The 144,179-nt window shown below is 37.3% G+C and overlaps 7 protein-coding genes and 1 pseudogene across 7 annotated transcripts; 2 read left to right on the forward strand and 6 right to left on the reverse strand.

The window, feature by feature from the left end:
* Positions 1 to 3,438: 3,438 nt before the first annotated feature.
* On the reverse strand, positions 3,439 to 4,263 carry LOC125248261 (annotated as a pseudogene).
* A 440-nt stretch (positions 4,264 to 4,703) lies between these two features.
* On the reverse strand, positions 4,704 to 16,261 carry LOC125248555 (claudin-4-like). The gene is made up of 2 exons (XM_048160502.1): positions 15,255 to 16,261; positions 4,704 to 6,042 (listed from the first exon to the last, which is right to left on the reverse strand). The coding sequence occupies exons 1-2, from the start codon at positions 15,759 to 15,761 to the stop codon at positions 5,434 to 5,436; spliced, it is 1,116 nt and encodes a 371-aa protein (XP_048016459.1). The 5' UTR covers positions 15,762 to 16,261; the 3' UTR covers positions 4,704 to 5,433.
* Positions 16,262 to 16,414: 153 nt separating this feature from the next.
* cldnf (claudin f) lies at positions 16,415 to 19,343 on the reverse strand. Its single transcript, XM_048160501.1, has 2 exons — positions 18,809 to 19,343; positions 16,415 to 17,654 (listed from the first exon to the last, which is right to left on the reverse strand). Exons 1-2 carry the CDS (start codon positions 19,287 to 19,289, stop codon positions 16,888 to 16,890), a joined length of 1,248 nt encoding a protein of 415 aa, XP_048016458.1. The 5' UTR covers positions 19,290 to 19,343; the 3' UTR covers positions 16,415 to 16,887.
* Positions 19,344 to 29,197: 9,854 nt separating this feature from the next.
* Positions 29,198 to 30,337, reverse strand: cldna (claudin a). Its single transcript, XM_048161831.1, has one exon. The coding sequence runs from the start codon at positions 30,325 to 30,327 to the stop codon at positions 29,620 to 29,622; it is 708 nt and encodes a 235-aa protein (XP_048017788.1). The 5' UTR covers positions 30,328 to 30,337; the 3' UTR covers positions 29,198 to 29,619.
* An 11,499-nt stretch (positions 30,338 to 41,836) lies between these two features.
* LOC125248846 (claudin-9) lies at positions 41,837 to 42,730 on the forward strand. The gene has a single exon (XM_048160978.1). It carries the CDS (start codon positions 41,843 to 41,845, stop codon positions 42,494 to 42,496), a length of 654 nt encoding a protein of 217 aa, XP_048016935.1. The 5' UTR covers positions 41,837 to 41,842; the 3' UTR covers positions 42,497 to 42,730.
* A 1,493-nt stretch (positions 42,731 to 44,223) lies between these two features.
* Positions 44,224 to 54,004, forward strand: LOC125249192 (claudin-3-like). Its single transcript, XM_048161426.1, has 2 exons — positions 44,224 to 44,861; positions 52,512 to 54,004. The coding sequence occupies exons 1-2, from the start codon at positions 44,381 to 44,383 to the stop codon at positions 53,162 to 53,164; spliced, it is 1,134 nt and encodes a 377-aa protein (XP_048017383.1). The 5' UTR covers positions 44,224 to 44,380; the 3' UTR covers positions 53,165 to 54,004.
* Positions 54,005 to 78,931: 24,927 nt separating this feature from the next.
* On the reverse strand, positions 78,932 to 102,512 carry si:ch211-235m3.5 (BICD family-like cargo adapter 1). The gene is made up of 10 exons (XM_048160033.1): positions 102,156 to 102,512; positions 100,531 to 100,746; positions 94,867 to 94,983; positions 94,385 to 94,531; positions 93,782 to 93,961; positions 93,091 to 93,240; positions 84,999 to 85,076; positions 82,771 to 82,871; positions 82,548 to 82,668; positions 78,932 to 81,590 (listed from the first exon to the last, which is right to left on the reverse strand). The coding sequence occupies exons 1-10, from the start codon at positions 102,405 to 102,407 to the stop codon at positions 81,387 to 81,389; spliced, it is 1,566 nt and encodes a 521-aa protein (XP_048015990.1). The 5' UTR covers positions 102,408 to 102,512; the 3' UTR covers positions 78,932 to 81,386.
* A 4,751-nt stretch (positions 102,513 to 107,263) lies between these two features.
* Positions 107,264 to 133,816, reverse strand: ppp5c (protein phosphatase 5, catalytic subunit). The gene is made up of 13 exons (XM_048160035.1): positions 133,663 to 133,816; positions 128,717 to 128,958; positions 125,694 to 125,841; positions 125,200 to 125,321; positions 113,699 to 113,764; positions 113,415 to 113,513; positions 113,080 to 113,185; positions 112,832 to 112,974; positions 112,639 to 112,726; positions 111,683 to 111,723; positions 111,412 to 111,590; positions 108,411 to 108,492; positions 107,264 to 108,034 (listed from the first exon to the last, which is right to left on the reverse strand). The coding sequence occupies exons 1-13, from the start codon at positions 133,751 to 133,753 to the stop codon at positions 107,972 to 107,974; spliced, it is 1,470 nt and encodes a 489-aa protein (XP_048015992.1). The 5' UTR covers positions 133,754 to 133,816; the 3' UTR covers positions 107,264 to 107,971.
* Between the last annotated feature and the right edge of the window lie 10,363 nt (positions 133,817 to 144,179).

A 144,179-nucleotide genomic window follows, 5' to 3' on the forward strand; every position in this document is an offset into this window, starting at 1 on the left:
TTCTGTTATGAAGGACAAATGGACTTGCAATGGTCTGTCATGTCCAGTAAACAGCTGTTGCGGCATCACACGATAATGATCGCATCCAGTTTAAACACAGTGCAACATCAATCTGTAGTTCAGATTCTGGTGTGCTGGTATTTGTGTGCTGCCCAACTTACCCATCCTTCAAACACATTCTCAACACATTAACAAATTACAAATAAGTTAATAATCATGTGCCTCAACAAGTAAAGTCATAACATAATGATACATTTGTAAATCATTAGTTAATGTTTAATTAAAGCAGACAACTAGAAGTTGAAGTAAATGGCTATAACCCATTGTGGTACACTCAAAAAAATAACTTGTTGGTCTAACTTAATTCAATTATGACACCTATTTCCACACAGTTGAACTGATTTATTTGAACTTAAGATAGGTTAATTGTACTGATGAGTAAAATTCATGCTAATTGAATGAGATCACACCAGTTTCATTTGACATATTCTGTGAATGTTTCCTGAACATAATTCATTCTTGTTGATCCAACCAGTGCTATTGCAATTCAGACTGGTGCCCTTGTGCAGTGTTGCTCAAGTTTTCTGCACTTTTAAGGAAATGGAAAGACCTGTTAGTGTTTAAGTGTTTAATGTTTAGTTATTTTGAACATTTAAAAGAGTTTGTAGCGTATATATATAAAACATTTTTTGTTACCATCATGGTGAAGATGTGCGCTTGTGCTTAGGTTGTGAATAGCTGTTGTACACAGACATACATGTTTCATGACCATTGAGAGGGATAAAGCTGATGACCATATGTAGACTGTGTAAATTATGTGCTGGCCCTCAAACTAATTTATTTATATTTCTATAAAAACTAAACTAAAATATCACTTTTTCATATGCTAAGTAACATTTATAGCATGCAAGTAATGATCAGGTAAAGAACTTCTCATCACTGGCTTTAGCACAGTTAAAGCTTGTTGAGAACAACATAGATTTATTTCATGCAGCCACCCATAGCCTAACCACAAGGTCTACACTTCAGCATAATGGTAACCTCAAAAAAAATCGACATAACAAACTCTTTTAAATGTCAAATATAACTGAACATCAAACTTTAAAAGGTATTTCCCTTTACTAAAAACACATTAAACAGCACTTAAGTTCATCATTTACTGTCCTGATCTTTCCCTACGCAAAGCATGCTGGGAACTAGAAATCCACTGCCCAGTTTCAATCAATGCAACATAAATGATTCATGTCGTCCCAACACAAATGGTTTAGGTTAACCTAACATTTAGCAAATTTAATTTCATTTAACATAATACAATTGAGTGCAAATGCCAATTAAGTAAAAAACTAAAGATTTGTGTTGGTTCAGCTTATTTTATTTAAATAAACTGAACAAGCAGCTAGAATCATTTTTTTGAGTGTAGTTAAGACATTAACTTACACTTTTAGTTAATAAAATATGTTATTAAGGAATTAATACATTATGACACATTTAATTAATAACAATTCATATATTACTTAATCTATTAATCATATAGAAACTTTATTAGTTGCTGATGCAGTAATCATTAATTAATGGTTTAGTTCTTCATGAGTCATACATTAAAACATGATTATTTGTGCATTAGTTAAGCATGAATTAATGTATACTAGTGCACCTGTATTATAAAGTGTTACTCATGAATCTTAGGGATGCAATATGATGTTGATATGCCCTGGGCACAGAGGTCTCAAAAACTGTTTATACCTGTATTTGACCAAATTCTGATTAATAAGAAGAGCTAAAACAACTTTTACTATTTACTATTTTTACTATTTAGGTATGGTTACAGATTAGATATAAATTATAAATTTTTTAGACCACCTGTCATAATAAAGAGAATATACAAATATTTTAGGAATTTGTCAAAAACTTGTTTAAAAATGCTATTGTCATTTATTAATCAAATAACAAACTGAAAGTGAAATAATCTTTATTCACAAATAATAACAAAACAACAACAGCAAAAAAAACAAAAAAACAAAAACAAAAAAAACAGCATAGAACACTGACAGGAAAGAGAAGAAATTGTTGAATAAAGTCATTATTTTTGTTTGTTTTTGCTTATTTTTGTTTGTTTTTGTTATTTTTGTTTGTTTGTTTCTCGTCGCTTCATAACATTAAGGTTGAACCACTGCAGTCACATGGACTATTTTAACGATGTCTTTACTACCTTTCTAGGCCTTGAAAATGGTTTAATGGTTAAATTGCTGTCTGTGGAGGGGTCAGAGAGCTCTTGGATTTCATCAAAAACATCTTAAATTGTGTTCCAAAGTGAACAAAGGTCTTACGGGTTTGGAACAACATGAGGGTAAGTAATTAATGACAGAAATTTCATTTTTGGGTCAACGAACCCTTTAAATATTTTTAACACTCAAAACTGAAAAGAGTACACATGCGTTAACACATATATATATATATATATATATATATATATATATATAGGTTGCCACCTGTGCAATAAGTCCATTCGTGAAATTTACAAAATATTCCACAGTCAACTGTTAGTGGTATCATAACAAAGTGGAAGCCATTGGGAACAACAGCAACTCAGCCACGTAAAATCACAGAGCAGGTTCAGCTCTGTAGTCTGGGTTTGGCGGTTGCCAGGAGAACGGTACTTGCCTCACCTCATTGTTCTAAATGTAAAGTTTGGTGGAGGGGGGGTTATGGTGTGGGATTGTTTTTCAGGGGGTGGGCTTGGCCTCTTAGTTCCAGTGAAAGGAACTCTTAATGCTTCAGCATACCAAGATATTTTGGACAATTTCATGCTCCCAACTTTGTGGGAACAGTTTGGGGATTGCCCCTTCCTGTTCCAACATGACTGCGCACCAGTGCACAAAGCAAGGCCCATAAAGACATGGATGAGCAAGTTTGGTGTGGAGGAACTTGACTGGCCTGCACAGAGTCTTGACCTCAACCTGATAGAACACCTTTGGGATGAATTAGAGCGGAGACTGCGAGCCAGGCCTTCTCCCCAACATCACTGCCTGACCTCACAAATGCGCTTCTAGAAGAATGGTCAAAAATTCCCATAAATCACACTCCTAAGCCTTGTGGAAAGCCTTCCCAGAAGAGTTGAAGCTGTTATAGATGCAAAGGGTGGGCCGACTCCATATTACACCCTACGGATCAAGAATGGGATGCCATTAAAGTTCATGTGCATGTAAATGCAGATGTCCCAAAACTATGTTTCTCCTGCCTCTTTTTCTTATTTTCTTGTCATAGATCTAGTGATTTTACACTCATTTTATTTAATAAATAAGCTTGCTGGATATTGCAAAATTATCTACCACTGGGTGCTAAAGTGTTAACATAGCTCTATTATTGCAATTCTAATAAATGTACTGTTTCAACAGCTGATTAGTACTGCTTGCTGATTTGCTGGTTCAAATGCCTGGTGCACAACAAAGAGATTTACCCATTTAAAAAAATAGATTTTTTTTGAGCTGATGTTAAGGAAGAAACAATGATGTTTGCTTAGTTGGTCTAATTTTGATCAAATTTCTTTAAATGAAGTGGAAACAGACTGAACATGCCTAAGAGTTCTTTATTGTTTTTTCTCTGCCACAATTGTCGTCCCTAGGTGGGCAGGAGCTACACAGTATTCCTCCTCCCAGGATCAGCAGTGCAGCTGCGCACCATCTAATATAGAGAGGAGCCCCAATCTCCCTTCTTTGGGCATCTGTGAGCAAGGGATTGTAGAAATCCCTGATGATGGTGCTAGCTGACCAACAGACGGGAACCAGAACCAAGACTCCAGCGACGATGAAGATTATACCACTAGCGATAGCCATCTTTGCCTTTGTGTCTTCCCTCTCGATAAAGCTGGTACATTTTCCACCAGCAATCCCCAGGATGATCCCAAAGATGCACACAATGATGGCGATGACCACAAGTACCCGAGCAGCCTGCAAGTCCTGAGGTAAGGCCAAGAGGGAGTCGTAGATTTTGCACTGCATTTGTCCTGTGCTTGTTTGCACACAGTTCATCCACAAGCCCTCTCAGATGGTCTACGCATTTTTTTTTTTTTTTTGCTTGGCTTTATTGGTTTAGAAGTGTTTGCTCCTCTGTTAATTGTAGTAATGACTTCTGTTATAACCTTCAGAGTTTTAAGATTTTCTCTGAAGGGAGGAGTCTAAGTCGGATGGACCTGAAATCAGGTTAAACCTGACCAGATTCCTCAGCAGGGACTGCAGATACAGCTAGTTTCGGTGAGATGCGCATCAGCCAGGAACTGAACAATACATATGTCACAAATACGAATGAACCAATTCATCAACTGAAAGAAATGGGTGGATATCAACCAAAATCCTAGTGATTTAGTGATCTGGTGATTTTACACTCATTTTATTTAATAAATATTTTGGCAGTCAGTTCAATCTCAGAGAAACAAAACCAATCATATGTTAAAGTGTTAACATTGCTCTATTATTGGCATAAAATAATAATGTTTCAAAACACAATTCTAATAAATGCGCTGTTCCAGTGGCTTTTTAGGATCACTTGCTGACATGCTGGCACAAATGCCTGGTACACAACAAAGTGATAGAATATCATATAATATCTATTCACCCTATAAAAAAATAGATTTTTCATTGAGTTCATGTTATGTAAGAAACAATAATTTTTGCTTAATTTCTTTGAATGAAGAGGAAACAGACTGAACATGCCTGATAATTGTTTATTGTTTCCTTTTACAGCAAAATGTTGATTTATTTTTTTTGCAGCGAAATTGGTCATATTGTTTTTACAGGAGATCTTTGCCAACATCTCTGTTGAGTTTTTCAACAGTTTAGACACCATGTCAGAGGCGAGCATGATCTTATGAATAATGTTTTATTGGACGTGACAATATTAAGTATTGTCAAACCATTAGTATGAAATGATGTCAATGCAGTATCAATAAGTTGTTTTAGAGAACCATTTCTTTTAATAACAAAATAGTAAGACAAATTTAATGATCAAGACATCTTTGTGCAAAAAAAAAAAAAAAAAAAAATGCTAATTTGTGACATAAAAAATAATAAAAATAAAAAAACCCTTGGTAAAAAGGTTAACATACATAGACATTGTATTTTATTAACCATTAGATATCATTTCTGATTAATGAAACTATTCCTTGTATAATAATACACACAAATTGCGAGAATGGCTTGTTTACAAAAAACAGATCTCTGTTGCTTCCCTGAGTTTGATTTCTCTCATCACATTATACATGCACAATTTTCTCTTTCAGTGATCTATATAATCACAGCACAAAACCTCAGTAAATTAGACACTGTCCTTCTACTACTTCTCTTTGGAAAAAAAATCACAGGTGGGAATAAAGAGGTTTTTACAAAAAAAAAAAAAAAAGTCTTTGCAAGTAAAAAGTCTTTGTGTGCTTGATCTTTTTCAGACGTAGGCTTTGCTGTTGGCAACAGACCGTGGCTGAGAGTACTTGATGTTGTAGTTGTCGTCCTTAGGTGGGCAGGAGCTACACAGTATTCCTCCTCCCAGGATCAGCAGTGTAGCTGCACCCCATCCAATATATAGAGAAGCCCCAATCTCCCTTCTTTGGGCATCTGTGAGCAAGGGATTGTAGAAATCCCTGATGATGGTGTTAGCTGACCAACAGACGGGGACCAGAACCAACACTCCAGCGATGATGAAGATTATACCACTAGCGATAGCCACCTTTGCCTTTGTGTCTTCCCTCTCGACAAAGCTGGTACATTTTCCACCAGCAATCCCCAGGATGATCCCAAAGACACACACAATGATGGCGATTATCACAAGTGCCCGAGCAGCCTGCAAGTCCTGAGGCAAGGCCAACAAGGAATCATAGACTTTGCACTGCATTTGCCCTGTGCTTTGTATCACACAGTTCATCCACAAGCCCTCCCAGAAGGTCTGAGCAGTCACAATACTGACTCCAATGAATGCTGTCACCTTCCACATAGGAAGGACACAAATCAAAATAGCTCCCAAGAAACCAATCATGCCTAGGGACATGCCCAGCATCTGTAGACACTTAGACACCATTGTTTCTTGTTTGCTTGGCTTCGATGGCTTGAAAGTGTTTGCTCCTCACTTTATCGTAGAAATGACTTCTTTTTCAAACCTTCAGAGTTTTAAGATTTTCTCTAAAGGGAGGAGTCCAAGTTGGATAGATCTGAAACCAGGTTAAACCTGACCAGATTCCACAGCAGGGAAGGTAGATACAGCCAGATCAACAAGGAACTATCAAATACAAATGGACCAAGTCATCAACGGAAAGGATTAGGTAGATCACAGGCCTTTATAGGGATTTAGTGAAGTTGTTTTTAGCTTAGGTTAAGGGTGGGTGATATGGCAAAAGTATCATATCACTATTTTTTTTTCAGGAAAATCACGATTCACGATTTTATCATGATTCTTCATGTTGTTTTTGCTATTTTGCAAGTGACTGAGCATTACAGCCAAACTAATTTCCCTATTTTAAAAATAAAGCCTTACAAAATATAAAATAAAACTAAAATGGCAGATATTTAGGCCAAAGTGGCGAAGATAAAAATCTTTGTCATTACTTTTTATCTGTTATTTGTTATTATTTGTTAACACTAGACTTCACTGTATAAATTATACATTGATTCTTAATAAAGCTAATGTATTAAAGTTCTCAGTCAAGAGCAGTGGGTGATTTTCTCTTTAGGGATAATTAGCGATAGTTACCCCCCAAAAAATCTGCCATATTTTACTCTGTCAAGTTGTTTTAAACCCTAATGAGTTTCTTTCTTCTGTTGAAAATAAAAGTTATTTTGAAGAATGTAACCAGACAGTTGCTGGTCTACAGTGACTATGTTTTTCCTACCATGGAAGTCAATAGAGACCAGCAACTGTTTGGTTAACCCACATTCTCCAAAATATTTTATTTTGTGTTCTACACAAGAAAGAAATTAATACAGTTTTGAAATAACATTACAGTGAGTAAATAATGACAGAATTTTAATTTTTGGGTGAACTATCCCTTTAAGGACAAGCGACCGCATGGTTAATATTAGGCTGCTCTGTCACTTTAAAGACCTGCGTAGCCACACATCCAGTTTTCTCTCAAATGTTTACTTTCACTTTAGACATAATCAACTGTGTTTATGTAAACTTCGTGCATATTTTACAGTATTAGAGCAATCGGACTCTAAAGATAACTTAGTAGCTAATCAGGCGCTGTTTGACAGAGTGCCTGTGCGCTTTGGGTGAACGTGTTCTGGAAAACGCATGTCAGAACAGGGCATCAGCATGCGAAAGAAAAGTTTAACCCAGCAAGGCAAGGCACATGAAATAATGAACTTTTGTTGATTGAAGTGTCCCGCGAATATTACTCTACCGCTACGTTAAAATGTGATGTGAATGTACGTCACGTTGAACAGTATGCTGAGACGGAGGCACTGGAACTGCAACTGATAGAAAGCACTATAGCACGATACTACGATATTTCTTCATAAGCAGATCGTGGAGACATTTTAATCATCCACGATCAAAAATCGTTATATCGCACACCCCTAGCTTAGGTTAATATAACAAAATAATTTCTATCCATCAGTAGGTGCTCTTTCTCCACTGAGCAGCATAATTTTAATTTTTGGCAATCAGTTCAAACTCACAAAAACAAAACCAATGAGGTGTCCCCCTGTCACAGGGGGATGGAGGGCCCTTGCACTATATTCAAATCCATAGTCAGGGCAAACTTCACGACTGGGTAAAATGGGGCTTGGCATCAGTGATTTTTGACCATACTTTTGTTTGATGTGCACTGTTTATTTTTAAACTGGTTATACTCAGGTAAGCAACACACAGCAGTGTTACGTCACGGTTAATTTCTCAAGTCGCGGCAAATAAATTTGGAAATGTTAGAGACACCATGGAGTCCACTGGAAATCCAAGATAGCTGACTTCCTGTTGGAGGAGTCAGATAAATCCAACTGAACTTTGTCCTATAATGACATCATCACTGACAATACCAAATTTCGTGCACATAAGAGAAACTTCATCCTGACCACAGCCTGCATGTGGTGGCACTATAGAGCCCCTCAACTATACCCAAGGCTCCCTCTCAGGCTTCTTACAGCATTTTAGCACAAAATTCGAAATGGCCGATGACAAAAAGGGCTGATATGGGAAAATTGGATATCATGACGCCCCAACTCAATCAAGACCACATTTATGATTTTTGGACAAGCCGTTCATAAGTTATGAGCAAAAATAGCCATTTTTGTATCTCCGGACCAGAAGGTGGTGCTGCTGCGAAACACTGCATGTTGCCTCAGGACATGGCTGTGATGATATGATAAAGCATTACGTAGATACAGCCTTATATTTATTTTTGGAAGTGCTAAGTATAATTCGTTTACGTGTTTTTTGAAAAGGGTTTCAAAAATTGACTTGAATTTCTTAACTTTTTGTCAGCATGGTCTGAAGATTATCTGGTTCAATTTTTGTGAATTCTCCTCGGCCTAGGAGAGTTAGAAAAAGTAGGTTTTTCGGGAAAATTTAAAATGGCTGAAAAATTTTCATGGCAGAAAATGACATCATAGCGTCTTGAGCCAAGGAATCAGAGGAAAAAAGAATCTCATTTCTAGCCCTTACGGTTCAAAATTTATTTGCCTAAACATGAGTGAAACTTTGGACGGGTGATAGTTTAGACGGCCCTCTATCAGTATGCCAAATTTCACAACTTTTTACCATACGGTTCTATGGGCTGCCACAGACTCCCAGAGCAGAAGAAGAAGAAGAATATTAAGAACACCAACAATTACAAAAGGTGCCTACGCACCTTCGGTGCTTGGCCCCTAATAATAACAAGTATAGCTGCATGCAGTGATGAAGGGCACCACCCCACCCCGGTGGCTTCAGGAAAACTGTGTACAATGGGCAATATGCATTTAAACCGGGTAAATGTAAAAGAACTCTCAAAGCCGTTTGAATACACCACATTTACTGCAGCAACATGGTGCCACTATGACCGTGAACCACAACAGCCAAATCCATGAGATAATTTGCTAATTTAGATGAATTTCATGTCATATGATGTCATAGGTCACTTTGAAATGAGTGCAAAGTTGTCTTTTGCAGCTAGAAATTTATCTTAATGTCTTTTTACATTTTTATTATACTAATTATTAAACTTCTTATATATGTAAAACTATGTTGTCAGTGAACTGGTTCTATGCCTTTATTTTGTTATTTAAACTAGAAAAAAGACAAGGTCAGAGCAATGAAAGAGTTACTTTAACTAAAGTTAACTTTAAAACATTACATTTAACTTTAAAACATTTTTTTTTATTTACATTTTTTTAACTGTTTACCAGTTAGTCTCAAAAACACCCAAAAAATAATATTAAAGTTTGATGCAACAGTATTTAAGATATCAAGAATCCTTTTGCAGGTGTACATCTGCCATGTCTCAACATTATTCTGATGAAGTTAGAAGCAAATCAGGTAAAAGTAGGAGGGTGATTTCAAAGCATTTTGAAAGTGACACACTTCCTGCTTCCAGTTGGTGCACTCTAAAAAATGCTGGGTTAAAAACAACCCAAGTTGGGTTGAAAATGGACAAACCCAGCGATTGGGTTGTTTTAACCCAGCGGTTGGGTTAAATGTTTGCCCAACCTACTGGGTAGTTTTATTTAAACCAACTATTGTTTATAAAAATTGCTATATGGCTAGCTTAAAATGAACCCAAAATAGTTGGGAAATTAAAAACCAGATGCAATTAGAGCCAACAATAATAGACAAAAGGTGAATGTTTATTAATAAGCTTTAATATTTTATTAATATAAATGTAATAGTTTAATAGTTTATTAATATAAATTTATTAATAAGCAATTTAATAAATGTTTATTGTTTAATAATTATTCATTGAACATTAATAAATGTTCATTTCCAACATACTTTGGGTTAATTTTAATTAAGCAATACAATAATTTTTAAACAATAGTTGAGTTAAATAAAACTACCCAGCAGGTTGGGCAAACATTTAACCCTACCGCTGGGTTAAAACAACCCAATTGCTGGGTTTATCCATTTTCAACCCAACTTGGGTTGTTTTTAACCCAGCATTTTTTAGAGTGTGGCACTACGACTTTGTCTCACAATAGTCACATCCATGTGATCAGCCTCCTTCAACGAACATATAGCTGAAATTTCATCAAAATCAGTCAATGTATAAAGAAGTTATAACACACTTCTTGTTTCCCTTTTTTAAAAGTCCGTCAACAGTTTAGAATCCTCAATGTCTTGGCTTCATGTTGACTGAGTTTGGAAGTAATTGGATGTATCGCCATTCGCCAGTAGTATATCAAATTCCAAAGCATGCGTTTTACAAACAACCCATAATAGCCAACTACCTGTTGGGTGGAGCTTATGACTATGGGTGTAGAAGTTGAAAGAAAAAAATCCTTTGTCCTTTCAGGGCTTGGGACCTAATAGTAGTGAAAAAACATGCCAAAAACAGATCTATGTGCCTTTATCCACTGATCTATAATAGAGAATTTATATAGCCTAGATCAGTGCCTTAATCACAGTTCTGAATATTTCATTATCATATTTAAAGATGCGTGCACAGTCAAGACTACTCTTTTGGCGCTTTTACACTGCATGGTACGGTTCGGTATTGCTCACTTAGGCATACTTTTTGGAGCTTTTCCACTGCATGGGATGGCTTGCTTAAATAGTACCCCCTCGGTTGAGGTTCAAGTGTGCTGTACCGATATGTGATGTGTAAATGCTGCAAATCACTGACTGGTCCGAGAGAATCGTCACTACCAGTGTCATTGGATTTGAAACACGAGACACCAAACCCGCTAAATTTAAATAGTCAGTAACAGCCACCGCAGTATCATTTGTTTGCAAAATGACTTGCTTTAAATGACAGTCGCCCACAACTTGAAAAAAGAAATGGCTGTATCGTGGTCAGTAGACGAGGTGCAGATGTTTTTCTCGTTGGAAGCCGAGTAGTGGATCCACGGCAGTAGAGGCATCGCAACCATAGACTGTAAAAACATATGGACAACGCACCTTCACGCTCTTCTATTGTAGTAACTGAAGCTGCCAGTGTGTCTATATGGTGCTAACATCTTAAGTCTCGAGTCTGCGCATGAGTGAGCACAAAGTGGAGCCACGATATCAACGTCCCATCCATACTCAGAACAACTTATTATTTCGGTGTGAAATAAACAGTTATGGAAATGTAGAAATTAAAATTAAAGGTGATAAAGAGGATATTTTCGTCGACTGAGAAACCAAAGACTGTTACTGAGTTTTTGGAATGAGCGCATGCGTAAGAACAACCCCCCCTCCTTTCGAGGGAACGCCTGCCAAAATTCGTGCACGAGTATTGGAACACGAGTGTTTACCACCGGCATTCGCTGTATCGTGTTAGTGGATTCATTATGTCGGACTCACCGCAGGTAACTCATAATCTGCAGTTGTTACTCCTGTCTCCGGACAAAAACATTGCATGCGGCGCCTGTGGAGTGTGGAAAGTTACTGGAGCGCGCAGCCACGCTTGTCTCTCACAAGAAACGTCATGGCAGTGATTGACAAGCCAGAGGGCCAATCCGCGCACGTCTCTCACAAGGAACGTCACGGCAGTGATTGACAAGCCAGAGGGCCAATCGTTTACGCGATGATCGCGTAAACGATTGGCTGATGTTTTTAAGGCCCTACCTCGTGCACAGATGATGTATATTAATATTATTCCTTTCAGTGCACCTAATAAATAGTCTTTTATCAGTTAGTAAAGACAGTTTCAAGTAATATTGCAAAAATGTATAAAACAAAACATCCTCTTTAGCACCTTTAAAACTCCAGTCACCTCGCAAAGATCCACAAAAAAGTCAGATGGCACCTCAATGACTACTTCACTCAGAGAAGCTGTCAACCTCAGCTGTCAATCACGACGTCACACCCCCGTTTTTATAGCATCAATTAACTAACTAAAACCAAACTTATTTAAAGAACGAACACTTGAATTAACACCAGTGATAAAAACTGCCTAATGTGACAGAAATTGTATTTGGAAAAAAAATATTTGAAGTGTAATTTAATTCTTTAGTTTGTCTCACGTCCCACTGGAATACATGGAGAGGGCGGGGTTTATTACCTATACTGCTTCCAGCCACCTGGGTGCGATCGAGATGCTTTGGCTTCACTTTTCAGGACTCGTGTGGCATGCTTGGTTGCAACTATAATGATCAGTCTATAATCAAATAGTACAGAACCCAAGAGGCGAAACTCTTATCCTTTTTGGGCAACAGCCACTAGATGGCGCTCCGGTAGCATGGCCACCATTATGGAGTGAAAGTGCCTACTGGACCATAGAATCCTTCACGTAAGTTTTATGGCACCAACAGTAAATGTTGTATTGTCTTATATACTTTTTATTTTCCAGTTGTGGAATCCAACCATTCACCCATCTGAGGTAACATAGCCTAGTTAGCCTACTTTATTGAGTATTTCTGTTTTATGCAACTTTACACATGTATTAATAGTAAATTAATAATTAATACATTTAAGATCATCATGTTTACAGTGAACAATATAGATCAGACCTTATAATAATAGTATTACTCCACTATCTGATTTGAAATAGGCTATTGTACGTTTTAATGGATCATGCTACAAACATAGCCTAATGATCTTATAATACATGATGCATTGCTGTGTCCGTTATCACATAATTCCCACTTTTTGGACAATTTGTCTTTAACATATACAACACTGCAAAATCAAGCTGTTATTTTCTGTTATATATTTATTGTCCAACATTCCCAATTTTTCTGAAGCATGTCCTTAATTTAATTTCATATGTTGGTATAAAATACAGTGTTTATAATGCTAATACTTGAACTTCAAAGAATTTTAACCCAAACTGACTGGGTTTCTAATGGTTTTGTGAAAAAAGTGGAAGACTTAAACACAAAGTCTGTAAAATAAACTGTTAAAAGGATTTGATGATCACTAGTGATAGTATTTTATTCAGTGTTGTCATCATTCAGGTTGGATTTTAGCTTTTCTTTTTTTTTTTTTAACAAAGCAGCTGATATTGCCATAGAAACTAGTGGACCGATGAGTCACTTTCACGCCAAAATGGCGGAAACACAGGGCTGTTGCTGGGTGCCGGCGTTGCAATGGAACGTTCTATTGAGTTTCACTTCTTGTTAGTGTATATTATTTGCTATAATCCCACACACTTTGAAGAAGTACTAAACTGCAGTGGAAAAGCAAACCGAAGGTAAAGCGAGCCAAGCTGTACTTTACCGAGCCGAGCCAAGTAGTACCAACGCAGTGGAAAAGCGCCATATGTAAATGCTCTATACTTCAGAATCTGACCACCTTTTTATTAAGGAAATGCAAGAATGGTACTTAAAAAAAAAAAAAAAAAAAGGCCTATTTTTTTTAGGATTTACAAATTTCAGTTTATAGTAAAATTCCATCAAATTGAATTGAATAATCCTTATTATATATTATATTCATATTATGGATTAAGAATTTTTAAATGAGTTAAAAAATAAATTTTATTAAGACATTTTATATAAATCTTAAATGAACAATTGGGAAAGAACCATTTAGTTGTGATTCATATTCATAAATTTAAACATTTTCACTTTTTTTTTTTTTTAAACTATGAATATGAATCACATATACACTGAAACGGTCCATCCCCTTGTCCATTAAGATTTATAGGCAATAAAATGTTTGATTAAGCTTTTTTTACTCATTTAAAATTCTTAATTCATAGCTAATATAGCCTATGGCCTATGGATTATTCAATTCAATTTGATGGAATTTAACTAAACAATTGGAATTAGTAAATCTTTTAAAAAAGGCTTACATTTTATTTTCGATATCACATTACACAACATTAGAATTAGATATACATTCCATAAAACGTTTAATATGAGTAGCCTAAAGACTGTACAAATTAAACAATAATAAATTTGTTAAAATAAGGAAATATTTACAGGCCATAGTTGATTATTCAAAAGTATAAGTGGTTTGATCATCTTCATCTTAAAAGAGTCATATCCTCCTGGTTTGAGTGCAATGATTGGACAGATTGGAGATTAATCATAATAAAAATGCCTCTACAACAAAAAGTATAAGGTCAAAAAAGTACATTTTGTATTCCGATTATTCCTCCGGCAGTAACTTGAGCTGCGTGCAGATCCTCTTTTATCTCATGACTTGGCGACACCATGCGTGGACAGTTGCCTCGCTCAGTTGAATGTTGTTATATGCTATCTATGAATTTAATGATATAATATCTCGTTATAATGGAAAACATATTGTTTTAATGAGAAAACACTGTTTTAATGACATAACATCTAGTTGTGACTGAGTGGAAAAAAATAATATGTGTCAGAAACAATAATTTTTGCTTAATTTCTTTGAATGAAGTGGAAACAGACTGAACATGCCTGATCGTTGTTTATTGTTTTCTTTTACAGCAAAATGTTGTTGTTGTTGTTTTTACCGGAGATCTTTTTCACAAGTTTTTCACCAGTTTAGTCACCATGTCAGAGACAAGCATGACCTGATCTTTTCTTGGACATGAGAATATTCAGTATTGTCAAACTATTATTATGAAATGATGTCAATGCTGTATCAATAAGTTGTTTTATAGAACCATTTATTTTAATAAACAAATAGTAAGACAAATTTAATGATCAAGACATCTTTGTGCAAAAAATGCTAATTTATATAACTAAAAAAATGATAAGAAGATTAACACACATTTTATAAAATCTGATTAATGAAACTATTCCTATTGTCATATTAAACATAAATTGCAAGAATGGCTTGTTTATATATATATATATATATATATATATATATATATATATATAAACAGATCTCTGCTTCCCTGAGTTTGATTCCTCTCCTCACATTATACACATTTTTCTCTTTCAGTGATCTGTATAATCACAGCACAAAACCTCAGTAAATAAACTGTCATATCAGACACTGTCCTTACTTCTCCTTGGAAAAAAAAAAAAAAATCCGCAGGTGGGAATAAACAGGTTGGAAAAAAAGTCTTTGCAAGTAAAAAGTCTTTGTATGCTTGATCTCTTTCAGACGTAGGCTTTGCTGGTGGCAACAGACCGTGGCTGAGAATACTTGATGCCGTAGTTGTCGTCCTTAGGTGGGCAGGAGCTACACAGTATACCTCCTCCCAGGATCAGCAGTGCAGCTGCACCCCATCCAATATAGAGAGAAGCCCCAATCTCCCTTCTTTGGGCATCTGTGAGCAAGGGATTGTAGAAATCCCTGATGATGGTGTTAGCTGACCAACAGACGGGGACCAGAACCAACACTCCAGCAACGATGAAGATTATACCACTAGCGATAGCCACCTTTGCCTTTGTGTCTTCCCTCTCGACAAAGCTTGTACATTTTCCTCCAGCAATTCCCAGGATGATCCCAAAGACACACACAATGATGGCGATTATCACAAGTGCCCGAGCAGCCTGCAAGTCCTGAGGTAAGGCCAAGAGGGAGTCATAGATTTTGCACTGCATTTGTCCTGTGCTTTGTATCACACAGTTCATCCACAAGCCCTCCCAGATGGTCTGCGCAGTAACGATATTGGCTCCAATGAATGCTGTCACCTTCCACATAGGAAGGGCACAAATCACAATAGCTCCTATGAAACCAATAATGCCTAGGGACATGCCCAGGATCTGTCGACACATAGACACCATTTTTTTTCTCGTTTGCTTGGCTTTGTTTGCTTGAAAGTGTTCGCTCTTCTCTTAATCGTAGAAATGACTTCTGGTCCTGACCTTCAGAGTTTTAAGATTTTCTCCGAAGGGAGGAGCCCAGTTGGAAGGACCTGAAACCAGGTTAAGGTGAATTTTCAAGCCTGACCAGATTCCACAACAGGGAATGTTGATAGAGCGGCTAGTTTCGATGAGATGCGCATCAACAAGGAACTTAACAATAAACATGTCGCACAAATACAAATGAGCCAAGTCATCAACCGAAAGGATTGGGTAGGTATCAATCACAAGCCTTGTTGAGACTCAAAACAAAAAAATATGACGCTAAAAATAGAGCTAGATGTTTTGATGGCAGGACAAATTAAAGGCTTCTTGAATACACATAATATTATATTTTGGTTAGCTTTCTTTTCTTACTACTGTTAAAATCTAAACCCATGCTACACTGACAATACTACACTTTCGTGGCATCATTCCTGGTACTTTCCAAGTAGAATTTACAATACAATTGCATCAACACTTTTCTTTAAATTAAAGGAGCATTTTAATAATATTTTTAACTGGTTGGCAGTTTAGGTTTATTGCTCAAGTTTCAATTAACTAATGATAAATGTATAAATGACAACATAAGATCATTTGTAATAATCCAGAAATATATTTATTGACAAGATAATTTATAAAAATCCAAAGCTATATTCAATGTCAAAACATTCCCCGGTGGAGAGGCAATTGTTTTTTTTTTTACAGATTCTTAAAGAAAAAAAAAAAACATTAGTGAAGGCTTGATTTACAGAAAGTCAACAACACAACAGTACTCACAAATTTCACTTTATGTGGTGAAACATACATATATTCATTTGCCAATTAGCATTACAACATCTCTGCCAGTAGAACAACTGGAATGAGTCGAGAAAGTGGACAAACAAGTTTTTCCAAATCATCTCCATTCACAGGCTAGCAAGACACTGCAAGCAAGTCGCTAAATCAATTTGTTGTTGTATGTATACATTTTATTCAAACAAACACTAAAGTAAGTACAGATTTCATTCAAAAATGTTGAGGAGCACTGTTTTAGAAGTGTCAGTAAAAGTAAAAAATGGTCCATTAGCTAAAGATATTGTCCCGGAACAACTGAGTAAGCTGGGGCTGGATAAGGTTTGTTAGGAAGGTAACTTCCAGCATATGCTACACTAGGTGCATATGTTTTGGCAGGCATATAAGCTCCAGGAGGCCCATACATAGGTCCTTGGTAGGGGTACATGCCTGGGTAATTTGGATACATATCTTCACTCGGTGGACAGGAAGTACACAGAATGATCCCTCCAAACAGAAGAAACGCTGAGGCGCCCCAGCCTATGTATATGGATGCACCAATCTCCCTCTTTTGTGTCTCAATTGTGAGAACATTCTGGAAATCTGAGATCGTGACAGCCGCGGACCAGCAGACCGGAATAAGACAGGCAACTCCAGCTATAATGCAGAGGATGCCACCCAGGATCAGCACTTTGGCCATGGAGGACTCTTTCTTCAGACAGCTACTGCACTGGCCACCCACAAACGTCAGTAGCATTCCAATGCAGCCGATCACTATTGCAATGATGGTCAACGCACGTGCCGCTTGCAAGTCCTGGGTCAGTCGCATTATTGAGTCTTGTACTTTACACTGCATCTGTCCTGTGCTCTGCATTACACAGTTCATCCACAAGCCGTCCCAGACAATCTGGCCCGTGACAATGTTGGCACCAATGTACGAAGTGACACGCCACATGGGAATGCCACAACAGACACATATACCAACAAAACCAATGAAGCACAGGGTCTGGCCAGAAACCTCTTTAGCAATCCTTCCCATGATGTTGGCACAATCAAAATCAGCTGTTGGTCTGGTCTTAATCCATGTGTGTCTGAGAAACAAGCAGGAAGTGGTGGCGTGTTTGACACAGATCCTCATTTGGGAGGAGTCTTGCAGAGTTGTTTGTTTAATCCTGCTGAACAAGATTCCAAAGCAAGATTCTTAAAATATGCAGCCTACTCAGTGCTCATTACTCAGTACTCAGATGTATTGTTTTTGGTTGCATATAGCTGCCTTAACTGTTTCACAGAGCAATGACATTCCAATGAATGTGGAACATGTCAAATACTATATATTAAAGAGGCCAATGCCATCAGATTCATTCATAATTATTTTGTATTTATTTATTTTTAGAGAAAAAATTGTAAAAGTACAGTATATTGGAAGTGTACTGTTGCCCAAGAGTTTTTAAACTTGCGTGAACTTTTGTTTTAATTAAAACCCTACATCACAGTCTGAAGACTTTAGATACATTGTTATTTATTGATGCCTGTACATTATGACATTTTTTATTATGACATAATATACATGACAAAAATACAGAATAATGCAAAAGGTATTATTGTAGACATTGTAAATAAATAAACCTATTTATAATCCCACCATAAAACCTGTAATATGTACATTTATGCATTTGGCCAACACTTTTATCCAAAGGAACTTGCACTGCATTTAGGTTATACATTTTAGCAGTTCAAGCATTCCCATGATGTTTCTAGCACTTTGTTTGAGCTACTGGAATACCAACATAAAAAAGAACATTTTTACAGAATATTTTACAGAATTCATCCTAAGGAAAGTATTAAATGATATATGTAGTGGCATACTTAACATACTCTTTTCAAAGATATGTATTGATAATTCTTTGCAATTGTGATGAGGAAGAAGGAAAATGTTACGCTATTACATGTAAAAAACAATGTCTCAAGTAATTCTACAGATGAATTGTTGACATACAGTAATCAGCTCTGTGAGCTCAATGCAGTTGCAATACATTTTAAGGCCAGTCATATGGATTCTGCATCTTAGACAAATTCTCTCGGAGTAGAACTGGACCTCACAGCAGTAAACTTGGGGTTGTAGATGCGTTCTTGCTTTGGCGGGCAGTTCCAACAAAGTATTCCTCCTCCCAGTAAGAGCAACCCTGCAGATCCCCAGCCAATATACAGAGCTGCACCCAACTCCCTCCGCTGGGCCTCCACCATCAATGGATTATAGAAGCTCTGTATGATCGTATTTGCTGACCATGACACTGGGATCAGACAAAGAAGTCCAGAAACAATGAAGAGAATCCCTGCAATGATGCATGCCTTTGCTTTAGACCTTGGGTCCTCAATACAGTTGGTGCACTTCCCACCAGCCATAGAAATTACGATTCCACAGAGTCCAGTCAAAATGGAGATGATGATCATGGCCCGGCCTGCTTGAAGGTCAGAACTGAGCGCCAGCATGGAGTCATAGACTTTACACTGCATTTGTCCAGTGCTCTGTACCACACAGTTCATCCACATGCCCTCCCAGATGATCTGTGCTGTGACAATGTTGGCCCCAATGAATGCAGACACCCTCCACTGGGGCAAAGCACACACGATAATGACCCCCAGCCAACCCAGCATGGCTGTGGCCATGCCCATAATCTGGAGTCCTTGGGAGACCATTTTTAAATCACAGGCCTGCCTTTACAGTGATAAAGTAGCCAAAAGTGTGCAAACCAGACATGTTTGCCATTTATAGGAAATGTTTGAATGGGTGGAGTTTGGTTGTCCTAAGCTGATGATTTCTATGGAGAGCCCCTATGATTTCACATTTGGCTGATTACACTATAAACACAAAACAAAAGGAGCTGACAAAGCAGAGCAACACTTCAAGGTCCTTCAAAGTCAGTTAAAAAAAACTTCAAAATGACCTTGCACTGACAATAAACTGTGAAAATATATGGCCTTTAGATGGGTGCACTTACGAAAAAGAAGTATACTTCAAGTTCATTTTATGTTATATAACTTAAGTAATGTTGAAGTATATTTTAAGTATACTTTATGTTGTAAGTATACTAATATCAATATACTAGTAGACCAGTATACTTGTAGTGTACTTGGAAGTATACTCTCAGTAAACTATATTGTTTAGTAGTTTTATACTGCAAGTATACTTGTAAGTTTTCTTTAAAGGGACTATATGTAGGAATGACACCCAGTGGTCGAAATAGGTACTGCAGTCCAAATTCAAAATATTGTTTGCCCCGCCCCCTCCTTCAAAGACGCCGGTTGCCAGCTTGAGGACACGCAACAAGAGGGAGCACAATTGACAATAAAATCTGAGGAGACTTACTCACTCTAAGCTGATGAGTTGATTTATCTGTGTTTTAATATGAGGCTTTTTAGTTCAGGTAGAAAATGCGATTCTCTGACCCAGTTTGTTTGCTGGTTTCCATGGCTGCAATACGTGGTGTTTTCTGTCAACTGGCAACCTGTGATGTCGAAATACTATTAGATAAACTGGCAGCACATGGTTTCGCACAGACCAAATCAAATGCTGCGTTCACATCACCTCTTATTTACCGGAATCTTGAGATAACAACACGTGACGTTATATTCGGAGCTGTCAACATCCTTTTGGTCCTTGGACTGGGAATTATGCATTTCTATGGCACCACTATCAAGGCCTACATGAATCTACAGTGGTCAGGTGGTACAGCGGCCACGTGGTACATGTGGGAGCTTTCAGAAAACTCTGAGCTTACGAGCTGTAATTACGAGCTCTACGAGGACGTGAATGCTTTTTACAAGCTAGAATCTCGTAACTACAGGAATGACGAGGCTGCGTGAACGCACCTAAAGACATTCCAACATGGAATGCCCATTTCAAAGTAGAATGTCTGGCAGTATCATTGTTTTTCTGAGAAACAAGTAGGTGAACTTAGCATGTGTTCTAAATATCTGTAAACATATTGGGATATTTTTATGATTTATTAAAGTGAAAATCTTACATATAGCCCCTTTAAGTGAACTTAACATCACATTTACAGTTTTGAACTTATATGCTGTTTAATGTTTGATGATTGCGTTATTTTACATTTGCGTTAGCAGTCTACTACCAATTGTTTCTGCTTCTTCTTCACCTGTGTTTTGATCCGGAGATTCTGTACTATTTCAGAAGATGCGTAATAGCACCCCCTACTGTATAACATTGAAAACAAGGCTAGCCAAAAAATTCTGTTAAAGCGATAGTTCACCCAAAAATGAAATTTCTGTCATTAGTATACTTACCCTCATGTCATTCAAAACCTGTAAGACCTTCATTCATCTTTGGAACACAAATTATATTTTTGATGAAATCCAAGAGGTTTTTTATTTCCCATAAAAAGCAATGAAATTACCACATTCAGGGCCCAATTTACTAGCTTGTGCCAGCACAAACCCTCCTTTGGTGTTAAAAATGTACTGTCAGGATTTACTAAAGACATGCAGTGATAGCACTGAAAAGGCGTGGACACAGTTATCTTTGCAGCTGAGCTTATTGCATATGCATTTGTAGGAGTTTCCCTCTCAGACGCTAAATTTATGGTAGGAGAGTATTTAAATGAATCACGCAACGCGATTTACTAAGATTTGCACTTGTCAGTTTACTGGTATTTGCCCTATTATTTAACGCCCCAAAAAAGCATGTCTTAAAACAGACAGTAATTTGCGCTGCACTTGGTAGATTGCATTTGTCATTATGGAAATGAGGTGTTGCATCTGTGTTCTCTCTGTGTGTGCCTTGTCAGTAAATCAAACAAAGAAATTTCCACTCCCAACGGCACTTTTATGGAATTGTGCTCTAATGCTAATTTGCACTGTTTAGTAAATCTGGTCCACAAAGTCCAGAGAAGTAGTAAAGACATGGTTAAAATAGTCAACGTGACTACAGTGGTTAAACCTTAATGTTATGAAGCAACGAGAATACTCTTTGTGCGCAAAAAACAAAACAAAAATAACAACTTTATTCAACAATTTTTCCTCTTTCCTGTCAGTTTCCTATGCAGTTTGCGCAGTGAACACAGCGACCTTCCGTGTTTACATCAAAATGCCGGCACAGTATTGACCGAGGCTGTTCATGTGAGCACAACGACACATGCGTGTGATACTGACGCAGGAGCCAGCCAATACAGAGTCAGCGTTCGCCGTTCAGCCACTAAACAATATTTTCGAACAATGTAAGTTTATAAGAAAGTATGTGAAACTATGTGATAAGACATTATGTAAAACTATGTGAAAAAAGTATTTAATAGGCTAAAGAGTAAACACAACCACAAACCAAGTATACTTAGAACACTTATTTTTAATTTTAAGTATATGTCGATCAAAAGATTGAGTACAAGTAGAAGTCTAGTATACTTAAGTGCAATTTTAATATTTCTGAGAAGTACATAAAAAGTAGACTGAAAGTATACTTTCCTATTTTTAGTTTAAAAATATACTAATAACAAACTTCTATAATAAACTTCTTCGGGTGATTATGGTTGGAAATATATAGGGCTATTGCATGATTTCTTTACCTTTTTTTTGATGAAGTAGATAAGTGCTGAGAAGCATACAAAAAGCACCTTGGAGAAACTCAACAGCAGTGCAAAATATAAAAAAAAAGAGCAGAAAAGCTGAGAGCATGTGGCGAAAGACAAAACTTGAAATTCACTATAACAACTATAAAGATAGCCTTCGTGCTTTCAATGTGGAACTAGGCAAAGCTTAGACAGATATGGACAAACCCAGCAGGTTGGGTTAAAGGGCACCTATTATGCCCTCTTTCACAAGATGTAATATAAGTCTCTGGTCTGGTCAAGTTTCAGCTTAAAATACCCCACAAATTTGCCCCTATTTTGGGGTGAGGAAAAACATGCCTTTTACTATATTACTATATTGCTGGCTAAAAAAATAAATCTAAATTTGGTTGAAAAAAAATGGCTGGGTGAAAACAACCCAATCTCTGATTTTGTCCATATTTAACCCAGCATTTTTTAGAGTGTAAAGATACTGTATTGGATTTGGATATTTGCCTAAATACCGATACAGGCAAAATATCAGTGCTGGTACTACTCAACCTCAGTGCTGCGATTGACACTGTTGATCATAACATACTTCTTGACAGGCTGGAAAACTGGGTCCGTCTTTCTGGGATGGTCCTTAAATGGTTCAGGTCATACTTAGAAGGGAGAGGTTATTATGTGAGTATCGGTGACCATAAGTCACATGAGTGGACATCCATGACATGTGGAGTCCTTCAAGGTTCAATTCTTGCACCGTTCCTGTTCAACTTATATATGCTGCCACTGAGCCAAATAATGAGAAAGAACCAAATTGCATATCATAGTTACGCAGATGACACCCAGATTTACCTAGCCCTATCACCTAACGACTACAGCCCCATTGACACCTTGTGCCAATGCACTGATGAAATAAAAAGCTTCCTGAAGTCATTGAAACAAAGATGAAGATCTCAAGGTGAAAGCATACCTTGACTCTGTAGGGGTCAGACAACTAAAAATTAAGTCAGGGATCTTGGTGTGATTTTGGAGTCAGACCTGAGTTTCAGTAGTCATATAAAAGCAATTAAAAAAACAATTAGTTGCTTTGTCTCCAGTCAAAGCTTAGAGAAACTTGTTCATTCTTTCATCACCAGCAGGTGGATTATTGTAATGGACTCTCTTGGGAAGGCCAGTGAAGAGTCATTGGCCTTCCCAAAAGAGACCATAAGACAGCTGCAGCTCATACAGAATACTGCTGCCAGGATTCTGAGCAGAACCAGAAAATATGACATATCACACCAGGTCCTTGCACTGGCTTCCAGTTGCATTTAGAATTGATTTTAAAGTACTGTTACTTGTTTATAAATCTCTCAATGGCCTAGGACCTCAATACATTGCAGATATGCTCATAGAATATAAACAGATCACTAAGATCATCAGGATCAAGTCACTTAGAAATACCAAGGGTTCACTCAAAGCAAGGAGAGTCTGCTTTTAGCTGTTATGCTAGCCGCTTCCTGAAGAGATCAGATGTGCTCCAACAGTAGTCACATTCAAATCCAGACTCAAAACATATCTGTTTAGCTGTGCATTTACTGATTGAGCACTGTGCTTTGTCTGAACTGATTGCACTTTATTTTATATGTATCATTTTTTTATTCTTTTAATTATTTTTCTTGTTATTATTTAGTTTTCAATGCATTTTATATCAATCTTTTATGCATGTTCTTTTTATTTCTGACTGTTTTAATGCATTTTAAATTTTGCTGTCTGGTTGAAAGAGCTGGGAGAATTAGGAAGTAAGCATTTGTTATCCCTGGATGGAGCTCTGGACAGAGGAAGATTTGTCTATAAGAGTACTGTTTAAACACACAGCTACCTGACAAATATAAATATTTTTACAGTTATCCCTCTGACGTGAGGAAGATCCATTTAGATCCGCTCTGATGGATAGATCTGGTAAGATCTGCTCTGATGGAAAACAAAATTGAGTTAGCCCTGGTGGTTCCAGGAAGATTTGTCTGCAAGGGTACTGTTTAAACGAACAGCTACCTGACAAATAATCTGACTGAAACTCCCTGATTCTTCCATCCAGACAAGGATTTTATATGTTTTTATTGTTATTTTTATTTCTTATGCATTCAATATTATTATGTATTTGTTTCCTTTTTATGTAAAGCACTTTGAATTGCCATTGAACTAGTACATTGATATTAGTATACTTACTACATAAAGTACACTCAAAAATATACCTAAACATTACTTAAGTATACTTCATAAAATGAACTTGAAGTATACTTCTTTTTCGTAAGGGAAGGCAAGGCAATTTTATTTATATAGCACATTTAGTATACTTCATAAAATGAACTTGAAGTATACTTCTTTTTCTAAATGTACTAAATGTGCTATATAAATAAAATTGCCTTGCCTTCCCTTACGAAAAAGAAGTATACTTCAAGTTCATTTTATGAAGTATACTAAATGTGCTATATAAATAAAATTGCCTTGCCTTCCCTTACGAAAAAGAAGTATACTTCAAGTTCATTTTATGAAGTATACTTAAGTAATGTTTAGGTATATTTTTGAGTGTACTTTATGTAGTAAGTATACTAATATCAATGTACTAGTAGTATACTTGTAAGTGTACTATTTCAATACTGCTTGTGACTAAATTGGCCTAGTTTTAGTATATAAAAAGTATACATTTAAGTGTAATTTAAGTGTAACAGTAGTAAACTTTAAGTGCACAACTAGTTCACAATTATGTTTCTCATTTGTACTGCATCTGTACATACAAGTGAACTTATAAGTATACTAGTAGTTTACTATTTTAATACTAGTAGTACATCTTTTGTTTATGAAAGTACACTTTGAAGTGTACTCTCAGTAAACTAATATTTTAGTAGTTTTATACTGCAAGTATACTTGTATGTTTTCTTTTGGATAACATAACATCATACTTACAGTTTCCTATTTCTATATTATTTCTACATTTTAAATATATTTCAGTGTTCCTAGTTAGGTATTATATTTTTATACTTGAAATATACCTTTAACTGCACTTTAACTCTTTCCATTAATATATATATATATATATATATATATATATATATATATATATATATATATATATATTCTAGCTTCATGAATCATTTCTTATCAACACTTAAATGTAGGTAAGTTTCATTTAAAAAAGCAACATTTTATTTTTATACTTGAAATATACCTTTAACTGCACTTTAACTCTTTCCATTTGAAAAACATTTTATTCTAGATTCATGAATCTTTTCATAAAGGGGGGTATCACACACAGTTTCTGCCAATGAATGTGGATAAGTTTCCTTAAAAAAAGCAACATTTTAAACAAAAAGCTGAGAAAATTGCATTTCTGTGAAAGACTTCGTCCGGATGGGATTCAGAACTGTGATCAAAACACAGATGGAGTAGATCAAGTTCATCAACACCCCCAAAGCTCTTCTAACTTCTCCTGAGTCGACATTTCATTTAGTAACATTAGGCAGTTTTGATTTATATGCTGTTTAATGTGATGATCACATTATTTTACATTTGCGTTAGCAATCTTATATCATTTGTTTCTGCTTCTTCTTCACCTGTGTTTTGATCAGGAGATTCTGTACTATTTCAGAAGAAGCATAACAGCGGCCCCTACAGTATAACAGTAAAAACATGGATAGCCAGAAAATTCAGTCAGTGGTGGGGAAAAAGTAAAGTAGATTTGAAGTAAATTCCTATGTACACTGTCATGAGCCGGGTTTGATTCTCTCCTTTTTTCCCTCTGCCTTCATTGCCTATTGGTCTCAGCTGCTTGTCATTACTATTGGCATTCGCGCTGATTGCTGTCTCACCTGTTGCTCTTCTTCTCTGATTTTCTCTGCTATTTCTCTGTGCTGTTTTCCTTGTCTCTTTGTCGGATATTTAAATACCTGTTAATGGCGTTATCTCTCTGTTCTCAGTCAGTCAAACAACCTTTGTTTGTATGTTCGTCTCAGTCTTTGTTCCAGTCACAGTAGTCGCCTTGTGAACCATCCTTCTGAGCTCTCTAGTCCTCGGACCTGGTATCTTCCAACTGCCAGGCGTTGTTCTCTCCATCTACAACCCGAGGCGCTTCCAGATCTGAGGTCGAGCTACTGTTCTCTGCAGACTATCACCTGTGACTGATACTTGTTTTCACCGTTGTGATTTCCAGCTGCGAGTGGCCCTTTGTGGCAGCGCTTGGCAGGCTGCCTATGTTATACTGTTTGGACTGAGAATTAAAACACTGTTAACTTGCTCTCTCGCCTGTGGGTCTTCTGCTTCATAACAGTACACTACCAGTGGACTGGCCTACACAAAAATTCAGATACTCAGAATTATGAACATATCTGTTTTCTTTATAAATCAATATTTTCAAAAAATGTAAGTTTGTAAACATGACATCACAACAAAAGCTATATGAAAAAAGCATTTTTAAGGCAACTCAAACAAATGATTAAACACAACTACAAACCACTTAAAATACTAAATTATACTTTTATGTATATCTCAGTCAAAAGATTGAGTACAAGTATACTCCAAATATAATTTAAATACACTTTTCTGCGAGTACAAATCAAGTATACTTGTGCAATTAAGTATATTTCTGTGAAGTACATAAAAAGTAGACTGAAAATATACTTTCTTATTTTTTATTTTAAAAGAAGTATACTAATAGCACACTTCAATAAACTTCTTTTTCGTAAGGGTTGCCTTGCCTTGATTAATTGTGGTCTATAATAGCTGAAGTGAGCTTTCTGTTAGCTTTTCATCACAATGGCAATGGCTGGTGTATAAACTGCACGTTTATGTATGTGACAAGTATGTGACCTGGAGGCTGCCATCTTTGCTTTATAGGCATAGGTTACAAGATCATTTGTTACAGACAGTGTTGCCAGATTGGGTGGATTTCTGCCAAATTGGGCAGTTTTGAATTTGATTGTGCGGATAAAAATTGGTTTGGGCGGGTGGACAAAATTTGACGTACTGTTGTTCTATCTGAAGTTAAAGCGCAACATTAGTAAGCACATTATTATTGTCATTCATTTTTTGAACACGAATGACACATTTCTGGCTTTTATGGTGTGTGTGAGGGTTAAAGTCTGTTAATTTCTTGACTGTAATTCTTTAACTCCCTGAGGTCTGAAAACGCGCCGGCACGTTTTGCAGGATTTTTTTCACATTGCAGCAAAACAGACTTAAAATACTCCGTCATTTCTTGTCATAGAGACATAAGTAATATATCAATTGAAACTATAGAATGTCTTCTTTTATTTGTGTACACTCAGAGTAAAAACACAATGTTGTGCTTTTTGTAAAATAAAGAAAACTAACATGATGCGTGATCTCTCCTCTCCCTCTGAACGAAGTCCAATCTGATAGTTCTCAGAAAATGAAATGTAACTTATGAATACTAATGACAAAAAAATGACACTTACGTCTAAAGAAACGTTGAAATGTCAGGTTTTAAATCGTGCAAGTCAAATCGAAAACAAACATTCTGTGTTTATGTAATCTGTATGAAAAGAGAGCCATGTCAGAAGTCTGTGATTCAGCTCATTATCCGCTAATGCGGCCACGCCCACGGAGCCAGCGCTATTCAGACGCAAATTCAGTCAATACATGCATTCATCGTCTCAGTCGTGTATTTATTGTCTTGAAAAGTGTTTATTTGGATGTTAAAGCAATGGTTAGCGATCTCTAGAAGACATGCCGTTAGTTCCTAGTTCCTTTTCTTCTTTATATGAATTTGTGACCTAAAGGTGTACAGAGAGCGCCCTCCGGCTGCAAGTATGAATTGAAAACACAGTATCCAGCACTCATAGTGATGACAATAAATATTACTTCTCAGTATAGAAAATTGACATAAATATATAAGAATCCATCAATATTTCTCCAAATGTGCATGCTTCTAAGCTAAAAGCCTATATGAAATGCCATAGAGGTAACATAATTGTTCAGACATTTTGCATCACAGAAATACATTATATTTTAAAGAATATAATAGAATACCATTATTTAAAATTGTAATAATATTTCACAGTATTGCTGTTTATGATGAGCTGAGACATTATTACAGAGGGTTTTTTTCACAGCCTACCTGACTGAAAGGCCTCATTAATATGCAAGTCATTTCAGGTCATTATTATGTGATTCTTTTGTCTTCTCAGGTGTAAATGGCCCATTATTCATGCAGATTCACGCCTCCATGCATACTGTGTTTCTTGACAAAAAGTGTCTTACAAAAACTAAATCAATATATTGTTTTATATGAAGGAGTAGGCAGCATAATTAGTAAATAGTTTCTACATGTTTCATGTTCTACATGAATCTTTGGTAACACTTTAGAATACTGATCCTTTATTAATGAATAACTACACAGGAACAAATGAATAATGCATTATTAACACTCTAGTAACTACTATTAACTAACAAGAAACTCATTATTAAACCTCAAAAGTTTACAATGACTCCAGTAGTGTCTAGAGAGTTATCATGTTTCTCACATTAGAATACTGATCCAAATAATTAGTAATTCCTTCTGAAGGATTTGGGAATACTTCAGTCATTACTAGTGGGTTACCATGACCTTTACTTTAGAATTAATTATACATTATGCATTATTCACATTAATTATGAACCTGTATATAGTAGTTCTTAGTAGTTCTCTGGGAGGTATGAAAAAAATAGTAGTTACTGATTAACTTACTGATCAGAGTTTCTTGTTAGCTAATAGTAGTTACTAGAGTGTTAATAATGCATTACTCATTTGTTCCTGTGTAGTTATTCATTAATGAAGGATCAGTATTCTAAAGTGTTACCGAATCTTTTACTTCCCAGAAGTTTTGACACCTCACAATTATCTCAAAGTAATATTACTCAATTACATATCAGATAATAATTGGGAACAGAGTCTTTCTAAACAAAGGGTACAAATTTAAATGGGTTTGCTGATTTTCATCATTTATAAATAATTGACATATATGCAAAAATTCACTTTTAACTGTGTAATGAGGCACAAGAAACTCATTTCAATGTTTGTAAAGAATTTATTTGTTACAATGCGCATAGTTGAAATGTTTTGTAGCATATAACAGAAATCTGTCACAAAAAAACAAACAAAAAAAACCAATATGATTACATTTACATTTTATATAAATCCTTAACAGTTTAAGCACCTCCTCAGTGTGTGAAGCCAGTCAGCAAAATTAAGAAGAGATTTTTACAGTTCCCATTCCATTTTCTTTGGCAGTATTGTTCTGTTCAGCACTGTGACCTGGTACATTCTTAGTATTTCACCATTTCTGTCATATCTTGGCAGCTGAATGCTAATTCAACTATGTGGTCACTGATAGAACTTTCACATGCATGGTCAATTGTAACACCACAGGTCAAAAGCTGACCAATGTTCACAAATTATGCAGTTTGAATGTCACTATTTGCAGTCCTCTTCACACATACCCTTTGGTTCCTCCGGGCCGAGCAGTGTACTTTGTGGTGTAATGATCTTGGGGAGGGCAATTTGCACAAAGCAGTGAGCCACCAATAATCAGCAGTGCCGAAGCAGCCCACCCAATAAACAATGAAGCTCCCAACTCTTTCTTTTGTGCACTGACGGTTAAAGGGTTGTAGAAGTCCCTTATAATTGTGTTGGCGGTCCAGCAGACTGGAATCAAACACAGAATTCCAGAGACGATGAAGATAGCTCCTGAAATAATGCCAACTTTGGCCTTGGCTCTCTCATCTTCAATGCAGTTGGTGCATTTCCCTCCAGCAGCTGCTAACAGGATTCCAACGACACCCACCAGGATGGAGATAATACACAAGGCACGGGCAGCCTGTAGATCTGAGCTGAGGGCCAGCATGGAGTCGTAGACTTTACACTGCATCTGTCCAGTGCTCTGCACCACACAGCTCATCCAGATTCCTTCCCAGGTAATTTGCGCTGTGACTATATTCTGTCCAATGAAAGCTGTGACAAGCCACATAGGGAGAACGCAAACCACAATTACCCCGATCCAGCCAATGACAGCCAGGGCTATGCCCAGCATCTGCAACCCTGCTGATACCATGCTAGAAAGCTTCTTTGCTTGTGTGTTGAAGTAAAAGGGAGTGAAAGAAAAATATGCTTCAGTCTGAGGAGCTGGTTTAGTGAACATGGGAATAAAGCGGGCCCTTTTATGCGTTGTGAAACAAGGAGGGGCAGCACAGAGTCACTCACAGGTACATTGTCACTGATTTGCCTCCTGGCCTGTGGTGTCATTGCTCAAGCAAATCCCAAGGGCGAGTCTTAACATGAGTGAGTGATAGGGTGGATTTCTTTTTGCTGAATAGGACATTTTATGAATCATAAATTCATAGTTATTCATAGTTTTTGTGGAAAATAACATGATTCATGGTTCAACAATAGGAGTAATCCATAAGTGAAGACTAAAGAAACAAGGCAGACACAAATATATAATACAGAACATGGGTATCCAAGGCTTGTGAATGCTTATGAAAGACGAAGTAACATAATTAACTCCTGGCAATATGTTTAAAAGTTTAAAAGAGAATGAATTGTATTATAGGATATTAAAATATCAGTTTACCCTCTAAAACACACACCCAAAATACGCTTAGTATTGATTCACTGACTTTTTTCTTCACTAATTGCAGCTGAAGCTTTAGCTTAGGAGGCGGATTTTCCATAATGCAAAAGATATCACACATTTTATCTCTACTTAGAGATAATTATGCGACCATTTAATGAAGACAGTTTTAATGAGTTTTACAAAGCATCTATCTTTCTAGCAAAGCATATTTCATGCCACCATCTCACCAATAGGCTACTTCTCTTACATATTCTTATATATCTCACAAAAAGACATAAACAGTGAAAGCAGAAAGATTAAGATGGCCACTACTTGAAGCTCCACAATCTTCCATTCTTCCAAATAATTTTTCTAAATAGTAGAATTTCTATAGAAACAAGGAAAAAAGCATGCTGTAGAATGCTGACCTGGTTTCCAATGTCCAGAGAAAGAGGTGGAATCTTTCCTGAAGCCACTGCAGCACTATATAGTTAAAAGAGGTAAAAAGTGTTCACTGTCCAAGGGTTTGCAGGGAACAGACATTTGAGGCACATGGTGAAGGGATGAAAATCAATCTCAGGTGTTTGCTGTGTAGAAAATGGAGGGAAAAAAAGAGGGACAGAGTAAGGGATACTGATTGTTTCATGAATGAAAGAACGCTCTGTTTGGTGGCCAGAAGGACAAGAATGGCTCTATTTTACATGGCAGCTCATTAAAAATCCCCTTGGCATGGAGAAAGAGGATACGGTTCCACACACATGGACACAGGTAAGGAATGTCTGCAATTAAGGAATTGAAGAAAGATGGTCTGCCAACGATTGCCTTCTCAGATGGGTTATTTTGAATTCTATGAAAGCATATTCGAGGCTGTAGTATCAAACATTTCAATACAAACATCAGAATTTATTAAACTGGCATTAAAAGATTATGTAATCACATGACAGTAATTTAGGTAATACGACAGTGAATCACATTTGATTAGGGTTCATTTGTTCAAACATCCAAGGGAACGAATTTAATTACTAATTTAATTGGGTTTGTCCTATATGAACACATGGGTTAGAAGTTTCTACATGCTTAAGAACAGACTCTCAAAATCAGTGAGGCTCTTGTAAAAACCACCTGGCCGATCTAGTTTTTAGATAAATGAGTTTATTACACAAGGAAAAATGTACAAGACATAAACATGAACAGTTCATACTATGAGTTTTGTAATATTGCCAGAAGAACATTTTCCTTCTCTTTGGTAAGAAAGTGTAAAAATGTAATTCAAGTAAAAACAATAGGTAAAACTTTACAATAAGGACTCATTTGCAAACATAATTACCTAACATGATCTAACAATGAGCAATATATTTTTACTGCATTTTTTTTATTTTTTTTTACCTGTTTTAATGTTAGTTAATACAAAGTTAACAGATACAACTTTTGAACTTACCAATGTATTGGTAAATGTTGAGATTAACATTAAAACTAAGTTCAATAAATGCTAGAAGTATTGTTTAATGTTTACTAATATAGTTTTACTAATTAAATTTTATTGTACCAAACAATAAGATATAGGAAACATAAATAGATTTCATATATGTATTTACTGAATTACAGCGATGGGTAATGTTTTTACTTCTACTTTCAGCAGTGAGTAATTTGTCTCCACTCTCTGTTTACACCTGTGTCATTACTCGTGAAACTTTTAATAGTTTCTTCCTCCCGGGTGACGGGGAGGGGCAGTGTGTGTGATGACAGACAGTTTCACCCCCGGGCTTTTGGGACAGGTACACAGAGTTTCTATGGATGATCAAGCCAGAGATAGCGATCTAGAAGAATGAAAAGACGGATGACTCAACAGTGCTTTCCAGTGATCAAGCAAGAACACACAACACTGAGAACACTTGATGATAATTAAAGACTGCTGAGTTTCTAAACAATTAACATATTAGACCAGGAAAAGAACAGAGGTCTACACATCTTGGTAAAGCTCAACCGAAAATAAAGCTTAGATTTTTCTAGGATAAGAAGTGTAAAGAATAAAGAATAATAATAAGAATAAATTATTTTCTAATTTTCTGCCAAACCATTACATAGCAAACATCATTAAACCACACCACATTATATATTCAGTATATTTGTGATTTCCATTGAGAATTATATTTTTTCTTTAAAAGATCTTTCCCATAACAGAGTTGAACTACTGAGCTAAAGACATTTGCATTATTTAAAGATGCATTATTTCAATATACTGTTTAATACCCATGTTTGTGAAATCAGATAAAGATAAAAATTCGGAAAATAATACACAAAGTTATATGGAAATTACTATACAGTTGGTGGTATTTTTTGTTAAAAATAACTAAATTAAAAATAATTGTTAAAAATAACTGAAAAATCTTCAAATATTAAACAAAAATATTTATTCCAGTTGTTTTTCCCTCCCACTCTGAGGCGGCAAGTCTTTAAGGCATATGCCTTCTGGCATCTCTTCTGATCATGAGAAACTATGGTGGAACAGGTTCACACTCCCACACTAGGGTAAATATGACAGTTAAACAAGTCACAAAATGACAATTCTCAGAAATGCTGTTCTAACCTTAAAGGCTGGTTGCATAATATTATAAACATAACAACCTGTAGTCTGTTAAAAAAATAAAAAATAAAATAAAAAAGGCTTATGTCATTTGTTTATCAGCTGTGGCTGCTCACTGTTAAATTCTTCTATTGTTGCTTAACAAAACATCCATAACAAATCCTTTAGCACGCACATGGTCCTGAACGTTGTACAATTGTAAAGTATATATTATATTTTTATTAAAAAATATTTTTAAGACATTTTTCATTGCTAAAGTTTGTCAGCATTGCTGTCAAGTTGTTCTCACAAAAAGTTTTTTTTTAATGTTCTTTGCATTTTTTTTAATGATTAACATTATTATTATTATTATTATTATTATTATTATTATACAATATTATTATATTATTTGCTGCACACTCAAGAGAACTTTATAAAAGAGAGTAATTGAATATTATTAACTTTATTAGTGACACTACCAATTTAAAATAATTATTATTTTTTATTAACCAAAGTTGAATTACTAAATCAAACTTTAAGACAAGCAAAACATTGATGAAACAAACAAGCAAACAGCAGTTATCTAGTAGCTCCCTCTATCAGCTAAATGCTAGAACTTAAACACACAACACATGCTGAACACTACTGGCACGTACACAGAGAAAAGAATTACTGTATATAAAAAGATTGTTGTTTTAGCCTTGATAACAAAAGTTAATCTTTTCAAGAAGGATGCTCTGGGAGAAATGATCTAAAGTGATCCAAAACCAGTCAAATCTCTCCTTAGTCTGGTCTTATAGATTCTCCTCTCCTGAATCAATCGTTCTTGATCTGCTGTCACACAATAGCTGATCTGTGTGTAGTGGAATAATTATTTACTATCTGTCTATCTTCAGTTGATGTAATTCAGTTCTTTCAGGGAATCAAACACACTTTGTAGTCCCTATAGAGGTTCCATGATCTTGAAATCTGGGAAGTCATTTGACTTCATGAAATCAAAAACTAATGTAATTTTAGGAATGGTGAACAATGTTTGCACAGTATGGAACTGTTATTCCTTGACATACAGATGCACCACAGGAAGACCACTGAATATAGTAGCTATCTGTGTTAGATCAGATCACTATGGATTAGTGGATAACAACTACACAATAGGTTGAAAGCATTCTTTACCATCCTTTAAATGCAAACCAGCTTGGAAAAAGTCGATAACCTTAAAGATGACTCATTACAACATATGTTGTATGTAACATAATGAGCCATCTTTAAGATTATTGACTTTTTCCAAGCACAAAGTAATATATATTACTTTGTGTTCTTTACAACTTGATACGGTGCATTCAGAAAGTATTCATTTTTCGGTAACACTTTACAATACTGGTGCACTAATATGCATTAATCCATGCTTAACTAATGCACAGATAATCATGTTTTAATGTGACTCCTGAAGAACTAAACCATTAATTAATGATTACTGCATCAGCAACTAATAAAGAGTCTATATCAGTGGTGTTCAACCTGTGGGCCGCCGCCCACTAGGGGTCCTAAGTGATCCTCCAGGTGGGCCACGAGATAACTTAAAATTAATTTAAATATATAAATATAATTCATTAATTTAATTATTTATACATTACATTAAAAGAGCTAAATTAAATTAATTAAATATATATATTTAAAACAAGGCACCACCTCTTGTACGTATTCTATGATTGTTTTGGATCAGCCCAGTCTGTTTCATCATGCTGCTGTGAAATACTGACTGAACGGTGGCTCAAAAACGCAAAAACGCAGTGTCACTAAAAAGGTTTTTTTAGGTTGATGGATGACGATTGTAACGGTAAAGACGATTATGTCACGATTCCTGTCACTTCCCGGACTCCAATTCCCATAATCCTCCCTGCCAGTCACCTGCACACACTCCACACTAATCACTAATCACCACACCCAGCTGCAGCACATTAACCAGACTATAAAAGACTCTCATTCACCACACATCATTGCGAAATCTTGTTTCACCCTGTGTACAATTCCGAGCATTATTATCCTGTCTGCCTGTCTGTTACCCGCTTACGATTCTCTGCCGCCTACCTTTGGACTGTTTATTGTTACCTGGACCTGTGCACGATATCTGCCTGCCCCGATCTACAGCCTGTATTTTGACCATCCTGTTTGACCCTGTCTGTACGACCACGCTCACTTTTAATAAAGCTCGCAAATGGATCCCTGCCTGAGTCCCGCTCCGTTACAGATTACAGTGACACACAGGAGTCTTACATAGGCCTCAGGCATGCGCAAGTCCATTATTATTCGCAAACAAACCGCACGTGCGCTCTCGACTCAACTGATTGCTATAACATCTCTGCATGAACACAGAATTAATGTACTGTAAGTGTTTTTTAATGGATGCCTGCCGAACAAGTGTGTTTTGTATAGGTGGGCCGTGCAGTATTGATTCGGAGAAGAGGGCGTAAAAAAGGTCGGAAACCATTGGTCTATATGATTAATAGATTAAGTAATACATGAATTGCTTTTAATTAAATGTTTCATGGTGTATTAATTCTTTAAAAAAACATATTTTACTAACTAATAGATTAAGTTAATGTTTTAATTACCACAATGGGTTTGAAGCCATGTATTTCAACTTCAAATTGTCTGCTTTAATTAATTATTTGCTAAATGATTTGCAAATGTATCATTATGTTATGACTTTAATTGTTGAGGCACATGACTATTAACTAATTAAGTAATATGTCATTACGGTTTTGACATCTACACTAAGCCATGGATTTCAATTTCCAACCATCTACAACCGTGATTCCACTGTACCAGATGAACTGCTGAATCCAGAACCTTGTTGTTCATGGCACAGGAATGTGTCAGGTTAAGACCGAGGTCAAGGAAACAAAGACAAAACACTGAGAACATACGGCTGGGCACTGCAATTTCGTGCAACAACACTGTGGTTGGACAAAGAGAATAGAACCCATTATAATCAGTGATAGTGATGCTACACTGGACACAACACAACAAAATGTCACTTCTGTTATGAAGGACAAATGGACTTGCAATGGTCTGTCATGTCCAGTGTAGACAGCTGTTGCGGCATGACTCGATAATGGTCGCGTCCAGTTTAAACACAGCGCAACATCAATCTGTAGTTCAGATTCTGGTGTGCTGATATTTGTGTGCAGCCCAACTTACCCATCCTTCAAACACATTCTCTGATGTTACACTTACTGCATGTGCAACTGTCAAAACCCATTAATGACATATTACTTAATTAGTTAAAAGTCATGTGCCTCAACAAGTAAAGTCATAACATAATGATACATTTTCAAATCATTAGTTAATGATTAATCAAAGCAGACAACTGAAAGTTGAAGTACATGGCTTCAACCCATTGTGGTAGTTAACACATTAATTTACACTTTTAGTTAATAAAATATGTACAAATAAAAATATAAATATTATGACACATTTAATTAATAATTCATATATTACTTAATCTATTAAACATATAGAATCTTTATTAGTTGCTGATGCAATAATCATTAATTAATGGTTTAGTTCTTCATGAGTCATACATTAAAACATGATTATTTGTGCATTAGTTAACCATGCATTAATGCATATTAGTGCACCAGTATTGTAAAGTGTTTTTTAATAAAAAATTTCACAGGATCTGCAGAGACTTGTCCAAGTTTCTCCCATCACCCACACAGGATCTCTGGATCTCAACCATAGTGACCATCAGGTTCTTGGCTCTTACCAAGGCCCTTCTCTATTGATTGCTCAACAAAGTCCTGGTTGTTTTAAACTTTTTCAATTTCAGAATTATGGAGGCCATTGTGCTCTTGGGAACCTTTAATACAGCATATTTTCTCCAGATTTGTGCCTCGACACAATCTTGTCTCTGAGCTCTAAAGGCAGTTCCTTTGACCACATGTCTTGGTTTTGGCTCTGATATGCATTTTCAGCTGTTAGACCTTATATACCGTAGAGAAATATTCGTCATTGTGGTGTATCAAGTGTAGTGTAATTGATTTTTTAAAGGATTAAAGCATAAGGCAACATAATAAATAAAAAATTAAGATGTCTACATACTTTTTAAATGCACTTTATGCACATGGATCTTTGTCAATGATTTCCATATGATTGGCCTGCCATAATTTGCAACACTGATTTGCAAATTATATTTTTCTATGATGTTAGAAAATATCCACATCATTTTTCAACCATAGGGTTTCTATGTATGGCATGTACAGTGGTGCTTGGAAGTTTGTGAACCCTTTTATATAGAAATTTAATATAGAATTTTTTTATATTTCTGCATAAATATGACACAAAACTGTAGAGCACCCAATCAAACAAATGTGTCAAAAAATTATTATATACTTTGCCATTTATTTATTGAGAAATATGATCCAGTATTACATATCTGTGAGTGGCAAAAGTATGTGAACCTTTGCTTTTAGAATCTGGTGTGACCCCCTTGTGTCTAATCAAGCCAAGTCAACCTTTATTTCTATAGCACATTTAAAAACAAGAGAAGTTGACCCAAGGTGCTTTACAGATCAAGCAAGAGAAAAAAATTAAGTATTAAAAATAAAACATAATACAATAAGACATCATATATTGTGCAGCAATAACTGCGACTTATCATGTATCCCCCATGTCTTGACTTTTGTTGTATTTCTTGTCCTAATGTCATGTTTGTAGTTCATTGTAGTTTTTCATCTTGATTAATCTCCTTAGGTGTAAATGCATCTTGTTTCCTCATTTAGTTGTTAAGCTTGTTTGCCCCGTGTATATAGCCCTTGTGTTTCACTTGTTACTTTATCAGTTGTAGTACATGTAATTGTTGATTCTGATTCTGTCATCCTCATTGTTTTGTTCCTTGAGTACTTTGTTATCTGTTCACTGTGTTATTTTATTAAAAACACCTTGATTTAGATACTCGCTGTTACGTGGTGTTGCTGTAGAGACGAGGCACATTCGGAAATCCACAAAATATGGGCTTTTATTTACACGAAGGAGAGTTACATCAACACACACATCTAAACAAACAATAGAACTGACAAAGGAGTGCAGGGAGTGAGTCCAACTTAAAGGGAGTGCTGACGAAGATAACAGGTGCAGGAATCCAGGGAAATGGCGGGAAGGCTGATGAGGGAAGTGAGTTCAGGTGTGCAGACAAAGAGGATCGTGGGAACTGGAGTCCAGGAAGGCGTGGTTGTAACATTACCTCCCCCTCTCCGGTAGGCGCGTCCATGAGCCTTAGATGGAACAACGGGGGAGTGGGGGTGGGTGCCCTGGAGATCTACACGCAGGTGCGGGGCGAGGTGCAGACGGGTGCGGAGGTCTCCAGGGCGGGTCTAGGACCTCGGGCCGTCATGGCGGGTCAGGAGTCTCGGGGGGGCGTGACGGGTCAGGGGCCATGGGCAGCCATGGCGGGTCAGGAGTCTCGGGCATCCGTGACGGGTCAGGGGCTGTGGGCAGCCATGGCGGGTCAGGAGTCTCGGGCAGCCGTGACGGCTCAGGGGCCATGGGCAGCCATGGCGGGTCAGGAGCCGTGGACGGCCATGGCGGATTCCGAGCCCCACCCACATTTGTGACGCCCACATGTTCCCCACCCATGGGTACATAGCCCCCCACCCTAAAAATAATTTTTTTGAGAGATTTAGGGAGGGCTGGAAGGGCTCGTGGCATGGAGTGGGTTCGTGGGATTGAGTGGGCTTGAGGACTGTTGGAGCGGGCTCCGGGGCTGCTGGAGCTGACTCGGGAACACTGGGAGCGGACTCATTGGCAGCCGGAGCGGGCTTTTTTTGTGGAAATCCAGTGGTTTTGGTCAGTTCTTCTGTTACGTGGTGTTGCTGTAGAGACGAGGCGTATTTGGAAATCCACAAAATAAGTGCTTTTATTTATACGAAGGAGAGTTACATCAACACACACATCTAAACAAACAATAGAACTGACAAAGGAGTGCAGGGAGTGAGTCCAACTTAAAGGGAGTGCTGACGAAGATAACAGGTGCAGGGAATCCAGGGAAATGGCGGGAAGGCTGATGAGGGAAGTGAGTTCAGGTGTGCAGACAAAGAGGATCGTGGGAACTGGAGTCCGGGAAGGCGTGGTTGTAACACTCACCTTCGTCTGCTTTCTCCTGCTCTTTGCACAACTAAACGTTTCTGGTAACTGCTGATCAGTCCTGCAGAATGACTTGGAGGAATTTTAGCCCATTCCTCAGTACAGAACAACTTTGTTGGGTTTCCTCACATGAACGACATGCTTCAGGTCCTTCCACAACATTTCAATTGCATTAAGGTCAGGACTTTGAGATTCAGTTCACAGACAGATTTCCTGACATTTTCCTTTAGAATTCGCTAATTCAGAATTCATTGTTCCATCAATGTTGGCAATTCGTCCTGGCCAAGATGCAGCAAAACAGGCCCAAACCATGATGCTACCACCACCATGTTTCACAGAAGGGATAAGGTTCTTGTGCTGGAATGCAGTGTTTTTTTGTTCGTTTTTTTCTCTCCAAACATAACGCTTCTCATTTAAACCAAAAAGTTATTGCTTATGGAGTGCTTATGGAGTGATCTTTGTTGGTTGACCACTCCTGGGGACGGTAACAGTGATCTTGAATTTCTTCCATTGTACACAGTCTGTCTGACTGTGGATTTGTGCAACAACTACTCTTTTTCTGAAGTTCTCAGAAATCTCTTTTGTCCGTGCCATGATACAGTACACTTCCACATACAAGTTCTTTAAATGAAACAGTGCACAAACTGTCACCTGATTGTCATCCCATTGATGGAAAACATCTAAGAACAGGTGGAGCCTAATTTCACCTTCAAATTAACTGCTAATCCTAGAGGTTCACATACTTTTGCCACTCATGAATATGTAATATTGGATAATTTTCCTGAATAAATAAATGACCAAGTATAATAGTTTGTCTCATTTTTTGATTGGGTTTTAAAAAATGTAAAATAAAAAATTCTAAAAGATTCACAAACTTTCAAGCGCCTCTGTACACTCACCATCCACTTTATTAGGTACACCTTACTAGTATCCTATTGAAATGTTAAATGATGAAATGAATGCCTATGATTACTGAGATCCTATTGGATTTTGTTCAGGAGTAATCCTGAAGACAAAGAGTTGAATTGTCCTTTCGAGGAATGATTCAGCAGAGCTCAAGGTTACACATGAGACACTAGAGGAGTTTCATTTTAATGTGAGACAAAAAATGTATACTTTTATATAATGCCAAGGTAGGCAGGTGTTGAAAGAGCAACCGAAAACAATCTTAAATCTGAACCATATAATTACTGGGGCTGAACAAGTAAGGAAGAATGAAATATATGTTATGTCTTTTTTGATGCATTTTGTGTGTGTGTGTGTGTGTGTGTGTGTGTGTGTGTGTGTGTGTGTGTTTAGGTGTGTGTGTGTGTGTGTACGTGTGTGTGTGTGTGTGTGCACGCGCGCATTTTTGTGATTTATGAGAACACAAATTTGCATAATAACATGGGTATTACACTGGTATTATGACATAAACTTGAAATATGAGGACATTTCATGAGTCCTCATATTTCAAATAGCTTTAAAAACATACTAAACAATGTTTTATTAAAAATGTAAAAATGCAGAATGTTTTCTATGATGGGTAGGTTTAGGGGTAGAGGTAGTGTAGGGGGATAGAATGTACAGTTTGTACAGTATAAAAATTACGCCTATGGAATGTCCTCACTTTGATAGCAAAACAAACATGTGTGTGTGTGTGTGTGTGTTCACAAAGATGGCCATATCCAAAACATACTAAATGATGTTTTTTGTAATGTAAAATGTAAAAATGCAGAAAGTTTTCTGTGATGGGTAGGTTTATGGGTAGGGGATAGAATTTGTACAGTATAAAAATCTGGTTACACTTAATTTAAGGTGACATAGTTACATTGTACTTACTCAAATAAATACTGAGTAATATTAATTAACTACATTTATTTATAAACTTGAAATATTAATAATACAGTACTTCTTTTTTTTTATGCCTTCAACTAAATGCATTTCAAACACTTTTTTCACTAATGAAAGGCATGATACATGCTACTGTTCTTCTATTCTTGCCCATTTTCTGATGTCATTAAAGACAAGAATTGCATAACTGGATGTTGGGATAAAAATATTTAACAATCCAGATATGAAGCATTTGAGTGGATAATTTTTAATGATGCCGTCCTGTTACAAGAAAAGAGATTAAAAAAAATCCCCAGTCTCTCTTGTACCTTACAAAACATGATGCCATCTAAGACTCCACCTTCCATCTTCTCTAAGCAGTATAAAGAAGGTAGAAACTGTATCCCCCCCCCCCCCCCCCCTCCTCCTCTCTCTCTCTCCCCCTTTCTCTCTTTCACCGTTTCTTCATTTAAGCAAGACTTCAAGTCTGAGGACAGCTCTAATATCAGAGCTAATCTTCAGAGCTTAGTCCTGGATACTGAGCACCACGGTCTGTGAAACTGCACAGAGCAGCAAAGCACAATGGCTTCAGCCGGCCTGGAGATCCTGGGGATGATCCTGACTGTGGCGGGGTGGCTCGGTGTTATGGTTGCCTGCTGTTTGCCCATGTGGAGAGTAGCAGCGTACATAGGCCAGAACATTGTTATCACACAGATCGTGTGGGAAGGTTTGTGGATGAGCTGCGTGGTGCAAAGCACAGGACAGATGCACTGCCGAGTGTACGACTCCATGCTAGGGCTTCCAGATGAGCTGCAGGCTGCCCGTGCCCTCACCGTCGTGAGTACTCTGCTCGGTGTGGTGGGCATGGCTTTGGCAGTGGCTGGGGCAAAGTGCACCAACTGCACATCAGATGCAGCAAGCAAGCCACGCATCATGATGGCGGCTGGGGGCACGTTTATAACATGCGGGCTGCTGCTGTTAGTGGCCGTCTGTTGGACAGCTAACGGCATCATCCTGGATTTTCACAACCCGCTTCTAGAGGAGACGCAAAAGAGGGAGTTTGGGAACTCGCTGTACTTCGGATGGGGTGCCTCCTGCCTACTGATCCTAGGTGGAGCCATTTTGTCTTGTTCCTGCTCCTCAAAAGCACAGAATAATGCTGCGCCAACAAGAGTGGACTACTCAGGGGTCAAATCCATCTCTGTGAATGGATATGACAGGAGAGACTATGTTTGAGGTGTCTGAATCTTTGCACATAAAGGACCTTGAGAGAAAAGCCAACAAGTCTGCTAAATGATGGCAACAAGCGTTCAAATGTCAATAACAAATTAATGATTGATGATGAATCTTGAATACCAGCATGGCAGATACAAAATTAGTATTATTGTTTTTGTTTTCATTTGAATGTATTTGTTAATGTTGCAAGAACTGATTTTGTAATTTTGTCTTTTGATCCAAACCCTATAGGTGAATAATCAGTAGCTCTTTGACTCACTGAAATGGTGATAATAGATGCTTTTCCATTCAAACTGCAAGATTAATTAAAGGAAAAACGAACATGATTTTATTGAGACAGACATTGATTAATTTATCATTTAGCAAAATGCAAATGTGTGTGTGTGTGTGTGTGTGTGTGTGTGTGTATATATATATATATATATATATATATATATATATATATATATATATATATATATATATATATATATGGTGGATTGCAAACTATAATGTACATCTGAAAATAATTACTTTATTTTGAAGGAAAACATCAGTACATGTTATTTTTGTCTTATTCACCTTTTCCCCTTAAATTTGATCAAAGTTTAGAACATTAAATCATGGAGGAACTATAGCAACAAAGTACTTCAGAAATTCAGAAACTAGAGTGAAGCAAAGAATGTTAGCAAAAGAGTGCACTTTATCATCATTTGAAATCAATCCTACTCTTAAAGGTCTCCCCAAAATATAAATGTCGGCCCAGTTGTGAATGGAGACAATTCGCTGGTTGTTCTAGTAAATCTCTAAACCTCTTTGTGCCCAATTCTTTAGTCAGGAGAGTGTAACTGAGACTACTATTGAAAGATAAAAGCACCTGCCTTTTTGCTCAGAGAGTGCTTGGATAAGTACTTGTTGTAACTCTTTCTCAAAGTGTTCAGTAATTAGGAAAATATGTAAAGCTTTAGTGAGTTATTATGCTAACATTCTTTTGTAGCTCATTAAATATTATCATTCGAGGTATTGTAATGGTATTTTGTTTACTGCTCAATTAAGTTGAAAAATTGATACAACAAATGTTTCTGAATACATTATTGTTTTTATGCAACAAAACAGCAATTTTAGTACATTTGATGCAATAGAATGGAACGCAATTTTGCACACAGAAAAGAAGCCCATTCCACTTGTTCCTTAGTAACATTCTCCAAAATAAATAACCACTGCAAAGGTTAAAGCAAGGTCACAAGACTTTGCATACCTATGCATGACTGATTAGAGTGTGAGTGTGTGTATAAAGAGATAGATAGAGAGAGAGCTGAATATGCCTATTTGTGATGCTGTTTAGATTAGAGTGACTCTGTTATTGTGCGGCCTTGAGGAGCCCTGGACTGCTGATAGCAGCTGTCATGCATCACCGATTCTGTGTTTCTGTTGACTCTCAGAGGACTTTATTGCTCTATCTCAAGTGAAACCGAATAAATCAGCTCCCTATAAGTTGAATTATGAATTTCACACAAATCTCTGCTCATAGTATCCAAACAAAATGATGAAAGCATTTCAAGCATGCATTTTAATCTTATGCCACTGGAATTTTTGTTCAAAAGTGTGGTCTTGTCGGTTATCCTTTAACCAGACCCCGCTGGGCTTTTGTTATCTAACCACCATTTGGTCTCGGAGTGGGAAATACCAGGTGAAGAGAGCTAAATCATTAAACAAACTCGTTTCCATGCCAAGGTTAAGCTCACTCAAAAATCAGCAAAGTTTAGCCAATCCCTGAGACTTTTTCCAGCATAAGTCCACCTTCCTCACTGTTGCCATTATAAAGCCTTCATTGTGCTGAGAGCCTTTCCTTAGTGAATGGAACCTGCATATACACAGCATATTCTTCCAGCCTAAGTGATCAGAATGGCAGCTCTGGGGTTAGAGATACTAGGCGTCACCCTAGCTGTGTTAGGTTGGATTGTGGGTATTGTGTCTTGCGCTTTACCCATGTGGAGTGTCACGGCTTTCATCGGGGTGAACATTGTAACAGCGCAGACCATATGGGAGGGAATCTGGATGAGCTGTGTGGTGCAAAGCACTGGCCAGATGCAGTGTAAAGTCTACGACTCCATGCTGGCTCTCAGCTCAGACCTGCAGGCTGCCCGGGCATTGTGTGTGATTGCCATTGTGATGGGAGTACTGGCACTCCTGCTCTCTATTTTGGGGGCCAAGTGCACTAAATGCCTAGAAGAGGAGCGTGCCAAAGCCAGAGTTATGATCTCTGCTGGAGTCACCTTCATCTGCGCTGCGGTCATGCACTTGATCCCTGTGTGTTGGTCTGCTCACAGTATCATCAGAGCCTTCTACAACCCCATTATCATTGAGGCACAAAAAAGGGAGATAGGTGCATCTCTTTACCTGGGATGGGCGTCTAGTGCCCTTCTGCTCCTTGGCGGGGGCATTCTCTGCTGCAGCTGTCCCCCACGGGAGGAGAATAGGTACGGTCCACCTAGCAGGATGGTTTACTCTGCTGCACGTTCTGTACCGACCAGTGGCTTTGACAAACGAGATTATGTGTGAACAAACATACTCTTTTTGAACAGAGAAAGTGAAGACGCAGCACAAGACAATGTGTTTTTCTGTACAGTGAGTTCTGTTGTTTTGCCATTCAGATGTATTTCCTAATTTTGCTGTGCTCTCATTTGTTTGGTGGTTACCCAGTTTATTCGACCAGTTTTGAAGCATTATAAGTATTACATTATTACTAATGAGCACATCTATAAATATATTTATAATGATGTTGTAATTAATATTGTGTTATTATTAATAATTAAAAATTATCTTCAGTGTTTCAATATATTTTTGCAACCATTTCAGTACATGCGTTTACATGATGTATGAGTTCATGTTCTATTAAGATTTATATTCTAAGTGTGCCACTCTCTGGTGTCTGCTGCAGGGTATTTTTTTTTTATTAACCATTACAAAAATAACCATAAAAATAGTTGTTAAACAAAACAAATCAGTTTTTATCTATATTACATGTTTTTTCTGATTCAATCTAAAATGCACTGAACAAATTACTGTGCCATCTTTGTTGAGTTGTCTATGAAACACAATGAACAACAGCCAGTTAAAGAACCTTTCATTGCCTCAATAATGAGGTGATGAGTTGAATTGGCTGTCACTACCTAGTTATTCACCTGTTTTCAAGATCTGTTCGCTCTCTGCACAAGAATCTTGCCTTTGTCAGGGCCCTAATCTAACTGTTCAAGCGAGTCCCAGACAATGGGCCTGTTTCAGGGATGAAGATGAGGCACTGGGTCATGGAATGTAACAAAAACACAACAGTATCTCTTTGTGCTTTGTACCTTAAAAATGGACCTTTGAGAACATCCATGCAGCTTAAAGTTCAAGGATTATAACATTGAAAGTCTACAGTTGAGTATTATGCAATCCATAAAGTATAAGACAGACCTTCCTGTTGACATGTCCATACATTTACTTGTTTGTTGAAGCAAATTTTTGTTTTAAATCAATCATCATAAGGCAGCAACTGCATGAAAGCAAGCAGAGATGTTCAGCATCCACATTCGTTCCCTATTTTCCACTATATTGGGCGTCAGCCATTTTGTAGTGCTGTCCAAATTATAAGGGAACCATTTTATTCCCTATAATGTTCACTCTTTTACACTCAAAATGCACTCTGACTTATGGTGTGCAGAGTGACAAGTGCTGTAACGCATTTAAAAAAATATCTGCCTCTATATTTCACACTGACAGTTTTTCACTTGATAATAACTGGCTATTTTGCCATTATTTTTCTTGACTAATTTACTGAGGTTATGTATTATTGTTATTGGAGGAAATATTATTTTGTGGATAATTTAAATATTTGGTTATTACCTGTAGGTAACATATTTGTCTAATCATTGAATGCTGTTATATTTTTATGGTCTGATGTTCTCTGATCATTTGCTATACATCTCTCGTTTTAAGATACTATAAATTAAATGATTTTTTTATGTGTTGATCCTGTGTGTTGTTGTTTTTCAATGAACTTATATTTATCCTAAACATGACGAACAGAACAAAAATTTTAAGTCCTCTGTGGTGCACAATAGTTAAGTCAATGTCTAAAAATGTGTAAAAATTAAAAGATAGATGCACCTTTTGGAGTTGCGTAATGGACCACAAAACCAGTCATAAGGGTAAATTTTTTAAATTTTTGAGATTTATACATCATCTGAAAGCTGAATAAATAAGCTCGGATGGTTAGAATAGGACAATATTTGGCTGAGATACAACTATTTAAAATCAAAAAATCTAAATATTGAGAAAATCACCTTTAAAGTAGTCCAAATGAAGTCCTTAGCAATGCATATCCACTCACAAAAATAAATTTTTGATATATTTACAGTAGGAAATATCTTCATGGAACATGATCTTTACTTAATATCCTAATGATTTTTGGCCTAAAAGAAAAATCGATAATTTTGACCCATTCAGTGTATTGTTGGCTATTGCTATAAATATACCCGTGTGACTTATGACTGGTTTTGTGTTCCAGGGTCACATATGGCATTTATTATAAGGAATGTTGAATGAGGGAATGAGAACAAGCTATTGTCAAGATGTTTAGGTGTTGTTAAAACAAAACACCAGATTTAGAAATAGAATATCATCCAAGTGAATTGATCTTGGAATGATTGTAGGTGCTTATTTCCTGAAATTGTCATGCACAGCAGTCTGTGAAAAACAAAATAACTAACAAACAAACCAATCACATACAGTGAGCTGCACTTCTGTGGATGAAAATGCCTTGTTAATGAGAGAAGTCTGAAAGGACCAGACAGGCTAAAGCAACATTAACAGAAATAACACAAGTTATACAGAAGAAAAAGCTGATTTTTTTTTCTGCCAATTTCCAGCCATTGGCCTCATTTACATACATCACTGGAGAATCAGAGGAAGTTGGTAGATGTGCATGCTTTCCTGCATGAGTTAATGTCTAGAAATCATCTTACGATCTTTTTGAAAATATCGGAGCCAGTGGGTGAGGTGGGGTCTCATGGCCGTGACAGTGACCAATGTGCTTCAAAACAACTGAGATACCACTGCTTATCACATCTGAAACGTGGAAAGGGTTTCTTGCCAAGTCAAGTCAAGTCATCTTCATTTGTATAGCTCTTTTTACAATACAGATTGTTTCAAAGCAGCTTCACAGTGATAATAGGAAAATTAATGGACAGAGATTATTTTGGCCTTACAGCAGCTCTAGGAAAAAGTTATCAAGCTAAAGTAAGTTTTTGATTGAATCACTTCTGTTGTAATAATTAACAATTGTTAATTATTATTTAAAGGGGAGCGCTTAAATGACATCTTTTTAACTGAAAACAGAAGACTTTTTATGCATTCTTGCCATTCATTTACTTGTTTAGTCTATAGGTATGCGCGTTTGAATGTGTATATGTGCGCAGACGCTTAGTCTTTTTTACTTTTTTGCTCACTGAATCTTCATGGTCATTGTTATTTTGGCAAGTTTTTTTTTTTTTTTTGCATGTGCAGTCAAAAAAATCTGCAGTAACTTGTGATGTTTGTCATGGGCCAGAATTTAAAGAATCTTTCAGTGTCTTGTTGAATCCATTCCAAGACAAATCAGGCTGATTTGGGGACAAAGGGTGGCTCCACCCCTTATCAGAAAGCTGTGCTTAATAAAGCGCCCATTGAGTGTAGGCCATCTGACTCAATAACACCAGTACATTGAACAACCTCAAGAATGTAAGGAATGAGGGCAATGCTTGGACACTGATAATTTGAATAGAATTTTGTTTTTCTTATTCAAGGGTAATTTCTAAAACTTCTTTTGAAAAACATTATCTTGCTCCCCTTTAAAAACACCCTACACAAGCTATTTCACTCTGTTCAAATGCTGAGAACACAGAGAAGCAGAAATACAGAAAGGGGGCATGCTATAGTGAAACCATGTTACCAATATTTAATAAAATGTAACCCAGTTTAACACAGCTGAGAATGTCTTTTAGTGTTTCCTGGCAGCATTATGCAAACCTATAGCTCTCTGTTGGTTTAGCAAGAGATCACACCTTTAAAACATTGATAGTTACACAGATTACAGAAACATAAATGCAGACCTTGCTGGTGTTCTACATCTTCAATCCACAGAAAACACTCTGCACTGAAAAAAGGTGTGTTGGATTTACAGGATTTGATCGTGTCCATAAGTTCCACATAAATCAATTAAGTTAAACATAATTTGTTCACATAATTTCAACATCATGAAGTCCTTTTTAAATTACCCAATTAAGGAGTCTCAAAGTTATTTAAATTTGTGTCACATGACTGAATTATAAGATTATAGAAGTGCAAGTATGGTTCCCTAACAGGATTAATTAATTCAGTTTCTTATATTTTGTGTGACAGAATTAAACTATTATCTAGCAATAGCACATATTAGCATGCTAAATTCTAAGCATGAAATGCTTTTTGGGGAAAAGCAATAATGTGTCCAGACCACAGCCTAAGCAAATGGTCCACTCATCTCCTCAATGGTAACCCAGTGTAATTTAAATGGTTCTAATAATTCCAACATAATTGAACATTCAGCACTATTAAACACTATCAAGTCTCCCCCTTTTCTAATCTTAAATAAAACAACACTTAATTTCAACATTTTTACTCTCCTCATTAAGTCCCAAGAAAAACTACAGTTTAGCAAAAAATGGTTCACATTCACCCTAAATAATTTAATCGGTAATACTTTAGAATAATGGTCCGTCATTAATAAGTATAAGTATTAATAATAGTCTCGCCTTTAAAAGGAAAATGTTTGGGCATTAGCCTATTGTATACATTTCATGGAGCCAATATAGGAGTGATATGGGCTTGAGATATGGGCCCTATGTGAAACTAACCCATGCAGAAGGCTTCTCCCATGCCTCTTAATGTTAATACCTCCTACAAAATTTAATCTGTGCATAGTTATAAATGCATTTGAAACAAAATAATAATAATAGTAAATGTAAACATACCCAGCAGAGAAGTGATATGAACATTACCTAAATACACATTTAAGCACATAAATATTAATATTTGCAATAGATCAGACTTAATAACAGCTTCTTTATTTAAAAAAAAAAAAAAAAAAATCGTCATGCAAAATAAATATGTATTTTTTCAGCACTGCAAGGTTTTTATTTGCATTATAAACTCACAAAACCCCTCATGCTGGGTCCTGCTACATTATACATTTTCCATAATGGTGTTCTCTCCATATTTACAGTATGTTTCTTTGCCATCTTTAGCCACTGTCAACAACACGCTGTAACACACTACTGCTAAATGTTTACTCTTTGAATTCTTGCACTGCGTTCAAATGTGTTCCAGTTTTTTCACTAGTTTTGACATTATTGTTGTGTGTCGTGTTAAGATTTATGCAAAAGACAATTTGAAATCCAATGTGAGCAGCCAGAGCGTGATCAGATTTCATGTGTTTTTTGCTGTCCAAACTTGAAACTGGACTGCATCCTATTCTAGATAAAATCTGGATAATAATAAATTTATTTCTAAACATAGCCTACATTCAGATTTTTAATCCCCGTATCCGCTTACATATATTTATATATAATCTATTTTTAATCTCTATAATACAAATGTATAATTCAGATTTTGATCTCCATATCCATTTACATATATTATATATATCTTCCAAGGGGTTTTTTCCCTCCTAGGACTTTTTTCCCAGTGTTAACACGCTGGGTTTTTCTCCTAGGGGTTTTTTTCCACCCCTGGGAGTCAGCCGACATTGGCTTAATGTAGCACCATCTTGTATATGTTACATATTACCACGCTTGCTTGTACATCTTATTTTTAACCACTTCTCTTTTTTTTTCTGTGCTTCTAATATGTAAAGCTGCTTTGAAACAATTACCAATTGTAAAAAGCGCTATATAAATAAATTTGACTTGACTTGACTTGACTTGACCTACAAGTCAATACCATTATGACTAAAAGTTTACTAAGAAGTATTTCCTACTCAAGCAAGGCAGTCAAGCCTATCCAATAAGAGCAGACTAGGAGTGGCCTTGCCCAATGGATGGATTATGGGTGTTGAAGTTTTCCTACCTTTTTGGCAAAAGGGAAAACAAACACTTTTTCTCTGTTAGTCAGGTAGCACTGATTTCAAGATTTTATTAAAAGGTTTTATTGAAAGAGAATTTTGCCAGCGGTGAATTTCCCCTCTAAGGAGCTTAACTTGATAAAGAGTCTGTATGTAGACGAAGACCTAACAGCCACACACACAATAATTTCTGAAAAGTAGGTAATTCAGCATACTGAATTATCAGTTGAAGGCTTTATTTCAGTAACTGGGTATTAAAGTGTAAGGTTTCACCGCACTCAAAGTCCGACAAAACCATTTGGCTTGTTTGTAGATGTAGTGACTGGACCAGCAAAGAGAGAAAAAGATTTTTGTTTCTTTTGAATGCATATACATACACACACACACACACACACACACGCACACACATATATATATATATATCAATATATGTTCTATATATATATATATATTCAAAGTTTCTTTGCCATTTTTTTCTTAACTTTTTTATGGGAATGGTGATACTTTTTTCAGAATTATTTGATGAATAGAAAGTTAAAAGAAGAGCATTTATCAAATTTATTTATCAAGTTCATTAAAGCATTTATTAAATAGAAATCTTTTGTAACATTATAAATGTCTTCACTGTCACTTTTGATCAATTCAATGCATTTTTGATGAATAAAAGTATTACTTTTTTCTCACTTTTAAAACATAGTCTTACCACAAATGTATGAATGTTATCATTGTTTCCACAAAAATGTTAAGCAGCAAAACATGTTTTCAAAACTGATAATAATAATAATAATAATAATAATAATAATAATAAATGTTTCTTGAGCAGCAATCAGCTTATTAGAGTGATTTCTGAAGGAACATTGAAAATTCAGCTTCACAGAAATAAATTACATTTTAAAATTCAAATAGGAAACAGTTATTTTAATTTGTAATAATATTTTGCAATATTACTGTTTTTACTGTATTTTTGATTAAATAAATGCAGCCTTGACCAGAAGAGACATCTTTCAAAAACATTAAAAAAATTGTAATGTTTCCAAACTTTTGACAGGTATAAAAGTCTTCAAGAATTGTGGAGCGAGCCATCCTTTTTCCCCCAAAAAAACCAAACCTTAATGCGGTAACACTTTAGAATAATGTTCCATCATTAATGAGTAACTAGGATCAAATGAGTAATGCAATATTAACATTTTAGTAACTAATATTAACTAACAAGAAACTACGAATTAGTAAGTAATAGTGCTCAGTTGAATGAGGTAGTTCACTATTAGCTAATCAGTTACTACCTTTATTTGCATATAATTAAAGTGAAGATCATGGCAAAACACTAGTAATGACTCAAGTGTTACTACATCCTTCTAAAGGAATAACTAATAATTTGGAACTGTATTCTAAAGTGAAGATCAAAGAAACCCATTAATAATGACTGAAGTGTTACCAAATCCATCAGAAGCAATTACTATGACAATAGCTTTTCATAAATGACAACAATCTAAAACTAATTTGTGTTTGAGTCAATAATGAGGTCTTTGCTGGCATTACAGAAAAAAATGCTCATCCATTCAAAAGAATACCTTAAAATGTTTATTTTGTCTTAACCTTTATAAAAACAAATTCCATTGTGGAATGTGCACAAGCATTTGCAGTCTCTAGTGATAGGCATTGGCAGTCTCCATTATGTTTTGTTCTTATTTCCCAATACAGTTTTAGTTCTAAACTGTATTGGGCTAAGCCCTTCCTCTGTCTAACTCATCCTAACAGACTCCTCCTCTCTACCTGATCTGGGGTATAAAGGACACTTGTTTTGTCACAGATGCGCTCCATTTGCTCTGAGGCATTGACTCAAATTTGGTTTATATCTGCTCCGGTTATTTTACCAGCAACTCTGGCATTGCACGTAGCTGTCACTGATCTTTTCAGAAGTCATGTCTTTAGGGCTGGAGCTCATAGGTATTGTGTCATGTGTGCTGGGCTGGCTCTTGGCCATCGTGGCTTGTGCTCTTCCCATGTGGAGGGTCACAGCCTTCATCGGCTCCAACATCGTGACGGCTCAGATCATCTGGGATGGTCTGTGGATGTCCTGTGTGGTTCAGAGTACCGGACAGATGCAGTGTAAAGTCTATGACTCCATGCTGGCCCTCTCTCAGGACCTCCAGGCAGCTCGAGCCCTGACTGTGATATCCATCCTTCTGACCGTCCTGGCTGTATTGGTGTCAATCGGAGGAGCCAAGTGCACTAACTGCATTGAGGATGAGTCGTCCAAAGCTAAAGTTATGATCTTTGGAGGGGTGCTCTTCATTGTGGCTGGGCTTATGCAGCTAATTCCTGTCTCCTGGTCTGCCAACAGTATCATCAGGGACTTCTACAACCCTTTGCTGCCAGATGCCCAGAGACGGGAGCTGGGAGCGGCGCTTTACATCGGCTGGGCAGCAGCTGCACTCTTGATTATGGGGGGCTCCTTGCTCTGTTGCTCCTGTCCACCACAGGAGAAAAAATATAGCCAGTCTAGAATGCCGTATCCTGCGTCTCGCTCAACAGGTGGGGGAGGGTATGACAGAAGAGACTATGTGTGAAATAAACAAAGGAGAACTCCGAATTCAGTGTTGCAGAGGTCAATATATGGACATCATTTTCTGGAAAAAAGTGGAAATATGCAACACATACTCCATCATGGAGGAACGTGTCCGATGAAGTTGTTTGATGTTTTTGGTCTCTATATCAGTGCAGTGTTGGCTGTTCAGAAAATAAAAAGTCACGCACTGACCATGTGAAAATGACCTTTCGTAATTGCTATGGAAATGTTAACTAGAACTGTTACTCAACTGCCTGAGGTGTAAAAAGCTGACGTTATATTTATTGGCCATTTCTTTTTTAGTTTTTTAGGACTAGTTGCACTAAGATTTTTGGCACAGACAAGTTGACTGTGTGTTTACTATGTTGGAGAATTTAAAATTGTCATTGTCCTGTTTCCTCAACTAGACACAGGTAAATTTCCAATGTATTCACTTTATATGATTCGAATTGTAATGTGCATTTCTTTGTTATTTATACAATATTTTTCATCTAGCTGTAGAAATGAAATTTGAGAAGGACATACATTATTCACATGCATTATTGTTTCATAAACACTTGCTGCCACTTAAAATTGTATTCTAATAATTAAAACAACTAAACTGAACTAAAAACTGTCCCTTGGATCATTTAAGAGGGCTATTGTGTTCCAAAATTGTGGGAGGGGTGTAACGGGTGGAAGTTTGACTACTTTATAGTGAGAATTGAGGCAGAAAGGACAACTGAGGATCTGAGCAGAGTCAACTACCATCCGTAGTTTGTAATCTGTGTAGGCCATTGCTGATCAATAACATATTGTACGTTTCTGTTCCAGTACAACAATAAATGAATACATCAACCCATGATGAATTTTGTATATAGTATGGATGCTTGAAATCATCTCAGTATCTGTTCCTTTATAGTCATGATGACTATGCGCTAGAGAAAACCTGAAACTCAAGCCACAGGGCCATGTTACCTCCAGTTAGCAACAATGCCAGATACACACCATGAAATCATCAACAGATCACCTTACTAGTGTAGGTGGCAGATGGTGGCAAGTAAGAGACAGAACACAACGACAACAGTTAAACAAATACACTTGTCAGAGGTTAATTATTTAGCTGAAGTTATCTTCATTATTGAAAAAAAGCTACTAATGCATACAAATTAATACAGAATTCTTAGTCAGAAACAATCTTTATTAATAATCTTGTGCGACGTATTGTAATTAAATTACGTGATGGAGAATTAATTTTAGCAGCTTTCAACTGCGGCGACTTGAAATATTGATCAGGGCCTCATATGGGTGACGCATACCTCAAGCATATCACTTTACCGGGGTATGTCACCTGTTTCTATAAACACAGGATCAATGTCAGCTCAATTAAGGCTAGCATACAGGCTAAATTACCTACATTGATAATATTAGCACCATTAATATGTTTTTTTCCCCGTGATAAAATAATAATTAAAGGTGGCATCGAACGTTTTTTTACAAGATGTAATATAAGTCTAAGGTGTCCCCTGAATGTGTCTGTGAAGTTTCAGCTCAAAATACCCCATAGATTTTTTTTAATTAATTTTTTTAACTGCCTATTTTGGGGTATCATTAACTATGCACCGATTCAGGGCTGCTGGCCCTTTAAATGCTCATGCTCCCCGCCCACGGAGCTCGCGCTTGCCTTGAACAGCATAAACAAAGTTTACACAGCTAATATAACCCTCAAAATGGATCTTAAAGCCCCGGGTATACTTCGGCCGTCCGCGTTCGTGCACCGTCCGCATGACGTAATTTTCGTCATGCGGAGGGCTCGCGGCCGGCCGCACACCCTGGCCGCGTGCAGCCCAAATTTCGAGACCGCGCGGACAGTCCGCGTGCAACAGCGCATGCGCAAGCAGTATAGAAGAGTCCACTAGGTGGCAATACCCACAGTATTGAGCACAGTGTTCAGCCGTCAAAGAAGACCGGTTTAAAAACAACACGCTTGAAAAAACAGAAAAACACGACAATGGACGGCGAACTTGACCAGCGTTTGTGCGAAGAGATTAGAAAGTACCCACATTTGTACAATTCATGTTTTAATGAGTACAAAGACATGTTTAGGGCGGCAAATTCATGGAGGGAGATAAGTAAAAATATGGGAAAGGATGCACTACTTTTCTTCTCCAATCCTGTCCCATTGATGACATGTCTCAGTGCGGCTCTCCGATGTCTGGTAGAGCATAGAAAAAAAAAACTATACTGCGCATGTGTCGAACGCGGTCATCTGCGCGCATCCATGGTGTAGTATACTTTGAAAGTTCCGCGGACGCGACTGCATGCGCGACGCGTCCGGGCGCGGAAAGTGAAGTATACCCGGGGCTTTACAAAGTGTTCGCCATGCAGCATACAGCAAGTACAGTGTTTATTTGGATGTTTACATTTGATTCTGAATGAGTTTGAGGCTATGCTCTGTGGCTAACAGGCTAATGCTACACTGTTGGAGAGATTTATAAAGAATGAAGTTGTGTTTATGAATTATACAGACTGCAAGTGTTTAAAAATGAAAATAGCGACGGCTCTTGTCTCTGTGAATACAGTAAGAAACGATGGTAACTTTAACCACATTTAACAGTACATTAACAACATGCTAACGAAACGTGTTTCGTTATTAAAAAATTAGAAAGACAATTTACAAATATCACTAAAAATATCATGTTATCATGGATCATGTCAGTTATTATTGCTCCATCTGCCATTTTTCGCTATTGTTCTTGCTTGCTTACCTAGTCTGATGATTCAGCTGTGCACATCCAGACGTTAATACTGGCTGCCCTTGTGTAATGCCTTTGAACATGAGCTGGCATATGCAAATATTGGGGGCGTACACCCCGACTGTTACGTAGCAGTCGGTGTTATGTTGAGATTCGCCTGTTCTTCGGAGGTCTTTTAAACAAATGAGATTTATATAAGAAGGAGGAAATAATGGAGTTTGAGACTCACTGTATGTCATTTCCATGTACTGAACTCTTGTTATTTAACTATGCCAAGGAAAATTCAATTTTTAATTCTAGGGCACCTTTAAAATGCTAGTGATGACAGAATTTACTTATTACAGTAGTGTATGTATCAACTATACAAAAGCAAGGGTCCAATTCTTACTATTAACTCACTATTAACTATGGTTTTTGGCTCAATAAACTCCTAATTACTTCTTATTAATAGTTAGTAAGGTAATTGTTAAGTTTAGGTATTGGGTAGAATTAAGGAATGTAGAATATGGTCATGCAGAATAAGGCAATAATATGTGCTTTATAAGTTCTAATAAACACTAAATAACTATTTTCATACCTCCCAGAGGACTAATAAGAACTACTATATACAGGTTCATAATTAACATGAATAACACATAATGTATAATTAATTCTAAAGTAAAGATCATGGAAACCCACTAGTACTGACTCAAGTTTTACCAAAAACTTCATAAGGAATTACTAATAATTTGGAACAGTATTAAAAATGAAAATCATAATAACTCTCTAGTAATGACTGAATTCATTGTAAGTTTTTTATGTTTTTATACGTTTTTGGATAGTAATTCCTTCTGAGGGATTTGGTAATACTTGAGTCATTACTAGTGGGTTACAATGATCTTCACTTTAGAATACTGATCCAAATAATCTTCTTTTAGAAGGATGTATTAGCACTTAAATCATTACTAGTGTTTTACCATGATCTTCATTTTATGGTAACACTTTATTTTAAAGGGATAGTTCACCCAAAAATGAAAATTTGATGTATATCTGCTTACCCCCAGCGCATCCAAGATGTAGGTGTCTTTGTTTCTTCAGTAGAACACAAATGATGATTGATTTTTAACTGCAACCGCTGCCGTCTGTCAGTGGTATAATGCAAGTCAGCGGGAACTTGGACTATAAGAGTAAATAAAACACGACAGACAAATCCAAATTAAACCCTGTGGCTCGTGACGACAGGGTTTAATTTGGACTTGTCTAAGCAAGTTTTATTTACTGTTATTGTAGAAGTTCCCATCCATTAGCATTATTTGACTGACAGACAGCAACGGTTGGAGTTAAAAATCATAATTTGTGTTCTACATCTTGGATGCTCTGGGGGTAAGCAGATAAACATCAAATTTTCATTTTTGGGTGAACTATCCCTTTAAGGTGACGTATGTTACTACATGTAATTAATATAATAACAGTAAAATATGCATAATTACAAGTAACTAACCCTAAACCAAATCTTAACCCTAACCATAACTCTATAGTTTATCTCTATATAATTTTTTTGAGTTATGATGTTCCCAATTTTAAGTAAGCAGAACTATCAAATTTCAAGTTTGTTGTACTCATGCATGTTAATTTCTCCTAACTTGAAGTACTGAGTTGGCTAACTCATACATTTTGATAGCAATTAACATGAAAGATTTAGTTAATTAACTTTTTTTTTTTTATTTTGAGTACTTGCAAAACAAATTAGTTATTTACTTAAATATAAGATATAAGTTAAAGTCAGCATGAAATCAAAATCGACCCTATTTACTTTGTTAATGCGTATTACTAGTCTTGTGGTAAACAATTAATCAGTGCAAGTTAATACACAGAAAAAAATTGTTTATCGCGGTAATCTTTAATCAATAGATAATATTCCATTTCACTTGGAAATACGTCACAACACTGGAGAAAAGTCGTTTGCAACTTCCGGTTCACGATGACTTTAAGAAACTCAAAGTTTAAGTATGATTTTTATTTTTTACTCATACATTTTTATTGATCTTAACTTGAAATATTTGAATACACTAATTTATACATTTAACTTAAAATTATCAGGTTATCTCAATGTAAATATTTTGCTAGCTATAACAAACTAATTCAGAAAATGCCAACTTGATAATTTGCTAACATGTTAAGAATAATATGGTGTAGCACTTACTGAATGAGTACAGCAACTTAAAACGTAACTTACCTGCTCTCAAACCAAGCAGCATGAGCCAAGTGGCACCATGATGACTACATTAACAAAAACTTAAAAGAGTTCATACAACTCAAAACAATGAAACAGTTCAGTTTACTTGAAATATGTCAGTGCTGTGAACTCAAAAGAAAAAGAAAGTGCATTTACAAGGTAAATATGGACTACAGTTATAATAAAAAAGTTTTATCAAATAATTATCAAAATACTATCAAAATAACACAAAGATAACAAACGTTGAAGTTCGCAGCCAGAAATATTTATATCAAATACTTATTACCAAGGCAAGGAGTGTTTAGTTTACATGAGATCTCATATTACACTTTAATAATTTTATTGATTGTATAAGTGCACTTTGTAATAATGTCTTATTAAAAGATTTTTTTTTTTTTCAAATACATTTATATCTGTTACGAATGGGAGACTCAGGCAGGGATCCAATTGCAGCGTTTTATTAGAAGTAAGAGTGGTCGTACAGGCAGGGTCAATCAGGAGCAAACAGGAACAGCAAGGGACAGGCAGAGTCGTAGTCAGGGTACAGGCAGTAGATAGAGGCAGGCAGATAACATTCACAGGTCGGTATACAAGGCAAAGGTCAGGACAGGCAGTAACGGGTCAATAAACAGGAAACAGGCAGGATTGGTAACAGACAGGCAAACACGATATAACGCTCGGAATTGTAACAGTGTTAAACAAGACTTCGCGGTGAGGTGGTGTGTGTGAAAGTCCTTTATAGTCCTGGTAATGAGCTGCAGCTGGGTGTGGTGATTAGTGATAGTGATTGCTGGAGTGAGTGCAGGTGATAGGCAGAGAGGATTATGGGTAATGTAGTCCGGGAAGTGACAGGAACAGACGTGATCGTGACATAACGCCCCCTCCCGGAAGGCGCGTCCTCGCGGCGTAGATAGCACAGATAGGGAGGGGGGGTGGGTGCATTGGAGCTCAGACGAGAGCAGGGTCTCCAATGCAAGTTCCAGGGCAGCCAAGGCCGCTTAGGTGTTACAGGCAGGCATGGCGAGTCCGGAGTGTCAGAAAGCCACGGCGGGTCAGGTGGCTCGGGCGGCCACAGCAGGTAGGGTGGCCTGGGTAGCCACGGCAGGTCAGGTGGCTTGAGCAACCACGGCAGGTCGGGTGGCTTGGGTAACCACGGCAGGTCAGGTGGCTTGGGTAACCACGGCAGGTCAGGTGGCTTGGGTAACCACGGCGGGTCAGGGTCCATAAACGGCCATAATAGTTCAAAGGCCGATGACGGCAGTGGCCGAACAGGGTCCCCACCCACAAGCTCCCCACCCCTAGGTATACTGCCCCCCCCAAAAAAGTTCTTGGGGAAATCAACAGAGGCCCTGGCGGGTTCATGGGCAAGGAGCTCGGGTGGCGCCGGCAGAGCAAGGCGTTTGGGCGGCGTTGGCAAGGCAAGAAGCACAGGTGGAGCCGGCAGGGCAAGAAGCACAGGTGGCGCTGGCAGGGCAAGAAGCACGGGTGGCGCCGGCAGGGCAAGAACCATGGGTGGCGCCGGCAGGGCCAGTAGCACAGGTGGCGCCGGCAGGGCAAGACGCTTAGGCGGAGCAGGAGAGACCTCTGGAGTGGTCTCCAGGCCCACAGCGGCCTCTTGAAGGGCGTCTGCATCTTGAGGAGAGGAGGACGCCTTCTTCCTCCTCCTCCTTCTCCTCCAAGAGTGAGGCGATGGTTCACCGACTGGAGCGGTTTCTGGAACGGACTCAGTGGCTGGAACGCCCCCTACTACCTTCAGCACTGCAGGGGCGGCCATCTTGCCCGTGGGCACTGGCAAAGCAGCCATCTTGTCCATCGCGTCCAGGGTGCTTGAGTCCATTGCAATCGGCGAACAAGAGTCCATAGCAGCCGGCAAACTTGCGTGCATTGCAATCGGCGAACAAGGGTCCATAGCAACCGGCGAACTTGAGTGCGTTGCAATCGGCGAACATAAGTCCATAGCAACCGGCGAGCTTGAGAGCATTGCGACCGGCGAACTTGAGAGCGTTGCGACCGGCGAACTTGATAGTGTAGCATCCGACGAGCTTGAGTGCGAAGCGTCCACCGGGCTTGAGAGCGAAGCGGCCGGCTGGCTTGGGTGTGAAGCGGCCGACTGGCTTGAGTGCGAAGCGGCTGCCGGGCTTGAGTGCGAAGCGGCGGGCTGGCTTGAGAGTGAAGCGGCCGGCTGACTTGAGAGCGAAGCGGCCGGCGGAGACTTAGGGATGCCAGCTGCTCGGGCTGCAATCAGAGGTGGATCAGCCACACCGGAACGCAATCCTCTCCACACCCTGACAGATCTAGAGACGTGACGTGGCTCTGGGCGATCAGCGGCAACGTGACATTGCTCTGGGCGATCAGCGAAGGTGTGACGTTGCTCTGGGCGATCAGCGAAGGCGTGACGTTGCTCTGGGCGATCAGCGAAGGCGTGACGTTGCTCTGGGCGATCCGCGGAGACAGAATGTGGATCTAGGCGATCAGCGGAGATGAGACGTTGCTCTGGGCGATCAGCGGAGGCGGTGACTGGTAACGTAGTGACCGCCATCTTGTGAGTACTCTCCTGAGCAAGGTTATGATTATCGACACAATCCTCGACAGAAAGGCAAAGGGGGAGGTGTTGCTGTAATTTATAGTAATATATTCAGAATCATTCAAAAGAATTTCAAATATAACTCCTTTGAAGTGATGGTGCTTTATGTAACATTATGTAAGTTGACATTTGTGCTGGCTACTGTATACAGGCCACCAGGACACCATACTGACTTTATCAAAGAATTTGCTGATTTTCTATCAGAGTTAGTACTGGCTGCGGATAAAGTCCTTGTTGTTGGTGATTTTAATATCCATGTAGATAATAATAAAGATGCATTTGGATTGGCATTTGCAGACATTTTAAACTCTATTGGAGTTAGACAACACGTGTCAGGACCCACTCATTGTCGTAATCATACCTTAGATCTAATACTGTCGCATGGAATTGATATTGATGCTGTTGAAATTCTACAGCAGAGCGATGATATATCAGATCATTATCTAGTCTCGTGTATAATACAATTAGCCAAGGCTACAAAACCACCACCCAGCCATAAATATTGTAGAACCATCACGTCTACCACTAAAGATTGCTTTATAAATAATCTCCCCGAGCAGTTTCATCGCCTTAGTATACCTGACAACTTAGAAGAACTCGATGCTGCAACAGAAACTATTGGCTCTCTCTTTTCCAGCACATTAGATGCAGTCGCTCCTTTACGTCTAAAGAAGATTAAGGAAACTAATCCAACGGCGTGGTATGATGAGCACACTCGGGCTCTAAAACGAGCTGTTAGAAAAACTGAACGTAGTTGGAAGAAAACAAAACTAGAAGTTTTTCGCCTTTCGTGGAAAGAAAAAATGATTGAGTACAGAACGGCTATAAGAAATGCTAGATCTACTTATTTTTCAAATCTCTTAATAGAAAACAAACATAATCCTAGGTATTTATTTGACACAGTGGCTAAATTAACTAGAAACAGAGATTCAACTGCTGACGTTTCCATAGAGCACAGCAGTAATGACTTTATGAACTTCTTTACTTGCAAGATTGATAATATTAGAGAGAAAATTAAAAACATGCAACCGTCCACAGTTTCGCTTCAGACAGTGCACTGTAGTGTCCCTGAGGTAAAACTAGAATCATTCGCCGCTATAGGAGAGGAAGAATTATCTAAACTTATCAAATCATCAAAATCAACGACATGTATGTTAGACCCAATGCCGACTAAACTACTGAAAGAAATGCTTCCAGAGGTCGTAGGTCCACTTCTTGATATAATTAATTCATCCTTAACACTAGGATACGTGCCAAAAACCTTTAAGCAGGCTATTATTAAACCTCTTATTAAAAAACCTCAACTAGATCCGAGAGATTTAGTAAATTACAGGCCAATCTCGAATCTACCTTTTCTGTCAAAGATACTAGAAAAGGCAGTTTCAACACAACTGTGCTCCTTTTTTAGAAAGAAATGGAATCTGTGAGGATTTCCAGTCAGGATTTAGACCATACCATAGTACTGAGACTGCTCTCGTTAGAGTTACAAACGATCTACTCTTATCATCCGATCGTGGCTGTATTTCTCTATTAGTGTTATTAGATCTCAGTGCTGCTTTTGACACTATCGATCACAACATTCTTTTAAAAAGACTTGAAAACTATATTGGCATTAGTGGAATTGCTTTGGCATGGTTCAAATCGTACTTATCTGACCGTTATCAGTCTGTAGTAGTTAATGAAGAGATGTCGTATCGATCACAAGTTCAATATGGAGTACCACAAGGCTCAGTGCTAGGACCGTTGCTTTTCACTCTGTACATGCTGCCCTTAGGAGAGATAATTAGGAAGCATGGTGTTAGTTTTCACTGCTACGCTGATGATACTCAGCTCTATATTTCCTCGCGCCCTGACGAAACCTACAAATTCACAAAACTAACAGAATGCATAGCTGACATTAAAAACTGGATGACAAGAAATTTCTTATTATTAAATTCAGAAAAAACTGATATCCTAATCTTTGGACCAAAAACTTCCTCACGAAAAAACCTTGAATACTCCCTAACACTTGACGGGTGCTCCATTAAACCTTCGTCCTCAGTTAGGAACCTGGGTGTGCTCTTCGATACCAATCTTTCATTTGAAAGTCATGTTTCTAGTATCTAGTATCTAGTATCCTCTCTGCTCAGTGTTTTGCCTGCCTGCTGTCTGACCTACGCTCGAAGCTTCGTGGAGTTTATCCTAAATCTTTCTCTTTATTCCTATTCACATAATATAACTTTCTTATTTTTCACTAGATTACTTAACCTATTGCATAGTATTACTAAACGGAACGATTTATTACTAGTAATCTACCAGCGTAATCACCTAGTGTCAGCCATAGCCCGCTAGCCTGCTAGCTACCGTCTATTTTTTTCCTCTAAACTAACCTTCCTTGTCGATCTAATGGCGGATTTATCCGATGTATGTTATTCTGATCTGTCCTCGCCAGATCGGGAAGCTGTGGAGACTTTGCTGCCCGGCATTCATCGATCCACCGCGAGGTACAGCGTCCCGCACATCACCCTTGCCCCAGGCACCGGCAAGCGACCGAGACATCCAGCTAGCGAGTCCCGTGTGCGATGCAGCTTTTCGGACGGCGTACAAAAACACGGTCAGTCATGTCCGACGATTATCATGTGTATTAACTGCAACATGTACAGCTTAGCTCTTTCTGTCAGCAGTGAGACTTACACATGTGATAAATGCAGGGATATTGTCAGGCTGACAGAGAGAATCTCAGAATTAGAGACACGCATCCAAACTTTAATTGAGGATAGTGAGAATGAAAGGGCCTTAGATACTGCTTTGGATGCGACTAGCCTAGTAAACACTGCACATTCGGTTCCGGTTGTAGAAGCCACGCAGCAGGCTAACTGGGTGACTGTGAGGCGGCATAGTGGCAAGAACAAACACCACTCTTCCGTTCCGATTAGAACATCAAACAGGTTCTCCCCACTCAGTGACGCACCCACTGAGAATCCTGTTGAAAGTGCCCTAGTTATTGGCGATTCTATTACACGGAACGTGAAAATAGAGACACCAGCCACCATAGTCACATGTTTGCCGGGGGCCAGAGCACCTGACATCAAAGCAAATTTAAAAGTGCTGGCTAATGCTAAACGTAAATATTCTAAAATCATTATCCACGTCGGCACAAATGATGTTCGACTTCGCCAGTCGGAGATCACTAAAATTAACATTAAAGAGGTGTGTGAACTCGCAAATTCAATGTCAGCAGAAGTAATTTGTTCTGGCCCTCTTCCTGTTCGTCGGAGTGATGAGATAGTTAGCAGGTTATCATCACTCAATGGCTGGCTGTCTAAGTGGTGTCCGCAGAATAATATAGGTTTCATAGACAATTGGAAAAGCTTTTGGGGCAGACCTGATCTGTTGAAAAGAGATGGTATTCATCCCTCCCGGGATGGTGCTGCTCTTCTATCTAGAAATTTGGCAAATAGTCTTAGAGCTAAACCATGACAAACCAGGGCCCAGATCAGGACGCAGACAAACTGGCTAAACCGACCGTCTGCTAGCTGCCTCACGTCACAGAACTCAAATAATTCACAGCACATAGAAACTCTTTCACCTAGATATTATCACATAGAGACTGTGTCTGTACCTCGAACTAGTAAATACAAAAAACTTCCGAAACCTTTTAAGGGTAAAAATTTAATTGATGTTCAAAAAATGAAAATCACAGATAAATTAGATAAACAAATGATAAAGCTTGGGCTACTGAATATTAGATCTATTTCTTCAAAAGCACTTATTGTAAATGAAATTATCACAGAAAATAAACTAGACTTGCTGTGTTTGACAGAAACCTGGCTAAAACCAGACGATTACATTATTTTAAATGAGTCTAGTCCTCAAGGTTATGACTATCGACACAATCCTCGACAGAAAGGCAAAGGGGGAGGTGTTGCTGTAATTTATAGTAATATATTCAGAATCATTCAAAAGAATTTCAAATATAACTCCTTTGAAGTGATGGTGCTTTATGTAACATTATGTAAGTTGACATTTGTGCTGGCTACTGTATACAGGCCACCAGGGCACCATACTGACTTTATCAAAGAATTTGCTGATTTTCTATCAGAGTTAGTACTGGCTGCGGATAAAGTCCTTGTTGTTGGTGATTTTAATATCCATGTAGATAATAATAAAGACGCATTTGGATTGGCATTTGCAGACATTTTAAACTCTATTGGAGTTAGACAACACGTGTCAGGACCCACTCATTGTCGTAATCATACCTTAGATCTAATACTGTCGCATGGAATTGATATTGATGCTGTTGAAATTCTACAGCAGAGCGATGATATATCAGATCATTATTTAGTGTCGTGTATAATACAGTTAGCCAAGGCTACAAAACCACCACCCAGCCATAAATATGGTAGAACCATCACTTCTACCACTAAAGATTGCTTTATAAATAATCTCCCCGAGCAGTTTCATCGCCTTAGTATACCTGACAACTTAGAAGAACTCGATGCTGCAACAGAAACTATTGGCTCTCTCTTTTCCAGCACATTAGATGCAGTCGCTCCTTTACGTCTAAAGAAGATTAAGGAAACTAATCCAACGCCATGGTATGATGAGCACACTCGGGCTCTAAAACGAGCTGTGAGAAAAGCTGAACGTAGTTGGAAGAAAACAAAACTAGAAGTTTTTCGCCTTTCGTGGAAAGAAAAAATGATTGAGTACAGAACGGCTATAAGAAATGCTAGATCTACTTATTTTTCAAATCTCTTAATAGAAAACAAACATAATCCTAGGTACTTATTTGACACAGTGGCTAAATTAACTAGAAACAGAGATTCAACTGCTGACGTTTCCAAAGAGCACAGCAGTAATGACTTTATGAACTTCTTTACTTGCAAGATTGACAATATTAGAGATAAAATTATAAACATGCAACCGTCTACAGTTTCGCTTCAGACAGTGCACTGTAGTGTCCCTGAGGTAAAACTAGAATCATTCGCCGCTATAGGAGAGGAAGAATTATCTAAACTTATCAAATCATCAAAATCAACAACATGTATGTTAGACCCAATGCCGACTAAACTACTGAAAGAAATGCTTCCAGAGGTCGTAGGTCCACTTCTTGATATAATTAATTCATCGTTAACACTAGGATACGTGCCAAAAACTTTTAAGCAGGCTATTATTAAACCTCTTATTAAAAAACCTCAACTAGATCCGAGAGATTTAGTAAATTACAGGCCAATCTCGAATCTACCTTTTCTGTCAAAGATACTAGAAAAGGCAGTTTCAACACAACTGTGCTCCTTTTTAGAAAGAAATGGAATCTGTGAGGATTTCCAGTCAGGATTTAGACCATACCATAGTACTGAGACTGCTCTCGTTAGAGTTACAAACGATCTACTCTTATCATCCGATCGTGGCTGTATTTCTCTATTAGTGTTATTAGATCTCAGTGCTGCTTTTGACACTATCGATCACAACATTCTTTTAAAAAGACTTGAAAACTATATTGGCATTAGTGGAATTGCTTTGGCATGGTTCAAATCTTACTTATCTGACCGTTATCAGTCTGTAGTAGTTAATGAAGAGATGTCGTATCGATCACAAGTTCAATATGGAGTACCACAAGGCTCAGTACTAGGACCGTTGCTTTTCACTCTGTACATGCTGCCCTTAGGAGAGATAATTAGGAAGCATGGTGTTAGTTTTCACTGCTACGCTGACGATACTCAGCTCTATATTTCCTCGCGCCCTGGCGAAACCTACAAATTCACAAAACTAACAGAATGCATAGCTGACATTAAAAACTGGATGACAAGAAATTTCTTATTATTAAATTCAGAAAAAACTGATATCCTAATCTTTGGACCAAAAACTTCCTCACGAAAAAACCTTGAATACTCTCTAACACTTGACGGGTGCTCCATTAAATCTTCGTCCTCAGTTAGGAACCTGGGTGTGCTCTTTGATACCAATCTTTCATTTGAAAGTCATGTTTCTAGTATCTGTAAAACCGCCTTCTTCCATCTAAAAAATATATCTAAATTACGACATATGCTCTCAATGACAAATGCGGAACAGTTGGTTCATGCATTCATGACCTCAAGACTAGATTACTGTAACGCTCTACTGGGTGGTTGTTCTGCTCGGCTTTTAAACAGACTACAGTTGGTCCAAAATGCGGCAGCTAGAGTTCTTACTAGAACCAGAAAGTATGACCATATTAGCCCAGTTCTGTCAACATTACATTGGCTCCCTATTAAACATCGTATAGACTTTAAAATCTTGCTACTTACTTATAAAGCTCTAAATGGTTTAGCTCCCCAATATCTAAGCGAGCTCTTGGTGCATTATAGTCCTTCACGTCTATTGCGATCTCAGAATTCAGGCCAGTTGATAATACCCAGAATATCAAAATCAACTGAAGGCGGCAGATCCTTTTCCTATTTAGCACCTAAACTCTGGAACAATCTTCCTAGCATTGTTCGGGAAGCAGACACACTCTGTCAGTTTAAATCTAGACTAAAAACACATCTCTTTGCTCTTGCATACACATAACACATTATCAATACATTAACATTTTTCAAATCCGTTAAAGGATTGTTACGCTGCAATAATTAGGTCGGCCGGAACCGAGAACATTTCCTATAACACTAGATATACCTGTACATCAGAATAAGAATGGCATCTACGCTAATATCAGTCTCTCTGCTTATCCTGAGGTTTGCCGGGTGCTGGATCCAGGCCGTATCCAGATCAGATGGAGAACCTGTGTCTGGACCTGACTACAACGTAGCCCAGGAGACAATGGGCCTACAGATCCAGTTCTGGCTGCATCTATAATTCAGATTTTTAAATCTCCGTATCCGCTTACATATATTTATATATAATCTATTTTTAATCTCTATAATAAAAATGTATAATTCAGATTTTGATCTCCATATCCATTTACATATATTATATATATCTTCCAAGGGGTTTTTTCCCTCCTAGGACTTTTTTCCCACGCTGGGTTTTCTCCTAGGGGGTTTTTTCCACCCCTGGGAGTCAGCCGACATTGGCTTAATGTAGCACCATCTTGTATATGTTACATATTACCACGCTTGCTTGTACAGCTTATTTTTAACCATTTCTCTTTTTTCTGTGCTCCTAATATGTAAAGCTGCTTTGAAACAATTACAAATTGTAAAAAGCGCTATATAAATAAATTTGACTTGACTTGACTTGACTTGTAAAACCGCCTTCTTCCATCTAAAAAATATATCTAAATTACGACATATGCTCTCAATGACAAATGCGGAACAGTTGGTTCATGCATTCATGACCTCAAGACTAGATTATTGTAACGCTCTACTGGGTGGTTGTTCTGCTCGGCTTTTAAACAGACTACAGTTGGTCCAAAATGCGGCAGCTAGAGTTCTTACTAGAACCAGAAAGTATGACCATATTAGTCCAGTTCTGTCAACATTACACTGGCTCCCTATTAAACATTGTATAGATTTTAAAATCTTGCTACTTACTTATAAAGCTCTAAATGGTTTAGCTCCCCATTACCTAAGTGAGCTCTTAATGCATTATAGTCCTTCACGTTTATTGCGATCTCAGAATTCAGGCCAGTTGATAATACCCAGAATATCAAAATCAACTGAAGGCGGCAGATCCTTTTCCTATTTAGCACCTAAACTCTGGAACAATCTTCCTAGCATTGTTCGGGAAGCAGACACACTCTGTCAGTTTAAATCTAGACTAAAAACACATCTCTTTGCTCTTGCATACACATAACACATTATCAATACATTAACATTTTTCAAATCCGTTAAAGGATTGTTATGCTGCAATAATTAGGTCGGCCGGAACCGAGAACATTTCCTATAACACTAGATATACCTGTACATCAGAATAAGAATGGCATCTACGCTAATATCTGTCTCTCTGCTTATCCTGAGGTTTGCCGGGTGCTGGATCCAGGCCGTATCCAGATCAGATGGAGAACCTGTGTCTGGACCTGACTACAACGTAGCCCAGGAGACAATGGGCCTACAGATCCAGTTCTGGCTGCATCTATAATTCAGATTTTTAATCCCCGTATCCGCTTACATATATTTATATATAATCTTAATCTCTATAATAAAAATGTATAATTCAGATTTTGATCTCCATATCCATTTACATATATTATATATATCTTCCAAGGGGTTTTTTCCCTCCTAGGACTTTTTTCCCAGTGTTAGCACGCTGGGTTTTTCTCCTAGGGGGTTTTTTCCACCCCTGGGAGTCAGCCGACATTGGCTTAATGTAGCACCATCTTGTATATGTTACATATTACCACGCTTGTTTGTACAGCTTATTTTTAACCACTTCCCTTTTTTCTGTGCTTCTAATATGTAAAGCTGCTTTGAAACAATTACCAATTGTAAAAGCGCTATATAAATAAATTTGACTTGACTGACTTGACTGAGCGGCAGCCATTACGTGACATAGCGAACTGTCGTGTTCCTCCGCGACACCCACAGTAAAGGAGGATCCACTCAGTTGCAAAGCCTGTTCAATATACTGTTCTAAAGTCCCGTTGCGATCATGTAACGGCATGATGGCACTGAGCGGGCCTGATAGTCCACCGCGGAAAAATATCATGAGACACTCCTCGGTAAAGCAGGTCAAATGCGCCAGTTCAATAAAGTCCGTTACATAATCCTCAATGCATCTATCTCCTTGACGGAGACCGATCAACTGGGCGGATGGATTCATGGTGGTAATGACAGGAACACTCACGAAAGCTGCTGGATCTGTGTTGGCGAAGTCTTCTGTTACGAATGGGAGACTCAGGCAGGGATCCAATTGCAGCGTTTTATTAGAAGTAAGAGTGGTCGTACAGGCAGGGTCAATCAGGAGCAAACAGGAACAGCAAGGGACAGGCAGAGTCGTAGTCAGGGTACAGACAGTAGATAGAGGCAGGCAGATAACACTCACAGGTCGGTATACAAGGCAAAGGTCAGGACAGGCAGTAACGGGTCAATAAACAGGAAACAGGCAGGATTGGTAACAGACAGGCAAACACGATATAACGCTCGGAATTGTAACAGTGTTAAACAAGACTTCGCGGTGAGGTGGTGTGTGTGAAAGTCCTTTATAGTTCTGGTAATGAGCTGTAGCTGGGTGTGGTGATTAGTGATAGTGATTGCTGGAGTTAGTGCAGGTGATAGGCAGAGAGGATTATGGGTAATGTAGTGACAGGAACAGACGTGATCGTGACAATATCATTGTTTTAATAATCTTTTGTGCTTTAAAGGGGACCTATTATGCAAAATTCACTTTTGCCTGGTGTTTGGACATAAATGTGTGTTGGCAGTGTGTGTACACAACCACCCTATAGTGATAAAAATCATTTTTTTTTTAATCTTCATAAGGAATAATATTAATATACATCATCTGTGCACGAGGTAGGGCCTTAAAAACATCAGCCAATCACGTAAACGATTGGCCCTCTGGCTTGTCAATCATTGCCGTGACATTACTTGTGAGAGACATGCGCGGATTGGCCCTCTGGCTTGTCAATCACTGCCATGACGTTCCTTGTGAGAGACGAGCGCGGCTGCGCACTCCAGTAACTTTCCACACTCCACAGGCGCCGCATGCAATGTTTTTGTCCGGAGACAGGAGTAACAACTGCAGAGTTACCTGCGGTGAGTCCGACATAATGAATCCATTAACATGACACAGCGAATGCCGGTGGTAAACACTCGTGTTCCAATACTCGTGCACGAGTTTTGGGAGGCGTTCCCTCGAGGGGACTTGGTACTAATGGGACTTGGTACTAACTTTGGTAAAACATTATTTTACAGTGTCTGTTACACATTACATTATGCATAAATTATGTGTAATTACATCCAACTAACCATACAATAAACCTAATTCTAACAATAACCCATAGTAATGTAGTTAATTACTATTACTCAGTACTTAAATGTATAATTACACTGTAACAAGGACACCTTAAAATAAAATTCTTCATTAAAAATGTGTAATTACAAATGTGTTTAAATACATACAAGTTTCAATAGAAATGACATTAAAATGTCGGACTGAGTAGCTCAGATGGTAGTGCACTTGCCCACAACACATATCTGAGCTGTTGGCTCATGAGGACCTGGACTGGGTCACATTCCTCTCACTCTACACTGTCATAAAATAAAACTGGAAAGAAAAAAAGTACTTTTTACTTTACCATAAATGTTTCTCATTACAGCTCATTATTGTTTTGGCAGTAGATGCTAACCATATTTCAAAGACAATAGAATGATGAAATTACATGTTAAAACTACTTAAGTGGATCAAAAATGCTCTTAAGTTACTAATTGCATTTAATATAAATTTAAACTTTGATACATTTTCATTTCAATGCAAATGCAATTAAGTTTACACATACATATTTTTTTAAAGTATATTATTTCTGTAATAAGCACTCTTTTTAAAAGTATGCTAAAGTGTACTTTTCTTTCACAAGGGTTTTAAGTATAGCCTATTACAGACATTACAGAGTCCACAAAGAAAGCACTCTTGATGCAGCAAACAAGCAGGAAATCAGAATACTTTTAATAATTACATTTTACATTTACATTTATTCATTTATCAGACTTTATCCAAAGGAACTTTTAAATGATGTGCATACCAAGGAATTTGACATATAACAATACAATTTGTAATTTGTCAACATAATCCCCTTTTGTAAAACTGTTAAACATTTTCAGATTTTCATATTTTCAGTTTTCTAATGAGTAACTAAATTATGAAGCCCAATGACTTAAAGTGCTGGTGTACCACTACCAATGCTGTCTGTATAATTGATCTCAATCTAGAACTTCACAGAGTTCTCTTTGTTCAAACGCGACTGTTCCCGGAGAAACTCAACTCTGCTCACAACAGTGATTCCTCTGAAACTGAGGTCACATGACCGATACTGGAGAAAGGAAGGAACAAGGGTTTCTAGACTGCCAGAGTCACTGAAGGAAAGATCTGTGCTTTCTCAAAACACAGAAACTTTGTGTTTGACAGAAGGAATTCAGCTGGTACTGGGGAAAAGACCATATTTAATGGTTATGTTTTACAATTAGGGCCAGAGCACCGATGGTGTGAGGACCTTATTGTAATTGCTCAGTCATTAGGGCCCAAGCGAAAATTCGCGCAGGGCCCTCTTGTTTTTCTAAGGATTATTAGGGCCCAAGCGAAAATTCGCGCAGGGCCCTCTTGTTTTTCTAAGGATTATTAGGGCCCAAGCGAAAATTCGCGCAGGGCCCTCTTGTTCTTCTAAGGATTATTATTATTTTTTTTTTTTTTTTTTTTTTTTTTTTCCGTCTTCCGGGGCTTTTTGGGGGCCTTAACATGCTCAAAAACTCTTGAAAATTTGGCACACACATTGGAATCCGCGGCCATTAGGACGCCGGAGAGGCTGGTACCCGGGCGTGGCAGGGGGGCTCGACAGCGCCCCCTTGAAAAAAGTCTGAAAATTTGGTCCATATATTAAACACGCTTGCACGTATTAGTATGAAACTCGGTACACATATAGACCTCATCGGGCCGAACAACTTTCGTGCTCTAAGTTAAACACCACGCCAACAGGAAGTCAGCTATTAAGGGTTGTTTGAAAAACGCATGCTCTGGAATTTGATATACTCCTCCTAGACGATTAATCCGATCGCCACCAAACTCGGTCAGCATGAAGTCAAGACACTGATGATTAAAAATTGCCAGGGGATTTTTGATATCTCGAACGGTTTGGCCGTGGCGAGGCAACGAATTTATGGCGAGAAAAAGGAAACAGGAAATGTGTTATAACGTCTGCATACATATATTGTTCTTTATGAAACTTCACGAGTGTGTTCGGTTATAGGAGTCTGATCACATGGATGTGACTATTGTGAGTCAAAGTTATAGCGCCACCAACTGGCAGCAGGAAGTGTATCACTTTTTGAAATGCTTTGAGATCACCCTCTTATTTTTACCTGATTTGCTTCAAACTTCATCAGTGTAATGTCAATACACAGCAGATGTAGACCTATGACAGGATTTTTGATATTTGTAATATTGTTGCCATGGCAACAGGTCAAACTGTAATAATATTCTTGAGTGTTTTTGAGGCTCTTAACATGCTTCAAATTGCATGAAACTCGACACACACATCAATATTGTCAACCAGTAGACATGGACAAAGCCATAGAAATGGGCGTGGTGGAGGGGCTCAGTAGCGCCACCTTTTGACAAAAGTGGGGGGGTTTGTTTTTCCTACAGTCACCAAACTTGGTACACATATTGTTCTCATCAAGCCGGACAATTTTCTAATTTACATTCATTAGCTCCGACCAACAGGAAGTCAGCTATTTTGGTTTGAATGTTAATTTTTTGAAAAAACAGGCCATGAATTTTATACTACTACTCCTACAGGGTTTATCCAATTTACACCAAGCTTTTTTTTAACTTGTTGCTAACACATTGAAGTTGTTTAATTGCAAACGGATTTTGGATATCTCAAACGGTTTGGCCGTGGCGAGGCAACGAATTTATGGCAAGAAAAGGGAAACAAAGTGTTATAACTTCTGCATACATTAATTGATTTTGATGAAACTTCGGCTTAGTCTTCGTTGTACAAGGCTGATCACATGGATGTGACTATTGTGATTCAAAGTCATAGCGCCACCAACTGGAAGCAGAAAATGTGTCACTTTCAGCATACATTGAGATCACCCTCTTATTTTTACCTGATTTGCTTCAAAATTCATCAGAATAATGTTAAAACTTGGCACATGTAATCCTTTGAAAATGGGCAGGGAGGAGGGGCTCTATAGCGGCACCTTGTAGTGCAGTAAATGTGGAGTGAATTTGACATAGTCCTTTGATGTTTAACCGTTTTAAGTGCCTATTGCCCGCTGTGCACAGTTGCCCTGAAGCCACCGGGGTGGCGGTGCCACCGGGCTTGGGCCCGCCATCGCTGCTCGCAGCTATATTTTATTCTTCTTCTCCGAAATGAATCGCATTTTTGAGGACCTAAACATGCTCGAAAACTCATGAAACTTTGCACACATGTCAGAAGTGGTGAAAATTTACATCTGATATGGGTTTCAGAATTAGTTGTGGCAAAATGGCTTGATAGCACCACCTACAAAATTTCAATTAAGCGCCCTTCGCGCTACTTTTCACGTACAGATATGAAATTCGGTAGACACATGTAACAGCCCAACACCTACAAAAAAGTCCATGAGTGCAAAATCTGAAAACCCAACAGGAAGTGAGATATTTTGAATTTTCTCTGCAACATTTCTGCAGTTTTGCCATTTCCAGATGTTGTACTTTAACAAACTTCTCCTAGAGCTTTTATCAAATAAACATCATATTTCGTCAGCCTGTTCTAAAGACCTTTGTGACATTAAATTGCGATGATCTTGAGTTTTCGTTGAAGGGTGTGTCCGTGGCGGCCTGACAAAGTCTGATGTTTCGCCATGAAAAAGGAATCTGTTGTAACTTAAGCATACAATGTCCGATCTGCCCCAAACTTCACATGTTTGATAATAGTCCTGGCATAAAGACATCTCTATGCCATTCAGTTATAGTCAAAGCGCCACCTGTTGGCAGCAGGAAGTGTGGCACGTAGAAATGACTGCCATATTTGCCCTGTTTTTATATGCATGTCACCCACTATTCACTGTTTCCCTATGGCAACTTCCTGTTTTCTGTCTTGATTATTATTTATAACTGCTTTATTAACCAAAAACACAAGAATGATTGTTAATATTGATTCATAAACCACTGCAATGCAAAACCGAATTTGAAATGTTTATATGATACTGCAAAATATTCTAATACATTCAAATTTTTCTAAAAATATTCAAAATATTAATAAATGTCAGTAATAATCACATGTAATCTCTCAGAAAGGTCTTGCATTAAAAATAAGATGTTTGCTGAATCATAATCAAAATACAACATACAAGGCCCTATACCAATAGGCATTTCTGTCCACTATGAATACATTTTTAAAAATCTATAATATGCTACTATATACGTTAAAGATAAATAAAGAAGCGGTAAATATAATGAACTTCACAAGACCTCTGAACGAGTCCTGTAGTATCTGGCATCTGGTAGTAACAGCAAGTTGCAAGGTGGAGCCTCCATGGATCCCAGAGATGCTCAGTCAGATTGAGATTTGGGGAATTTGGAGACCAAGGCAAAACCTTTGTTATGAACTCTTTGTCGTGTTCTTCAAACCATTTCTGAACAATTTTTGCAGTGTGACAGGGTGCATTATCCTGCTGAAAGAGGCCACTGCCAACTTCTTCCCATAGTTCCTCCTGCTGCCATCTCTTCCCCTGGTAAACCATGCACATCCACCGGCCATCCACCTGATTCATCAGACCAGGCAACCTTCTTCCAATTGGCAGAGAAGACACTCTGACCGGTTTGTGGCTACACAGCCCAATACACCGCAAACTGTGATACTCTGTGTGTTCTGACACCTTTCTATCATGGGCAGAATTACATTTTTCAACAATTTGAGCTACAGTTTGATCGCACCAGACAGGTTAGCCTTCGCTCCTCACGTGCATTAATTTTGACTTGGGCAACAATGACCCTGATGCTGGTTCACTGGTTGTCCTTGCACCACTTTTGGTAGATACAGACCATACCAGGAACAATCCATAAGACTTGCCATTTTGGAGGTGCTCTGACCCAGTTGTCTAGCCATCACTATTTGACCCTTGTCAAAGTCATTCAGATCTTTTGATCTTCTGACTGGTCACTTGGTACTAATATATCCCACCCCTAATGCTATTGTGATAATAATAATCAATATTATTCACTTCACCTGTCAGTGGTTTTAATGTTGTGGCTGATAATCATTGATGCAATCTAATAAACTTTAGGTGAATCATGACTTAGCTAATTGATAATTGTCAATGTGGCGAGACATTAAAGGAGCTGTTTTCAGCATATTAGGCCTAAGGTTAATAAAGAATGTGCACATATAGTGAAAGAATTTCAGTAAAATCACTACTATCAGCATTGGAAATATTCCGTACAGTGCAACTTGCATCATTTAGCCAGTAGGAGGCAACAAGTGACTGTCCTTATAAGTGAGCAAGTGAATCATACAATTGGTTAAAAAACATTGGTTAATTCAGGAAAGAATGTTACTGAAACTATTTGAGCTTTGATGTTCAAACAAACTACTCATATAAAACACATTTTGCTTATGTTTTGCATATGTACTGTTTGAGACAGATTTCTATCATTTAAATCCAAAATGATAAATAGATGAAATAAGGTATATAGATTTTACAGAATTATTATTAATACACTTTGACAGGAAAGACAATAGACAACTCTTCTGTGTTTAAAGAGTGGATCATTCAGTGCAACATTTCACCTGATTGTCATCTTTAAGAATCTATTTGTCATGATCATGAGTTGGAGTGCCCCGTTTAGCCACCTGAGGGCACTCCAACATGGACTTTTTGTCACCTGTTATACTACATTACCCATAGACACTTCCCTGGACTCATTAACCTTGTTCATTGCACTCAGCTGTTTTGTGTTTGTTCATTAGTGTCTGTCTATTTAATCTCAGTTGTTTCTGTCCTCAGTTGTGGTTTGTTGTATTGTGACGTGCACTTTGTATCTCTGGCTTTTTGTTTGTGGACTGATTATATGGATTTTGACCCTTGCCTGCCTTTGGATTTACGTGTCTGGATTTACCAATAAATGCTGCAACTGGATCTCAACATCTTGTTCTTGTGTGCCCGTGACAGAACAAACCACCGTTATTAGATCCAGCAGCATGAGCTTCCGGATTCCTCCGCCGGTCACTATGAGGGAGCGGATGGCTCGGGTTCGGGCATTGACGGCCCAACGTCAAGACGGCTGGGAGGTAGGGTGCTTTGCCCAGTCCTTCTGGACGAGGACGGTGGGGCTGGGCTATAATGATGCGGCTATAAAGGGCATTTTTAATACATGTCTGGATGACCCGTTACCTCAATGGGAGATGGAGGGGCTTCAAATCTTGGACTTCTGGGGTTTTGTCCGTTATCTATCCCATAGAGTCCAGTGGGCAATACCCGCTCCAGCCAGTGAGGCCGTTCCAGCCCGTGAGTCCGCTCCAGTGGTCACTCTAGCCCGTGAATCTGCTCCAGAGGCCATAGAGGAGGTGGGCAGGTCTCCGCTTCCCACACGTAAAAGGAGGAAGACATCCATCCCTCAAGACCCGGAGGCCTCCAGCCAGGGAGTCCGCTCCAGCCAGGGAGTCCGCTCCAGCCAGGGAGTCCGCTCCAGCCAGGGAGTCCGCTCCAGCCAGGGAGTCCGCTCCAGCCAGGGAGTCCGCTCCAGCCAGGGAGTCCGCTCCAGCCAGGGAGTCCGCTCCAGCCAGGGAGTCCGCTCCAGCCAGGGAGTCCGCTCCAGCCAGGGAGTCCGCTCCAGCCAGGACCCCAACCTTTTTAGAGCCCCCGTGGTCTGTTCCTCCAGCTCCCCCCTGGCCTTCGGTTGGGGGCTCTGGTCCTGGCCCGCCGTCCCTCCCCCTGGTCCTCCTCCAGTCCACCTCCCTCCTGAGAGTTGTGTTTTTGTTTTTCTTCATGGAGCGTCTGGTAGCCGCTCCGTAAGGAGGGGGTACTGTCATGATCATGAGTTGGAGTGCCCCGTTTAGCCACCTGAGGGCACTCCAACATGGACTTTTTGTCACCTGTTATACTACATTACCCATAGACACTTCCCTGGACTCATTAACCTTGTTCATTGCACTCAGCTGTTTTGTGTGTGTGTTCATTAGTGTCTGTTTAATCTCCGTTGTTTCTGTCCTCAGTTGTGGTTTGTTGTATTGTGACGTGCACTTTGTATCTCTGGCTTTTTGTTTGTGGACTGATTATATGGATTTTGACCCTTGCCTGCCTTTGGTTTTACGTGTCTGGATTTACCAATAAATGCTGCAACTGGATCTCAACATCTTGTTCTTGTGTGCCCGTGACACTATTATATATGCTTGATAAATAAAATGCAACTGCCCACAGTTTTAAAGCTATAATCCCCCAGCCAGTGAGTCCGCTCCAGCGGTTGTTCTCTGGTTTCCTGAGCGCCTTGCCCTGCCGGCGGCAACGAAGCGCCTTGCCCTGCCGTCGTCCCAGAGCAGCCCGCTCTCCCTGATACGACCACGGAGCACCCTTGGCCAGCCCTGCCGCCGCCGCCGCCCAGGTCGTCTGCCCTGCCGCCGTCAACCAAGCCTTGTGTCCTGCCGCTGTCGTCCAGGCTTTCTGCCCTGCTGCCACTGCCCCGGCCGTTTGAACCGCTGGAACCCGCCTGGTCGGTTCCTCCAGCGCCGCCCTGGCAACCAGCCAGGACTCCAGACCCCAGGGAACCTGCCTGGTCGGTTCCTCCAGTGCCGCCCTGGCATTCAGCCAGGACTCCAGACCCCAGGGAACCTGCCTGGTCAGTTCCTCCAGTGCCGCCCTGGCATTCAGCCAGGACCCTGACCTTTTTAGAGCCCCCGTGGTCTGCTCCTCCAGCTCCCCCCTGGCCTTCGGTTGGGGGCTCTGTTCACAGTTTTAAAGCTATAATCCCCCCCCCCCAGGTGAAACCAGGTGGTTCTTATTCCTATAAAAGATAAAATACTCTAAACAAACTTTTACAAGCAACCTAAAACAAATGAAAAGTATTTTCAAAACTTTTTATTCCTCAATGTATACTTCAAAATTCCCTTCAGACTCAACAGATATTAATAACTTCTCATGACTTGACTGAAGCACTCATCAAGGATACCCATTGCAAGATGTCCTTAAATCTTGTTCAAAGCATTCTGTGTCAATGAATGACTAATGATTGCCATTTGATAGCGATTTCTCTATTCACTTTGGTGCTCCTCGCATGGCGGTCAAAAATCACAGATTTTTTATTTATTTTTATTTCAATTAAATGACTATATTTTTTTAATTTGATTGTTTTTTTTATGTGATTTTTATGGTATGCAGTAGTTCAATCCATTCATTCACTTTTTGAGCAAAGACCTGTCATAAACTGTCATAAATTTTGAATGCTTTGGAGTCACACACTCGTGTGTCTGCTTCGTCACTGGTAACCCAGTGCAATACTTTATTATTATGTTTTAATTTATTTTTAGGAATAAAGCTATACATTGAACAAACATCTATACGTGGACCAATGGAACAACCCCTGCTAATATAGGCAGCTAATGTACACTAATACAACATAACTTTGTCCAGTACAAAAGCACATTAACACAGTCTTGTCATCACATTTGTTCACTGAATGAGCCAAGCATATCAGAAAAACAAAAGAGATAACAAATCACAACACATTAGTCATTCATTGAGACAGGATTAAGGACATCTTGTTTTCCTTAAGTTTGGTCTCTTTTTAAAAAAAGACACATGACAGATTATTGCTGAATAAAAAGGAAAACAAATTTTAAAAATGTAAAATAAATAAATAAAGTGTACTTTTAAAAAGTTTATTGTTATGAAAAATGTACAAAAAATATTTTCAGTTTGTATATGAAATACATATTATTATAAATATGCAAATTAGAGTAAAGCGTACTTTACTCTAAAACTGTGAGAAAACCCAAACTATAAATCAAAACAAGTTGTGTTCCATTTTTTTTTTTTTTTTTTTTTTTTTTATATTTCAATTAAATGAGCTTTCAGTAAGATTTTGTTTGGGGCGCAGTACCAAACGTTTCCACTATATAAAATTCACTTCCCTTTTGTTTCCAATGCGCTAATTTTTGACTGCGAACAGCACAAGTTTGACTATTTTTTCAGGACCATTTAACCTTTTCAATTCATGATAATGATTTTGTGTGTTTACATAGCAAGTGCCAAAACCTTTACCAAGTTTTGTGCCAGTCCGATGAAGTAAATAATTCTAAAAAAACAATAAGTAAAATGTTTCAGTCAAAAATGGCCGAAGAGCACCAGAGGGTTATGAAGAAACTGGCTGATGCTCAAATGAACAGAACAATGTCTACTAGTGTTCTAATGCTTTACACAACAGATTTTCTTTTTAACTTTTACTGAAGCATGATGTGCAAATTCATTTCTCAATAAATATTCTGAAGACAGTGCTGTACATAATAAAAAAAATGTAATTGTACAAATCTGTCACAAATATATGAATATATACAAAACTAAAAACTGCATTAACACATTTATAGTAGAACAGTATTCAGCAATGAACTGTGCCAGAGCACAAAGATCACTGAATCATTCTAAGGCCCGTTCACACCAAGGACGATAACTATAATGATTGTACTAAATATAAAATATAAAAGATTAGCAGAGTCCACACCACAATTATAAAGATTACAGCACAGAGAAATGAAATCGTTGGAATCACTTTCAGAACAATTTCCATTTGACGAACAATAAAAAGAGCCAATCAGAATCCATCCAGCTTTAAAGAGCTTGAGCATTTAAAGTGACAGATAACAAATCTGCAGCGTGTCCTTATAATAAACAGAACAATAATGTGCGCTGGTGTGAGCGCTTATAAAGTTATCTTTGTGGTTTATGGTTATTGTTCTAGGTGTGAACAGGCATCACAATGGCACAAGTTTGAGCACTACAAATTCTTCATATGATACGGAGCATTATTGAATTGAACAATGTCAGTTTTTGAAATCTTAAGCACCATCTTGAGTATTTCACTACAGTCTACTGAAACATACTTTCATGCCCACATGTTGCAGTTCAGGTAAATGTTTCTTTCTACGTAATGTTATTATTTCATAATATCATTAAGTTAAATGCCATTCAAATCAACAAGATCATGGCCAGCATGATGTCATTGTATTGATTCTCTCATCACTTACATTTATGATTTGATGGCAACAAACATGTACCATGTAAATTAATAGTACCATTTAAATAAACAAATTTTCAACAAAATCATACAACTGTAAGTATAAATAGTCATAGTATACAATTAATTCTCACAAAAACTTTTAAAAACAAATTTCTCCAAAGCCAATAGAACAAAACAAAAAATCATATTTTGCATGAGGAAATTAAATTTTAGGAACAATAAGATAACAATCAAAGCACATTCCATTACCACAACAAAAATATCTCATTCTTATTACTGTAATGCAAAAATAAGGATTCTGAAATTGTAAAATATTAATACATCATCATGATAGTATTTATGTTTCATTATTTTTACTGAGAGAGTTCAATGATGATCACCTTTGACAATAATGGGAAACATTAACATGGGAAACATTTTTTTTACATTTATGAAAATTTTGAGAAGGTAATGTGCTTGATTGTCACATAAATGTCACAACAAAAAAAGTTCTAAAAAGTTAATTATCTTCATACAAATTATTACTTCTTTATATATTTTGAGTTTGGGGAGAAATGTGTTTTGGTGAGAATCAGCAAACCCTTACTGAAAAACCACATGAATTTCCCATGTTTTCCATGAGATCACATGGATTTCACACGAGAACTGTTCCAAAACCACATTTCCCATGTGCAAAGGATGTGTTCCACATGTGACCATGTATTTTTGCACATGTGAAATTAATGTGGTTTTATATAAGCAGGTCTTTTTTAAAACATAGTTTTCTAACATGGTTAGAGAGTGTTTTTGGCATTGACGGCTGGATCGTAAGTCATGAGCGTCTGATATGGTCTGAGGTACTGGAGGCGGAGCAGCAGGATCATTTGCTCAGTTTGAGCCAGTCTCTCCAGGGTGACAGGTTCTGCTCAGGGCTGATCTCTGATATAACCGAGGGGGAAGAAGAGGGCCGTCTGGACTTACGCAGGAAAGACAGACGACCCACTGATCTCTTCTGAGGCAGTTGCTGCTGTTCTGTCTGCTGTTGGCTCCTTAGCTGTTGATTGATGATAATCTGAATATCGTCCTGAGGGGTACACATCAATAGATCAAAATATTACAAATTATAACATTTTTAAAATCTACTTAAGAATGAAAGTGTATTTATTCTTTTGCACATTATTATTTTAATTGTGTCTAGTTGATAGCAGTTCATTTAATCTCAAAAGCAGTTCCATGCCACATTAAACAGCTGCGTGTTTCAAGAGTGAACAGCAGGGGGTGACAGAGTACAACCACTGAACAGTACAGATTCAGAAACAAGTGCAGGTCATTGCAAATTGCAAATTGCAAACGTCAGAGAAAGAAAATATATACACATCTCGTGGCCATGAATTAAGAATGCATTCCTTTGTTTTAGTTAAACTGTGGCCACAAATTAAGATTTTGTTACCTTGCTTTATTAAATTGTGGCTATGTTGTAATATTTTGATCCTTTGTTTTAGTTAAATCAAAACAAGGAAACGAATTAGTACAATGTTGCCACGGTTTAGTAAATCAAGGGAACAAATTCTTAATTTGTGACCATGAAATATATATTTTTGTCCATATGTCATGTAGCAAACCACGGCAACTGCAGAGGCATCCATAAAATCATCAAATACGCTGATGACTTGGTTTTAATCTCTTGCCAAACAGACACAAATAGTGTCTTATTTTGAGTATATTGAAAGTCTTGTACAGTGGTTTGATAATAGTCATCTACAGCTGAACATAGAGAAGACAAAGGAACTATGTTGTGGGAAAAAAATGTATGTTCCATGTGTTTTATTATGTGATATGTGAATGTATAGTATTGTCTGTTAAGATGTATCTTCTATGCCAGTGTCAAAGAAGATTACTTGTTCAGGAAATCTATACAGACAATAAAGTCAAACTAAATTAAACTAAACTAATGGACAATATCCGCCTCATAAACCTGGCAAGTAGCAGGAAACTAATCCTGCTACTTGCCTAGTAGTGTAATCAGACATCAGTTTTCTACCTGCCAGGCCTCCAGTTCTTGTGAAAGTTCAAGTTTACGCTGAATGGCTTCCAGGAGTTGATTGTTTAAACACATCATATCTTGCTTAGTCCTCAGAAGCTCTGCTTCCATCGCTGTCTTCCTGCATGAGAGGAAACCAACACTTTCTTAAAAATTATATTCATATTATGTATATTTACTTTCTCATAAACATTTAAGTGCCAAGTAAATGTTCAATATTTACTTTGCGATGGCATCATCACGCTCCTTTATGGCCTGCTGAACTACTTCCTCATCCATAAGCCGCAGCTTGAGTTTGGCGTTTTCTGCTATGAGAAGCTCATTCTGAGAGAGGATGCCAACAAATTATGGTTAATATGTTAAATGATTTTGCAAGCTTAAGCTCAATGATCAAAATGTTTTTAAAGGCATAAGAAACATTTTAAATATTTTTCTTGGACTTGTACACATGAAAAATGTTACAGTGAGTTGTTTAGAAACAGACAAGCATTAAACTCCCATTCCACATCCGTAAGATTTTCGTTCATCTTCAGAACACAAATTAAGATATTTTTGATGAAATCCAAGAGTTTTTTTTATCCCCCATAGAAAGCAACATAATTATCACATTCAAAATCCAGAAAAGTAGTAAAAACATTGTTAAAATAGTCAGAGTGACTACAATGGTTTAACCTTAATGTTATGAAGCGATGAGAATATTTTTTGTTTACAAAAACAAAACAAAAATAACGACTTTATTCAACAATATCTTATCTTCTGTGTCATTCTCCTACGCTGTTTACATTCAGCGCTTCCAGGTTCTAAGTCTGAATGCCAGCTCAGTATTGGCCGACGCTGTACACGTGAGCAAAACGACGCATGTGTGTGATGCTGACGCAGTAGCTGGCCAATAATAATGAGTTGCTGTTCTGACGAAGATCCTGGACGTTGCTTACGTTGTTTTCTATGGAGGATAAAAAAACATCTTGGATTTCATCAAAAATATCTTCATTTGTGTTCCGAAGATGAACGAAGGTCTTACGGGTTTGGAACAACATGAGGGTGAGTACTTAATGACAGAAATTTCATTTTTGGATGAACAAACCCTTTAAACTAAGATTGTGCCTCATTAAATATTGATGAGCTTTCAGTTGCAGAAACTTTCATACATTGTGTTTTTTTTTAGCATCTGTTAAAAATGTTGATCAATGACAACAATCATAAACAGATACTCCAACCAATTTAAATTGGTAGTGTAGTTGTCAAGTCGCATATCTTGAAAACTGCTGACCCAGGACAGACATTAATCCCAGGGCAAAGTATGAAGAGTGTAAAACATAGAACAAGATAAGACAGGATTATGTTAATGGTGGGTTTAAAGGTCCCGTTTTTCGTGTTTTTTTGAAGCTTTGATTGTGTTTATAGTGTGCAATATAACATGTGTTCATGTTTCGCGTGTAAAAAAAAACAGTATTTTTCACATAATTTACTTATCTGTATACCGCTGTTTCCACTGTCATAAAAACGGGCTGATGACTTCCTTGTTCTATGAAGTCCCTCCTTCAGAAATACATAACGAGTTCTGATTGTGCCAGCGGTTCCTGTGTTGTGATTCGACAGCTCTGAGCGCACCGTGCCCGGAAAAGTCACGCCTCTTACCATAACGTGGAGATGCATGCACTCGTGTTATTGTAAACATGTCTTTAATTTTACCCTATCAATTTGAGCCGGAATCAGACCCGGTGATTGGACTGCGGGACGAAAATAACAGCGTTCCAACGACATGGCGACAAACGCACTCTACAAACGCAACTCTTGTGTATTCCTGTGGGCGGAGGTTAGTCAAAAAACTGTTTTAGTGACGTCATTAAAGAAGGAAGTAGAGGGATGTAGTCCAAACTGGCCGTTCGATGTAGGCGACTTCTGTTAAATAAAATATCTCGCTTGGCATTGAACTTTGAGCTTTAAAATTTTACAGATTTTATTTATACTCTAACAACAACATTACACACTAACTAAAGTTTGAAACATGGGATCACGAAGAACGGGACCTTTAAAGGTGAAGCATGTCATTTAGATGGGGTGAAAGTGTTTGAAAACTATTATTTATGTAAATGATCATTTTTGCCAGAATTGACACATTTCACCTTTAGCCATTTAAAGTGTGAAAAGCCCAAATGAGAGTCAGTGAGGACTAGTTTTACATATCTTGCCATGTTGCTTTTCTTCCTGAAAGCAAATATACTGAAGACTCACAACAAATTCACCAACTGACTGCATTTGTTAAATATCTTAATTCAGCTGAGAATCCAAGTAAGAAAAGCAGTGAATCTTTGTACAAAAATTCCTCAGGCTTTGCCAGGCCCTCCAAACAATGGATCCTTTTTTAAGAAACTGACCCCAGGTCAGTGATAGTGGTATTGGGCTGTTATTGGTTGTGGCTGAAAGCTTGAATGCATGAATAAATGTTACCTGATCCTGTAGCTCCTGTATCCGGATGACATTCTCACAAGGATCGCTCACCGGTCCCACAATGGGCTTCCTCATCTCCTGCAGACACAAATGATACAGGAGGGTTCAGCACTGCACGGTGGTTAGCCTGGGAGAATTTGTGAAGTGTTGTCTTTGTGAGGCCTTGATGGCAGGGTGTATCTCTACAGGATCAGTATCATGTAACGTATATAAATGGCCCTCTGTTCCATCTCTCCCTCTTTTTCTCTCTCTGAACTCTACCTCTGGCTACATTTGTGGCTTCATTGATGCCCACTGAACACACCCCAACCTGGACAACAAAACTCTGATGCAATTCCCACTTCAATGCACACACCAACACTCAACCAGTATCAACTGGCCCAAACTAGCAATATAATGCATCAATAGCATAGTGGAAAGTTTTGTCCATCAATAAAAGAGAAAATTTCAGCAATTACTGATGCAAACTGACAGTTAAAAAAAAAAAAAATATATATATATATATATATATATATATATATAGTACAGTCCAAAAGTTTGGAACCACTAAGATTTTTTATGTTTTTTAAAAGAAGTTTCATCTGCTCACCAAGGCTACATTTATTTAATTAAAAATACAGTAAAAACAGTAATATTGTGAAATATTATTATAATTTAAAATAACTGTTTTCTATTTGAATATATTTCACAAAGTAATTTATTCCTGTGATGGCAAAGCTGAATTTTCAGCATCATTACTCCAGTCTTCAGTGTCACATGATCCTTCAGAAATCATTCTAATATGCTGATCTGCTGCTCAAGAAACATTTAATGTGTACAATTGTACAAAATATTTGTGTACAATATTTTTTTTCAGGATTATTTGATGAATAGAAAGTTCAAAAGAACAGTGTTTATCTGAAATCTAATCTTTTGTCACATTATAAATGTCTTTACTGCCACTTTTGATTGATTTAATGCATCCTTGCTGAATAAAAGTATTCATTTCTTTAATTTCTTTTCAAAAAAATAAAAATAAAAATTACTGACCCCAAACTTTTGAACGGTAGTGTATAATGCTACAGAAGCTTTGTATTTCAGATAAATGCTGTTCTTTTGAACTTTCTATTCATCAAGGAATCCTGAAAAAAAAGTACACAACTGTTTTCAACATTGAAAATAATCATAAATGTTTATTGAGCAGCAAATCAGCATATTAGAATGATTTCTGAAGGATCATGTGACACTGAAGACTGGAGTAACGATGCTGAAAATTCAGCTTTGCATCACAGGAATAAATTACTTTGTCAAATATATTTAAATAGTACACAGTTATTTTAAATTGTAATAATATTTCACAATATTACTGTTTTTTACTGTACTAGTTTTTTTTACTATGCACAGTACTACATTTATTTTAATTAAATAAATGTAGCCTTGGTGAGCAGACGAAACTTCTTTTAAAAACATTAAAAATCTTAGTGGTTCCAAACTTTTGGACTGTACTGTATATATATATATATATATATATATATATATATATATATATATATATATATATATATATATATATATATATATATATATATATATATATATATATATATATTCTCAATTCTTTATCAATACATTAAATACAAATACATAGTCAATTCTTCCCTTCACACTGGAACATTTCCCACAGCTTTTAAGCAGGCTAGGATTACACCACTGCTTAAGAAATCCACTCTGAATCCAGCACTTTTAGAAAACTACAGACCAGTATTCCTTCTTCCTTTCATTGCTAAGACACTTGAGAGAGTTGTATTCAACCAACTGTCTACTTATTTCACACAGAACAACCTCCTTGACAACCACCAGTCTGGCTTCAAGAGTGGCCACTCAACTGAGACTGCCTTGCTCTCAGTCACTGAAGCCCTGAGACTGGCACGAGCAACTTCAAAATCATCAGTACTCATCTTGCTGGATCTGTCTGCTGCTTTTGACACAGTTAACCACCAGATCCTCCTGTCAACCCTCATGTCGAAGGGCATCTCGGGAACCGCACTCCAGTAGTTCAAGTCTTACCTCTCAGGTAGGTCCTTCAGGGTATCTTGGAGAGGTGAGGTGTCCAAGTCGCATCATCTTGCTACTGGGGTACTTCAGGGCTCTGTGCTTGGACCACTTTTCTTCTCCATCTACATGTCATCACTAGGATCTGTCATTCAGGAACATGGTTTCTCCTATCACTGTTATGCTGATGACACACAACTCTACCTCTCATTCAAACCAGATCGCATCGCAGCCTGCCTGACAGCCATTTCTGCCTGGATGAAGGACCACCACCTTCAACTCAACCTTGCAAAAACTGAACTACTTGTGGTCAGTGCCAACCCAACACTTCATCATAACCTTTCAATTCAACTTGGGTCGTCAACCATTACTGCTTCCAGGACAGCCAGGAACCTTGGAGTGGTGATGGATGATTGTTTAAGCTTCACAGACCATATTGCTACAACGGCCCGGTCCTGCAGATTTGCCTTGTACAACATCAGGAAGATTAGACCCTTCCTATTGGAGCATTCCACACAAATTCTTGTCCAAGCTCTTGTCCAGACTGGACTATTGTAATGCTCTCTTGACTGGCCTTCCAGCATGCACTGTCAAGCCTCTACACTGGTCCAGAATGCTGCAGCAAGACTGGCCTTTAACGAACCGAAGAGAGCGCATGTCACACCTCTCTTCATCAGTCTGCATTGGCTGCCAATAGCTGCTCGCATCCAATTCAAGGCTCTGATGTTTGCCTACAGAACGACCTCTGGCTCTGCACCGCTATACCTTAACTCACTACTTCAGACTTATGCACCCTCCAGAAACTTGCGTTCTGCAAGTGAACGGTGCCTTCTGGTGCCATCACAAAGGGGCACAAAATCACTATCACGGACCTTCTCCGGGTCTGTTCCTGGCTGGTGGAATGACCTGCCACGCGCTATAAAAAAATGCTAAAGACGTATCTTTTTCGTCAGCACTTGACCCAGTAATAGTAGCACTTACTTTGATTTCCATTCTTTTTCCATCGATTGGTGTATTTATAAAAAAAAAAAAAAAAAAAAAAAAAAAATCCTTGCTACGAGCACTTTACTAACGTAACTGTGACTTCACACAACACTTACATACTGTTGTTCTCATGTTGATTTGATTGCTTCTACTACTCTCATTTGTAAGTCACTTTTGAGAAAAGCATCTGCTAAATGACTAAATGTAAATGTAAATATATTCTGAACCCCCCTCCATTTGTAATGGGCAAATCTCACAAAAACAGGTCCAGGTGACATTTGACCTCCAAATAATAAAAAAAAAGAAAGAAAGAAATGTTTTTGCAAATGGAGCCTGTTTCATTACCATAATATTTCTAGCATTATTTTCATAAACTAGTTCATTTTCTAACTATTTTCTGCAATGCATCTGAATATTTGAGTTTGAGTAATTTTCTTTATACTGATGCTAAATCAATTATTAAATAGATCATTAAAGTAATACATACGAATACAGTACTAACATGATGTATAAAACACAAATTAATATATTTTTTTAAAAATAAGATTAAAAATAGATTACAAATAAGATTTATTTATTTATTGCATCCCTGACAGCAACATAGTGTCGGGCCAGATTCGCCCCACATCTGGTCCACGTGTAATCCACATGTACCAGATGTGGGCCGGATTTGGGCCACACTATGTTGCTGTCTGGGATTGGAAAGAAAACACCTGGGTCCCAACTGCTTCATTTTCATTAACTCTTTCCCTGCCAGGTTACATAAGATTCATACATTTAACATCCCCTCAAAGGGAATTATCAAAATTAGTGCCCATTTCAGAGAACTTGGCAGCGTGGAAACTACTGCCAGGAATTTCTGCGTGGGTTCTAAAGACAGTAGAAAAAGGATACAGAATCCAATATATTCATTGTCCTTCGCGTTTCAATGGTGTGGTCTCCACTACCGTGAAGCCGGGGCAAGCGACTTTACTGTCACAAGAGCTGCAATCTCTTCTGAAGAAAGAGACCATTGAGCATGTTTCCCCCTCTAGAGAGAGAGTCAGGTTACTACAGCAGATACTACTTAGTTTCTAAAAGGACGAGGGGCTGCGTCCAATCTTAGATCTTTGAGGCTTAAACCATTCAGTCAAAGCTCTCAAGTTCAAGGTGTTAACTGTAAAGATGTCCGTGTCACAATCCAACATCATGATTGGTTTGTCATGATTGATCTTAAGGACATATATATTTCACAACACAGGAGGTTCCTGAGGTTCGCTTTCGGGGGCGAAGCTTACCAATATCGTGTTCTTCCATTCGGCCTAGCCTCATTACCCCACCGCACATACACAAAATGTATGGATGTAGCACTGGCTCCATGGTGACTCCAGGGCATTCACATTTTGAGTTACATAGACGACTGGCTAATACTAGCACAGTCACGAGATGGCATTACAACACAGATGTCGTACTAGCTCATCTATTTTCTTTAGGGTTGAGACTAAACGAGACAAAAGTGTTCTCTGTCCTACCCAGAGAACGACATATTTAGGAGTCATATGGGATTCGACCATGACGTGGGCACAATTGTCTCCCGCTCGAATTGAGACTGTTCTAACCACCCTGAACAATGTCAGGCTAGGCCAAGATTGCACTGTTCTGCAGTATCAAGAAATGTTAGGTCTCATGGCATCAGCGTCCTCTGTGATTCCTATGGGCCTCTTGCATATGAGACATTTCAGTTGTGGCTCAGAGCCGAGAGGTTTTGTCTAAGTAATTCCCTACGCGCTGAGTGCTTCCATTTCTAAAATCCATGTTTATGGTAAGTCACGCGCTAATGCTTCGTGCACTTTCTAAAATCCATGTTTATGGTAAGGGTTATGCGCTGCGGCTTCGTTCCCTTTCTATGTGGCTCAGACCCCGGTTCTTCACCTTGGGTCCGACTCTATATGCGTTGATGTTGCAAGATGCCAACAACAGACGCTTCCCGTACGGGCTGGGGAGTGGCCTTAGGTGGCCGTCCAGTCCAACGGGATATGGGGAGGTCATCATCTCGATTGGCAGATCAATTGCCTCGAATTGATGGCTGTATTTCTGGCCCTGAAGTACTTCCGCCACCAGTTAAGGGGTTACCATGTTCTAGTGCGGGTGGACATTACTGTGGTAGCCTCTAATATGAATCCCCAGGGTGGCCTGCATTTGCGACGTCTAGACAGGCTAGTGCAGCGCATTCTGCTCTGGGCTCAGGACAAGTTCCTGTCCCTCATGGTGATTTATATCCCCAGATATCGGTCCAGACAGAGCATACAGACGGGGGAGTAGAATCTCCACCCGAGGTAGTCAAACAAATCTGGTAATGATTTTATCAAACAGATAGACCTCTTCGCCCCCAACAGGCAGCACCATGTCCACTCTATTTCTTTCGGAGTCACCCAGCTTCTGCTGGGTCTGGATGTGATGCGCATATGTGGCCCAGTATGCGCCTGTATGCGTTTCCTCTGGTTTCTGTGCTCCCAGGAGTTCTAGCCAAATTTCGCCAACAAGGGACTTGCCTCTTTCTGATAGTGCCGCATTGGCTGAATGGAATATGGTTCTCGGAGATAACATGAAGGTTTCCACATCTCCATCAGGGGATCATATATTGTCCCCTGCACCTGAGACAAAAGGTCTCTCCCCTTCGGTATCGCCCAAAGCGAGCCGTTGAGGAGAGACCTTTTGTCTCAGGTGCAGGGGACAATATATCATCCCCTGATGGAGATGTGGAAACCTTCATGTTTGGCCCCTGAAGGGAACCAACTGAGGGACACAGGGCTTTCACCTGATGTTATTGAGACCATTAAATGCTAGGACTCCCTCCACTAGATAAAGTTATGGAGGGCCTGGTTGAGACCCCTTTGAACCATTAGAGTCAGTTTCTGACAAGCTGTTAACTCTGAAAATGTTTTTTCTTATGGCTATAACTTCTCTGGAAAGAACTGGGGATTTGCAGGCTCTGTCCATTGTGCCATCCTTCTTAGACTTTGCCCCAGGAGTGGTGAAAGCTATTTTGCATCCTCATCCTGACTATCTGCCTAAGGTTCCTTTCTCGAACTTGCATCCGGTTACTCTTGAAGCCTTCTGCCCTCTGCCATTCACTACGCCGGAGCAGGAGAGACTTCACAGACTGTCCAGTCTGTGCTCTTCAGACTTACGTCCACCGCACTAGCCAGTGGCGTAAGTCAGAGCAATTATTCGTTTGTCATGGTGGCCATAGCAGGGGTGCGGCCGCCATGAAACAGACCATGTCACATTGGGTGAGAGATGCTATTGCCCTTGCCTATGAGGCGTGTGGTCAAACTTCGCCAACAGGCATCAGGACTCATTCCACCAAGGAGGTTGCCTCTTCTAGGTTTTGGCAGGGGGCGCCCCCTTACAAAATGTTTGTGATGCGGCAGGTTGGTCCTCTCCACACACATTCATAAGATTTTATAGTTTGGATGTTCATGTTACTCCGGGCTCTTGCGCCCTTGAGTCAACATGGCAAGCTAGTGTCTGAGACTCTCTGTGCTTTGTGGCACACTTCACAGCCTGGGGGTCTGACGTTGTTTTACACATATATTTACAGCTGGTCACGACTAAAGACGTTCCCATAGCGCTGATCAAGTGCAGCTTCTCGTTCCCGCCTTTTCAGGGAACAGGGTTACAGTGAAGTAACCCAGTGAAGTTTTTCTCTGGCTGCTGTAACTGTTTGTTATGGAGAAAACAGCAAGAGGAAACATGATAAAGATGATGTTGGTTTCTTGTTGATGATACAGTTGTATTCATCACATACTGGCCTTATTTGCTGAACTCATGAGAATTACTGATTATAGCACCCATGTGACTACAGTATGAGATCAAGCAGTGTTTTAATCAAATAAACAATGATTTAAAAAAAAAAAAAAAAGGTTTTTAACTCCTGTTTAAAAACATATTGTACACAAAACACTTTGAAACTCTTATGTGTTTTAGACACACACAGAAAATCACATCAAAAATCACCCTATGAATCTCAACAACGGTGACATGCTTCTTGCTGCAATGTATTCTGGGTGCATCATATAAAACTCATCCATGGCTCCCAGAAAGCATTGTGACATGAAGCATGTCACCATTGTTGAGATTCATACACTGATTATTGATGTCTGTGTGTGAGCAAAACTTGCAGGAGTTCAAAATGTGTATTGTGTTTTAAAACTCATTCAGATTTTCTTATTAAATTGTGCTCAATGTCTTGCTGTAGAATCACAACACAACAATAAAACAAAATTAATATCATATCGCCCACATAGAACTCAGACATATCACTGAATTAAGCCACTACATGATGATTTTATTCTTATCATCAAACAGCTGATAGCATCTGATCACATTTTTGCTTGTTCTTGCCATAACATACACAGTTAGAGCAACCAGAAAAAAACAAATATTAAAATGTCAAACTGCCTAAGAACTTCTGAAGACGTATGACAGAAATAAAGTCAAACTGGTTACTAATAAGTGAAGCTGGTAATGCTGTTTTTTCGGAGTTGATTAATCAGATCTCAAGAGATGTAACATCTTCTTTTATCTTCAACTGATTTCATTTAAGGCTGTGGCTGTAGATTCTGTTCTTGTTGTTCCTCTTTTGTTCAGTGATTTTGCTTGTTATGATCAGCTATCTTCAAAAATACTCATCACTCAATTAATCACTTAATTATCTCATTAACTACAACACGTTTCAGTGTTACATTTAACACCCTGTAGTGTGCACAGCAGTGTTCATTTCATCTGGGCTAACCCATGTGGGGCCTACATGGAAAACTGGCTAGGCCCCATTTAGATAGCCCAGGTGACACCCATTTGGGCCCCACGTTAGTGTGCTGGCTGGGAATTGTAGGGTCGTTAAAAAACATACATCCCCTCCAGACCACTTTTGCCCACTACTATATCCATGTGAATGTGAATTATTGTTACTGAAATGTGAGACAGTACGAGATGTCAAAATACTCCAGGGAAGATGATATGTTATATGCAGCACATCACATGTCAATTTCTGTTACGCTTGTGTCACTGTGTGTTCCATATGAAACAACTTTACCTGTAGCGTGTCACTCTGTGCTATCCATTGTGCTGCATGTTTCAATTGTCCCAGCATGCCCTGCAGGCTGTCATCTGAGTTCTGTTCAGTCTCTGATCTGTAGGCTACAGGTCGAAGCAATTCTAGGATGTAGTGCAACTCCTGAGAGACCTGTTGGGCAAGGGTAGATAGATGTTCTGGTTGTGCCCAAATATCAAATTAATAGGCATAAATGTACCGTAAATATCTTATGTGTATTTAGCATTGTTCCAAAAGCAGGTGAGCAGTCTTACTGCCTACTGCCTCTGAAAGAATCTTCCTTCTAATGCAGCATCTTGATCGAGAACCTCACAAGAGACTGGGGATTTTGAATGCTTTACATATAGGCAGCAACTGAAATGTGCTGAACCGATTCTTTACTGGTGTGTGAACAGCTTTAGAGGCAGACAATACAGACTACATGGAAAAGTTTTTACCCTCTTGGACTAATTATGTGAAATAGTGAAGGCAAAATCTGATTAAATGTGGCCAAAAGATGACCATAAAAATGGTGACCTGTTACGCTATCCCTTGTACGTGTATTAATTTTAACCCAGCCCACGCAAAATTAGCTTGCAATACAAGGCTCTTTTTCCTGTAACGCATTTATTTGAGTACAGTGAGGTACAATCAGGCATTATCAGGTTGCAGTGAGTACAGTTCAGTGTATCACCTGTTCTTTGTCCAGGCTCCAGTTTGCGGTGTCCAGATTGTTTTCAAGCTCAGACAGTAGAGATGTGTCATTGTGACTTTTCTCCTGGAGGGCCACTTCCTCCTGGAGCTCCTCTACCTGAGACTGCAGCTCATGTGCCCAGGAACGAACTCTATCCACTTCTTGCCAGGCCTCCGCCAGCTGAGACAGAGAAAAAAAAATGTATTATTATTCTTGTAGGATATGTACAAATGTGTGCACATTATTTTTAGAAAGAGACAATATTTGACCCTGAATTCTGCATTTTTACATTTATGAGAGCACATTTTTTCCTAAATGTATAAAAGAAAATAAAACAACCATTTTGCCACTTTTGACAAAAATTTTTGATTTCTGGTGCACACACAGACATCTTATACTAACACAATGGCAAAACATCAGCATTCGAGAATGTTTGACATCTCTGGATCATGTGACTACACTTTTACCTATCATAAGAACTGTACTGAAATTTTAAGGCAGAAATCCCGAACCACCAGATTCCAGTTCCACGTAATCTAAAGGCCAACAGTTTCCCACCTTGTTAGTTAGCATTAAGCATTCTGCTCAAATGAGCAACCGAACCTGTTGTATGTGTGTGTGACTCTGTTGTTCCTGTAAATCCAGGCGTTTGTGTAGTGAGGACACACTGTCTTTGAGTTCCTCATTCTCGTGACAAGTCATCTTCAAGCTCTGTTCAAGTGTTTGCTCCCGTTGCGTGAGCCGTGCAACCTGAACACACACACACACACACACACACACACACACACACACACACACACACACACAACTATCACAACTTTCCCGCTACATTATTCTATCTACACTTTAAAGTCAGAAAATTCTATAATTGTTCACACTACAGATGCTGTCACTTTATTATGTGGAAAGCACTCTTTGAACGTCACTCAGCCAATAAAATTTGAGGTCCGGAATGAACTGTTATATAATATTTAATAAACAAGCATGCATGGAAAGCTGCAGTGTTGGACTATTATTTGAATATATTTTCATCATGTATAACATATACAGATATCCGAGTGTGCAAGTATGGAATTGTTTCTCACCTGTTCTCTAAGAGCATTGATGATTTCTTCATCCTGGGGTCTGGAATGCCCCCTTTCTCTCATTTCCTGTTTTAGACTTTGAAGCTCGCTGGTCATGGTTCGCTCCACTTCCATACCCTAAAAATACACAACACAGCTCACTTATCAAAACCACTGTCTGAACCGCAAAACTCTTTTTTTAGCTTTCAAATACATGCAGTGTGTTCACAAATTGAATGGGCTGATATTCCAGAGAGTCACAATTAAGAAGAGAAAGCAACAATAACAAAAAGATGTGTTTTTCCACTAAGGAATGTGTCCCATTTTCATAATGAAAAGGAGTTAAGTTCGCTTGATAAGAGCTAAACAAAAGCCTGCACTGGGCGTTCGGAGGCCTGTGGTGACAAACCTGAATCAGCAGATAACTGGACAGCCGTCAGTGTTCATCACACACGCTCAGAACCAGATCAAAGAGCCAGATGACAGATGCAGCTTGGCATCTTGGTCTTGGCAGTGGCATCATCATCATCCTAGATAGTCACTGTGAGTGTGTATGGGGCGGGGAATGACCCCACGCTCAACAGCATATGGAGGGGTGGCAAGAGGTCCTGGTTCAATGAGACTCAACTACCAACCACCACAAGGTTAGTGGTCCCTTGAGGGAAAGGCTATTCAGGACGGGAAATAAAGCTAACGTGCTATTATGTTAACTAGTGCAAGTCTAGCCCCTGTAGCATTCAATAACGATCCTGCCAGCTGATGTCCCAAGCCAGATGGCATTCTTGGTGAAAAATATCAATCTCTTGTGGTGTCTCTAAACTAATAAATCTCAATTTCTTTCTTAATCAGATTGTGTCACAAGCTTTATTGAAGAGACTACTATATATATATATATATATATATATATATATATATATATATATATATATATATATATATATATATATATATATATATATATATATATATATATATATATATATATATATATATATATATATATATATGTGTTTTTTTTTTACATGACACAAATGCTGTCAAAAGAGTGAATTTGCTTTAAGAACAAACAAAACAAACAAACAAACAAACAAAAAGAGTGAATTTGCTTCAAGAACAAACAAACAAAAAACCTAAATGTTACACATAACTCTGGAAGCAACTTTATATACATTGTTAAATTCTGTGCATGAATTTGGAGGCTTCCGACTTAAAGGAGCAGTAAGCAATTTCTGGTAAAAACTGTTGATATTTGAAATCACCAAAACAAACATGTCCCTACCCTAAACGATCACACCCCTATCTTGATGCCTCCGTCCCCACATTCAAGTACATGCTATGCAACACAAGCAACGACTATGGCTAAATCTGCTGCCGCTGAGGGTATGATGTCATCAATAAGTGAAAGCAATTTGTATTACTATGATAATTCAGGCTGAATGATTAATTGGTATCTAGCTCCTCTACTCCTTCGATGGCAAGGTCATCCCAGCTTTCATGAACAGCTCCCTACATAACACGATAGGCCAAGTAACTAATATATTACAAATGTGACAAGATTAAGAGGTTATAGTGATCACTAAAAGGGGAACCAAAAGAAAAACCATATATTATGATATATTACGTTTTCTCACTTTTCAGACACAGTTTGGGAGCCGATGGTTAAAACGGGCAGTGGAAGAGGTTTAGACAATCCGGGCTTATAATAATAATGCAAATGAACAAACAATGAAGATGACACACAAGTATATTCAAGCAAAAGACTGCACATCTTAGTTCTGTGAAACACAGGTTGTGAAAACCAATGACACTCACGTATTGAGAAGAAATAAAGCAACCTCTGCGTCTGTTTTCAGGCCTTGCCGCTCCTTAAGGTCTCTCCAACACTGGAAAGCTTCTCCGATATTAATGCGGGTCCTACCTCTTGCCTGATCGTAACCCTTCTTTTTAAAGTTATATTCCCTTGGCCTTTTCCTCTTTTGTAATTTCTCTGCCATCTCCCTCGTTCTGCTAATGTCTGTCTTGTGCACTGAGCTCTCTCTCTGTTACTCTGGTGCTGCAGTGATGAGTCGTAAACGGATCTCCACAATAATAGGTATTTTAATCCACAAAGAAGGAATCACACCAAACACATCAAACATAACATTAAGATCAGACAAGGAGTGAAGGGAGTGAGTCCATATAAAAAGGGAGTGCAGATGATAAGGTCCAGGTGTAGCTGATAAGTGATGAGTGAAGATGAGGAGCTGACAAGGGAAGTGAGTGCAGGTGAGGAGACAAGAGGATCATGGGAATTGGAGTCCTGGAGACGAGGGAACTGTGACACTTCCTCCCCCATCATGACTGCATATGCCGCTTACTGCTAATTGGCTACAAGTGTGTTTTGGTGCTCGGTCTGATCCACTTTTCAACAGTGCTTTTTTTTTTTTTTTTTCAAAAATCGCTTACTGCATCTTTAAGACTTATTTATTAGAGAAGAATATTTGTTTCTTAACATTGTCAGAACATTGCACATAACCAATTTAATACCATTGATGGTGTTTCTATGGTGGGATGCATCACTATTGCCGTTGCTCATACAGGTGTTAAACTTGAATGATACTTCAAATCATGCAGTTTGTTGAGGAGCATTACCTCACAGCAGGTGACTGGAGAACAGCACAAGTGTGAATGATTTACAAATCACGCAATTAAACTGTGACTGATTTGCTGAATCAGAGTCGTGTGACCTCAACAACTCTACACTTCCAGTAAACATTTATTTAAAGGTGATAAAAAATGTGCAGAGGAAATATACATTACTTTAGGGTTTATATTCATACAAATATCCCTGTTTATTGTCCCACAAGTAACAACAACACAGTTCATACTGATACTCCTGAATGGATGTTAGATTTGGTAAAACTGTCAGAAGACCCAGCACCTGAGAGAAACCTAGCAGGATGCAAGCATGTTTGCATTCTGATAGGTTTACTCCCTCCAACAGGAAGGCACAGCTTTCCTGGAAAAACAAATGCTTGTTTTGAGCTTTCTCTGTAAACAACTGGGGTAGGCCGATTTCCTTGAAATTACCCCGTATTCTCCTGATAGACTCTCTTAGTGCCTCTGTACTGTTTATTCATATTATTACTGCCTGTTATATTAATATTATATCACTTCTGTTTATTCATATTATTCATAAAACTGTAAAAATCTTTGTAATCTGTAAATATGTTTATTATAACTATGCTTATAGTTTTCTTAAATTTTATTTCTTAAATGTTATTACTATGTCTCTTTTTGTATTTGTATGTGTACACTGGAAGCTTCAGTACCAACGCAAATTCCTGGCAATAAAGCTCTTTCTGATTCTGATTCTGTACAGACTGTTAGGTACTAAGAGTATGTAATAAACAGTAACAACAGGCTGTAAGGAATACTTACAATTACACACATTTAACCTAAACTAATCCAAACCCTCACATATAGGGTTTTTTATTTAGTGTGTTCATTAAGCATAATAAATTGATGGGGACCCTGGTCCACACAGACAGACACACAAGTTTACTTTTGTCTCAAAAAGTATAGCTTAAATACTTACCATTCCATTCAAGGACTGGACAAAAGGCCGTTTACCATAACTGACAAAAGCTCATCTGCAACTGAACCACAAGACGTTTTTCTATAACTCCACTCTAGACACCATCCGAGAGCAGTTTAAAAAAAGAGCTTAGACATGGTGGAAGCCGCAGTGGAATGAGTAAGACATACTTCCTCTTGCTTCAGAGCAGGACAGGATACATACAGTAAACATCAGTATTTCCTGAACTTTGACTTCTTGGAAAAAAAAAATAGCCAAAGACAGTCTCTACGTCTACTTGAGTCAGCTGACGTGTGGAGAATGAGAGGGTGTGGGACCACCCAGTGGAACAGTATGAGTTAGTCATTACTCTAATCCAAACTGACAACAATATATGACTACAGACATAACAGAACATAACGGAGTGTTTTAGCATGTCTGTCATAAAAAACTGGGATTAAATGTCATGAACAGCTTTTTAAATGAGCTTATGAGTTTGAACTGGGAATCCTGGCAAGTGTGCAAACACCTAAAAAAATGTGTAAACCTTGACCTTGAGCATAACAAGTCTGTAAGATTAGATACCAGCCCAATGTGAGAGCAAGGTGTGTGAATGAATCAACAGGAGCAGGTGCATCTAAATTTAGGTTTTCCATCACATAAAAGAAGCCATAGAAAATAGTAAATAGTAAAAGTAAAACTACTGATATCTGTACATTAATTGTTCTAATTCCAATATTTCTTTATAATCAAATTATATATTAATACGGTAAATTGGTTTGTGTTGATTTTTTTTCTTCTTGTTTTGACTTTTTGGACAAGTCCTACTATGTACTTTCTCTTTTACAAAAAAATGATTGTGTTACAGTAATATTTTACTGTAGTAATGTAAAACATTACTGTTTTTATGGTAATGAGAATTACCATTATGAATAATGTGAATTATTTAAAATTTCAAAAGAAAATTATTATAAAAAATAACATCATAGTGGGAAAAAATACCAAATATCAAGTTATATAAGTTTCATTTTCTTTATGCAAAATGCAGTTATTCTATTTTTGTTCACAGCACATTAACTAATGTTATCAGGTACAATTTTTGAACTGAAAATGTATTATTATATGTCGAAATTAACATTAAGATTAACAAATGGTGTAGATGCATTGTTCATTGTTCGTTCATGTTTACTTGTGTAATTAACAACTCAACCTTGTTGTGTTACCCATAGATTTACTAAGCATATATTAGGCTTAGGACTGTGTGGATGACCCATTCTACCATTTCATATCTGCTACACTGAGGGAAGGAACAGTGTGATGTCATCTTTATCTGAGCGAGAGACAGTATCTGTTGCATTACTGGCCTTCTAATCATTTTATTCTTTTATGACCCCTGCGTATGTGTATGTATTACGTGTGTGGTTAGGTTTTGAAGTCTGGCTAATAAAGGGCACATTCAACTTCCAATGCACCTGCCTTTAATGATTATATCATGAAAACTGGCTTGTCACTATGATCACTACATATATGAGTGAGGCAAAAGGTTACAATGACATTGTGCAATTATTGATGAAATATATTTTTATAATATTTTAGGAAAATGTAAGTGTGTGTTGGTGGTTGCTTACTGGTCAAATGCTGCACTACTTGAGGTGTCATTTCATCCCTGTAGTTCCAATGATACACCAAGGATTAATACTCGGGGTTCAGATTACTACCCAAAATATGAGCATTCACGAGTTCACATATACATAAAATTAGATAGAGTAAAGTAATGCGTATTTGGCGTGCTGTCCAGGGGGAGGGCTCTGAGCTCGGAATTTTGGCCCGAACCCAGAGTACTCCCCCCGGATGTGGTAATGAGAGATAGAACTAGAAGTGAGGAGATGGGGTGGTGGAGGGATGCTGATAAACTGTCAACGAACAGAGTTAAGTCTGCAGTATATATACCTCTTGTTGTTGGTTGATTAGCTGAATGCTTTCCACTTGTGCTAATTAGTCTAATTATTTACACCTGCTCCTCCCAAATTTTGTTAATAAAACATCATATAGTAAAAGTGATGCTTGAAAAGAAGGGTAAAAGTTGGGTGATGTAAGGGATGATGTACAGTATAGTAGGTTTCACTGACCCTCTGCAGCTCTTCTCTGAGTCTCTGGCTCTGTTCGCTGTGCTCATGCTTCAGTCTGCTCTTCTCTCTTTCAGCCTCACTCAGAGTCTGGTTCAGTCTCTCCACCTGCACCTGCAGCTCCTGCACGTCTCGCTCCAGCTCGGACACCTGGCTCTCCCACTGTGCCTGACAGTCATCCAGCTTCACCCGCAGCTCGTACCTGCCCTGCTGCAGCTCCTGAGGACACAATCATGTCTTCACAGTGTTTGATTTCACTTAGACCAATCTGAGATATCACACTAAAGTTATAAAAAACTTTACATTAATAGTGGATCCTAGCAAAACACCAACTATGCCCAGGACATTTGTTTTTAGTAGTAGTAAACTTGCAATGACAGTCACCATTTATTTCCACCATTTTACCCTCATGTCATTCCAAACCTGTATGATGTTCTTTCTTCTGTGTAACACAAAAGAAGATATGGTAACACTTTACAGTAAGGTTCATTTGTTAACATTAGTTGATGTATTAACTTATATGAACTAACGATGAGCAACACATTTGTTAATGTATTTGTTAATCTTTGTTAACATTATTTAATAAAAAAATACAGCAGTTCATTGTTTGTTGAGGTTCATTAACTAATGTTAACAAAATATAACTCTTAATTTTGATAATATATTAGTAAATGTTGAAATTAACATTAACAAAGATTAATAAATGCTGTAGAAGATATTTTTAAAAACATCTTAGTACTTTCTTTTAATACAATGAAAGCCTTTGGGATCAAAACCCCAGAATTTTTTTTTTTTTTTTTAATATCTTGTTTTGATTTCCCCATATGATTAAGTCATACGGTATGGAACGACATGAGGGTTAGTAAATGATAACAGAATTTTAATTTCAGGGTGAACTATCCCTTTAAGGTAACAGATTTAATATTCAAAGTCATGCTTTGACTGAATCTGATTTGCAGTCATTAAATGAGACAACACACATGAAATCTGATGTGGCCCTGCTCTCATTTCTTAGTTCAGATCATTTTAAAATGATAACCATGCAACGAACTTGTTAAATTTCCTTACTGTTGCATGAAATTTTGAACATCTGCCTAAAATACATATTTATATATTCATACACTGGCCTAAAAAGTATTTGAAAACCAAAAACACGTCTGATTGTATTAGATAAACTATAAAAGTGTGTCCTTTCCTTTGCCTTAAAGAAAGTATACTGTTCAAAAAAAAAAAAAAAAAAAAAAAACTGTTCCAAGAAAACATTTAAGAAAAAGTAAGTTTGAAGTGATACTACAATAGATATGGAGCTGAAAATGAAGACACTCAGCTAGGAGACCTGTGTGAACCTGACTTCATACAGTTCCTAAAAATGATCATGGCACCAGTTGCTTAAAGGCACTGCAAAAAATGGCTCAGAGAAGTAAAGTTCGTTCTAAGGAAAGCTGTAACATCATCAGATTACACTACATTATTACGTTTTATATAAAACAGCAACCTTTAGAAGACAACAGTGTCGCCAAAAAAAAGACAAAAGACGGAAATTATGACGACTCGCTATAAATACAGTGTGGTTATTAAGCTGCAGAGAAATGGAAACGACCATGGGAAGAACTTGTCTCGAGTCTCACCTCCAGCTGCTGCATGTATTTGTCATGAAGTGCGTCTCTCTCTTCTTTCAGCTGTCTGTTCTCTATGAGTAGAGCATTTCCCACCTGAGCAGCAAGAAGAACTTCATCCTCCTTTTGCCGAAGAGCTGCGAACAACTCCTCACTGTCCTTATACACCGGCAGATCGTCATCATTATTGAATTCATATGAATAGAAATCTTCCTCCACTTCCATTTTATGTATATTATGTATCAGCTCTTCTCCCCGACTCATGACGTCCGTATTATGAGTGAAAACGCTCCATGCGTTTGTGCTTCTGTATGTGAGAGTGGGTAAGAGTCCTGTGGTTGTCACTCATGTTTTTTTTTTTTTTTTTGAAGGCGGATTATGGAAAGGAACTCGTGTGTGGGTTGGGCTTGTGAGTTAGTTTCAGGTAACTCGTGACTTTATCCTTTTTCTTTTTTTAACAGATGTATTACAATAAATTTTTAGATCATACTAAATAATATAGTAAGCACATTTTGAGAACACATTACATGCAGGCCTACAACATGCAAATAGACCGTAGATAGTTTATATGACATATTTCATTTTACACGAAAAAACGAGATTAGCGTATGGGGTTATTATTGTTGCAACATTTACACGCATTGCACATATTTACAAATAGAACATTTATTCACAAATAGCTAAAATCAGAAGCACAAATAAATGCAATACATTCCACAAAAATTAAACAGATTTACATATGAATAAATGAAATTACAATATTTATTGCAAATAAAAATGTTTCACAAAATGCTCTTGAACCAAAGGGGGGAACTCCAAAAGCGGACGAGACTTCCACCGGTTAAAGCCCCATTTTGGAATGATGGCTGTGTGCAAATGTGGTAATAGTTGGACTCCACCCACTATTCTGTTAATGTAATTGTTGATAATCAATGCAACAGCAGAATACAGTAGTCTGGAACTTAATACCAAAATGATATCTCATGATTTTTTTGTTTTTTTTCCGGTGTGCCCTTAAGGGTATATTCTTTCTTTTCTTTCTTTCTTTCTTTCTTTCTTTCTTTCTTTCTTTCTTTCTTTCTACAGAACACACTATATTAGTACACTATATTTAGGCAACACATTACTGTGAATGATTAATATGTAATTATATCTATAGGACATACAACACTGCTTGGCCAATCACATTTGTGGGCAAACTAATTAAAACAAGATAAGAAATGGAAAATGAATACAGTAGTCTACAGTAGTCTGATGTTTAACGTCATGCAACTTTTTATTTCTTACATTCTAACATTATTTTACAATGCCTCCATAAAACACAAGATAAGTAGCTTAAACAAATTAAAACATCTCAAGAATATATATGGTTTTTAGTTCAACTATTCCTTCATATGAGGAATAGTTGCTGGGACCAAAAATTATTTTGAAAAATTTGGATTTAATTTTATTTGTCAATCTATTCTATAATATCACAACAATAATAACCTTAAATGAGAAAGGTATATCTTTAGATTTAAGGATTTTTAGAATAATCCTTGAATTAAATGAGTTAAATGCCTTACTGTCCAAGACGAAAGGCTCAAACATTATACTCAACTTTAATTTGAAGTACCCCATTGGATGGTGAACTACAGCCATGGCCAAAAGTATTAGCAGTGGGGGAAAAAAAAAAAAAAAAAATTAATTGCTTCAGTTGCTGTGGTGTTGATTCACATTGTTTCTAGATTATTGTGCTATAGTGATCAGATACATTATAAATAAATGCAGAAAGATACATTTCACAAAACCCCCTTTTTTTGGCCCTGGCACAAAATGAGAAACTAACATTATTTTATTATTCATATCATCAGCACATGGGAAAGTGTGAATGAGTGCACTTACAACTGTGCCCCAAAACACTGCGATGATTAAAGAACAAAACGTCCTTCAAGAGCAACTTCTTCCAGTGATTCAGGAGCAATGTGGTGATGCTCCGTGCATTTTCCAGCATGATGGTGCACCATGTCACAAGGCAAGAGTGATAATGAAGTGCTTCTGAGATCATTACATTCAAATTTTGGATCCATGGCCATCTTAATCCACACAGGACCTGGAGCCTGTACCATGAAGCTGGATTAGCTCCAATCCTGGGTTTTAGGTACCATGATGTCACACATTTATGGGCACAAGCTCCACAAACTCAGGATCAAATCCTGAGTTAACAGAGAAAGTTGACGATCAGCATCATGGTACCAACAAAGCCAGATTGGAGTGGTTTGGTTTTGTAAACTTGAAACTAATTCTATTACCCTGAGTTTGTTCAACTACCATCATGGTACAGGCCTCTGGTCAATCCTCAAAAGGCAAGTCGACAAGTACAAGCCCAGAAATTGTGTTCAACTCTGAGCACTAATGAGGCAAGAATGGATTGCCATCAGTCAGGATTTGGCCCAGGAGCTGATATCCAGCATACCAGAGTGAATTGTAGAGATTATGAAAAAGGCGGCTAAACACTCTAAATATTGACTCTGTGCATATATTGAATGTTTCAATAAAAGCCTTTAAAACTTAAAAAATACTTATCTTTTTTTGCAGTATACCATAGAAACGCAAAAAAAAAAAAAAAAAAAAAAAAAAAAAAGATCTACAAATACTGAAACAGCAAACTTTGCAAAACACAAAATCACTGCCAATACTTTTGGCCACAGCTGTACAATTAAATAGTAGTAAATAGAAAAAGATATGGAGGAAAGCAGTGAGGATCAACAAGCATTTATACCCTTTCAATGTGATCAATATTTGAAGTGGATCAAAACCTTTCATCAAAGTTGTCTTAAAACCTTCTTCTTAGGCCAACTTTGATGAACTTTTGATCCACTTCAAATGTTGACTACTGTGTAACAAAAGTAATACAGACCACCTAAAAAATATTGCACCTTTTATTTTGACTTGATCAACACCTCAGTGGTTAGTAACTGTTAGACCCTTTGGTCAAAAATGTGAACTAAATGTTAAATAAAATACACTGCTGTTTGCCCCCTTTTGAAGACAAAATGCCAACAATGGATAATGACATGAAGGTCTTAGATTAAGCCAGGATCAGACCTTAGTTTAATTAGGGCATTTAAGTAGCTTTTCTAAATGTGCCTTAGAAAAAAACATTACTGGTGTACATCTTGAGACAAAACAATGGCACTGACATATTTTAAGATATGTCAGTGCAAGTTGCTTTCAGTCAAAACAGCTCAAACATTCATTTGAGTCTGGGACTAGTTGTCAGTGAAACCAGGGGAAAATGTTCAAAATCCCGAGACTATGACCTGTAATATAATTAGAGGTGTAAAGGTCACTGCGCATTAAATGTGACAGCATCTTTTTTTTTTTTTTTTTTTAAACTGCATTTATGGCACATTTCTAAAATAGTGAGGGTTTTTTAACTATGTTTTGTTTGGTATTTGTACCAAGATAAATTCGTTATACATCTTCCTTTCAGTGTAAGCTACCAACTGAAGTTGGTCATCTTCAGCAGCCACCCTCATTTAATAGCATTTTTGTTTAAAATCTGATTGGAATCTATGACACCCTTCAAGTACCTCATCACATATTCAATCTCTCTAGAACATTTGAAATGTACCTGTTCTGATTTCTGAAGTTTCCCCAGATCTTTCACTTCAAATCTTGAGGTCAACATTTTCACATTTAATAAACCATTACTAACAGCGATAATTAATATCACTTTCCATTTTCTTCCATTTGCTACATGACTGTGTTAAACCACTTGAGCCTTTCAGTTTACAGACTAGTTTTTCACTTATGTCAGATTTCATCAGTCAGCTGGAGCAAGCAGACTGTTTTTACATCCATCTGGTGGTCTGGACCATACTGAACTGCCATTTGCATCAAAACTCGTATTAAAGTGATATTTGCTATTGGGGAGAAAGTCTCTTTGTATTCTATTCCCAATACTTGGCTAACCTTTAGCAACATATCTGGCCTTGTATGTCTTAGACCCATTTTCCCCACACTGCATGTTTTCCCTCTGGTAGTGTGGTTAAAGAAATGTGTTTGTTACCTCTTTATGGCCTATGCTCACATCTGAGATTAATTTGAACTCAGCTTCCGTGAAAATTTGTACGTCACACATTCTGTAACATTGGTTAGAATCTAGTCATCTTCGTTTTCATATTTTTTATTTAAAACATTCTGCCAGACATGATGCCTATTGTGCAATATTGAAACATAAAATGACATTTTCCCATTCAGTCCCCATTAAATTAATGAAACACTCTTTTTCTTATCAGCTGCAGCCAATGCTGATAATGCCAACCTTTGTCACTACACTCTTATAAATAAAGGTTTAAAAAGTTGGGTTTTTTCAGCGATGCCATAGAAGAACCATCTTTTGGTTTCCAAAAGAACCTTTCAGTGATCATTGGAAAGATTCCATGGATGTTAAAGGTTCTTTATGGAACCATCAAAGCCAATAAAGAACCTTTATCTTTAAGAGTGTACAAATATATCATTCAAAAAAAAAAAAAAAAAAAAAAAAAAAAAAAAGGTATGACCACATTCTACATTATTGGACTGGCATTTTTTATTCAATAAGTTTTTTTTCCAAACATGTACACAGAAATGATACAGTATCAATGATACAGTATACAGTGTGTGTATATTTATATATATATATATATATATATATATATATATATATATATATATATATATATATATATGTGTGTGTGTGTGTGTGTGTGTGTGTTATATATTGATATTCTCTAAAAAGTCAAGGGCATGGGACATGGCTGCTGTGCGCTTAAAGAGAGGAAGGTAGGTTTCTGCTGTATTATTTTAAGTCCACACAAAGGGTTCAGGATCTGCTAGACAAACAGCGGAAGGTACAAGGGTTATAGAAGATCTCCAGTGCATTTCAGTCAAGCATGTTGGGAGAAAGAACATGTGGGAGCTGCCTACATAGTGGAGAACACCAAACAGTTACTGAACTTCACAATACTGCACTTTTCCCCATTCTGAAAGGAAAGAGTGTGTGAAGAAAACTACTGGAGTTACAAAGTACCTAAACTTGTTTTGCAAGGTTATTTGACACAGAAACAAGACAGATGCTCTGGGTTGAGTCCTGATGGAGCTTGTTATAAAAAGTTTTTTTTTAATTTTTATTATGCTTTTTAATGTTTTTTGATAGATGACACATACAACACATTACTGCTACAGAAATGAAATGACACACTGTTCTCCCTCCCAACAGAACTTCACTAACATGAAATAGGATGTGGGGTTATGAAGTATTCATGGGGGCAAAATTTCAAAATAAAGGCGCTATGTAGAAACACACCTTTGGGTAAAAGTGCTGATCAGGTTTTATGCATCTGGTTCTCATAATATGGTCACAGGAGCTGAAATTCTACATCAGCACTCTTCCTTTGGGATGCATTGTATACATTTGCCCATTCTTTGGTACAATTCAGCTCCATTATCATAGAGCAACATCCAATTCAAACTATGCGGCTCTACATGAACTAATACATTAATGACAAGGGTGTGGGGGCCTGGGGGGTGTGTCTTTTGGGGAGCATCAACCGAAGAATGACATCCATTAATACATCCATAAAAACATTCCTATTTCTGTTTGAAAGTCAAGGCATCGCCAATGTACGACTAAGTGATTTCTTCCCTATATAACTACAGGTATGAAGAGTACTGTAAAAATGTGTGCATGTCCACAAGGAAGAAACGGTTTGAAAGAGAGATGAGAAGAATGTGAGAGTGGATTTAGAGGGATGGTGTGGACTTCAGACCACAGCAGCTGCTGTGTGATCAATGGAAAACCTCTACATCATACCAAGCTGCATCAGAGAGTTGGCATATGCCATCGGCTTGACATTTGGATGAGGCTGAGGAAAAGGGGGAAAAAAAAAAAAAAAAAAAAAAAAAGAATTCTAATTATATGAGGTTGCCACATTACAATAAAGAATTTACAGGCACGATGCACCTAAAGGAAAATTCTTGGTCAAAACTAGATATTTTGAACACACTACTGAAAAAAAGTTCAATTTAAACAACACTTTTCTGAAATAATTATATAAATTATATTAATATTTAAATAATTTTACAGTGATTAATGCCATGTATGACATTTCCAGACAAACATTTTCCTCATCTTGTTGCATCCATACCCATAATCTTGTGATGTGCCATTTGTAACTTGCTTTGGATAAAAATGTCTGCAAAATGAATAAATGTAAATAATAAAAATGTAAATCCACTGACCACAGCAATAAACTGGTGGAATTCTGGCTTGAGATCTGATCCCCTGAGATGAATGTAAGCTCCTTTATTTCCCATCTGGTCACTAAGAGCAAAAAGGAAGCACATAGAAAAGAAAAAGACATGAAGATACACAATTTGTAACTGATGTTGAATGAGTCTGTAGTAAGGGGTTGAAACATTCAATTCTGACGACATGTTTGCACACCAAATGTTTGCTTTCAATAAGGTTGCATTACCTGAAAATTTTCTAATATTATAAAAATAAAAAAAGGATATTAAACTGATATACACACTTATAAGGTTCGTTCAACCTGTTTGCTCAACAACAACAAAGCTGGAGAATCTCATGCAGCCAAAATGACGACTGTCAGTAATGGTGCCTTACATTGTTCAAACCAGAGTCGGACACTGATGGAGAGACTCAGGAAAAAGTTACAACATTTAGAATGCAACTGGACGTTTCTGAATGGTTAGTAAATAAATTTATGTAGTTGCTGTGGAGTTGATTCAACTCATCGACTACCATGTGCCATCATGTTAATCTTTTGTGCAAATCCAGCATTGAATTGACCCTCGTTTGTGAAGCAGTCTGGCATAAAATGACGGCATGGTAACAACACTCTACAACAATTTTTCCTCTTCTCTAAAGCACACCAACATGGCCACACCCCCTTGGTTGCTAATTATTTTGGGGTTTGTGATGTCACCAACCCGGGAAGAAGCTCGTTGTAGTCCCTACCAGCCGTTTGTTGTAGTCCTTAAAAAGCAATTTCTGTAAAAGAAAACATCTCCCTTTGCACTGAACTTTGAGCGTCGTAACTTTGCAGTTGCATGTTGTTTATGCTCAAACAGCAACATTACATACTAACTAAAGTTAAAAAAGTGAAATCATAATCAAGGACCCCTTTAAGTGAGCGTAAAGAGTTCAGAAAGAATTTGGATATGTCAATTTATTGGATCCCTGCTGCCTGTGTCCTTAATGCAGTGAAGTGTTTTATTTTTACATTTTATTATTCAATTTCTGTATTATTTCTTGCTTGAATGCTAATGTTAAATAGACTATACCTGAAAAACTGTTTTTTGTTAACATTCTGAGTAACTTTAAAAAAAGACAGCTTGTCATGTAATTTGACGTGTTCATTTGTTTGATTACAGCTGGTAAATAAAGCTGAAAGAGAAATACTTTTGACTGTGTATTATTTAATAAACAAATTGGAGGACAAGATGCATCATGATGCATCAAGAATTCAATATTGAATTATTACCCTCTGAATCATTGATTCAAATCATTGATCTTAAATATGTGTCCAATCAACCAATCTTTCTACTAAGAACCAATTGAATCCTGTACCTGAGTGGATTTTTGAAAAGTTTATATATCATGGTGGTATTTGTTATACTGTCCTTAACCACAGATTTTAATTAAAGAAAGACTCATAACATTACGGTACTACATTAATGAGATGAATCCAGTAGTAAATTGGCAAAGACAGCTGTCAAATCCCATGTTATTGTTTTGAATAAGTGACATTTAGGCAACAGTATGTAAGTTTGGCCGCTAGAGGTTGCTTATTCAAAACAATAACAAAGGCACAGCTTGGTGACGTTGTGAATGTGGTATCATGGGAGTCGTCCTCACCTCCACAGATGATGAAAAACAATCCGACGGGACTCGGGCAGAAATCATGTTCATGGGTGAGATAATGTAATTAAGTTTTATCAACGTTACTGTGGTATGAAGCAGAGCGGGGCACAAAGCCTGGGACATTTTTACATTGCCGTTTTTATTATGCTTATTTGCCGCAGTCGGCCGCAGCTTCTCCTTTCGCTTTGTTGCATATTATATGATTAAAGTTACGATTTAAGTTGTTTAATGTCTGCCTCCTTTGTCCCTGAACTTGAACTTTGTTATAGTTACATTTTATCACTTAAATAGACCTTATTTTAATTTCATTCTATATTGATAAAAGCTGGATAACTTGTGTTGCTAAATGGCATGCAGTTCATTTTAAAACGTATGGTGGAGAAAATGTTGCATTACTGTTAATAAAAATAAAGCTGCATCTGATGCTATGTTATGTTGTGCTATTTTAGACACTTGACAAAATAGTGTTGTTTCTGAGGCATGATGCAAACATGTTACGTTAAATCAAGAAAACAAGAAATTCAAATATGGGTGTAACAATAAGACTAACCATGTTGATCTGTAACAATGATCAGTTTTCTGTGTCAATAAAGCAATCCAAACAGTTGCTCACCTGTCTAATAAAACGCATAATACATTAAAGGGCACCTATTATGCAAAATTCACTTTTACATGGTGTTTGACCATAAATGTGTGTTGGCAGTGTGTGAGCAAAACCACCCTAGAATGAGAAAAATCCACCCAGTGGTTTTTTTACAATCTCAATAATTCATAAGCACTGTCTCAGAACGCCCTGTTCTAAGATTGCTCTCACTGTGACGTAGAATTGCGCTAAGCCCCACCCACGTGGTTTGATTGACAATCTGGTTTTGGCATAGACCCCGCCCTCGGTGATCTGTCAACCATCCTCCATTGTTTCAACGACAGCCGGTAATGTCTCCTAAGAAACATAAGTGTTCTGTTGTGGGATGTAATAATGAACATAGTAGTTTTCACTTACTTCCGACATCAGAGCCACTGAAAACGCAGTGGATGGATTTTATTTACGAAGGAAAGGCGCCACTCAAAATTCCAAAATTTCACAAATACATTCTGGGGACACCCAAGACCAATATTACATCTTGTAAAAAGGGGCATAATATGTGCCCTTTAAAGCGTCTTCGGTGTTTCCATGGTTTCTATGGAAGTAAAACTGGAAATCGAGGGTAACGCGGATATGATGTCATTTTCTAGTGGTTTTTGGATATTTTAATCCAAAAATCTTACATATTGTTCCATTAATATGTCCACTTTGTGAAAATCACAATGCACTAATAAGGGCAAAAACACAAAATAAGAACAGAGAGGTTATCGTACCAGTAGTTTGGCGCTGAGAACACGGTTATGCACTTCCCTGAGTGAGTGACCTCATAACCCTCGGCTTTCACCTCATGACTGCGCACTATGTACTGCAGTTTGTTCTGCTCCAGGAAGTGCTCAGTAACATCAGGCCCAAACTGACAGCTCACACCCCGCTTACTGATGGACCGTCCGTTCTGGAAGAGAACACGCATCAGTCAAACACAGAAAAGGTGAATGCTGAGACCTAAAACTTTTGCTTAGCTACAGGAGAGGAACAGGAACTGACCTGTGGCTGAGGATCTGACCACAGGAGATCACACATTGGACCTGTGCAACAGAGTTACAAATTACAACTTGAGTTTTACACTTTCCAATAAAAATGTGAGTGGTGCTTGGCCGTGCAACACTTGATACCATTTTGCTAGAGTTTTGTGTGTGGTTGGCCAGGCCTTCTGAGCAGTCTTAGTGCAGTGTTATGTGGTTGCTAGGGTGCTCTGTGTGGTTGCTAGGGCATCACTATGTGGTTGTTAAAGTGCTAGGGGGTTTTTTGGAACCTAGCAGTTATAGGATGAAATTTACGTATTATGACAGTTTTTCAGTTAGCATGTTATTAGCAGGTGAGCAATTAAACTACTTTATACTTTGGCGCTGTTGAATGCTTTATCATTGTAAGGACCTTTTGAAATAACTAAAATAACTTGAACTGATATTTCAAGTTATTTTAGTTATTTCAAAAGGTCCTTACAGCATTTAACAGCAAAAGAACCAAACCCCACAAAGACATTGATCAAGCATGCAATGCTGCCATTAAACAACCTAATCTAATGTGAGAACTATTTACTCCTTATAACCATTAACAACTCCTTTACTACTTGTTTATATATACTATACATTACTTATATGGTTAAAAAGTTAAAGCATAAAAACATTAACTATTTTATGAGCTAATTAAACAATAATAATTGTGTTAATTACAGTGACAATGAATGAAGAACTCAATTTGTAAATAGGCTATTAATATATTAACAATGTTAAGACTACAATACATAAACTATGAATTAACTATAAACTAATAGTTTACAAATTATTTGTAAGAACTTCCAGAATAAAATCTTAAATCTGATCACAAGTAATAGCACAACTCTCCACATGATTTATGGAATCATTGAGGTCACAAACAGTGCAGGACCATATAAGCTTTGACATTAACAATATTATCTTGTGCTATCAGACATGTCTTACCAGAGTCTGGAGGCTGCCTGTTCCTGTCGATCTTTCTAATGTCATCTAAGGTCACACCATCCTCACTAAACAGTCCTCCATGCATCACCTGAAACACAATTCAACTCGTACTCAAATTCAAAGACAAAAATACAAAGTGGTATAAATCCGACAGCAGAAAAATATTGAATCTGATATTCAACTTGTTTCTTACCAGTACTTTGTTATTGATGCACTGGGCGAGAGGAAGCCACTGGAAAACTTCACTGAAAAGCTGGAACATCTGGGCAGTGTACTTTGCTTTCACCTCACCCTCAAACCCATACATCTGATTCATGTTATCTGTCTCATGGTTACCTTCACAAAACAAAATGATAACATTTATCTCTTACACACAAAACATTTGAAATGTTTTTGGGAATTCTGCTGGTACAATACAAGGAAGCTTTGGTGTGTCCTCACCCCTAAGCAGGTGGAAATGTTCTGGATAGAGCAGCTTGAAGCCAAAAAGTGTGAGAATGACTTCTACAGAGAAAGAGCCGCGGTCCACAAAGTCACCATTGAACAGCTGAGATCCTAATGTCAAGGTTAATGTGTATTACTGTGCAATGTTGCACATAATTGTTATGCTACTACCTTTTACTGGGTAAAAGCATAAATCATAAAAGCATAAAACACTGCAAAGGATAAGCTTGTATTGTGTAGCTTATTCATTTAAATCAAATTAATACAATATTAATTTTCATGAGAACAGCTCTTTCACAATTAAGATTACAAACCCAAAAGGAAAAGGATACATAAGGATTAGTTGGAGATGGTAAGCTGTTCAACTCAAAGATATTTAGAAGATCATAGTACTGGCCATGTGTGTCCCCACAAATAGTTATTTTCTCTGTCTAAACAACAAGAGAAATGAACAGTGAGAACAAGAAAATAATTTCAACATCAAAGGAAATTACTATAAGGTTGACAAAAAAAAAACAATCATGTAAAATAAAACACACACAAGGCCAGAAACTGAATTTAAACTTGTTTAGTGACGGAAATCTCTGTAAACAGAAAACTAATATAATTCTCTCACCTCTTTTAATGAAATTTCAACAAGACTTGGAAGTTTGGATAAAACCTCTTTAACTTGAATCAGGATCTGAAAGACAGACATTTTGATTATGATCATGGGTCAATAACGTGATTGTTTTGTAGGATCTATTGATTTATTAAAAAATACATTAAAAATTCAATAACTTGTACACACATCTTCCATGATTAACATGATAGTGCTGCTTAATATTGGTTCAACTGATAATCATGTTTGTCATTTGAGAAATTTCTTTTTACATTTCATCAGAATTATTGCACTAGAAGCACAAATCATTAGAGATTCCTCATTTAGCTTCCTGGGGCTGTATTCACAAAACATCTTAAGGCTAAAACAGTGTTAATTTCGTTGACGAATAATTTGTGTCATAATTTTCTTCAATGACATTTTTTCAAGGACGAAAACGAGATGATGACTAAATAAAAATGTGTTTTGAATGACTAAAACTATGACTAAAATCTACTCTAATTTTCGTCAACGAATAAAAATGAGACGAAAAGGAAAGAGAGGGACGATTTGGGAAGATATCCAGTCAGGACTGCTGTCCTGTGTGGAAGATGCGCACATTTGAAGTGTAATGTGCTGATCTAACCGCGGGAAACGCGGCGCTGTTGTGCACTCTACAGGCTCGAGCAGCAGCACATCTGACTGCTGCCCAATTAATGAATAGCGCACGTTTATGCCAAGCCGTTGCTTATAAGCTAATGTTGATTAATTATGGCAATGTTTACTACACAATGTTTATATGGTAGTATGTTTAGATTGTTGTAAGAATGCATATTTTACCTCCCTCATGAGTAAGTTAGCCTGCAACAATGCAGACTGCAGACATTTCAGAATAAGAGTAAAGGTGTATTTCGGTATGGTTATAATTATTATTTTTTCCTGGTCATTATTGTTATTTTGTTTACACAGTAAACTGTATTTAATTTAATTTCTATTTAATTCATAGTAAACTACTGTATCTTCTGTCACAGGAAGGAAAGACATTATTTGACATATTATTCAATATATTTTACAAGTATAAGGGTTATTTTAGTTAACTAAACCTAAAACCATAAAAAAAAAAAATCTTCATTACTTGAAATAAACATTAACTGAAATAAAAAAAATAAATATATTCATCTAGTTTCTAAGCTTTAGCTTAACCTGGGGTACTAAAATAACAAACAGAAATAACTACTTATAGACATTTAAAAGCAAGAACTAAAGACAAACACAAAAAATTACTAAAACTTTTAACTAAAATTACAATGAAAGCCAAAAAAAAAAAAAAATCAAATCTAATAAATAATTTTAAATGAAAACTATAATAGTACCTCAATGATAAGTGTGTCAATCCCTGAAAAGTACTGAATTTTGCTCTTTCGTGTGTTTTTGCACTTGAACGGTCAAAAACCGTGCGCTTTGGCGAGCAAAGTACAGTTGGGTGAACATAAACAGTTTGGGGAATATTAGATGTACCTATATCAGTGTATAGGATCTGTGTATTGTTAGAGAAATGCTTAATGCATTACAATTGAACTACAATTGAACTAAATTATCTACTGTAGATTTAGTCGACTAAAATCTTATGATATTTAGTCGACTAAAACTAGACTAAAACTAAAACAATTTCCGATGACTAAAATATGACAAACTAAATGGCATTTTAGTCAAAAGACTATGACTAAAACTAAATCAAAATTTGCTGTCAAAATTAACACTGGGCTAAAAGTAGCTCCTAACTTGCCGATTTAGGAGAAACTGTTAAAAATAATGGGCGTGTCAGTCCTAATTTTAGGAGTCTTAAATTTTTGCTCTAAGAGTATTTCTGTCACGGATCTGCTGGGCTCCTCCTCTTTGCTTTGTCCTGTTCATTACGTCTCCCCTACAGGTGAGGGAGCCCAGGTGTGGTGTGTTGCGCTTGTGATTGCTTCCAGGATCGCGTGTGACTGCTTCCAGTATCTTGGGCTTTAAAGATCTTTCCAGACCTGGTTGAAGAGGCCGCCGTTTCTCCTTCTTTCCCGCACCGTTGTGATGTTTTTGTTTGCTTATGCATGACACCTCATATTTCTTGTCGCGTACATTTTTATTTCTTAACCTTACATATATACTGACTTTATTTAACTTGCATTGTTCATTCTTTACCTTTAATAAATATATTTCTTTATATGAACAATCCGTGTGGTCTTCCCTTTCTGTTTACATAGCTTAGAATAGGCAGAATGTAACAATTTCACAAAGCATTTTAGTGCTAAAACTAGCTCCTAAATCTGTGAAACGTTAAACGCAAGTGCATATAATGTAAACAACACGAACGCTTTCGTTCCCTTTGTATTTATAATGATGTCGCAGCTAGCAGACATTGCAGAAGCTGCGCGCGCTCTTTAGCTCTGCCCACAGTACTGACGGCAGATATGTCTCCAGGATCTCTGCTTTTCATGTAACAATTTCACAAAGAATTTTAGTGCTAAAACTAGCTCCTAAATCTGTGAAACGTTAGGAGTAGTCAAGAGGACTCCTAAGTCACTAAGAGCAAATCACAAACAGTCCTAATCCACCCAAAGACACTGACACCATTGAGGCAATAGCGATAGAGCCTTATGTGCTGAAACTTTTCTTCATAAATGCAATACATTTTGATTTCTAGAGTCTATAATGAGACGCCAAAAATAAATCTTTCACAAATAAATAAATATTGTCTGATTACCTGTGGCAGTGGTTTTCATGAGTTCACACTTACAATTGATTGAATAGAGTAAAAAAATTTTATATATATATATATATATATATATATATATATATATATATATATATATATATATAAACGTATTTGGTGTGCTGTCCAAGAGGATCAAGGGCTCCGAGCTTGGAATTTAGCCCACATTTCTCCCCATATCCCCAGCTGAGTGAGGAGCGGGTTGGCGGAGGGATGCAGAAAACTGTCGAAGTAACTACTAACTACAGGCGAGTCGGCTCTCGTCTGTGTATATATTCCTCCTCTCGAGCTGATTAGAAAGACCGTTTGAATGCGTTTCTCCCAAACTTTGTTTATAAAACATAATTTGTCGCTTGATTTCAGCATTCTCTATGCAGACATCCAAGAGGCGGACAATTCACTGTATATACTAGTTTAATTAGTGACACTTAGCCTACATTTGAAAACATTTATGGCAACAATATGGCAACATTTGTATTAAAAAATATTCATTTGAATAGGGCAACATTTTTATTTTAACCTTTATTTTAATGTGCAAACATGACACCTCATTCTACAATATTTCTATGATTAAATCGCTGACTCCTCCCCCATCAGCCAATCACTGTGTGTATACTCCATAGCAACAAGGTCAACCCCACCCTGACTCTTAGCTTAAGACTTCAGTCTATTCCTTAGTAAAAGTTTGTCCCAGCAGCTTTGTGAATAGGTTAAGAGAAAACTCTTAGCTAAGAACTTTTACTGCTATTTAGGAGAACTCTTAGTGGTAAGATAAAATGTTTTGTGAATACGGCCCCTGATTTATTATATTTATCATATAAATTAACACACTCTCTATGTTACAAAAAATGGTTAAACAAGAAGTTTTCTCAAAAGCTAAAACAGTGAAATTCCTGATATTAATTTCAAATTTTTTTTGTTAAAACAACAAAAAAGACTCCATATTGGGGCACAGAAGTTACAAAACCACAATCATAAAACAATATAGTAAAGATCAATGGAGTGCCCCCGAAGTATACGTACCCCTTCATTTTTGTTCACATTTTGTTATGATACAGCCTTACTTTAAACTTTAAAGATTTTTTTTTTTTTTTTTTAATCAATCTACACAACTCATAATGAAAAACCAAATAACAGATGAGATGTGACAACTTTGCCAAATTATTAAAAGTTAAAGGGGGGGGTGTAATGCTATCTCATGCATTCTGACTTATTTACACTGTTGAAGAGTTGGATTCTCATGCTAAACATGGCCAAAGTTTCAAAACACAAGTTGGACGCATGATGGAGTATTTCTGTGCCAAATGACTACTTCCGGTTTCGGTACAGGTTTCGGAGAGTTTTTTTCGAGTATGGCCTGTATGACGTCAAGAGAACGGAATTCCTTGTATAGACACTTCTCCCTGAAAAGCGTGCGCACACACATCACCCAGAGCAAGAGCAAGAGCGCGTCCATCAACGCGTTTCGTTCGGGATACGGAAGCCGAGAGATTTTTCAACAATGGCTGTGTCCCAATTCAAAGGCTGCACCCTTTGAAGGCTGCATACATCATCGGTCTCATTTAAGAAAAATAACTGTTAGATTGCAACATAAGAAAGAAATGACAGTATTTTACACCTCACAATGAATATCAGTCAATTTTATTACAGTTACTTTTCTTAAATATGACATCCTTGATAAAGTATATAGCCTTCAAATGCGACCTCCGAAGGACGAAGCCTCCGAAATGAGATGCAGCTCCTGTCACCAAAAGGAATGTGTTTTTGGTTGTGAGGGAAAGATTACCTTTTTCAGCTTCCCAAAGAACCCAGCGTTAAAGGAACAGTGGATGAAGTTTGTTTTTCCGGGGCAGCAACAGAGTTGTGCATGTATGTTTGTTTGTTCCAGGGATTTCGGTGATGAATACTTTGTAAACAAGTCCCAGTTCGGCACTTGATTTGCAGATCACAGGTGGGGAGTAAAGCTGCATCAGATGTCTGTGTTTTCTTGGCAATCGGCACGCAAGTGCATATAATGTAAACAACACGAACGCTTTCGTTCCCTTTGTATTTATAATGATGTCGCAGCTAGCAGACATTGCAGAAGCTGCGCGCGCTCTTTAGCTCTGCCCACAGTACTGACGGCAGATATGTCTCCAGGATCTCTGCTTTTTCCAGAAAGACTCGGTTTAGCGTATCTATCTTTTATAAATATGACAAAACTAAAGACTTTTCGGAGATATGAAGGATTACATGTACTCAAGATTAACATGAGATTGGCAGAAACTGTGTGTGATACACCCCCTTTTAAATAGTCCATGTGACTACTCATTAACAATGTATTTAATGCCTTTATGGACCTTAAAAGGTGCAATGACGTTGCTGCTTATGTGTGGTTCAGAAACCCTCGGATTTCATCAAAAAATATCTTAATTTGTTTTCCGAAGATGAACAAAGGTCATACGGGTTTGGGATTACATGAGGGTGAGTACTTAATGACAAATTTCATTTTTGGGTGAACCAACTCTTTAATGAACTACATTTTAATCCAAGACTCTCCTGCTCAAGTACTGACAAAGACCAAAAGAAAAGAACACATTTTGAAAATCATTTAATAATTTGTCATTTTATTATTTCATATTAATTATTTTTGAGAGGTTGTCTGGTGCGAGACCATGTAATGTAACTTTAGAAAGATGACAGCATTATTATTTTATTTTTACACAGAGATTGGTAGGTCTGTTAGTTAAATCTGTTGACTTTAGCAATCTTTGTTGCACTTCAAAAACAGAAAAAAAGCACTTCTTGTGTTTTTTTCCCCCAAAGTTTGCTTATTTCTCAAAAAGTATTACAGATATCTTAAAGCTGCTGTCCATACCTTTTTTTGTTTAAAATTTACAAAAATTTACGAAAATAATGAGCGAATACATCATGAATCCATTTTCCAAACTGTGTTTTTGTCTGATCCTGAATCACTATGGTACACCTATAATAAGTGTTTATATTCTGACTATTTTAGACGGGTCGGGTTGGCACTGCTGCGGAATAGAGAAAGAAGAGAGAAGTAGCTCCGGGTACAATTTTCTTCCGCAAGATGCATGTAGTTCTATTTATCAACCGCTAGAACACCAATAGTTACAGACTGCAGCTTTAATATCCTTTTAGATTTCAGTTCTTAAAAGGTGTAGTATGTAATATTTACAGCTAGCGGTTGAAATGGGTACTGCAGTCCAAATTCAAAATATTGGAGAGGGTCATTTCTCCCGCCCCCTCCTCATCAGACTTGACTCTCACGCGGGTTGCCAGTTTGAGGACACACAACAGGTGTGAGTGCAACTGTCAATGGAAAGCAGTGAGTCTTACACTGTTTTATGAGTTGTTTAAGTTTATGAGTTGATTTATCCACATTTTAATATGCCTCTGGGCTTTTTAGATGGATGCCGAGACTTTTTAGCCTGACCGTTATCAGTTTGTAGTAGTAAACAAAGAGATGTCATATTGATCACAAGTTCAGTATGGAGTACCTTTGTACATGTTACCCTTGGGAGATATCATTAGGAAGCATGGTGTTAGTTTTCACTTTTATGCTGATGATACTCAGCTCTATATTTCTTTGCACCCTGACGAATCTTACCAATTCACAAAATTAACGCAATGCATAGCTGATATAAAAAACTGGATTACCAGTAATTTCTTACTTCTAAATTCAGAAAAAACAAAGATTCTAATTATTGGACCAAAAACCTCTGCACGTAATAACCTAGAATATTGTCTAACACTTGATGGATGTTCTGTCAAGTCTTCTTCGTCAGTTAGGAACCTGGGTGTGCTCTTTGATACCAATCTTTCATTTGAAAGCCATGTTTCTAGCATCTGCAAAACCGCATTCTTCCATCTTAAAAATATACTTAAATAATGACATATGCTCTCAATGACAAATGCGGAACAGTTAGTTCACGTGTTCATGACCTCAAGGCTAAATTATTGTAATGCTCTACTCGGTGGTTGCCCTGCATGACTAATAAACAAACTCCAGCTGGTCCAAAACACAGCAGCTAGAGCTTTTACTAGAACCATGAAGTATGACCATATTAGCCTGGTTCTGTCAACACTGCATTGGCTCCCTAGTAAAGATCATATAAATTTTAAAATCTTGCTAATTACTTACAAAGCACTACATACTACGTGACTTCGAGGCCATTCTCTCTCACGTCTTTTGATGCATGCTGTGGCAATCTAAACAATCAGAGCTCATGGCACTGTTCAAAGTGCTGCTAACCAATCAGGAGAAAAAAGAAAAAAAAAAACATTTTGATCATCTTTTACATGATCGATCATCGCTGTCAAGGTCGGGTACTCCAGTACTCGATCGCTGTTGCACATCCCTAGTTTCTTTGCTGGCTTCCGTGGCTACAATACTCCGTTTTTCAACTGGCAACATGGGCTGTCAAAATACTATAGGGTGAATTGGCAGTGGGCAGGATAACAAAGACCAAAACAAAAACATACATTCTGACACGTAACGCATTTTTCAAAGTAGAATAACTGGCTATAGCATTGTTTTCCAGAGAAACAAGTATGTGAACTTTTTCCTTAAATATCTGCAAACATATTAAGGAATTTTTATGCCTTAGTACAGTCAAAAAATTACATACAGCACCTTTAAACTTTTCTTTTGGTATCTTAATTTTTAATGCCCTATATGGTTAATTTCCAGAGATATAAGGATTTCAAGGTGGCTCCATGAGTAAATTGGTAAATTCTACACATTTTTTTGGTCAAAAATAATACATTGGTGAATTTGCATTCAGCTGATATTTTTTTCTTTTAAAGAGGAATGTGAAGAACAGATTATATTGAAAGTAGAAAAGCAACTGAGAGCAATATATGCCTTCATCAGATGTGCTATCCCTGCAGTTTCCAGATGTGCAATGTTGAATATTCTGCCGAATTTGAACCAACGAATTTGTGGAATCAAAATGTAAAGTGTAAATGTAAAGTTAAATAAAATGGACTGAAAATTGCCTGTTGATTATTATAGGTTGTATTTTTAAATAGACAGAATATTTTGGAAGTGAAGTCTGGAAGGCGAATATGGATTATTGAATTTAATAATAAAAATGTGTGTAAAATGTTTTGAATTGAAATATTCACAGCTTAAATATACAACCATTTTGAATTTAAGATCCTAAAAATGCAAGCCCTGAAAATACAATGCTTTAAAATGCAAGCACTGTTAATATAATGGATTTTTTTTTCAATAAGTTCAATTCAACATGCTTTTTTTATTTACTTCCATAATAGACCTACCAATCTCCTTGTAAAAAAAAAAAAAAAAAAAATTATGCTGCCATCTTTCTAAAGTCATGTTTACCCCCCTGTAATTTGGCTCAAAATCTCTTCAGAAATGAAATGAAAGGAGGAATCCATCTTGTAGAGAAGGGTGAAAATGACATTGATTGATTTGACACTGAATGACCCTATTTGTGTATCAATCAATCATCATTCAAATCATGTTTTTGTTTTTACCACTATTGATTTCTATTTTATACTTTAACTTTTTTTTAAATGTTATTGTTATAATCTATTTTATTTGTTATTTTAATTTTAGTTTCAATTACTTGATCTTGCCTGTAAATCACTTTGAACTGCATTGATTTGTTTGGAAAAGTGCAATATAAATAAAATTAAATGGATTAATTGATGCGAGTACTGAATTGAGATCTCTTTCAAGCCTTAATGTGCTTGAATAGTTTAAAATTGCAGTAGGTTTAACCTATTTTATAGGTTTATCATGTCTACCGGTATAGAGGGTATGCATCTGCGTCACTTTCCTGCCGGAACACGCTCCCTCAGCTGAACTGAGTGGTAAAAGAACATGCTGCATGACTGGATTTAAAGGGGACCTATTATGCAAAATTCACTTTTGCATGGTGTTTGGACATAAATGTGTGTTGGCAGTGTGTGTACACAACCACCCTATAGTGATAAAAATCCACACACTCCTATTTTTTATCCCCATAAATCATAAGCAGTGTCTCAGAATAAGCCGTTTCCAGATCCCTGGCAGTGTGACATCACAAAAGCCACAGGCCCCGCCCACAAATGTTGACACTGCTGTTTTAACATAGAACCGCCCTGAGCGCGTTCACAGAGAGTCCACCATTGCTGCACTGACGAGAACGTCTCCCAAGTGATTTAGGTGTTTTGTAGCTGGATGGATTAATCCACCGTGCTCTCTTCATTTACTCCCAAAATCTGAGCTGCTGAAAACAAGGTGGATTAACTTGGTTTTCCAGGAAAAGGCTCCCTCAGTTCTGTAGAAATTCATGTATGTCTGCGCGAATCATTTCACACCGGACTGCTTTGTGAATGAATATCAATACAAATGGACAATACAAAACAGAGATTGTGCTAAAAATGTGCTACTCAAGGATATACAAGTAAAAACTTTCATGATCCAGCTTACAGTCTCCAGAGTGATACTATATGGCAGTAATGAAGGTGAGGGCACTTTATTACAGTTCATCTGAGTTTATTTACGGGTATAAAGTTTATTAAGCATGAAAGGCATTTTCGTGCCTTTATATATTTGTTTACTGTAAGTTGTAACGAGTGTTTCTGTGTAATTTGCAATGTATGTTGGTGATAATACAAGGATAAGAGAGAGAGTTTATGGATAATATTTTAATGCACACTTGCAATGTTTTATTAAGCTCTTACAGTGATTTTCAAGAGTGAAAACAGACGCTTCATCTTTATCGTGAAGTACAATAAACGTCATAAAATTCATCTGTATAGTTTTGGCCATCATTCGGATGGTACAACAGGCCTGTACTAATATAGTGGATTTGAAACAAGACGACAATATAAGTTATAACCGTAATTGAACTAAACTATACCTGTTCTATCTCCATGCAGCATATATTCGCAGTTTCTGACATTATAGTGCGTCGTGACTGAATCCTGACACCAGAGAATCGGCTCTTGAAGCTCCGCCCTCTTAGGCTGAGCACAGCAGCTCTTTTGCATTTAAAGGGACCACAATGAAACGGCACGTTTTTGCTCAACCACTAAAAGAAGTGGAGGAAGTTTTTGCTCTAAAACCACTAAAAGTGGCAATTTTAACATGCTATAAAAAATGATCTGTGGGTTATTTTGAGCTAAAACTTAACATACACACTCTGGGAACATCAGAGACTAATTTTACATCTTGTTAAATAGGGCATAATAGGTCCGCTTTAATAGAGGAAATTGCAAAAAGTCAAGTAAAACAAATGATTACACTAGGTTGGGCTCAAAAGTGAAAAGAAACCTAATCCATGGATATTGACATGCAGCAAGGAATCGTGTTTCCTGACATTTATATGCGCCTGATTTCGATGCCGGGGAAATACAGAAAGCAAGTCTGCCCGTGAACGCTTTATATAACTACAATATAGTTAGGTCTAAATCGGAGTGATCACTTATATCAATGTTATATATATATATATATATATATATATATATATATATATATATATATATATCGTCATATCATCTAGCCCTAAAACTTGTATAGTTTTTGTCAGTGTTTATTTAAAACATTTTAACATTAAACATTTTGACAAAAAATGTACAGGAAATCCACATTTCTCTGCTTGGAGTCCAATTGATTCTGTGAATTGCAGCAATACATTTGCTTCTTTTTTCTGTAAAAATATACCTCAGACTTTGTGTCAAAGCTATTTGTACAGTCAATTGCAAAGCTCTTTCCCATTTTGGATGTGTTTTGTGTGGTTTTCGTGGCATTCATGCTGAAAACCATTGCTGCCACTCAGCCTTTTTGCCACTCAGTGGGCGTAACTGCAGTCATAACGGCTGATGGTGACGTCACACGTATACCCTCTATATAGCCCAACCTAAAGTAAAATAAATAAAATAAATCAGAGTCCTGCACGTGGGTGAGTACCCGCGGTACCCGCGTTAAATTTTATGTAACGGGTGGAATAATATTTACGTGTCGAGCGCGGCAGGCATGGGCGGACTGCGGGTCCGATAGCCAAGACCATTCCAATTTGGTGCATTTGACAGCTGCTTTCAAATGGTCCCGTGCTTATTTGTGTTCACGCTCTGTCTGAAGACCATTAAAAGGCCTCTAATTGCGGCGTGATTTGCAGCGCTGCACATTGTAGCCAGTCGTGCTGTATCTGAAAGCTATAGTGATTATATTAAGGGAGCGCGCTTTGCTTGCTTTATGTATTTAATATAGGCTATTCACAATTTGAATAAGTTTTAGAATATTTTTCGTGCTGCTACAAGAGCCAGCGGCCAGGTAAACACAGCAGAGTTTCAGAAGAGACAACCACTTTTAAATGCCGAGTGAATCTGCTAAAATATTTACTAGCTTAGAGTTAAATAGGCCTATTGAAATATTCTTCTTCTTATTATTATTTTACTTGTGTTGTTTAATGCAATATTTATTTAAATATTTATTTATTTAATTTATTTATTTTATTTATTTAAATGCAGTGACATAGAATGGCTAATGTTGTTTTTTTTGCTTGTGTTAGGCTACATCAGAAAATGATGTTTGTCTACCTCATGTAGGAGATTTAATGCGGTTCGGGTCGGGTCGCGGTTTCCATGTCAAACAGGTTGGGTCGGGTACAGGCTAAAATTAGTGTTTCTGTAGGATATTGGGTCGGGAAGCTGTTAATAACTGCGGGTGCGGGTTTATCAAACAGGACCCGTGCAGGGCTTTGTAATAGATGAATAGATGTTGCTATATCTGTGTATATGTGTGTACTTGAAGAGCATTCACCTGGTAAGCAAACTTTCTGTGCAGTTTCTTCTGGTCTTTGAACCAGTCCATCAACTCTTTCATGAACTTCAGTGTAACCTTCCCATCTTCAAGTTTAGGTCCAGTATAGTCATCCTCGATTGCTGGTGGTAGAGTATAAAACAAGATTTGAATTACAGGACTTCTAAATCTTTAAAAATCAATAAGAAATTATATTCTGAAACCTGTTTTGTCCTAAAAGAAGTCATGTAATGTACCTCAATGAAATCAGTTTTCAGAGAATAATGGCATTTTCCCCAGAAGATATTTGTATGACTGACACTCATTTTTGTGACACAATTAGATACAGAGTAATATCAATTAACAAAATGTACTTACTAAAGGACTGAGGTTGATTCTTTGTAATTATGCATAATTTACTGTTATTACTATAGTAAATGCATGTGATGTGTAACAAGGACAATGTAAAATAAAGTGATACCAAAAAATTTAATAAACCCCCTTCAAGCACTTACTCATGTTCTCGATGTCTAAGGAGTCGACTACTGAACGTTTGAGCTCGTCGCTGGCGATGGCCCGTTCAAAGGCCTTCTGTTTGACAATCTTATTGCATTCCTGGTACTTCATCTTGGCATCTTTGTCATTGGGACGAACTCTAACTACCTGTTAGCGATGAAAATGACAAAGACACAAAAACTTTTATTAAAAAAAATTAAAGGTCCCGTTTTTCGTGGTTTTTTTGAAGCTTTGATTGTGTTTATAGTGTGCAATATAACATGTGTTCATGTTTCGCGTGTAAAAAAACCCAGTATTTTTCACATAATTTACTTATCTGTATACCGCTGTTTCCACTGTCATAAAAACGGGCTGATGACTTCCTTGTTCTATGAAGTCCCTCCTTCAGAAATACGTAACGAGTTCTGATTGTGCCAGCGGTTCCTGTGTTGTGATTCGACAGCAGCTTCTGCTCCATCTTTCAAGAACAATCTTTGTGCGAATTCGGCATTAAACTGATTGAGATTGAGGAAGCTGTCCTCAGCAAAATGTGCTGCACATCGTTTTACATGTGGATTATAATTTTCAGGAACCGAGTTAAACATAAATTGTAACCATTGATCTCTAAGTACAGCATCCCTGGGAAGGCCAAACAAAGGTGATTGGACTGCGGGATGAAAATAACAGCGTTTCGACGACATGGCGACAAACACACTCTACAAACGCAACTCTTGCTCTTCTCCGTGGGAGCGGAACAAGACCACGCCCCCTTTTTTTGTGTATTCCTGTGGGCGGAGGTTAGTCAAAAAACTGTTTTAGTGACGTCATTAAAGAAGGAAGTAGAGGGATGTAGTCCAAACTGGCCGTTCAATGTAGGCGACTTCTGTTAAATAAAATATCTCGCTTGGCATTGAACTTTGAGCTTTAAAATTTTACAGATTTTATTTCTACTCTAACAACAACATTACACACTAACTAAAGTTTGAAACATGGGATCACGAAGAACGGGACATTTAAGTTCTTACACTTGTGTGCTGAGCTGATTGCAGAGCTCCCATACGTTGATTAACTTCAAATGATATGCTCTGCATATCCTTGATGATCATGTAAACAACATGGAGACTGAACTGCAATCTTTGCTGGCTTTGTTGTCATTTTTAGCAGCCACTGTGCACTTAAACTGCATTTTTTTTTTAATACTGCAGCTGTGCATGCCCATTGTGCATGAACAGTCATGTGACATGCGTTTTCAGCCATGTAGTGTAGACAGAGATCGTTTCTGAAACGCTGTGGAAACGCCAGTGTAGACGAGGATCGTTTTCATTTTAAAATGCCATTTTAAAACAAAAACGCACTAGTGTAAATGGCACCTTAATGTGGGGACACATTTCAAGTGAGAGCAAGGTTACATCATGTTACCTTGATACAGTTTTCATGTGTCAAACACAACTATGCAAAAAAACTTTTTTTTGCATTTATTTTTGGCCATATGACAAAGATCTGATATTCTATTTGTCATTTTTCTGTTTTACATTAAACTGAAGAATATTCGGTACATCCAATACTGTATTCTAAAATGATCTGATATTAACTTTTGCATGGATTTTATTAGCGTGAGAGCGCAATTCCACAAATGTGCAGATGGGAGTGGCAAGTTTTGCGTGTGATCTACTACTGACAAGCAAATTAAAGATCACAGACGCAGTCAAATCATTTACATAATGACTAACGCAATCTACCAAGAGCAGTGCAAATTAGCGTTGGGTCGCAAATAAACAGAGCTGATGCCGATGCTTTAATCAGGTGTGGGTCGACACAGGCGCAACTTAACATGTAATCTGACAAACACGTACACATATATAATATCGTTTGCCAAGCCATGTTGGCCTATAGGTGTGTCTTTAGTAAATCCTGACAGTAGTTTTTTAAAGCCAAAAGAGGGTTTGTGCTGGTGCAAGCTCCTAGTAAATCTGGCCCTAAATTCTTTTTGTTTGAATCTTGTTTCAACTAAGCGACTATGGCATAATAAAAGATCCACTGTTGTCGAGACGTGTGTCGCGCTCGTCTCTCATTAGCAATCGCTCCAGCGGTCTCGTTACTGCTCCCCCATGCTCTGTTTACAGTAACGTTAATAATCTCATCCATGAACATTATTTCTGCCTGAGTCCCGTCCCGATTCTTTTCCACCAGCAGTAGACATGAAGACAAAAACTCCTATGATTCTGTGAAATCAAAGTGTCATAAAGCTATAGCTTTGTTTTGAAAGAGCGAGTTCTAGCGGCAAAAATTTACATATTGTGGCTTTGACAGATCAAATATTCACATATCCCTATGATCTCCTAGATGAAGGTTAGTTTTAAAGTAACCAACAGTATAATGTTTGAAAAAGACTCATAATTGTATCCTAATTTAGTTACTTGGTGTTTGGTAACGAAGGATCTACTTTCCATCAGCAACACTGACTCAATGACAAACAAGTCATTTATAAGAAGTCAAATGATGGCACCTGTATTCATAGCAACTAGTTTCTAACTAATTAATCATTTGATTGTTAATCATAAATATAAGGGGGGGGGGCTGCTGCTCAGTATAATTGTTTTCAAGAACATTATGTAAATTGGTTAAACATTAAGTCAACGAGACATACGTTCAGAACAGAGATGTTTTCTTCCCAACACTAACCTAGCACATAATAATCATGAACTAATCTCGAGCTATCACATACAACCAAGAGCAAACCAGCTCTAAAAAGACTGTCATTATTCAGCTCAATTCAGTTTAGTGTTGATTCAATTCAGTTCAATAACAGTGCTGATGTTGAAAAATTCATCAATTATTAAATTAATTCAATTTATATATAAAAAGCTCTACAGAAAACCTTAAGTGTCATCATCCAGCTCAATTGTTTTCAAGTTTTGTTCTCATCCAACACAGTGTTAGTAAGAATAAGATAATATATTCTCAATGGTGATCAATGTATTTCAATGTATCATAATAAAGAAAAAAAATTGTATTAAAGTAACAAGAATATAATGAGTTTTACCGTTTCATAATCTTTGAGTGCTGCTTTAAACTTGCCCAGGGCCATGTTGGAGGTGGCTCGCCGATAATAGCCCTTGATGTAGTTCTTGTCCAGTTCCAGGGCTCGGGTGGCATCCGCCAGCGCATAGCCATAGCACTCTGTGCGCAGGTATGCCAGACTCCTGTTACTGTAGTAGACAGCATTGGTCGGGTTTAGCTCCAGTGCTTCTGTGTAATACTTGATGGCGTTCTCATAGTCCTTATCTGAAATAAGAGCATTAGACGATTAATGCCCCCATGACACAAAAAGGTATCATCTTCTCTATTGTGACATACACTACTAGGGGTGTGAAGAGACAGGTAGCTCACGAGACGAGACGAGACGAGACACGAGATTGAGTTCACAAGAACGAGACAAGATTTTTACACACTATTTAAGAAATCCTCAAAGATGAAATACATGATTAGAAAAATAATCTGCAAGTGTATTTGAAATGTTTTAACTAATCATCTTTATCATCTATAATTAATGTCATTTCAGTTCTACTTCTGAGTGTGAATTATCATATGCAGTAAAAGACAACAATGTTCAAGCACTGTAAAACGTTTTGCCGCAAACTGGTTTCTCTCCTGTATGATTTCATACGAGTCTCTTCAGACCTTACTGTACATGATCTATGAGCTTCTACAACTTTTGACCTCCTAACTGAACTCCTTTTCACAAATTGATCATAGAAATAAAGAGCATAAATAAAAATGGTGAAACTTTACAATAAGGTATCATTTATTAACATTAATGTATTAATCAACATCAACAATGAGCAATATCTTTGCAACAGTATTTATTAATCTTTGTTAAATGTTAGTTAAACATACAAAATAGTCATTCATGGTTAGTTCATGATATATAGCTCAAAGATACATAAAGGTGTCCTAGATTATGTTTTTAAAAGATGTAATATAAGTCTAAGGTGTCCCCAAAAATGTGTCTGTGAAGTTTCAGATCAAAATACCCCATAGATTTTTTTTTATTAATTTTTTTAACTGCCTATTTTGGGGCATCATTATAAACACGCTGATTTTATGCTGCGGCCCCTTTAAATACCGTGGTCCACGCCCACAGAGCTTGCGCTTGCCTTGAACAGTGCCTTAACAAAGTTTACACAGCTAATATAACCCTCAAAATGGATCTTTACAAAGTGTTCGTCATGCATGCGGCATGCATGCATCGGATTATGTGAGTATTGTATACTGTTATATTGTTTACTTCTGATTTTGAATGAGTTTGATAGTGCTCTGTGGCTAACGGCTAATGCTACTCTGTTGGAGAGATTTATAAAGAATTAAGTTGTGTTTATGCATTATACAGACTGCAAGTGTTTAAAAATGAAAATAGCGACGGCTCTCTTGTCTCTGTGAATACAGTAATAACCGATGGTAACTTTAACCACATTTAACAGTACATTAGCAACATGCTAACGAAACATTTAGAAAGACAGTTTACAAATATCACTAAAAATATCATGTTATCATGGATCATGTCAGTTATTATTGCTCCATCTGCCATTTTTCGTTATTGTTCTTGCTTGCTTACCTAGTCTGATGATTTGGTTGTGCACATCCAGACATTAATACTGGCTGCCCTTGTCTAATGCCTTTTATAATGTTGGAAACGTGGGCTGGCATATGCAAATATTGGGGGCGTACACCCCGACTGTTACGTAACAGTCAGGTGTTATGTTGAGATTCGCCTGTTCTTCGGAGGTCTTTTAAACAAATGAGATTTATATAAAAAGGAGGAAACAATGGAGTTTGAGACTCACTGTATGTCATTTCCATGTACTGAACTCTTGTTATTTAACTATGCCAAGATAAATTCAATTTTTCATTCGAGGGCACCTTTAAGTAATGTTAACAAATACAACTTTTGATTTTAACAATGTATTAGTAAATGTTGAAATTAACATTAACTAAAATGGTGTATAAGTATTGTTCTTCCTTAGTTCATGTAAAGTTAACTAACGTTAACTAATGAAACCTTATAATAAATAGTGTTAAGTGTTACCATAAAAATAAATAACAGTGATCTTTTAGTCTTAAAGCGGGACTCAGTAAGATTTGCGAAGCTCCCCCTACAGTTTCCTTCAGTGAATCACACTGTCGTAAATACTCCAAGCGCAGCTCTGGACTACAATAACTACAACGCTCACCAGCGCAGTAGTTTTGCAAATACAGTAGGGCTGCACGATTAATCGCATGCTTTTGTCATGCGTGTCTCGTCAGTAAAGCCGGTTCTGTGATTAGCGGTAAATGTCCATCACCTGCTTTCAAATGGAGTGGCACTTAATATACAGAGCCGTAGTTCGCGGACAAGCTACGCAATATCGCATTCGTAATCGAAAGCGATTCATCTGCGATTATGAACACGATATTGCGTAGCTTGTCCGCGAACTACGGCTCTGTATATTAAGTGCCACTCCATTTGAAAGCAGGTGATGGACATTTACCGCTAATCACAGAACCGGCTTTACTGATGAGACACGCATGACAATCTCGTGCAATTAATCGTGCAGCCCTAAAATACAGTACAAGAAAGAGGAGGTGGCTAATTTGCAAATACAGTACACTCGATGGAGGTGGGTAATTTTCGAAATTGTCTTATAAAGTCATAATATATACATTGTTTTTGAATTACCGTAAAGCATTTTGTCACTCTCGCGTGAACGTGAACGTGAGGCGAGATTGTGTCGGGTCGATGCAGCTCAACTTGCAAGTACTGTATTCTGGCGTAGACGTGCCAGAGGGGGTTAGTGCTCACCTCAAACACACCACTACAAGTCAATTAACCATCGTAAGGACTATTTATGAAGGTAAAAAAAGTTACTTAGTTCTGCTTTAAGTGCAATCAATAAGTGCAACCATAATCAAAGCACTCTCTCATTATTAAAAATGCAAATAGAGACCAAATTTTTCTTTAAAGGTGCCCTAGAATTGAAAATTGAATTTACCTCGGCATAGTTAAATAATTAGAGCTTTGTACATGGAAATGACATACAGTGAGTCTCAAACACCATTTTTTCCTCCTCCTTATGTAAATTTGATTTGTGCAAAAGACCTCTGAAGAACAGGCGAATCTCAACATAACACAGGCTGTGACGCAACAGTCGGGATCATTAAAGGGTTAGTTCACCCAAAAATGAAAATTATGTCATTAATGACTCACCCTCATGTCGTTCCAAACCCATAAGACCTCCGTTCATCTTCGGAACACAGTTTAAGATATTTTAGATTTAGTCCGAGAGCTTTCTGTCCCTCCATTGAAAATGTATATACGGTATTGCATTTAAAGGGGACAAGCACAGAATCCGCGCATTTTTAATTATGCCCCAAAATAGGCAGTTAAAAAATTGAAAAATAAAAAATCCATGGGGTATTTTGAGCTGAAATTTCACAGACACATTCAGGGGACACCTTAGACTTATATTACATCTTGTGAAAAAGGGTTATAGGGCACCTTTAAGCATGATACAGAGCTGAGAGATGCTTACAACTACACAGCCCAGCCTAAGATAGCTTTCATATTGGAAGATATTTGCATGCATCAGGGAGCCGCTTTCAAATGTGGGGTATTGACATCGCGTTTGAATATGCGCTTGCCTTTACTTTCACTTTCACGATCACGATGAATAGGGAACGGCAGCAACAATTATCTAACTGAATTAAATGTTTTTTTTATTTCTATAAAAAGCAAAACGACAGTGGAGGCGTAATATAAATGTAGTGGTGGCATATTCTTTCCTAATTTCACCCTCACACAATCACGAGACTGCTTTTCGCCTCGACAGGAAATCTCGTCTCGTGACACAAGATCTTGTCACACCCCTATACTGTTCAAAAGTTTGGGACCAGTAAGAATTTTTTAATGTTTTAAAGTATTTTATGCTAACCCAGGCTGTATTTATTTAATCCAAATTACAGTAAAATTGTGAAATATTACAATTTAAAATAATTGTTTTCTGTTTGAATATATTTTAAAGTCAATCTCAACAGAAAAAGAATGAAGGTTAAAGCATTAGAGATATTAAAACTAGAGATATTTACACCTAAATGCAATTAAAACACTACAATCAGAACTGCAATCTATAATTCCAATGTTATAGTATCATAAAGCAATCCTGAGATGTGTATGGGGGGTACAAATATGAAAAAAATAAAGGATTAAATAAATGAGGAAATAATATATAAAGTTGTGTAATTAATAAATGAATAGAATAAAATAATTAGGAATAAATTGTGTGAAAACTAAACATTTATTCCACTGGGTCGTGTTTTAATTTTATTACATTTTAAAATGCTAGGAACATCCATAGTTGAACTAATGTTTAATGTTCTTCATAAACATTATAAGATTTTAATAAAAATAAAAAAAATCTAACAACATGACGCTGATTTTTTTCCCCAGATTAAATTATATGAAGAGTGCAGACATAAAATGCAAATAAATTACAGTACAACGATGAATGACAGATCTGACTCATTTGGCTAACGAGAGTGTCAAACAGGTGCAAAGAGTTCACATAATTATCATCATATTTAATTGCTGTTATCAGAGCATTTTCATTGTACAGTGTAGTGATGACAGTGAAACAGCATTATTACACCATCAACATATAGCCTGACAGTTCATAGCAGTACTCAACGAAAAGATCTATTATCTCATCTCTCCTCGTCATCGATATATGTTGAGTAAATAAATCATAAGTACGATTAATGAACAATTCAGTCAGATGAGTGAGTGATTCATGAGTCTGCCTGATTCATCATGTGTTGCTCATGCTCATCTCACACACATTTCCCAACTATTAAACTCATTTGTCCTCATGAAACCACAAACTCATCCAACACCGCCCTATCCAGTCAATATCAATCCAGTCTGTTATTTACAGTGGGTACCTGATATGCTTTTACCTTTAAAATAGTTATTCGCCTTCTCCTTGAGTTTCTCTGCACTGGAATTCCGCTCCTCTTCCGCCATCTTCTCACTGCCGTATTCCGACATGCTACCGTGAGTGCACGAAGAGCTGTCGCAAACACTTGAAAGAGGGTCGTAAAGCGCTGTTCGCCTAACCTCTAGTCTAGAAGTCTCCAGAGCAACATGAGCTTGATATCACCGATATGAACTTGTGCAAGCTATTGCAAGATTTTGTGAATTACTTTGTCCACTTTTACAAATCCCAAAAAAAAGAAGATAAAATAAGTAAAAATTGCTCAAATAAAATAAGTAAAATACAAAATACATTATAAATTAGAAAAGATGTCATTAAATGCATTAAGTAAAAGGATAATACACATCGAAATTTAAAAAATTTATTTTGATCTCAGCAAAGAATATAAAGGTTAATTGGTTATAGCCATGTGGTGTACAGTATGTGCCGATAGTAGACAATTTGTAATGTTTTGACAATGCCTGTAGGGGGCACAACAGCTTTATTTTACAGGTTTGAGTGGGTCGTGTTTCATGTTTCATATTATTTACTTTGTTATTTCAAATAATTTATAAACATTTTACTTTGCGTTTAATTTAACGTATTTTTCTCACAAAAAAAAAAAAAAAAAAAAAACATTTTGAAGAAATGATTTTGAAGATTTTTCAAGACAAATGTTTTCAAAAGAAGTTTTCTGGGTAAAATTTTACTTTTATTCAGGTAAAACTGAAAATGAGTACCCTACTTATACTTTTGCTGGAGTAGGTTAGTATTTAAATTGGGTATCTTTTACTTGAATTGTGTAGCCTACTTCATCCACCACTTGCGGACATTTATAAAAACATATTTTATACGTTCTTCCTGAAAAATCATATCGTTTTAGGGTCTTTATTGTATTTAATGGGTGTGTATATTGTTATTGTTTTTGAGTGTTTTATGATATTTTATCAAGTATTTGTATCCTTTTGAGTTTTATTGTGAGATGTTTTATTTGCTATTACTATTTATTCTCTCTAAATACAAACAATATATGATCCATTCAAATGAACAACAAAAAAGATTTTAAAAGATTTTGCACCACTTTTAAATTTGATTTTTAAAACTTTTTACCCTTTCTATAAAGGTTAAAAACAAACCTGCAACAAAAGACAGGGAACGACAAAATTTCCCACTTTCACTTCCTCTCAGCATACAAACTCTTTATAAAATAAGGAATTTATTTAAAAACTATCTAACTAGCTAAATACAGAGCAACATAACAGACTTTGGGAGGGAGCAAGGCCAAAATAAATATCAAAACAATTCTACAAAAATAAATGAAATAACAGGCTACTGAAATAACAGGCTTCCCTTCCTAACTATCAAACACAGGAGAAAAACAAACAAAGAAAATGGCACCCAATTTCCCTACTGTGTACCAACTGCAGCAATGACTGAAATAATATGAGAAATGTACCAACATAATTCACACTAAATGAGTGCCAACAGTAGTTCAACATCACCTAGGTCAAGTCAAGTTTATTTGTATAGTGCTTTGATTTGATTTGATTTGATTTTTATTTGACAAGCCTTTATAAAAAATGTACAAAATAACAAGTATCCCATACACTTCACAAAAACTGTCGAGGATAAAACACAATAAAGCCACTGGCTTATTTCCATTGCGGCCCTCGATGTTAATATAAAGAATAGAGGCTACATACAGAAGTGACAGAGCAACAGTATCTCCCAATCAACCTACAATTAAAAAAATAATAATAATAATACATTCACTTTTGACAATAGACACACCACAAAACAAGCTAGCTTATATCACCAAACAACCATCTTTTTACCAAACTTTTAAATCTCCCAAAATCTTTTACTCCCTTTAATGACGCTGGTAATTTATTCCATTCAATAGCACTAGTATATAGAAAAGTATTCTTCCCTACCAAACTTTTACATTTACATGGACAAATATAAAAATTTCTACCCCTAGTACCATAGGAATGCTGTTGTCTCACCATATAAAAATAATTTTCTAAATAACTTGGAACTACATTATTAACAATTTTATGAGTCATACCCAATTTAAAAAAAAAAAAAACCTTTTTTCCACAGTCAATAAACCCAACTCCTTAAATGATTCACTATACAAATGTGTTCGTGAATGCTTTTTTAAAATAATTCTAACTAATTTATTTTGAGCCTTTTGCAATTTATCTTTCATACCTTGAGAACAACTACTGTACCAAAAAGAGGTAGCATAATTAAAATGGGGCTGAATCAAGCCTCCTGCCAACAATTTTAAGGACTGAACATCCAATAAATCAGCTTGCCTAGCTAAAAACTTAATTTTACCACATATTTTTGTAAATACCTTTCTAGCCATAAGATCACCTGATAATTTATTATCTATTAAACAACCCAAATAATTTACTACATTTTTTACCTCTATTTCCGTATTGTTAATCTTAATCAAAAAAGTAACCATCCTTATTCAATTTCCTTTTAGATGCAAAGAGAATGGCCTCAGTTTTACCTGCATGTAGGGAAAGCTTATTATCTAAAAACCATTTGGACATCTCTTGTAACTGTGAAGTCAATATTTCCTCTAAGACCCCCTTATCATGAACACTGAACACTAAAACTGCTGCATCATCAGCATAAAGAAAAAGTTCCTCTGAACATGCTACTTTAAGGTCATTTATGTATAAAAGAAAAAATAAGGGACCTAAAATACTCCCTTGAGGAACTCCACAATTAATAAATAAAGGACTAGATAATATACCCTTAATATCAACCCTCTGACTCCTATCATCAAGGTAGGACTGAACCCACCTGAGGGATTTCTCATCAAACCCAACAGCCTTTAACTTGTACATTAAAATTTTATGGTCTACGGTATCAAATGCCTTCTGAAGGTCCAACATAACCATCCCACAATATTTGCCATTGTCAACCACTTTCCTTATTTTATCTGTCATATATAATAAACAAGTTTCTGTTAAATGTAAAGGCAGACAGTAAATCGTACAAGATATTGCTTTCCAGAAAACACATAGTTTCAAAGCAGCTTTTTAGAATGTCATACTATTCTGTCTATAATGCTTTAACTGCCTTAAGGCTAGGTGATTATATGTATGGTATAAATAAGTGGTTCGCAAGAAAAAAACACAGAGATAGGCCATCATTTGTGTATTGGTGTATTTTATTGCTTTCCAAGTAATGAACAAAAAATGGGGTGGAGACTGCATAACCACTGCATAAATTTAAAAAAAAAAAAAAAAAAAAAAGTGTTCCTTCTCCAACTTTTCTTATTGATGAGGAGAGGTGGAAATCAGTCTAGCATTTTTCTAGCTGTCAGTCCAGACATGTATCAGAACATCAGTGACTACCAACTAAATGAAGCCTCAGTGCTAATAAGGCTATAGATAAGTTTATCACACATGCCAAAAGGATTTGTGGGAACTATACATTGTCAGCTGTGACACTTACCCCTAAAATGTCTAAAACACGAAAGTATGACATCTTCAATTTTAGGTGAAACTTTTACCTGGAGACAATTTCGCACAACAGATAGATGACATCCCCCTGTCTGATGATACAGTTAGTCTCTGCATATCTGACATGGCAAGTGGCGTGGCCTGTTCAGTAACTGGGAGGGTTAACCGTCTGGTCACTCATGTCCAGCATTTAGCTCCTTTAGCCAAGTGGACTCACTGAATGATTCATTGCACATCTCTCACATCAAAGCAATTGTCTGAGACTCTGAAGTCAGTTTTAAAACGGGCATTGAAAATGGTCAATTTAATTAAAGCATGGTCACTGAATGCACACTTGTTTTGTCAGAAAATAGGAGCTAAACATCAGCAACTCCTGTTTCACACTGCAGGTGTGCTGGTTCTGCAGAAGTCGGGTTTTTATCGCCTTTGCCTTCAAAAGTCATTTATTATGATGCAAAGTCTGATCTTGCACATTACCTGAATGATATTTGGTTAGCGCAGTTGTCATACCTTGCAGACATTTTCAACAGGTTGAATTTGTTGAACACATTCATGCAGGGAAAGATGCCAACATCTTGCTTCTTTCAGACAAAGTCAGTGCATTCATGGGCATATCTGTGATCATTCACACAGCTTTCACTGACTGTGTTGCAGGCATAATTAATAACAGAGATAAACATCTCTCCTTTGATTAATAAAGTCGTTCACCATGCTGATAGACTGAAACAACAATTCGCTGTTGTTTCAGTGAGGTTTTCACTGAATTTGCTTAGGTTCCCTGCTAGAAATTTTACCCCGTTAGAACATTCTCAGAACGTCCCCACTGGTGTTAAGGACGTTGCCTAGTAACGTTCCCAGTACATTCAGAGACGGTCACAATGTGGAGTTCTTTTAAGGCGGACCTTCAGGGAACATTCAGAACGTTCTCTGAACATATTTTATTTGTGATGTTCCCAGAACGTCAGAGAATGTTCTGGGAACATAAAATTTCCAGCAGGGTAACCTGTCACCTGGTAACGTTCCCAGAACGTTCAGAGACGGTCACAATGTGGAGTTCTTTTAAGGGTTGGGGGACGGTATTTGGTGGACCTTCAGGGAACATTCAGGACGTTCTGGTACTGATTGGGGACTGCTATATAGGACATTCTGATAACTTCCCAAATGTCCTCTTTGTAACGTTCTCGAGTGACCATAAAATAACCAAAATAGAATGTCCCCCTAAACTCATATTGGGAACGTTATTAAATGACCAACAGAGGACCGTGTGGGAACGTTCTGTTAATGTCCCAAATATCCTCATTATAACATTCTTATGTGACCATAAAATAACCAAAAGAGAACGTCCCCCTAAAGTCATACAAAGAACCTTGAACTGCAGCACTTTCATTACCAAAAGTGGACATTTTAGGAACGTCCCTAATGTTCTGTAAATGTTCTGAATTTTCTTTGCCTTTACAGAACTTTTAGGGAACATTCCGCAAGGTCCTGAGAACGTCGACTTCTACCTGGGTTAAAGACCCCTTCAGTTGCCCAAGAAAAGACTTATCAATCTACATAGAGGACCAGTTAGTCAAATTAAAGAGTGTCACAGATTATAACACCTCTTTAGGTCTTGCACTCTGCCTTTCTGTAGGATGTCTGTGTTGAGTGAATATCCTCAGTTAAAGCTGCTGTAAAATGTCTTCCCTTTACCTCAACTTATCTCTGCGAGGTTCAGTTTTCATATTTGACTGCCATGAAAACAATAGTACTGAAGTCGTCTTCAGGTGGAAGCTGACATCAGGCTTGCGCTGTCCAACAATGAACCGTTTTTGCGCTTTTTTGTAAAAAGCTGTATGATTAGAGAGGCTCCGAATTTAGATCTACCTATTGTATTTATTTTGTGTAGCAGATACAGTACAGTCCAAAAGTTTGGAACCACTAAGATTTTTAATGTTTTTAAAAGAAGTTTCGTCTGCTCACCAAGGCTACATTTATTTAATTAAAAATACAGTAAAAACAATAATATTGTGAAATATTATTACAATTTAAAATAACTGTTTTCTATTTGAATATATTTCACAAAGTAATTTATTCCTGTGATGGCAAAGCTGAATTTTCAGCATCATTACTCCAGTCTTCAGTGTCACATGATCCTTCAGAAATCATTCTAATATGCTGATCTGCTGCTCAAGAAACATTTAATGTGTACAATTGTACAAAATATTTGTGTACAATATTTTTTTTCAGGATTATTTGATGAATAGAAAGTTCAAAAGAACAGTGTTTATCTGAAATCTAATCTTTTGTAACATTATAAATGTCTTTACTGTCACTTTTGATTGATTTAATGCATCCTTGCTGAATAAAAGTATTCATTTCTTTAATTTCTTTTCAAAAAAATAAAAATAAAAATTCTTACTGACCCCAAACTTTTGAACGGTAGTGTATAATGCTACAGAAGCTTTGTATTTCAGATAAATGCTGTTCTTTTGAACTTTCTATTCATCAAGGAATCCTGAAAAAAAAGTACACAACTGTTTTCAACATTCAACAAATAATCATAAATGTTTATTGAGCAGCAAATCAGCATATTAGAATGATTTCTGAAGGATCATGTGACACTGAAGACTGGAGTAACGATGCTGAAAATTCAGCTTTGCATCACAGGAATAAATTACTTTGTCAAATATATTTAAATAGTACACAGTTATTTTAAAGTAGTTATTGTAATAATATTTCACAATATTACTGTTTTTTACTGTATTTTTATTAAATAAATGTAGCCTTGGTGAGCAGACGAAACTTCTTTTAAAAACATTAAAAATCTTAGTGGTTCCAAACTTTTGGACTGTACTGTATATTAGTGCTACAGTGTCTCGGGCAAATGCCTGACCATTCAAATGTAATTAATAAAACATAAGTAGCACCTGTCATTTTTAATAACTAAACATTTAAAAAAAAAAAAAAAAAAATAGACAGACGTGGGTAAATTATTTACAATAAGATCATTTTACAAACTTTTAGAGATTTTGTGATTATTGTAGATCAAAGATGGGCTGGTGAGAATAAAGTTAGACACAGAACATGGTTTAGACTAGAGGATATGATGGAGACAAGTTTCTTTGTTCTGTGGAACACAAACAAAGACAGTTGGTAACCAAAACGTTTCTGGTCCCCATTGACTTCCATAGCATTTTTTTCCTACTATGGAAGCCAGTGGGGACCAGAGACTGTCTGATTACCAACATTCTTCAAAATATCTAACAAAGAAATTCATACAGTTTTGGAACAACTTGAGGGTGAGTAAATGAAGACAGGATTTTCATTTTTGGGTGAACTATCCCTTTAATTAATGAATAATGGTCTGAGGTTTCCGAAACACTGGTGTTAGAGAGAGGACTGCAGAACAATCAGAGTGTGTAGATAGACAAGATACATTAATGGAGTCAGAGACACAGAGAATCAAAAGCTCAACAGATATTGCGGAAAGTAATAGCAGATTTGAGAACCGATTCAGGAAAAGGAAAGTCAAAGCTAAATATGATGAGCCAGAAATAGCCTGCCAGTCTGTGAATCAGAAACAGATACATTGTTAATACTAGAAGTGCTAACCAGATAAAGTGTGTGACCATGGTAATGAGTCAGAAAATTCACATGCAAGGCTGAAATTATTGAACAACATCGCAAATCTGACGCACACACTATCATCTCTGAATGTCTGCTTATTCATGAGTACAACAATTCCTGCAGCAATTTATGAGACTGGATGGACAGACCTTTTCTTTTTTTTCTCAGTAAAAGACATCTCAGGATGCATAGACCCATGGTTCTTTCACAGACTGATACATAGTGGTTGACTCTTATAAGTATGTCTCTTTTTTCTGGTAATAATCATAGTCTCCTTGTGACACAGACAATGCATCATTCCTGGACTTGAATAATATCATGATTCAGTGTCAAATGTCTTGGTCAGTTATGTGTGAAACTCACGAACATATCTTTGAGATGGCCATTCGTGCAGACATAGGAAGTTGATTACGAGAATGTTTTCCCAACCCATCTGGTCGTCTGACTCACAAAGGACACCCCACTGTGAAGAAACAGGCACCAGATGAATCAGCAGCCCTGTGAAACAGCTCCAGGAAGAGTGAAGGTACAAGTATATGTGAACTTTCACTCCCTGTGTTTAGGGAATGAATCTGTGTGATAATCTTAAATCTCAACTTTCACTTATGTGTGGAGAGGACGCACATCCTGTTATGTAGATCTTTTTGAACGCTGTACCTTATTTTAAAATGTTTGCGTTGTAATTTATGGAAATCTAAAAAAAAGTATTTATATGCTCTAGTCATATTCAGACACTTTTTAATTATAACTTTTTTATTCGCAGGAATAAGGATGGATAAAAAGTTAGACACTGCTTGGTGAAGGGCAGACAGTTAGCTTACACAAAAAGATACTATCAACTAGAAGTAAATGTTGCTATCATCAGACAGATTTCTGTCAGGAAACTGAAGACCCGAAGGGGAGCTGGAACAGAGAGGTTACAGAATGCTTTTTAAACATCACTGTGCTTATTAACTGTGACCTTGGGCCTGCGGCTGAATCACAACCATGCTGATATTCAGAACAGAACTCTTACTGCTGTGATAATGTTTAAATTACGACATACATGATGGGGACATGAAAATGTACTGCATACTAGTATAGATTATTATTAAAGATTTAAATCATATTAACATTGCTGTATTATAATATTGATATAATATTAATATTAATATTAATATTATATTAAAGAATTTTTACCCCTACTGAGGAAAAACCAAAAAGTGGGAGAAATTTAGTGGGTGGACAGATGGGGGAATAAAAAAAGGCTTGTGGGATGGACAGTGAAGCAGCCCCATGGGTGGACTAATGACTGGTATGGGGATTTTAAAGTCCTGAGAAAGTTTAAACAAACTCATGTAGGGAATTGTAAATCCATGACTACCGAGAGAAGGGGGGAGGGAGAGAGAGAGAGAGAGAGAGAGAGAAATGGAAAAACGAATGCCAGACATTCTGGAACATAAACAACAGTTAGAAAGCACACACCACAATTAATGTAACACAAATGGACCCTTTTCACGGACTGTGATGACGCGATTTAGCGGTCATCAGCATTGTAAATCTTGCAAAGTTTTTTATATTTTCATTTTTTTTTTTTAAATGTATGTACATTTATATGACTATACTTAGTATTATATTACCTTTTCATCACATTACAAAAAAAAACTATGTTTCTCATATGACTGTGTGAGTGACGGCAAAGTTGACATCTTTTTCTCTTCTGACTGCCGTTATCAGTCTGTTTTGAAAGTTGGGAAAACACTGTTATTGGGTTTTTCTTTTGCTATTTTAGAAAATGGGGACACAAAAATTATATTTAATGTATTCTCTCATTCACCACCATAGAATTTTACCCAGCTATGACGACTTCCGTTTCGAGAAACCTGGACATGTGAAAAGGGTCTATATAGAATGAAAGTGTGCTTAAAGGGGTCATGATTTTACATCCAAAATTGTCATAATTTATAAATAAAAGACATTTTCCTACCCTGATTTTAGCCTCTGATTTGAACGCTCTGTTTTAAGGGGCGTGTCTGCTGTGAGACTTCAGTGTAAACGCCCACTGTTGTGATTGGCTGACATCTTTGCATATGAAATAGCCAAGTATTGTTCTCTCTTTTAGGCAGGGGCATAGTTTGCGGGGGGATGGGGGGGAGGTAACCCCCCAATATTCAAATCCATTAGTTACAACCCCCCCCCCATATTTCAACATGAAAATCACAGTAGATCTATACTAACATATGTATAATTCATTTACTTTGTAACAACAATTTTGTTTCTAATCGAATATGAGTTTGTCATAATAAATTAGTCAAAAAAGTACCCCCCTTCCATTGAACCGATTGGTAACGCCCAACAAATGCGCGTCGCACTTTCACCAAAACAACGCGAGTGGAGCTCTGTTTGAATGGACAGCACGGGTAGCACCAAAAAAATGAAGAGAACCGTTGCCCAGCCGACTATATTAAATTTCTGTTCAAAGAAGTTAAAAAGAATAAAGCATGTACTGAGAAGGAGCATAGACTGTAAAAAAAGGAGGTATGAAAACATTGTAATAGCTAGGTACACTCCACATATATTTTAGCTATCTAATCCATTGCAATTTAGCCATAACTATCAGTGTAACTGTAACCAGTTACCAAAACAGCCATCTGTTTTGTTACTTCATTTTTCAATAGTGTCTTATCGATGACAAAAGTATTCACATCGGTGTTTGTTTTCTTCCTTAATTAATCTGATTTTTGAACGAATTGGCTTGAATGAACGATTTAAGTAGCTCTCATTAAAACGTCGAATCGCTGCCACCTACTGGCGGTTTCAATATTGAACATAATTTCTTTCATTTTTGAATCACTCGATGAATGGTTATAGATAAATTCCATAAAGTTATGATAGATAGATAGATAGATAGATAGATAGATAGATAGATAGATAGATAGATAAAGAAAAAATAAATTATCCAATAACGCTACACATAAAAAAGATTTTTTTTTTAATGAAAAAAAAAATAAAATAACAGGCAGCTACGCCTTTGCTTTTAGGTTTTACTATTACAGCTCTCAAGGTTAACTAATCGTGAAAAGTGTTGCATTACATTTAGATCTATGGCATTTATATTTAGAACACTGTGTAGCCGATCACAGACATGTTGTTGAGCACATGAAAGCAGTGATCTCGCCATTGCAACTCAATTTCTGTACACTAACAAATGTTTTCATCTTCACTAACAGTACAAACGCGATATAACTAAGAGATTCGTTGAATAAATCGGGAGTTTTGCGATAGTCACTGATAAACTTGCCGTTTGATTGACAGCTTCAGCGCGCGCTGCTCCAACGATTGCAAACGATTTCTTTGATTGCTTTCTTTAATTTAATCACCGTTAAATAACACATTATTTTAATCCTACTAAGAGAAACAACGC

The sequence above is a fragment of the Megalobrama amblycephala genome, linkage group LG16 (assembly GCF_018812025.1).
Source record: "Megalobrama amblycephala isolate DHTTF-2021 linkage group LG16, ASM1881202v1, whole genome shotgun sequence".
Taxonomy (NCBI): domain Eukaryota; kingdom Metazoa; phylum Chordata; class Actinopteri; order Cypriniformes; family Xenocyprididae; genus Megalobrama; species Megalobrama amblycephala.

Bases quoted from the DNA above. Each gene is read 5' to 3' on its own strand.
- LOC125248555 (XM_048160502.1), bottom strand. From the start codon at position 15,761: ATGGTGTCTATGTGTCGACAGATCCTGGGCATGTCCCTAGGCATTATT. The intron at 6,043-15,254 runs GCAGCTGCACTG...AAGTGTCTACAG, and splicing joins CTCTCTATATTGGATGGGGT to ATGCTGGGCATGTCCCTAGG.
- cldnf (XM_048160501.1), bottom strand. From the start codon at position 19,289: ATGGTCTCCCAAGGACTCCAGATTATGGGCATGGCCACAGCCATGCTG. The intron at 17,655-18,808 runs GTGCAGCTCTGT...CCAGACCAACAG, and splicing joins GGCCCAGCGGAGGGAGTTGG to CTGATTTTGATTGTGCCAAC.
- cldna (XM_048161831.1), bottom strand. From the start codon at position 30,327: ATGTTCACTAAACCAGCTCCTCAGACTGAAGCATATTTTTCTTTCACT.
- LOC125248846 (XM_048160978.1), top strand. From the start codon at position 41,843: ATGGCTTCAGCCGGCCTGGAGATCCTGGGGATGATCCTGACTGTGGCG.
- LOC125249192 (XM_048161426.1), top strand. From the start codon at position 44,381: ATGGCAGCTCTGGGGTTAGAGATACTAGGCGTCACCCTAGCTGTGTTA. The intron at 44,862-52,511 runs GTGCATCTCTTT...TGATCTTTTCAG, and splicing joins GGCACAAAAAAGGGAGATAG to AAGTCATGTCTTTAGGGCTG.
- si:ch211-235m3.5 (XM_048160033.1), bottom strand. From the start codon at position 102,407: ATGAGTCGGGGAGAAGAGCTGATACATAATATACATAAAATGGAAGTG. The intron at 100,747-102,155 runs GTGAGACTCGAG...TTGTGTCCTCAG, and splicing joins AATACATGCAGCAGCTGGAG to GAGCTGCAGCAGGGCAGGTA. The intron at 94,532-94,866 runs GTGAGAAACAAT...GTGTGTGTTCAG, and splicing joins TCAATGCTCTTAGAGAACAG to GTTGCACGGCTCACGCAACG.
- ppp5c (XM_048160035.1), bottom strand. From the start codon at position 133,753: ATGTCGGAATACGGCAGTGAGAAGATGGCGGAAGAGGAGCGGAATTCC. The intron at 113,765-125,199 runs GTGAATGCTCTT...TCTGTCTTTCAG, and splicing joins ACAGAAAGTTTGCTTACCAG to ATCCTGATTCAAGTTAAAGA. The intron at 111,591-111,682 runs GTCAGTTCCTGT...GTTCTCTTCCAG, and splicing joins GGTCAGATCCTCAGCCACAG to AACGGACGGTCCATCAGTAA.